The sequence below is a fragment of the Chrysemys picta genome, chromosome 12 (genome assembly GCF_011386835.1).
Source record: "Chrysemys picta bellii isolate R12L10 chromosome 12, ASM1138683v2, whole genome shotgun sequence".
Lineage (NCBI taxonomy): Eukaryota > Metazoa > Chordata > Testudines > Emydidae > Chrysemys > Chrysemys picta.
This window is the reverse complement of record NC_088802.1, coordinates 36,040,770-36,184,948: the sequence shown is the minus strand read 5'-3', so window position 1 is coordinate 36,184,948 and position 144,179 is coordinate 36,040,770. Positions and strand designations below refer to the sequence as shown.

The window sequence follows — 144,179 nt, the reverse complement described above, 5'->3', positions numbered from 1 at the left end:
GAATTTGCCTCCAAAGAAACAAGAAGCCACACATGCATAGCTGGCATGTGCACAAGGCTTATGATTTCGCATGCATAGGGGGTCCAGGCAGTTGTCTGCTCAATACCATGCATGTTTATTTTTCCATGCAATTGCTTGCTTGCACCCACAAAGGCATACTTTGCACGTGCAATTCCCTGCTTTCACCAGTGTGTGAATAACTAGCTATGCAATTACCTCCTTGCACCTGCGTGTGTATAGTTTGCATATACAATTACCTCCTTGTACCTACAGATATATAACTTGTGTGTGCAACTACCTGCCTGCAAACCCTGTGTACCTATTTTCCATACACAATGTAGGTGCCTATTGGTGCCGACAATCCAGTCCCTGCCCAAGCATTTTTCCTAAACTGGCTAAAATCCAAAGTTCCCTAGTTTCATTTTGTGGCCAAAGCTGCAGCATCTCTCCCCCCAAAACCTCCCACAGCCAAGCTCTGCTCCTGAGCAACGGGGTCTCACACAACAGGGCTGGCTTGTGCATTGGGAAAAGGTAACCCATGGAGCTTCAACAATGAACTGCTGAGCCTGTCACTTCTGAAATATTCCAGCCATCATACCTGCTCCTCTGTGGCAAAGGGGTCAGGTGCAGTTCCACCTACAGCAGTGTAGTTGGAGACACCAGCACACAGGGCTGGGATCATGACTAGACTCAGGGGGTCTCTCATTAAGGGGAAGGAAGAGGAGAAAAGAAAAGATTAGACACTGAATAATAAGGGGAAAGTAATTCATTATCCCAGCTTACTCCCAGGCCTATTAAATAGTCCCATCTTCTTGGCTGGGGAATAGGTGCTGGGAGTTGCTGCCATGTGCTAGGGCAGATGGGAACACTTCCAAATCACCCCCAGGTGCTTCACGGCGAATTAGAGGCAACCACAAAGCAAGGGAGGGGGGTTAAAGGTTATGAAAAGGGCTGGGCCAGGGACACAGCAGGGGGCTCCTCAGTCTGTATCATAGACACTAATTTAGTTTAATTTACTTCAAAGACTTTCCTGTACACTGGGGCATATGCAGAGATCAGATCTATTTTTCTTGGGGAAAGGGGTAGGGAGAAAACTACTTTTTTCCTGAAAGCATCAGAGAGGTTTTACAAGACGTAAGAGAAGCGCTGGGAAGCAGTAGGAAAAAGAAGGAAATTAAAGCACCATAGCGGTTTAAAAATAAAAGTCTGTCTCAACACAGAACCAGCCCCCCAGCAATAAAGCCACCATGCAAATGACTAAACAAAGACCCCCTCAGCCTTCAGAAAGTGCATCCCTGAGCAAAAGTTTAAAGAAGATGTTTAATTACCCGGAGAGGCAAATAAACCAGAGAGGAGAGCAGAAACTCGGTGCTTTTAACCTTTAACCAGTCTAGCTGGGGAAATGGCTTGTGAACCCTCAACTGGAGTGTGAATGTTTTCCCAGAGTAAACAATGAAGACAGATCCAGAGGCAGGTGGACCTATGGGGCATTGAGAATAATGAATCCTTAGCACTTCCCAGAGTGCTCTTCTCTTCTCAAACTCTTTGCAAATAATGACAAAGTTCCTCCTGAATTCATTCGTCTGTACACATTAGAACTGTCAATACAGTATTGCCAACCACAAGTGCTCAAAAATCATGAGTCAGGTTCCCCAAAATTCTTGAGATTGGCTTAAAAATCATGAGATTGTTTAAAACAACATTTGGGGTTGTTTCTATTTAGCTTCAGGTTTGGGAGGCTTTGGGGTTCTACTCAAGTCAAGTTTTCAAACTTTTGTCCACAGTCATGAGACTACAAACTCTGCCCCATGGAAGCCAAGATACTCCTGTATTCACACAACTCCAGCAGTCAGGGCTATAAGAAAAACACCAGACAGCACAAGGCTTGCCAGTGTTCACAATTTCATTGCAACACAGTTAATGGTGGGGAGAGGGGAGGTTTGCCAAGGATGGTGTGATTGGTTTTTGACTCTGGAAACCCAAACCCAGGATGGTTCATATTCTGGGTCACATTTTATACAGACCATTGAATTTAAGAAGGATCAGATGAAAGATTCCAGTGTGGACTAATCAGTGGCAAAACACTAGGGTCAGATCCTATGAATTGGCCTAGATGCATTGAAATCAGTGACACTACACCAATTTACACCCTAGATCAGTGGCCAAAAGGGATATATAATGAACTATATCCACACTGTACTCTAGAATATTGGTCCAAAACACTACTGTTTACAGAACTGTAGTACAGCATTTGGACATTACTGTAAACCACTTATAATATTTAGAGCTAGGTACAGGGCTTTGCTGGTCTGTCTCCCAGGTTTCTCCCTGCTCTGTGGGGGAAGTAATCTACACCAGTAGTTTGTTCCCTACAGGCTGTTCTCCAGAGCTCTGTGTTAGGAGCTGTACATGGGAAACCAATTGCAGTGTGTAACAACAACTTTACTGAATCCACTAATTGCCAGACAATGCCACTCACCACCATTGCACCCCCTGGCAGACTTGCAGGGGCCCTCATCTTGGCACCCCCTGGTGACCACTTCTTTGGTCCCATGATGGCCTCTGCTTACACCTTCCATGAAGCAGCCCACCAGTCAGGTCAGATTGAAGTTCAGTCCCCTTCCGGGGTAACCGGAGTCCAACCAAGTGGCAAACCAACATCTAAAACTATACTTCTGCCCATCTTGGGCTCAGCTCTCACCCCTTCTGGGCTCCCTGAAAGTCCTTCCAGCTCTGTTACAGACAGATGACTCCCAGGCTGCCTTGACTGGAGTCCCTCTCACAGCCTACAATTTACTGAAATGCTATATGCATCCGAAGAAGTGGGCTGTAGTCCACGAAAGCTTATGCTCTAATAAATTTGTTAGTCTCTAAGGTGCCACAAGTACTCCTGTTCTTCTTTTTGAAATTCCCTGTACTTGGCCCCTGCTCCCACACAGCTCTTTCCTCCTTTTAATGGAGCGCTGCCTCTCCAGAGACTCTTTTCCTCCAGGCAGGTTCCCAGGGACCTCCTTGTTTCTTACAGACCCTGTCTCAGGACTTCCCCCAGGAGCCTGAATCACTCCTAAGAGGGTGGGTTCTTAACCCTTTTTATTAGGCCGCGCAGGTGTTCACCATATTCACACCTGAGTCCATTAGTCCCACCCCCTCAGGCCACAATCCAGTTAATCACGGCACAGGTGGGGCTGGCCCCATCTCCCCTTAAAGGGGCCTGCCCCCCTGCAACATCTCCCTATTTTTATGGGCCAGCAGATGATGGTATTTCTATTAACTAACTGGCTACATCCACACAGCCACATCTCTTTTATAGCGCACGCCTGCAACACCCGAACCAAAAACTCTCAACCTTGCAACAATGCTTGAGTTGCAACCAAAAAAAAAGCCACAATCGCGATCGGCGGCGGCAATTAAAAAAAAAAAAAAAAAAGCCAAGGCAGTTCAGCGGCAGGTCCTTTGCTTCTAGAGGGAGTGAGGGACCTGCCGCTCCCAAATTGCCACAGGTGCCGCCCCTCTCCCTTGGCCGCCCCAAGCACCTGCTTGTTTAGCTGGTGCCTGGAGCCGGCCCTGTTGAGTTGGCTCAAAGCAGCCGAGGAGGAGGCCATGTATGGAGATCTGTTGAAATGGGCTCCTTAAAATAGCTGCCCGACGCACAGCCATTGCGGGGTGACCTATCTCGTGGTGGGCTGGAAATCCGATGAAACGGGCTGTCTCCCAGAGATTTCTTTTTTTTTAATCCATTTTTCTAGAGATGAAAAGTGCCCTTTGATGGATGGAGGTTGCGATAATGAGAGTGAATTTCAAACCGAGGTGCCGGGGAGGGGTGGCTGGGAGGCGCTGGAATCGGGTCCAGTTTGGATTCCGCGCCTCGTCCCTGTTGGAATCTGTCTTATTTTTCGTGTTTCCATTTTGCCTTTCCCACCTCTTATCCCTGCAATGAAAAGGTGTTTGTGTGTGTCTTTTTTTTAGATAACAAATAATAAAAAGGGCAAAAATAACCCTAGATAAAAAGTGACATTGACGAATGCAGAATCTAAAGGCGAGGGATTGGGGTGGCCCTCCCAATCACAGAGGCAGAAGCAGCCGCAGCGTCTCTGCAGAACATACTCAGCCATTTAAGTAATGAAGAGAGCTTGAGAGGCAGTGTGGTCAAGTGGGTAGAGCACCAAGCTAGCACGCTGGAGACCTGACTAGTGTTCCTAGCTCTGCTACTGACTTGCTCTGTGACTCTGGGCAAGGTGTGTCCTCTGAGTGCATGCCCCTTTCCCCGTCTGCCTGGCAAGGCCTCCAGGGCAAAGTGTTTCTTAGTCTGTGTGTGTGCATAGTGCCCAGCATGATGGGCCTCTGCTAGGTGCAGGACAGATGCTGAAGGAGTTCGGGGGAGCAGGATCTGCCCAGGAACACAACAGAAAAGGTTAGGTTTGTGTCCTGGGCAAAGGAGCAGGCATCAGAACCTGCAATTATCCCATTCCAAATTCCACTAAGTGTTTCTGCTATGGAGCCAGCCCACAGTGCTTCTGTGAATCTGTCTGGGTTAGGGTTTTACACTGCTGCCCATCGCCATAATATCGGAGCATCTCCCCAGATCTGAATATCACCCACCTAATTCAAGGCCCTACCAGAGCCTCCTTCACGCAAAGAGAACCGAAAACACTCGGCAGCAGCCAGACTTGGTGCAAGCGGACAAGCTCCATAAATTACAGGCATAAAGAGTCAGTGCTCAGGGAAGCGGTAATAATCACATTAAATAATTACAGGGGACGGAAAGTTGACAAAGTGAAAATAGAAGGACTCTGGGGTCAAAGTCAGGGGCCAGAGGCAAGAGGGAGACGTTTGAGGGCAGGTTTGAATATTGGGAAGGATTGGAGAGTTCAGGGGACTGGAAACTGGCTACAGAGCCTTTCCCCTCACCAGTTCAAAACCTCCCTAGATCATTGGGGAGAATCAAGAGGCTCCAGCCACCCACTCTGACACCAGACACCATTGGCCTGGAAATTCTATGGCATGTGCAGTGCATCTGGCTTCTGCTTGGGGTGGAAAGAAAATGTCAAACAAAACAATTGTTGTTAAAGGTGTTTGAACCTCAGATTAGGTTTTGATTTGATTCCAGGTTTGGGTAAAATCCAGGGCCAGTTGCCTAAAGCAAAACTTTGGATCCAAACCCTTCTGAGTGCTTGGGAGGGTCACAATACAAATCCCCATCTGGACTCAAACCTGGGATGTGTCTCTCATCTTTACAATGGGGCAAGTCAAAATCTATTTCTCATTTTTACACCTTAAGCCCATTTCTAATTTGACCGGAACCAGCTGCCCCCATGAACATAACAGCTGTTACAACCAGGCAGTGTTTTGTGGCCTTGTGGCAAAGTTGCTGCTGCAGCATGCCCCCGAGGGGGGAGGGGGATCTGTATGAGGTGTTGTGACAGCTGTGCCTCAGTTTCCCCGGTGCCTTCTTTGGTCTGTTTCAGCCCTGGGCTTGACCTGGCCCTTTGTAAGGCCTCAACAAATTTCACCAGAATACAGCACACCAACTCTTCAGCCCAGCTGGGCTCAGTTGGCAGCCTCCTCCTTTGCAGGCCAGCCCCAGCTTCAAACTGTCCCAACACCAACCCGAGTTCCTGGGTTTCACTCCCACCTCCTAAGGGTGGTCACGCTCTCTCGCTAGTCAGGGATTGAAGCAGGCTACAATCCCTGATTGACTCCTGTCTCCAGTCAGGCTTCCATCCCCAGGCTCAACCTCCCAGGCTTCTCTCACTCAGCCCTCAACCCATGAGACAAAGCTAGCAGCTCTCTCTCAGCTGGCTGGATCTCCTCCCTGGCCCTCCTGCAGCAGCCCTTTGCTCCATCCTCTATGGACTCCCAGCCCCTCACTAGCTGGGACTGATCACCAGCTATGCCTGACACCTCTCCAGGCGCAGCCCAGTGGGTTAATGGGTTTTCCAGGCCACTTTAACGCTTTCATCACCTGCATGGGGCCTATTTGAAACAAATCAGGGGTCTGGGTCAAGCGGGGCAGCATCTCTTTAACAATTAACAAATATAATCAGTCGTAGCATGAATTAGCGAGCCCCAGGAGTGAAAGGTGCTGAGCACTCTTTCCTTCCCCGCAGGGCCGGCTTTAGGCCAATTCCACCAATTCCCCCGAATCGGGCCCCGCGCCTAAGAGGACCCCGCGCCCAGTGGCAGGGCCGCCCAGAGTGGGGGTCAAGTGGCAGAGAATCCCTTCCCTGGCTAGAGGCACCTTTTTAATTTTTACTCACCTGGAGGCGCTCCGGGTCTTTGGCGGCACTTTGGTGGCGGGTCCTTCAGTGCCGCTGAAGACCCGGAGTGAGTGAAGGACCCGCCGCCAAAGACTAGGAGCGCGGCCGGGTGAGTACAAGCCCCACGTGTTTTTTTTATGTGGTGTTTTTTTTTTAGTCATCCCTGTCGGGGCCCCGTCGAAACTGTTCGAATTGGGCCCCGCACTTCCTAAAGCCGGCCCTGCTTCCCCGAATTCAGTGGGAGCTGAGGGGGCTGAGCAGTGGGCCGGGCAGAGCACTGGATTGGGTATGGTGGGGAACAGGGCAAGTGACAGACTTTGTGGCTGACCGGAGAGCTCCAGTTTCAGGTCAGCCCGTTATAAAGTCAGGGTCATTTGCAAAATTCATATCCCCTGGGAATTCAGGAGAGAAGGGGCTTGCTTCTGGCCCATCTGAGGGGTGCTTGTGAGAACTACACACACTTTAATAACATCTGGTTGCAAAGTAGGTGCAAAAACGTCCAAAGACCTGAGTGATCACTGCAGAACCTGAGTCTCCTCTTCTCCCCATCCCCCACTGCACACACCACTGTCCAAACGCAGATCAGAGGCGGGGGGAGTTTTCAGTGGGGAGGATCTATCCAAGGTCAGCTCCTCTATAACATTTTATGTCACATAAAACGACCAAAAAAAAAAATCTGTGCTCTCCCCCCCCCCCCACCCCGTTCTTGCTAAAAGAGAGTAATAAAAAATGACTGTGGATGTGTTTCTTTTTATTTAGCTCATCAAAACAGAGTAAGCGGCTACTTTAACCAAAGCAGGAAAGAAAACAAAAAGGATGATCTGTACCAGAGCTGCTTGATTTGTGCCTCGTGCACAAATCAAATCAAAGGGTCACTCGCTCGCACCGTTTTCTCCATGCAGCGTGGTCAGGGTAATTAATTATGCATCGCTAACAAACTCTGCCGCTTTGCTAATTGACTTCAATACATTGCTCCCAAATCGCTGCAAGGTGTTTGTAAATGGGTTACGCCCGAGGTATCCCAGGCCTGGCTTGCTTGATGTATTTATCTGGCCAATGACAGATTCAGGACAAGATGCTACCTTGTGATTTTTGGGTGCTCAGTGGGGGATGCCTTAAAGAGGCCTAATTTTTTTTTGGAAATTTGCTGTGCTCTGAAAATTAGACCAACTGGGGGTCGGGACCCCTCAGGGGGTCGCAAGGTCATTACATGGGGGGTCATGAGCTGTCAACCTCCACCCCAAATCCTGCTTGCCTCTAGCATTTATAATGGTGTTAAATATATTAAACAGTGTGTTTAACTTATTGGGGGGGGGGTCACACTCAGAGGCTCGCGATGTGAAAGGGGTCGCCAGGAAAAAAGTTTGAGACCAACTGAATTAGACCTATTGAAGGAGTCTTCAACTGACATCCCAAAACTAAGGGACCCCAAATCACTAGTCACCTTGGAAAATCTTGGCCCCAGAATCTGCAGCCTAAAAACTTCTCATTTCTTTATAAAAAGGGTATTTCTACTAGCTCTTATGGCCATGAAAGAAACCTTCCGCAATACGAATTGATGTAATGTTGTATATGACACACAAGTAATAGCAAAAAGAGCAAAGTTACCTCATTATTGTGTTAACTCTGGAACTTACTGGCAACACTTTAAGGGCTAGGTTTGCTAGAAGTTTAAGCAAGCAGTTGTCCGTGCAAATGCACACACAGCTGCATGCCTAATTTATATGCATAAATACTACTTACGCAGAAGCAGAAGGGCAAAGCAATCAATAGGGCAGAAATAGTGGTCATTGCAAGAGTGCCCTGTGTCAGTTTTCCACTGTGCGGTGCTGAATGCAAGAATAACTTTAGTAGCTAAATTTCACTAATGCCCCGATCCCTCCCTCCACTTGGGAAAAGTGCAAATGCAGACTGGACTCCAGACTCTGCAAGGCAGGCTTGACTCTAATGCTAACATGGATCCTCTGAGTCCAGTGACCGAGGAGTTTCCATTAGGGGTGTTCTTAGGTTCCAGCATTTATATTTGGATTTCCACTGGATTTGTAAAGCCTCTGGAAACCATCTAAAGACCCAAATAAAGGCAGACCTGATCTCCTTGTGATGTCTGACTTCCTGGGTGGTAGAAATACCCTGAAGAGGCCAGATCTGACTTGATTTCAGCCACACCACCTCCCAAAAGTGCCTAATAAACATAAACAATAACTGAAACACTGAGGTCCTTGAGACATTTTGGGTCCTTGCAAAAATCAGATGCACAGCCCTATTCTGGCTTCCATCTCCGACGGCACATTCGGTTTCCATCGCTGTCCATTGTGATCCACCAACTCACGAGTCCTGAGCAGTAGTATCCATTGTGAACGTTCTTTGGGCACGTCATGGCACTCTACCCATTGTTGGGGCACCCCCTCATGGCGGCGTTGGGGAATAGATTCGCTCAGTCTGACTCCCCTTCTGTCTCTTGCTAAGGCCCCTCTCGCACTCCATGAGTTGCAGTGCTTCCTCTTCGTGAGTGAGGATGCTCCCTCTTCATGGCTTGGCTCTTCCGCTTCATGGCTTGGCCCTCTGGCCCAGGCCACTATTCAGTTTGCTCCTTCAGGGGTATCAACATCTGACTGGACTGGCTGGCTGAGTATCATTCCCAGTAATCCTCTAATTCAAAGCTAAGCTATTCCCCCAGTGACTGGTAGGGGAACCCGGGCCCACCCACCCCTCTGGGATCCAGCTCAGGGATCAAATGAGCAGCCAGGGTCTGCACTGTTCCAAACCTTGCTGATGTTTCCCTGAGCCTTATCCCCCCCTCCCCCCAATGTCTCCTCTCTAACCTGCAGAATCCCAACCTTTCCTCCTATGGAAGCTTTGAATCACTTCCTTTGTTCTTTTCTGAACGCCCCCCTTTCTGTGTTGTGGTCAACCAGTATTACAGACAAGAGCATCCCATTCATGTATACAATGGCATTAGAATGCTCTCAGTATTGGTTTCCAGCCCATTCCATTCCTTATGCAGTCCAACGTGTTTTTAAAAGCATCTCAACTCATGGAGCAGAGATTTCCATTGAGCTGTCCAGAGGGCTTTTCCCCAAGAGGTCGTAGCGACCTTAGATCTGGTCTGTCAACACACTTGTCTCCCTGGAATTCCATTTAAAAAATGTGTTTTTAAAAACACTGTGAACCAGATCTTGACCTGGTTTCAGTGGAGTGACTTCGATTTACAGCAGCTGAGGATCTGGCCCTAAATCGATATAGTGCTTCTGAACGTGATGGGCTAAGGGCCCTGCGTTTGACTGCAATCTAGTACATGCAGGTGCCGTGCAAGAAATACAAACACATTGCTCAGCGCATCGCGGTCCTCAGCCCCGTCGTCCCAGCCCGGGAGTTCCAGGCGTCTAGGCTGCCATTCCTGCTGAACTAGATTATGGATTTGTGATGGGAACAATAAATTGAGATGAAGATTTAGACCCCAGTCTCCAATGCATTTAATGTGCATTCATCACCTCTTGCACAGCTGCCTTTGAAATACATTAACCCTTTCTGTCAGACCCCCAGCTCTCGCCTGTGTTTTATTGCTGCGTAATGCAAGCAGAACTACACGCTCAATCCAACAATAAAGTTTAGAGCCTCTGACCTAAGCTGAATCTGAAATGAAAGTAAATGCCTGAAACGAACATCCTTGAGGCGTTTTAAATGTCTCATCACTTGCTGCCTCACGGGGGAACTTTATATGACCCCAGCTGCTCTGCAAACCCCATTCTCCTCTCCCTACGGTGGTGAAAATGTCCTTTGTCTCCCTGGTCCCGGGTGTGCTACTGGCTGGAGTTCTTTAAGGGCCTGATCCTGCAAAGTGCTGAGCATCTGCCACTACCATTGGCTTCTACAGGAGCAACTGGCGCTCAGCACCTTGCAGCAGGTGCTCTGCCTCTCACAGGAGCAAGCCCTAAATGACCAATGTAACTCAGTGAGCTCTTTCACAGGAGAAACATCCTACTCTGGGTAAACACAGCTCACAAGCACCACCATGTGGCCCTGGAAGGGATTACCAAGTGGCTGGGCTAGAAGTTGATCAAAATCAAAAAGCTAAATAGAGCTTTCTAAACATTAAGTATTTCTTTTATTCCCACTATAATTTTGGAATTTACGAGGTAATTATTGGAAGAGGAAGATACGGTTTTCTCAGCACATATGGGGAGAATATTTACTGCTGAGCGCAGTAGAAAGTCATTAAAATAATTACTTTTATGATATGACACCCATTAAAGAAACTTTCCAAATAGCGTTTCTTCCCCATCCCTCTTTGCAGCTCCTCACCATATTGTTGTTGTTCTCCTGTTCAACTGGCTGTTCTGTTGGATTGTTCAGTTTTAATAGGCCGGCAGCTGCAGGCCATGCTGATATTCCCAAAGCCAATTTGATTCGAAAGGTCCTTTACAGCTGATCTGGCTGCAAGTGCTGAGTCCTGATTAAATATTGCGCCTCTTCTCATGAGACGGGAGAAGGCGGATGGGAAGAGAAGCAACAGAGAAGTCTGGAAGGAGACGTGCGAGGCGCAATGTAGCAGCAACGTGCCTCTGAATCTGGCCTCAGATATGGGGCTTACAATTGTTTGACAATTGGCTATATGCTTATATATTGCAATGGTGGGAGCTATAAACCACCCTAGGTGAGATTAGATACATAGATAGATAGATAGATCTGAACTCCCTCTGACAGGAGCAGAAGGGATTTCAGAATTGTATCCACAAACCTGACGCACTGACTTTAAAGGAGAATGCATTGCGCAGGCACTAGCAGCCACAGCCGCCCCTGAGTCGCTGCTGTCGGTGCTGAGCAATCTGAATGCACACACGGGCAAAAGCAGAAAGGGATGTGAAATAGGAAGGGAGAGGGTTGGTAAACGTGCATGGCCATCCAATGGATGATAGCCAATACAGAGCTCCAAAAGCGGGTGAGTCATTTGCAGTACAGCAGTAGGGGGGAGAGGTGTGTGTGTGTGTGGCGGGGGGAGGAGGGGGGCAGACTGATAGGATGTTGGTGAGGAAATCCTAGTGGAGTCAAATTATGGACTGCAAAGTGATACCCAGCGAGATGGTGGTGCTGCAGCACAAACCTCAAACCCTATGTGGCAAAGATTGCAATGGTGTGTTGGACAAGGAGGGAACTAAGCTCAAAGGAAGGAAAATTAAAGTACAGGAAGTGATGGGGAAGTGCAAGAGATAAGTTTGTGCAAGCAGGAAAGGATACATGTGTGGAAACAGATTTGGCTTCTGCTGACAAGGAGTGGAACCTCCTCAAAAGAATGTGGTATGTGGCAGCAGAAGAGGTATGCGGATGATTCTGATGGGGAAGACGGAGGGCCAGAGAGGAGTGGCAGTGGATCATTAAAGTGCAGGTAGCAATCCAAACCAAGAAAAATGGCAGGAATTAATGGAGTGGAAGTGAAAGCGAATACAAAAAGGCAAAGCGAGCTGCCAAGCGGGCAGTGCAGAAGGTCAGGGAGAGTGCTGAGTTTGTAAATGACCCGCAGCTGGCTGGCAAAAAGATCTATAGCATTACAAAAAGGAGATGCTAAGGGAAGGAGGATGGCATTGTAACACCATTTGTAAAGGACAATCAGAGGAGACTGCTAGTAACACCGGAACAAGTGAAAGAGAGGTGGAAACAATATTTGAGAATCTCTTAAATGAGGCCAACCCCTATAAGGGGGAGTTGCCAACATATGAGCTTAATGTGGCACCTGAGCCTGACAAAATAGAGCGGAGGGGAGAAATGGAAGAATGGTAAGGCAGCAGGACCTGAGGAAGTGACAGCAGACATGGCAAAAGTCTTGGGCAAGAGAGGCATAAAATGGACAAGTGGTTAAAGTCATATGGAGAAACAAGAGAGGGGTAAAGCTATTGTCGCATGGGATAAAGATACAGGAACAGGTCCTGACTGCTAGGATTAGGAGAATGCTGGAACCCCTCCTCAAACAAGAACAGTTCGGCTTTAGGAAGGAATGAGGAACCCCAGACACCATGTCTGTAATTCGGCAAGGGGTAGACAAGCAGATAGAGTACCAACAGGACAGCGTCTGGGCTTTTATAGACCTATGATAAAGTGGACAGAAGGATGCTCACAGCAGTGCTGAGGAAATATGGAATGTCTGAGCAGTTAATAACTATGGTTAATGGCCTGCATAGCTGAGCACCTAAAACAGTGAGCCAGACATGTTTTGAAACAAGTCGAGGGAAAGTCAGACTGCACCAAGGGTTGGCCCTGTCAGTGACCGGGACGTGAGTGGTGTTAGTATATAGCCCTGTTTGTTAGCCTGAGATAGAATTTTGGGTTTGATTTCTGATATTTTTATATCCTTACTAATATAAGTGAACAAAGAACAAAGAGACTGTGTGTTGCATTTCCCACGACCAGGTGGGGTTTTTATCACAATGAGAAAAGATAAGGAATAGAGCTAAAGCGTTGCTGGGTATAGTGGGAGTGTAATAAGCACATATACAAGCGTATACTTGAAGGACAGTCCTGCCTCAACTCCTCTACCAGGATAAGGTCAAGCAACCAGTTGGGATGGGTGAGGGGAATGGGGGGGGAGGGTAAGGTATAAGAAACACTAAAAGCCCAAGAAAAGCCTGTTCCTGATGGAAGCACATCCTCACTCCCTATCACTCCCATGGGATACAAAAGAGGTGGTACCGAAGCCCTCAGAACCTCCAAAATGGAACATGACCATAAATTGTAAGGGTGGGACTAGGGGCATGCATTACAGGTATAATTATGCCTGCTAAGGAAGGGGAAACCGGGACACTGGGAAAAAGGCTCTGCCAGCATGTAGAGCTAGGGCATGCTTGCTTGATTAACCCCAATAAGCATCGCCTTGCCTGCACTTTGGACTTCTAGTCTTCTGTTTTCTGGCTGCGTGGCAAGAACCAGGGGAAAGTGAAAGGGAAAGCCCTTAGCAGGTGGTCAGGCCTAGTGGTTAGTGCAGGAAACAGGTCTAGTAGTTAAAGCAGGAGTTGGTAGGCAGGAATCAGAGCCCAATCAGAGCTGGAGTCAGACGCCAGGAATGGGAGCCGAGGGTCAGGGACCCAGTTACCTGGAGTGAGGGGAGGCAGGAGCAGGGTTGGGGCCAAGGCAGGGAACAAGCAGGAGCAGCCCCTATAACACCCATAGGTGAATGCTCTTATCAGTCATTGAACTTCTGCTGGGCTTAAAAGCTGGTCTGCTGACCCTTCCCACCAGCCAGGCCATGTAGCCAATCAGGCAGCCTACTGCAGGCCAGCTGTGCTCATTAGGTTGCCCGGAGACTGGCTCTGCTGCAGGCCTCGGTTTCTGACAGGCCCTCAGGCCACTACTATTTATCAGATTGATGGACTGCGTCAGCAGGAAGATCCCAATGGGAAAAGGTGAGATGTCGTTACGTGCAGATGACAATAAGGGCATTCTCAGAAGAAGACCTGGAGGAAATTGGAAACTAATGGTATGACCAGCTAAGCTGGCCTGGAGTGACCAGTTCAAGTACCTTGATGGCTGGGTCATGGAAGATGGGATGAGCATGAATGTGAGGTACAGTTCAGATTTGGGAGTGCTGGAAGAGCATGGAATAACATCTCAGGGGTTGTGTATGGCAAGTGTATGCCACTGAGAACAGGGTACAGAACAATGATGCCCCACACAATGCTATATGCTGCAGCAGCATGGGTGATAAAGAGCTGGCAGGTTCAACGCCTACAGGTGTTTGAGATGAGATGTCGTCACCCCATAAGGGGAACGACATTAAGAGAGAGAGAGATTTAAAAATGAAAGTATCAGGATGGAAGTCAAGGTCCATGATATGGCTGACAAAATCCAGGAAGTGTGACTTCTTTGCTGGTTCGGACACATGCAGAGGATGAATGAAGGGGAGCTGGTGAAGATAGTATGGCAGGAAAGGGTGGTAGGAAAGAGACCCTAAGGAAAGCTAAGGAAGTGATGGCAACAGGTGGTCGTTAGTGCCACATCTCACGGATGAAAAAGGCCCACGCTTGCATGATGACTTGCCCCCAGTAGCTGAGATAAGAGGAAGAAGTAGGCAAGCACTTAGGAGAAACCAAAATGCTCTAAGAGAAACTCAAGCTAAAAATGTTAACTAGAGTTGGATGAAGAAAGGTGATTCCCTTTTGTGGGGGGTTTAGCTGTTTCAAAATGCAGTGTCATTCCTATTTAGAACAAAGCCCAAATATTTTGAAATTCTCTGTGAAATGGCAAAGAGCCCCGGCTCAGGGACAGTTCTCCTGCAGTGCTGCCCCACCACTGCCGACCCAGGGCTTCCAGGCTTTGGGAGCCTCCTCAGCCCCCCAAATGGGCTGCCAATGGGCTGGGCAGGTGCGCTGGTGGGAAACCAGGTGGGGTTTCTGTCAGAACCCCGCCAGGGTTCCCTCAGACCTCTGTCAAAACTGAATTGTCTCCAGCAAACCTTTACAATTTGACTAAAAGAAATGTTACATTGGCACCTTTCTGACCAGCTTTAATGCCACCAGAAAGCAGAAGGGCTAGACCTGAAGGGGTTCAAGCGACTTCCCTGAAAGGGGGCAGGTTGAACAATATCCTGAGGGGGCCAGACTTTAGAGTGATTTTTTCCAGTAATGGCAATCCCTAACCCAGAGAGTCAGAAACAGAGACTGGCTGTGCCCAGGTAGCATCTCTCACAGGTGAGCCAAAGGACACTCTCCCAGGCCAAGCCAGCTGCAGCCATGCTAAGGTGGTCCCTCATCTAGAAGCTGTTCATACATCACTGGCATGCAATATTCATCTCCCTCTGGTGGTTGGTCCCAGCCGCTACAACGACCTGCTATTACTCACAGCAGGCAGGAGCTGTACAGGGTTAAGAGTCTGAGGATTGTGCTTCTTGAGCTGCAGAGCCTGGGTTCAAGCCCCACAGATGACCTGGTGGCCCTGCGTCTGCAGCTAGTTTGTAACACTTGCTGGGTTGCTTCTCAGAGTGGGCGCTGGTGAGATGTGAACCCAAAACAAAGCGAGGCACTTGGTTTGGGATGTGGGTATCTCAGAGACCACCTCATTCTTTGCACTCTAAGACTCAGATCCACAAAGGGATTTAGGCTCCTAATGTCCACTGACTCTAATGGAAGTTAGGCACCTAACTACCTTTGCGGATCAGGGCCTTAATGCAACTGCTAAGATGCTCAAGCAGAAAGCACCCCCTGTAGGTCAGTGTGTCTGCAGGGACTGGGCATGTTCCCCAGAAGGCCCTCAGCTCCAGAACTTTGGCCTAACAGAGCCCAAATGTGCTGATCCTCAGGACACATCCCATGGCATACCTATTGGCCTCTGCTTCCCCTGCAGGGGGGTGGGCTGAGTAGAGAAGATCCAGTCTTTGGGAAGGTGATAGTGGTGGTGGCAGGGGAAATTCTCGTATTGCTGTCTAAGAGGTGGTTTCATATTTTGCACTGTGTGTAGAGTCTGGGGAGTTTTAGGGCCTGCTACCTATTATGCTGTGGCTCACAATGGAGGCAGTCAGTGCTCTCTCTGCCCCCTCTGCCCCATGGGACAGTGGGGCAAACAGAGGAGAATGCCCATTACCTGCACTGTTTGGAAAATTCACTGTATAACCCTCTCAGGCGTGCATTAAAAAAACACTACTTGCAAATCCCCTTTAAAAGCTAGAGGCCGTCAGTCAACATACAGGTTATTCATACAGAATGTAGCATATTCAGTGTTTTATTCTGCTCTATGAACACCAACTCTTCAGGCCCGTTAAATAGACTGGCTGTGTTTTAAGATCGGCTTCTCATACTGAAAAGGGGGAGTTTTATTCCCAGCTGGAAATTATTTTAGCAACCATGAGGGGAAGGTCTGCTTCTGCCTGTGGTGAAACAAAGTGGGTTAGGTAATATCTTTTATTAGACCAACTTCTGTTGGTGAAAGAGAGAGAAGCTTTCGAGCTACACAGAACTCTTCTTGGCACGTTTCACCACAAGGGGGCAGAGTTACACCACATTTCACATTGCCATGCAGCTGGAGGATTGGCCTGTGCAGGCATGAGAGAGAATAAATTCTGCCTAGGCAAGCGTGGCTGTCTGCACTGTGTACAGAGCCACACATGCAACCTCCCTCATCAGGGCCCCAGCAAGACACAGTGCTGTGGGCAGAACATCCAGCCAAACTGTGCTTCTCCGGGACGCTGCTCTCCAAGTCTGCTGCAAAAACCTCACCTGCAAACATTCCTGTGAGATCAGCATCCAATGGCCACCCCATGGGGGCAGGACCACGGCCTTTAAGAGAATGGGATGACATGTCAGCTGATGACCCTGGGCTGGGCAGGGCTGCAGGAGCCTTTGTCTCCTCTGGTCTTATTTGAGCCCATTTATTTCAATAAATTGCTCCGTTTGCCTGCTTTACCGACCGTGGTGGCTGGGTTCATTCCCATAGTGCCACACCCAAGCTCTGCACCTAGATACCACAGGGCTGGGGACTATAAGCCAGGGTGGCCACTCAGGCATTCGCTGGCACCGGACATTCTGGTACTTCCAGGAATGGTGTGGGCCCACCCCTGCCAGCATGACCTCACACACATGGACCATACAAAGTCACCCACAGATGCCATTTTGAAGACTGCACCTCTCTGCCCCGACTGGTATGAACTCACTCACACGATGCGTGTGAGGTCACACCAGTGGGGATGGAGCAGCATGCTCATTAAAATGGCATCCCCCATCCTAGATACCAGATAAAAGCAGATTTGGTTTTGTCTCAGTACCGGACAGGGGACAAACCACCTGAAAAGAGGACTGTCCGGCTTAAAACTGGACAAATGGCCTGCCTACTCTAGTCATACCCAAATCAAAGTAGGGTGACCAGATGTCCCGATTTTACAGGGACAGTCCCGATTTTTGGGTCTTTTTCTTATATAGGCTCCTATTACCCCCCACCCCCATCCTGACTTTTCACACTTGCTGTCTGGTCACCCTAAACCAAAGAGATTTCACCTAGCCCAGCATACTGTCCTTTTATCATCTCAGGTGGCAGTAGTGGGATGCAGGAATCACTGGTGAAATCCTCTGGTCTGTGCCAGGCAGGAGGTCAGACTAGATGATCATGAAGCCTGAAGATTTGTTAATGTAAACAGCTACATTCTTGTTTGTTTAACTCAAAAATGGAAGGCGGTTTTTGCTCAAATGCCATGGAATGTTTCAGCCTCGGAAGAGAATTTTGAAGGACTTGAAAGTGAAAAGAGGGTTACCGTTAAAACTGAATTGCAACTGTAACTGGAGCGCTCATGACCCTATAGCTTGTCGAAAAGGTTTTTTTGAGGAAAAATTGCCTTATTATTATTAATATTTGCATTAGACTAGTGCCTAGGAATCCTAACCATAGCCCAGGCTCTCTTGTGCCAGGCGCTGTATAAACCCAGAACAAAAGGATGATCAAAAAAAGATAGAAAGGAGGGGCATGGGTGGGGGCAAAAATAAAAAACTGGACAAAGAAATGGAACTTTTCATTCTGTTTTGCATTTTTTCATTAAAAACAAAAAATCTCTAAAAAAATTCAAAATGAAATGAAAAATGTTCATTTTGTTTTTAAAATGTAGTGGAAATTAATTAGGATTTTTTCTACTAGCCTTTATAGAAACTATCATATGTACCTGGAGGGGGCGTTAAATATCTGGTTTTTGAACTGCAATACGTAGTCCATGGTTCACCTCGCTTGGTTCCCTCTATCCACCTGTCATCACTGGTCTGGTATGTGGATTGTAAGCTCTTTGGGGCAGGGGCCGTCCCATTGCTTTGTATGTCCGTACAGCATCTAGCACCACGGAGTCCTTGTCCACGCCTGGGTCTCATAAGTGCTATCATAATAATAAAACAATCTCATTAGAGATCTCATGAGACTTATATCAGCAGGGATTTGTCTTGCCCCAAATTATTCTTCCCCACACCTTGGCCATTACACCGTACATTGTCCTCCTGGCTGCCGGGCTCCACCCCAGAGGAGTCTGCGTTTCAGTGGGGGAGTGATTCGTTCTTGGTCAGGATGAAAGAAGGCTATGTCCGTGCAAGAGAGAAGAAAACCTGGAGCCTGCACAAAGTTCCTGGTAAAAACCTGTCATACAGAATGACCAACTGTTTCTCTTGCTCTTACAAGGGCCTGTTATTCCTGTAGCAGCAATGGGATGCATTGCACCCAAATGACCCTGCCCCTATGCCTAATCAGAGCCCTGCTCTTAGCTAGGTGCTGGGGAGCACAGAAGCCCTAGCAGCCCTGCCAGGAAAAACAAGGTTCCTTCAGCCATTCCTAACATGGGCCGCGAAGTTCCAAAAGCTGCCGGAGCTGTGTGAGAGCGGCCAGGCTAGCCGCTGGGGACCAAGCAAACTGCACCACACCCAGGCCGGCTGCCAGAGGATGCAGTCCCGTGCCATGACACGATGGTGATGGGCCTATTAAGGATACAGACAGGGAGACACACATAAGAATGGCCATACTGGGTCAGACCAAAGGTCCATCTAGCCCAGTAACCCGTCAGTGGTCAATGTATTAATACAACTGGTGCAAATCCTTCATGCAGAACATTTTCCCGCCAAACAATATGGTTTCCTCAAAACCTGTTTTCACTGGAAAATGTCAATTCTAACAAAAATTGTGCAGTTTCCTGTGGGAAACGTTGAAGAGGAAATTCTTGTTCTGAATCAACCTTTTGAAAGGCAGCAAGAATGTTCCTTTAGCATCGACAAAATTTTATTTTGTTTCGGTTTAACCCCACCCCCCGCCAAAATAAAACAACGTTTTATGTCAAAACGTTGATTAGAAGCAACAAAATGGGTTTTGACTTAACCTATCGTCTCATTTAGGTACTTTTGTAAACTGAAACAAAACCGTAGTTTAAGTTAAAGCAAAATGAATGTTTTTGTTTCCTTCGAAAGGTCAATCCAAATCCCAACATTTTTCCCAACATTACCAATGGGGGATAAAAATATCAGTTTTCTGACCAGTTCTAGATGAGGCAGAAGACTTTCAATAGAGCAAAAGGATTGTCCTAACCTAGGCCTTGAATCTCTGTCCTGCCACAGATTTCCTATGTGACCTTGGACCTCAGGCCCAGACCCTCAAAGGTATTACATGCAAACCCCCCATTGAGACCATTAAGGATCTGGGTCAAGCCTAGGAGCTCAGGCTGTTGGACCACACAGAGGGCATGAGAGACAAGGCACCTCCTGCCTCAGTGCTGTGTGTGTCTCCACTGCTCCTCAGGAAGTGTCCTGTCACAGGACAACCCCACCTGTTTTCAAGCCACACTAACGGTTGCGGTTCTGTATTTGGACAATGCCTAGCACAACAGGGTCTTGATCCATGACTGGGCTCCTAAATGCTACTGTAATACACCTCAGAAATAGCAATAAGAAGGTACAACAGGGCCCTCATCTACAGCTGGGACCCCTAGGACCTATTATAATACATCTAATAAATTACAATAATGTACAGTGCCTAGCACAGTTGTGGCCTGGTCCATGGCTGGTACTTCTAGGCATTACCATAAATAGCAATAATGCACAGCACCTGGTCCATGACTGGGACTCCTCGACTACTGTAATACTATCACTACTAATGATAATAAATTGTGATCATTTTGGAATGCTCCTTCATTCACCCTGGTCCAAATCGTGAGTTCCTTACTCAGCTCTAATTCAGTCTTTACTCATTCAGAATTCCCATTGACTTCTATGAGCAAGGGCTAAGTAAACTCTGAATAGGGTTGCCAATTTGGATTGGACACATTCCTGGAGGCTTCATCATGACAATCTTTTTAATTAAAGATTAATCTTTAATTCCTGGAGACTCCAGGACAATCCTGGAGAGCTGGCAACCCTAGTAGGGACTGAGTACATGCAAAGTAAAGACCTCAGGATTTGGCCCAGTATTTATAACTAGCCTCAGGACTTGGCCCACAGTGTGCCATTGTGTCTCTGCCAATCTCCTTGCTAGATGAGCTCAGATTCTCAGCAGCCAAAAGCAACGAGTGAATGGAAGTGTGAATGTTTCACCACTAGCCACTAAGACAGTACATTCTGTTCACAACCTGCTAAACCCCTAAGTCACCTTCCTAACTGCATCCTCGGGACTTGGCACTTTGGCTCATGTTACCAGCACATTAGCAGAAATGCTTGTCCATGGAGGAACTGCCAAGGCCCAAAGCTTGCTAGTGATGTCACACTTATTGATTTGTATAGCCCCACCCATCATTTTGGAAAAGGGAGTGAGTGAGGCTGGGAAAATCTTAACCATGGCAGACTGAGGCTTTGCCATGTGATGGAAACAAAGACAGGCCCAATATAAACCAGCAATGCAGGTGCAAAGCAGCGTCACCCATAACTTCAGGACACAGGCTGGCTGGTGCATGTGCCTCTCTTCCCTAAGACAGATCTGCCATTGCTCACACAGCTGAAGTTAGGCTCCATGCAGAGCTACACCTCAAGAAAGCAAAATCCTTCCCAGATCTCCTACAACACACCTTTACAGAATGCCGCATGCTCCTTTGCATCCACCCAATCAGCAGCCCTCACCTCTCACCATCTCCTTTGGTGGTGCCTAGTGCCCCAATGGGCATCAGCAGAGAGCAGTCCCCATGCTCAGGAGACCATCCAAATACAACCTTACAATGCTCCCTCTCGTACTACTTCAGCTGTGAGGATAACATGGTACCAGGCAGTGGGGACTAGCTACACCCTCTCCACCCATTGGCTCTGATAGGAAATAGGCTTTAAGTGCAGTTCCACTCCCAGTCAGTACCTGGCCCAGCCCAGGGAAGCTAATGATCCAACCAGTGGACCAAATTCGGTGATGAATCCTGGTCACATGCCACCTGAGGCATGTTGTGCATATGCTAAGAAGCAGCAGCAGCACGCACCTGCACCTGGGTTCCTCTTGAAGCTGTCTAGTGTAGAATATCAGGGTTGGAAGGGACCTCAGGAAGTCATTTAGTCCAACCCTCTGCTCAAAGCAGGACCAATCCCCAGACAGATTTTTGCCCCAGTTCCCTAAATGGCTTCCTCAAGGATTGAACTCACAACCCTGGGTTTAGCAGACCAATGCTCAAACCACTGAGCTATCCCTCCCCCCATTAGGAGGAACACCTAATAGTTCAGCTGTGAGGACCTTAACCTAATAGTTAAGGCACTGGACTGGGACTCAGGAGACCCGGTTCAATTCCAAATTTGGCCGCAGACTGCCTGCATGACCGAGTCACTTCACCTCTTCTGTGCTTCAGTTTCCATCTGTAAGACAGGGTGTGATAGAGTGTCCAGCCCCCACATGAAGGTTAAAGAAGTGGTAAAGCAGTACTGGGCCAAAGCCATGTCCCTCAGCAGCTGCCAATGGAGGACCAGGAGCTCTGGCAGTGGAACTGTGGGTGCGGGGGTAAGGTTAAGGTAGAGGACAGCAAGATGGCAGAGAGGCTGCAGCCACAGAGGCAGAGCGATCCATGGGGCAAGGATCAGGACTATAAGACCTGGCCAAGAGACCAGGACCTGACCAGGAGGAATAACTGGACTGAGAGAGCTAGGAAGCACCCCCCTCAGGTTTAGAAATGGCTGAGACTGAAGTAGAGGAGTGGGGCCATGCCCCAACCTGAAGGGAAAACAGGAAAGGTGGAAGCAGCCCAGGGAAGGCTGATCTCAAGTAGCAGCCAGAAGGGACTGAGCCCCCATTGCCTCTCCTCACCTTGGACCAGGCCCAGACCTGGTGGAGAGGGTGGGTCCGGGTGTCCCTATCCTTCCTTCCTCCCCCAGCCTACTGAGAGACCTGGAGGACTTGGGCAGAGGGGGGGAAAAGAAACTAACTTGACCATTGGGCCCCCGAGGCTACCCAGAAAAGCCCATCCCAAGACCTGGAGACTGTTTGGCTGCAGCCTGACCACTACACCTGCTGGCCCCTGAGCAATGTCCACTTTACAGGGAGGATACTTCCCTACATGGTAGGCTGGTGCGAGGCTCAAACCCAGTAACAATCGTGAGGTGCTCAGATGCTACGGCAGGGGCCTGTAAGTAGATCAATTTGGTGAATTCACAATCTAGCCCTGCATAAATAAATAAAGCTGAACCAGTTGAGTTATTCTGACTTTTATTTCATTGCTGCTTAGTCCACACAGTCGGTATAAAATCAGAAAAGCAAAGCAAAAAAACAACAAACAATAAAACAAACAACAGAATGTCTGGAGTCTTAGCATCAGAAGGCACCGTATATGAATCTACAGTAAAATGCCCATACAATTCATTGCCAGACACACCTCTGAAGCACAGAAAGAGGATTACAGAAGCCAGTCTCTGAAGGATGAAGACCTATGGGTTCCATCCAGAGATTTGTTTCTGCTACTCCTGACCATGAGGGGGGAAAAATTGGTTATAAATGCTTTATTAACAATAATACTAAGAGCAACTTGTCTAAGTACAAAAGCAGTTATAGACCACTTATATTACATAGAATTATTTATCATTTCTATCTTTTGTTTATCTCATAAAATTGTTAACTGAATTTCCAGTGAGTAAGGTTAAATGGCTAGTGATATAAGGAATGGCAAATAGATAGCACCATTTCACATATTTGGTATTTTATTTCATAGATATATATTGTTTGATTCTTTCCCATCTTTATCTACACGGCAAGGAAAAAATACATTTCAAGGTCATAGGCTACAGTTCTTGGGTGGTTTGGGTGTGTGGGGATGGGTACATGAGAGTTTGTTATACACAAGGCCTAACACAGGAAAGCATTGATGTTCTAAGGGGAAACTTCCAAAAGAAAACGAGGTTAAAGGTACACTAGTTACAGTAACATTTCAATGGAACTGGTAGGTAACATTTTTAAATGTGCCTATGTGAGTTAAAAACCCAAGTTCCCAACTGGGTGTGGTTGGAAAGCTAATGGGACTTGGGCTCCTACATCACTTAGGTGGTTTGAAAATTTGGCTCCTGGGGCATGATATTTATTCACACGCTTCAGGCAATAGGATCATGGCACTTGTGGGAGGGGACAGATCCTCAGCTGGTGTAAATGGACATCGCTCCATTCAAGCCATTGGAGCAGCACTGATTTACCTCATCTGGGGATCTGGTCTGAGTTGGGGTTTCTTTGGTGGGTTGCCTTGGGGCGGGAGCTTTCAAAGAAGATTCCATTCGCATTGAGGGTAAAACAAAAACAAGGACAAAAAATACTGCGCTCTTGTTACACTGTTAGGAGTAATAGTTCTTTAGGCACTTTCTTTAGGCTTTAACACATAGCAGATGGTCAACAAAAGCAAACAATACTATGTACATATATGTAAAAAGTGTTATAAATAGGTTTTTTAAACCATAGATACTATATACATCTTCAATTAACACAGTAACCCTTGGTGTGTTTCCTTTTGGGTTTTTTTGTTGGGTTTTTATTTTGAGGGGGTGGGGGGTTGGTTAACACCCCCCTCCTCCCCCCGTTTTGTTGTCTTTTCTTCCCCTGCCTCAATCCCCTCCATGGATGTCATGAGTGCCTTGTCTTGGCCCCCCCGCCTCATGCTTCATTATTCGCGCTTCCTCAAGATGACGTAGATCACCCCGCTGATGACAGCCAGTGGGAAGGCCACCCAAGCCAGGATGTAGGCAAAGCCGAAGGAGGTATCACTTGTGGTGGGCTGCCAGTCCGTGTGTCTCACAGTGAAGATGGCTGCACCACTCATCACACACAGGCCTAGGGAGAAGAAGTAAATATGGAACAAGCTGCACTGTGGATGCTCTGTATAATGCAAGAACTGCCCTCGCTTTCCTGGCCGGTGATGCTGGCAGGGATAATGCTGAACAGCACGGATTAAAAACCCACCCATCCAACCTATAACCATGCGCCACAAACAGAGAAGCCTGATCGAAAATCTGGGTGTATGGGGATGCAGCTGGAAAAAGAAAAAAAAACGGCTGTGGTTTAAGAATGTAGGAGTTGATCGGCACTCTGTATTTGTGGTTTTTGGACTGACACACAATCAAGCTTGGCAATCATACCCCCGAGACCTGCTCATGGAATCTGATCTATTAAAAGGCAATATCGTTTGTGTAACCCCTACTCTTGGGGGGTGAATATTCACTCACAGGGATAGTCCCACTGAAGTTAATAGGGCAAAGTGCTTACCAGGGCGAATAAGGGCGGCATAATCTAGCTAGTGACCCCACCACAGTGTAGACAGCTACTGTGTAAGCTCCTCATAGACAGTTCTGCCAATGCTCCTCAATCCCAGTCTGCACCACTTGCCTATTTTACAATTCCTGAGCCTCTCTAGAGGAGAGATCACCCGTCATGCCCAGTTTTGTGATATCCTCCAGCCAACTCCTATTTCACATGATCCAAACCCAGGGTCTGCAGAGTGCATGAACCAACGTCCCGACTACAGCACCAGGCCAGTAGGAAACACTTTGTGTCTTGAGGAGTTAAAGCTCACAGCAGGGTTAGATATCTCAAATGATTTCAATGGGCCTCAGATTTGGTACATGGGATATTCGATGTTTAGGTCTTTTCTCTGAGCAATATGGCAGGAGTGTAGATTCATTTGCAAATTCCTGTGCGTTGTGTTAGGAGGAAGAGGCACAGAATTTCCCAAGGTCACGCCACACCTGCTGGTGCAGTGATGCAGAGAGCCGTTTTGCATTTGAAATCTAAGCTCTCTTTAAAATGGGCCCTTATCCAAGCTTATTTGGGAGAGGTGTGCTCTGGGTCCCCCTCCGAGTCTCCTCCCCATGCTCTCTGATCAGCTCACAGCTGGGGTCAGGAGAGAGGAACACAATGTCCAAAGTACATCACTGCCACCCTGGGAAGAGTTTCTGTCTGTCATGGGATGAGTACACTGTCTATTCCCCAGCTTCCCCAAGCTCAGGGCTGCCAAGGACCAAGCCTGGGAGTCCTGTGTTTACAGTGGGACTATCCCTGAATCGGTCGATGCTGTGATTCATCCCTCTGAATCACAGCATCGACCAACACTCCAGCAGTGTCGCAAAAAATATCCACATCGGGGGCTGCAAAGTGCTCACACAAAGCCACCACTATCCCCCACCAAAAACAAGGGCTTTTAGTTGATCCCCGCAATTCCATTATCCATTCACGGTGCTATCGAAGCCAACTCTGTTCCAAATCTCTCCACCGGGGATCAGGACCTCCTACAGCTAACCGCAGTGCTATTTGAGCTGTTATTTCACTTCACACTGCTCCTTTGTTCACAGAAAGTGCAGAAGTGGGAATATGTTTAATTAATAAGCTGCTGAATGCAGTTTCTATTTTCTGTACACAGAAGAGAACTCCTACTGCACTGGCCCATGCAGAGAAAGCAAAATGATTGTCTCTCGACTCTGGTGGGATAGAAAACCAGCAAGCGACCATTCCAGAGCCACCTACGGATGGCTAAAAATACTGCAGTCAATTGTCCATTGAAGGAATCTGGTAGAAGAGATAATGCCTGCGTTTCTCTTGGAGATACAGAATTAGTGATTCTGACCCTGGGAATATACTCCCGTGAGTAAATTTCAGGGTAGAATATCAAGAGAACTTTCCCGTTCCAATGTGTACCTTGTGCAAGTCCTTTGGGATTTGATTTTCAGCCACCTGATGGTGCCGTTCAGTGCACAAAGGCACATGCATTTGTGTGAATACTGATCTTCCAAGGGGCGTTGTGAGGTCTTAATTCCCTGATGTCTGAAAAGCACTTTGAGATCCTTAGACAGAAGGGCACGTAGAAGTACTGTAAGGTTATCCTGACCATACCTTGCTCTTGATACCCTATCTTCTGTACCTCATGGCAGCCTGATGTGGCAACTACCAGGCTAGAACAGCCATGAACTAGGAAGAACTTTAAGTCTAGCCTCCCATTTAAAGAGACCGGGGTTGCTGGGATTTGGGATAGCACAGCATGGGGAAAACATGTATGCTGGGCTCTAGCCAGTGTTCTCTTTTGGGAGCTTCAACACTAGCATTCCCCTTGTATGGTCAGGGGAACTGTCCTTCAGAAGACAGTTTAACTCAAGTTCCTTGTCTGCTCACCGGTCTTTGAGGAGCAAGATAACCCTGGTACCCTGTCTGCCATCCCCTTGTTGCACACAAGGTGTTCCAGCACCCAAAGCTGTGTGCGAGCTATTGCTGGGGGCAATGGCTGCTGTGTTTGACTGCACAGCCACCTTTTCATCTCAGAGCTTTGCAAAATGCCTTGAGACGCATGGAATGCAAAAGTCCGTCAGTAAAACCAGTTTGTATCTAACAGAGCCTAACCCACAAATTAGCCAAGTGTACTGACTGCAGTCCTGGGCACTAGGGAACAAAAAAGACAAATGAAGTCTAGAGAAGAACAAAAATGATAAAGGGGCTGGAAGCATTGACTTGCAAAGGTTCTTTCAGTCTGCCGATAGCCTGATTCTTCTCACACTTACACTGTGTGTGGAATCCCTCTACAAATATTTCCAGTGTTTAGACACCCATGATAGATAGGGAGGAGTTTTTAAGGGTGGCAGAAGGGGTCTGAATTAGGAGTAACAGGGCTGAACTCACATCAAGGAATCTTGAGGAAGCTTTTCCTGACACGCTGCCTAACAGTGAGATCTAGACGCTGGAATAATCTCCTAAAAGGAGGCTCACTGCATGGGTCCTTGGGAACATGCTCTAGGTGTACCCAGCACCGGCCCAGGAGGAGGGGCTAGATGTGAACTCATAAGTTTTGTCTATCCCCAATGCTTACAATTCCATGCTTCCCACAAGGCAGACACACATGGAGGGACTATGGGCTGGGTCACCTCACCAGAAAGCAGCAGCAATGGTGAGAGATGAGCGTCTCCTCCCAGCTGAAATGCCCTGCACGGATTGGAACCAGCGCAGCCATTTGGGAACATCAGAGATCCTGCACTTGACAGCCCGTTGGCTTCAGCCTCAGCGTGGCTGGTGAGTCAGGCTCCACAAACAGAGGAGTTTACACTGTGGATCTTGGCCCTGCCAGGGTGAGTCACCCAGTCAGCAGGTTGCCCTGGAAGCAGGATCATCTGAACAGACAGTGCCAGGGCTGAAACGACGTGTCTGGGAAGAAAGTCTCCTCACCTCCCACAAAGGCACTTTGCAGCCGCTCCACTCAGCCGCAATGGAATTTCCATCGCTCAAACGAGCCTTGCCCGAGACCTCTAGTAGGAAAGACACAGGCAGGCGATGGCCCGTTTCTGAAGGGATCCTGAATCAAGGCTCCTCAGGAGCTAAGCGAGGCCTTTCCAAGGCTATAGAGAGGGCAAGGACTAATATCCACAAAGACTGGATGCTACAGGAATTTGCTCTTTTGGCTTTAAACCCCAGCCCACCTTTTTTTGGTACATAAGAAAATCTGGGAGGAGGCCAAGGTGAGACCAGCCTGCTCCTCGGATCATGCCTGCTCAGTTCTGGACCAGACCGCTCTGAAGGAGCTGAGGACATGGATTCTAGCTGCTGTTTACTAATCGCTATCCTGAAATTCAGGATAATGAGGCCTAACAACTGCTCTGAGCTTCTCCATACAGACGTAGGGGCACTCACACAAGCTCTATTATTTTATCCATTTCTTTTCAGCCTGTTGCTTTGACAGAGGCAGAGATGCTGACAGAGTTGATTTAGGAGCTGCTGCCAGCATTTAGTTCCAGGCTACCCAACGGGGAAGGTATGAGGGCAGTGGTACCTGTAGAGCTGGGGAAGGACGTCCTGTGTTTATCCACAGAACTGATAGATGCAGGCAACAGCGGTGCAAGCACCCCCACCCCACTGCCTTCCCACAAGCTGCCTCAACCCTGGCTTGGGCGAGAGGGGAGTTCAGCGCTGTGGCCCATTCACTCCCTGCCTTCTTCTGGGACCTCAACAAGGGGCCCATCTGGCTGGATGTGGACTTGTGTCCACAAGGCAGTGGACTTGGCCAGTTAACCGACGCACACCCAACCATCCCTTGAAGTCAAGGCTCCCATTCTCATCAAAGGGCATCAGACCAGGCCCTTCGCCTCCTCCCTAGCTGCTGGTATGTTTGCATGCTGTGAAGAAGGGACTGGAAAGGTTTTTGATCTGGGCTGAGGCCAGGCCTGTGACTCAGAGAGGACATGGATAATTTGGATTACAGGCTCCAGAGTTAGGGCCCGATCCCTGCCTGCACTTACTGCTGCATGCAGGGCTTACTGCCCTGATCCGCCCTCTTACAGGAAAGGGGGCTATCTCAGCAGGAAGCCCTCTGGCTGGGGGTGTTGGGGTGTGAAGGTGAGCTGTGCAGTCTGGCTGGACCCCAGGATCTGGTTCTAAGCTCCAGTGGAAAAATACCTTTTTTCCTTCTGCGTCTTGAACAGTGCTGAGCACAACATCTGCTCACCACCATCATTAACAACAGGCCATATCCCTATGTGTGTCCCCGGAATTATCAAGCCCTCATGTTTCAGTGTAACCCTTTTTCACCCACATGCAGAAGTTGAAAGACCGATACCAACAAGAGAACCATATTCAGAAAAACCCTGCCCGGAGAAATTACAAGCAGGAGAAAACAACTTTTTGGAGGAAACATAGCACAGGCCATACCACTCAATAAGGAGAGGGAAGCCCATTGCGGTCAGAACTATTAGATCGATTCTCAATTAGAGAACTTCATTATTAATGCAGAGTGCATCGTTAACGATCAGTATCCATTTTCTTTACTTGAATCCAGAGCTGTAATGAGTTATACACAGCCTCTACACAGAGATCATTGCCCAATATGAGCTCACCACCTGCTTGATGGCTTTCTACACAGGATGTGTAATAGATTTCATACCATGCTTGCTACGTAGCTTTACTCTAAACTTTTCCAAGTTCCTTCTTCACAGCCTGCCCACTTGCCAGCCACTAAGGAGAGAATTCTAACACTGGTTCGGAGCCTTTTCATGAACCTCAGTGAGCTCTGGATCACCTCCCAAGGTGCTTTTGGATCAGTGTATCAAATAAAGATCTGGCCAGCAGGGCAGCTTCTGCCCCTGAATCTCATCCTCAGATTGTTCTCCTTTGGGAGCATAAATTTCACAAGAGCCTATTTGCACAATTTGGTTCTTTTTGATTTAACTCTTAGAAATCATCTGCATAATTCTATACTAGGAAACCTAACAGACCCCACTGTGTTTATGGCATCTATGTCTGAACAAGAGCTGTAACGAACTACATTTAAAAGAAACAGGTTTTCAAAGCTGAACCATATCCAAGACTTAGATGATGCAGCTGGATATGAAAAGCGGCTGGCTAATTTTGTGAGCTGTAGTGGTCCTGGCTGAGATGGAAAGCACTGTGCCCCCTTACAGCACGCCTATAAAGAACATCTTTTGGGGAAGAAGTCACATGTCTCACGCCATCAGTTCAGGAAGCCTAACTCCGTTCAGTATGAAATCTAGGAGAGGTGAGGGCCCTGGGGCAGTCTAACTCTCTGCAAGCTGTCAGCATCCAGTCTCTCAGCTAAACAAAAGGAAGATGTAGCTACTGGGCCAAACTCATCCCTGCTGTAACAGTACAAGAGTCTACGGAGTGGTCTCAGCAGACCCCAAAAGGTGAAGTGGGCATTAATTGAGTGCCCAGCCCAAGAGGCACAGGGGCTGATTTTCAGAGGTGCTGAGCACGTGTAATTCCCAGCGAATTAATTGGGAGTTAGGACCTACGAGGGCTGGTGCGCCAGTGGTAGAACCAGGAACCTCCATGGCTAAAAGCAGAAGCTACTGCAGCTTGAGCTGCAGCCCTCTAGCAGGGACTATACCAGACTTCTAACCTCCGTGGATCTGGCACAGAGTGGGGACCGCGTAACACACACATACCAGTGGACTACAGACCTATGCGTCTGAAGGCAGAATTGGCCTTCCCATTCATGCTCCATTCTCCTCAGTCATGTAGTGTAGGTGCCAACTCAGAGGCCTTCGCATTGCAGCTTCTAGAAGAGCCAATTCCCACTGCCCCAGTCCTAACCCCTTGTCAACTAAAACTAAGTAATAGCCAAACAGAGCCCCCTTTGTTATTCAAGAGCTTGCTTCTCGGCTGTCATTAGCCCTCATGCCTCCACCCGAGAGCATTTTCCCTTTACGTCCTCCGAGCCGTCACCTATTTATCACTCCCCACTTACCGGCAAGGATCTGGAAGATTCCAGTAATGTAAAACCGTCCCCCCTTGGTGAGCGTAAACAGCTGGCAAAAGAACAGGAACAAAGACAGCACGCTGAAGATAATGGAGAGGATCATCATAGCTTGGACAGACTGCAGCCACTCTGGGGAAAAGAGAAACACACAGTCAGGGCAACATCAGTTACAGCTGAGATTTCTCTGCATAGACCGCTGCTGCTTCTACTAGAAAGCCTGATTCTGACACCATTAAAGTCAACAGACATCTTCCCATGGACTTCAGTGTGTTCTGGATCCGGCTCATAGGCTCTTGCTGTGCACATGTAACCTCTTGTGGATCCATAGGAATGAGACTACTTGCCTCCATTCATGCATAGCAGGGAACAATCCTGCAAGGCCACAGAGAAGGGCTGGACAGGCGAGGTCTTTTTCCATCTCCACCATTTGCCATTCACGGGAGAACATACATCCTTCCCTTATCAGATCCCAGGTCATCACAAACAACCCCTGCAGAAGCCAACCCCAGTTACACAAGGAAGAATGGCCCCGGGATTTCTAAGGGCTAGCCAGCTTGGACAAATCATGGTGTGGTCCCAGTGTGGTCACACAAAGCACAGTATGATCTCAGTACTGCTCCTGGGTACCTACCCAAGGGCTGGCACGGGGGTACAATATGGTCCCAGGGCTAGCCCTGGGTACAGTCCTACCCTAGTGTTGACATGTGAGGCAGCCAGGAGATCACTCTTTAGCAATTACTCTTGTCTATATTTGCTCAGCATTAAGAATGAGATTTTCAAAGCTGCCTAAAATGTTTTAGATATCCAATTCCTATTTCCTTAAAGTGAACGGGAATTGGGCATCACAGTCCATTAGGCAGCCCTTTAAGTCCCACTTTCAATGGATTATTTTCTCAGTTGCAACCTGTTTGGAGCATCATTTCATGCTGTTTGGAGCATCTTGTGCTACACGGTCAGCAACACCCAGTGGTCCTTCCCATTTCAGGATAAAGCAGGGTGTAACGGGTAACACTAGGATCCTGGAACACGTCACCAAATCAGTGGGCAAGGCTGTTCATTTGTAACTTGAGGAACATTCATATTAGTGGGCCCACAGGGGCTCAGAGCCTGATTCAAAGTCCACAAGAGTCAATTGAAATATTCTCATTGACTTCAGTAAGCTTTGGATCAGGCCTTGAAGAGAAACATGAAAGCCATGCTTAAACAAGGAAGACAGTTAACTGGCTAGCTCCTAGGGGATATGAATAGACAGCTGATATAAATGCTCCCTCTTACACCCTTATGGAACTAAGCCCTTAGGAAAGGCACTTTATTGTAGCCAAGTTTGGCGACTTAGTCAGACCAGCCCCTCCATGAGTCACTGCCCAGCTATTTCCATTGTTCGTGGGTGTGTAACTCCCCTTGGAAAACAAAACAAATGCTACAGCAATGACCCAAAATACTGCAACTATACTACAGTCATCTGTAGTGCTTGGGACCATTACAATGTCATTGTAATAAACACTGTAGTAGTGGCTTTTTAAATAAAACTTGACATAAAAAAACCCCAATATTATCCTGAGATCTCAAAGCATTTCAAGTTAATCAATCATGTACAATAAGCAAGGATTATTATCCTCATTTTACTGAGGGGGAAATTGAAGCACAGAGCAGGGACATGACTTGCCCAAAGCCATGTCCAAAAAAATAAGCGGCAGACCCAGGAACATAACCCACGGAGCCAGCTCCTCAGCTGGTGTGAACAGATGTAGAACCACTGACTAATTCACACCAACTGAAGATGTGGCCAAAGTCTCTTGAATCCCAAACTTGTGCTCTTCCCCTGCACTACATAATACTGCTTGTACCCTAGGTTTTAAGCGGTGTCCCAGTTTCAGTTCATGTGAACTGTTTAAAGACAGCCAGCCATTATTAAATCTCCACCCTGCCTGGCTGTGTCCAGCTGCCTCCGCGCCACTCTATTAAAGCATTATGCAATGGAAAGAAGCTATTTTAGAATGCAAAGGTCAACTGCTACACTCAGTGACATGGATGTTACTCCCACTGAAGTCCATGGGAGCTCCACCTGTGGAACTGAGAGCAGAACTCCCCCCCAAAATTTAAACACAGACTTCAACCAGAACTCTAATTGTAATACAGGCCTGCATCATCCCATTGGAGACAGCTGTGGAAGAGTCCTACAGAATTTAACAGAAAATGATCACTTCACTATAGATTTCTTTGTGACAGCCTATGGAATAAAAGAAAATACTGAAGGACAATGCCTACTACTCGGATTCTGTTTAATTCCATACATTTTGAGAGGAATTTTCATAGAGCTCTATTGCATTTCTATAGTCCTGGTAATTTCACTCCTTTTGGGTTTTTCCCCCCTCAGGGTCTTTTAAATCTTACACACGTCATAAGAACAGTTGGGTTAGCCCCAGCGTCAACACCCAATGCCAACTCCTTTAAGTTTATCCTGCCTCCATAAAGTTCCATGCAGTGGGCCACATTCGGGTCTCGATCACACAAGCGAAATGAAGTCAACGGGAGCGGCTCCCATGCATTTCAAAGCACAGTTTGCTCCACTATTCTATTGTGCTTCCTTTCCCAAAGCACTGTGCAGAGTTGCTCTGAGCTATTAAAAAAAGCTGCTGTATTTTATTCCAGAGGTGGCTGCATCTTGATGGTGAGCAGGCATTCCATTATATAGCAGTTTCTAATGATATTTGCCATCGCTTAGGATGCAAGGGTTATCACCACTGTAAGCAAGTAGAGTCTCAATGATCACTATATTTTAAATGCCATGCACATGAAACGTTCTGAACATCTAGTCAATCTCAAGACCCGTTAGGTCAACAAACTCACAAACTGTGCACTTTCCTTTGAACTTTTGCCACTCGATAGCTTCTGGAATGTAGCTGTGTTATCAGCGAGATAAGAGCTGTTGAAGTGCCGCTAATGTAATCAAATAATAAATCAGTCTGTGTCTACACTTAAAACACTATAGTGGCAGGGCTGCAGGGTAGACACTCACTACAGCTACAGGAGGGGTTTTCCCCCCTCGCTGTAGTTAATCCACATCACCAGAGAGGCGGTAGCTAGGTCAACAGAAGAATTCTTCCTTTGATCTAGTGCTGTCTATGCCAGGGGTTAGGACAGCTTCACTCCAGGAGTGGATTTTTCACACCCCTGAGAGAGGGAGAGACATAGTGATGTAAGTTTTCAGTGCAGACAGGCTCAAATCACTGAACTCCTTGAAACTCAGCCACAGAGGACTGGCTATCGGGAGGAGCGATACAGCAACTGCATCTTCAGCACATCAGCTAACAGCCAATGCTGTTACGAAAAAGCAGTATGGTTTGTCTATTCCCAGGGGAATATCAATGGAGAAGGGGCGGGAAGTCACAGGGATAACAACAGTAACAACCTTTCTCCTTGTTTTCTCACTGCCACATAAGCCTTAAAACTATCAAATAAGGAGAGATGGGTCAGTACACCAGCTGGCTGATTAAAAGCCTGGTGGATTTTGCTCTTAATCTAGGATCTGAGTCAAAGCCCAATGATGATGATGCTGCCGCCAACTGGAACCTTTCCTGATTTCAGTGGGCTCTGGATCAGGTCCCTAAATCCATTCCCTTTGGCAGTGGTTAGTTTACAAGAGGGCCTTCCAGAGAGAAAATAGTTCTGCTGAGTTAGAGGGCGAGGACCCCTTGAACCACATCCCGCTTCTTGGTTCTGCCACCTGAAGGTTTTATACTAAATGGGCACATTCCCATGGTAATAGCAATCCACTTCATAGGGATACACAGGCAGCAACTGAAAGCAGCAAGAAAAGCCACCGGTAAGTAATAGCCATGGGGTGTAGCAGACCTGCTCTTGACTGAGACTCAGGAAGCCTGGGTTCTAGTCTGCGGCTGTACTCAAAACTGCTGTTTGATGCGGGTTCTTGGCCTCCTCTGTAAAATGGGCACAAGGACACTTGCCCAAGGTAGTAAAGTGCTTTGAAATCAACAGATGAAGACTAGTATTTTTAATGGAGGCAGGTGCCCAAGTCTCAGTGAGAGTTTCAACTTAACTACCTTAGTCTCTTTTGAATATCCCAACCTCCAAGTGCAGAGTGCTGCTGTCCAATCACTGCCCCTGGAATTACATTAATTCTCCTGATTTAATATTATACCCTACAGATGTGTATTTTTCAATTATAAAAAAATAACTTCCAATGGAGAGATCTGGGGCTAATGGAATCTGCTATCGGCTCCTCGGAATCACATCATCTCAGAGGGTTACAAACGGTTGTTTGCGGCTTCCATAGTGGATCGAGGGGCTTAATCTGAATTTAGGTAAGCATCTATCCAGCCAAGTGTTCTCATCCTTATTTCCAGGATGAGATAGAAGGAAATACAAAGGGGATGGGAAGGGGTGGGGCAGCAGAGAAGATAGCGCACCTTGTGCCAGGTTGTTTTTAGAGCCCCCTTTCTAGCACTCATTAAGTGAATGGCTTTTGGGAAAGGTTGGAATTATTTGAAGAGCTGCCACTGAAATTCTACTTAGGATCTGCAAATCCATCCACATTCATCCAGCTTCTCACACCCTCACCAGCAATGAAGATTCTGCATTTAGAAATGTGCAGTTTTGCAGACGCCCGTTCAGTCTGCTAGAGAAAGGAAGGGCTGTCCTGTGGTTAGGACATTAGCCTCTGACTTGGGAGACCTGGGTTTGATTCCCTGCTCTGCCACCTCTGACACTTTTGGTAAGCCATGGTCTGTGCCTCAGTTTCCCCACATATAAAGTGGGGGGTAATAACTCTTCCCTACATGAAACACTGTAGACATGTCAGGCAGTTTAGTGATGGTAACCACAGAGAGCTATGAGTCCTGCTGGGGTAACAGCAGTGAAAGCGTAGTGAGCAGGTATAATGAGACAACACAGGATCTGTGCCATTCGCTTAATTATCATTTACCGTTTGGCAGAATGAGCACAGACCAAGTGGGAAAGGCTACCACTCAGGTTTGTGAATGAGGACGCGAGGTGCAGGAGAAGCCACCACCCAGGAAGCTGATCTGCTGTGAAAAATGGCTATTCTGGTGCCATTTTCCTGACCTTAATTTTAATTCCACAGTAAATTACAAGTGAAAAGAATCTTGAGGTAGATTTGAACAACCTGCCTGTTTAATCTGCATAGTATTAAGTCCAGCACGTCATGCAAAATGGTGACATGCACAGAACATACCAATGGGCCGTAGTCTGCAGCTTAAAATGATATTTTGTATGCATGGGGCATCTTTCCTCCTGAAGGATCTCAAAGCCCAACCTGTATACAAAAGGCACCCCAAAAATGCAGCCACCTCTTGGGAAGAAGGCATCAGCCAAGCCCACAGCCATAGCACACAACATGCACACACAAAACTAAGGGGAAGGAAGGCCAAGAATGTTAGGGCAACATGCTATGGTTTAGGGCCACGGGCTGGAAAAGGTCAGCGGGGTTCATTAAAAACAAGCCTCTACTTTTTGAGCTAATGGGCTAAGTCTGTTAGTGGGAGAGACTCCCCCCACCCCACATACTCTACAAGTGGGTTGCAGAGGCAGGATCTTGCTTTTCATGCACGGATCAAAATGTGAACTTCAGCAGACACGCTGAGTTCAAAGAGGATGAACACCCCATTGCTGTCGACCTTCCAGTGGTGCAGCTATAGCCGCTGTAAGGTCTGTAGTGTTGACATCGCCTTAGTAATAGCTAGAAAATACACACAAGGGTGGGCATCTGAATGAAAGAATCTTCTTGCAGTTGTGGTAATCTAGGACTCCCACACATGCCCCCAGCTCAATCCAGATACAGTTCATTCATGGCTGGTTTGTTCGATACCAAACACCCTCTAGCCAAGAGTACCAGGCAACATCTACACCAGTCCCGGGGCGTGGCTGCAGACTGTCGACATACCCAAGCTAGCTTGCAGCATTGAAGCCGCTGCTTGGGCTTCAATACAGCTTAGCCACCTGAGTGATTACCCAGGGTTCCAGGCAGACCAGCACAACCCGCGCAGAAGCCCACGTTGCTGCAGCTTCACTGCTATTGGTACCCAAGCTAGTGCGATTAAAGCCAGCCAGGGGTTGTCTACGTAAACTGCAATCACACCCCACGATTGCAGTGCAGACACACCCTAAACCTGTAAAGCAGCCAGAGATTTAGTGGGGTTGCTAATCCACCTGCATATTTTCCTATGAAAAGGCTGGCACCATAAATATGGTAACTTGCCCTCTGCTTTACTCCCATCCCTCACCCCCCATCCCTGCAGCAATCAGAGAGGTTCGTGTTAGCCTCCCACTGATGCCTCTCCGAGCAGCCTGTGTAAGGAATCTCAGACCGATGTGTCAGCGCTGATCCCGTGGGTGGCAAGTGCCACACAGTTTTGTTTAGTGCCATTCCAATGAGGCTGTCAGGGATAGCATGGTACAAGTGCTCCTGACAGATCTCTGACTCACACTGTGGCTGGACAGACTCCCAGCAATAACAGATAAAGAACACACTGGAGAGCAACAGGAGCCTGGAATTAAACAATTCTAAAACTCCACTTTGTCGGCAGGAGAGGGGAAGAGAGAATTGTTCTCTTTAAATGAAAGAATGAAGAAAATGCAGCCAGGCTCCCTTTCATGTCTGCCTCCTCTCCTTTACGGACTGGTAAATATAAAGGAGCTTTGCAAGATTCCTGACCAATAAGGGCGCTAAGTATTACATATAGGAGCTTTCCAGTGAGGCTGTATCAGCCCATGCACATACCTTACTGCTGCCCTGACTTCTATGTCCAATCCCTTTGTGTATGAGGGAGGAAAACATCCCAGGGAGTGCAGTTTGAGATCACGGACATTCCTGAGCTCTCCTCACCCATCTCCCTGTGCAGAAGAGCAACCCTAACCACTCCCTATGGCCATCCAAGAACGCTCTCTTTGTAGCACCTCGTACCAGGAGATGTGGGGTGGGGTGGTCTTGCATAGAGCATGCTGCCCTAGAAGTCAGGAGACCTAGATTCTGTTCCCAGCTCTGCAACAACTCACCCCTTTCTGTGAGTAGGTTTCCACTCCCCAGATTTTGTCTGCCTCGTTTAGAGGGCAAGTTATACCAGAGTGGCACTCTTATTCCAGCATAAGGGTGGCTTAAACCAAAGTACAGAACTGGACTGGGACTCAGGAGATCAGTTAAATTCCTGGCTCAGCAACTGGCCCGCTGGGTGACCTTGGGCACATCACTTCACTTCTGTGCCTCAGTTTCCCCAATTGCAAATGAAAATAACGATTCTGAGATCTGCTGCTAAGAGCCAGGTATTATTATTATGCCCCTTCCCAAGCAACATAAGCTAAACTGAAAAGAATCTCTCTTATACTAGAATCAGATGGTCCACAGGGTGTGTACGTGCAGGGGGGTGGTATACTGGTATATCTTTCAGTTTAAATCAACACTTCTGTTATACAAAACCAAAACATTTCCCCACATAGACAAGGCCTTAGACTAAACTCTTCACAGCAGGCACGGCTGTGCACTATTGTGTGTGTACAGAACCTAGCACAATGGGGGCAGAGATCTTGGGTGAAGTCCTAGGGTTACTCTACTGCAGATACCACCTCCACTCTACTAGGGAGACTGGTATGCACACCTAGCAGTGCTCTCCCTGGGCCATTTGATCACTTAAACCCACTATCCACAGATGCTGTTTAACAATGATCCCCGTTCTCAGTCTTGCCACATTTCTTGCAAGAAATGTTTTTGCCTATTGTTGCATTTACTGTTCCATTAGACTAGTCTGGGCTTCTGTTCAATAGGCATTAGCTTAGTACACTATGGCAGGCATATGGAAAACAGAACGGAAACCTAAGGAAATCAATCCCATGTACTAAAGTATGTTCCCATGACAATAGATCATACTTTGCCATCAAGGATGCAGAAGATGAATGAACTGAGCTTCACAACCCCTCTGTAAGGCAAGTTATCACCACCATTTTACATCTGGGGAAACTGAGGCACGGAGCAGCTAAAGCTAATGGTCAGGATTTTCAGAGCAAGTGAGAGATTATTTATGTTGCAGTAGAGGTGAGGACCCGCCCCCGGTCACAGACCAGGCTCCCACTGTCCTAGGTGCTGTAGAAACACAGCAAAAATGTAGTCACACAACTCCCCTCAAAATTAATAGGAGTCGTGTATCTAAATGCCCCCTTGGCTTGGAAAATTCCAGACAGTATTTTGGGCACCCAAAGATAGTCACCCACAGCCAGATATTTAAAGGCATTATGTGCCTAAAGATGCAGATAAGCATGTAGTGGGAATTGGGTACCTAACTACGGACCTCTTAGTCCCCTCCCAGGGCTTCCTCTTTTGCTCCATCTCCTTCCTTCTAGCTGTGGATCATTCTCCCACCTTGACCTCTTTTCTTTGCCTCTCTCATCCCTCCTCTATGCCTTTCCCTCCAGTCCACACTGAAAAAGGGCCTTGTCCAGAAGGCTACGTAACTTTCTAGAGCTTTAGACTCATACAAGAGCACTGCATAAACAGGGCTGTGAAAGACACAGCATGCCTTCCCACTCTGCAGTAAGAGGCCACTCAGGGCTTCGGAAAGCAGCAGTTCATTGCTACCATTGCTTGCTAGATTGCACCTACCCCCCCAGGGGAAAAAAATGGCATTTCCCTGCTACTCTTCAGAAATCCTTTCAATTCATGATATGCAGTGGCCAGATCTCTGTGGTTTGGATGCACACTAACTCATCCATTTGGACCCTGAAGGTTGACGTCTAGATATTAAAGTGCCCTGCTGGCACTGGAAAACTAGAGGCATCAAGGAAAAAGCTAAGCATCTTCTCACTACCAGCTTCATGATGTCTCAACTAGCTTCTCTGGAAATCCCTCAGGTTCAGGCTTGTATCTGTGGTTGGGTTTTGGCACACATGGTATTTCCTGAGAGCAGCCAGGATGGAAATGCAATATGCCCCGGGGAGCCCCCTGCCAGGCAGAGCAACTGAATCCCCAGTGAGACGTGCCAAGGTATGAGGGAGACATTTGTCATTTCCTCTCTATCACCCACCATCATCCCAACAACAATAGTCAGGGGAAATCCTGCTGCTGTACAGAGAGGGGAAAAATCTGGAGAGGGGTCCTATTGGGGGAATAGGTTGTCTGCACCCGCTGTACACCATGCAACTCAGGTCCAAGCAGGCTCCCTTTGCCTGCAATGCAGTTTGTGAGCCTGCCTGGGCTCATGGATCTGCTGCCATGCAGGTCCACCAGCCACTGATTCCCCTGGAGCAGCAAGAGCTACTGCAGTCTCATAGCTGCTGTAGCAACCTGAGAGAGACAGACAGAGACCAGGGGTGGGGTGGGGTCTTGCAGAAGGATGATCTATGGTTAAGACACTGGACTGAGAATCCGGAGATCTGGGACCTGACTCTGCTCTCAGTTACTCTGGTAATTTGCAGAGAAGCTAGCGGAGATGTCACTTCAACTTCAGTGGAGTTATTCGTGCTTTACTCCAGTGTAACTGTGGAGAGAAACAAGTCCCTGGGTTCTATTCCCAGCTCTGCCTAGGACCTGCTGGGTGACCATGAGCAAGTCACTTAATCTCTCTGTCCATTGTTTTTTGTCATCTGTAACATGGGTATAAAGATGCTTCCCTCAACCACTGGGATGGTTCAAGGATAAATTCATCGCTATTTGCAAGGTGCCTGGGCACGACGGTGATGAACGCCACAGAAATGCTTACAAATAAAAGTTAAGCTCTTTCATTGCCCCTTGCCCTGCTAAGCACATCTATTCATGTGAAGACAGGATTCAGCCCTCAGAAAGAGATTATGAGAGATGTGCTAGCACATCTTCCTAACTTGAAGCCAATATCATATACAGTGATTCACTACGATGCTTCAACTGCTTTGTGCTACTCTGGCAATGCAAACGCAGCCATAATCCACTTCAACAAAGTGGTGCAAAGCCGGTTCAGGCTACTGGTGAATCTGTCCCAGACATCCCTCATCTGCAGAAAAGTATTACAACAGGCCAATGAATTACATTAGTTCTGCAGCACAAGGAATGACCCACAGAATGTGACATTAGTCACTTCAATCCCAGAAGTCACTGGAACTTGGCTGAAGAGATTATATGTGAACTGCAGCACACTGCAATCTGCATTAATGACTAATGAAAGGAATCTTCCACCACAGAAAACATTCACCCCTGACTTCACCCCAGGAAACTCCCACTGAGGTCAAAGACAGGGATGACTAAGAGACACCCTTGACACTGCACATTTTATTTTTAGCGTGTCACCAGTATCGTAAGGAACATCATCCAGCTGAAGTCTATTGCCCAGATTAGCTTCATGCCTAACCAATTAAAAAATAAATATTAAAAGGAGTTTCTAGCACTACACCCTTTCTCTGAGATTATGTCTACACTGCAGTCATGGGGCATGACTACAGCTCATCTAGACATACGTGAGTTAGCTTTAATCTAGCTAGCGCAGGTATGGGTGCAACATGGCTGCAGCAGCCCAGGCTTCCATGCGGGCTGTACAAACCCGCCTAGAACCCTGGGTAATTACTCAGACAGCTAGTCTGTTCTGCTGTGGCTTCACTGCTCCAGTACCCAAATTTGCCAGATTAGAGCTAGGTCAGGTGTAGCTACATAAGTTACAGTCGCACCCCGTGATTGCAGTGTAGACAAACCCTTAGTCCTCCAGCAACAATGTTTGTGGTTTTACAATCACATTTTTTCGCCCAGATACTTTTTTCTTTCCCCTGTTGCTGGGTAAAAGAAACTCAAACAGGGGAAACTGACCAACACGCGATACAGGGGAATGTAGAAAAACTAATTATTCAGTTAACAAATTGAAAGAAGAGGGAGAAAGATACCATGGGCTTCTAATCTCATACAGTTACGGGAATGGCAGGTGTTCGTAACAAAGAGTAGGTAGAAAAAACTTCAAACAAGTGTAACTTTTAAGCAGACAACATCCCTTTGATATTTTCAGTATAGAATACTGTAAAAATTGGACTGAAAAATAAAATGTTTCTGTAGACCACATAACAAGAGTAAGATTTAATATAGCTACATTCTTGACTTTGCCCTATGGGAAGCAATCCAAGAGCTATGGTTGCCTAGATGCTAGTAGACACTGGGTAGATTCTAAGCTATGTTAGGCTGCTATTATCCTAGAGGCAGTCCATTGACTTCAGTGGGGTTACTCCACAATTACAGTGGTGTTACCACCATCAGAATCTGTCCCTTTTTCATAGTGGAAACTCTGATGAGCTTGAATTACTGCAAACAGCAACATCTTTAAAAGTAGCCTGTAAATTGAATGGGACCAGCCTTTGCATGTGATGATCAGTACACTTAGTCTAAAGACAATAAGATTCCTGGGTTCTATTAACAGTACTAGGCACTACGTACTGCATTGGCAAAACTGACTACAGCCTCGTTAATGTCATTCTGCTGCTGTCTGGCAAAGCTATGAGCAGCGGCAGGGTTGGCTGTCACCCTGGAGGCTCAGAAAGGTGACGCTGAATTCACATTTGGAAGGCTATCTTCGCAACCTGAAACACTAAAACCTTTCAAACGTTATAGACACATTTTGCAGAAATTAATGGTGTAGGCCCCACCCTGCCATGGAAAGCATCCACCTCACCAATGAAACAGATTTTCTAAGACTTGGTCCAGATTTACACTAGGGTAGCCGAGTAGAATTTTCCTGTATCCCTATTTCCGTGATGCAGTTCTTTTTTGCCCATATGTTTCATTTATACTTGCTGTCAATAACAGAATTAGACACTGCGTGACATTTCTCTTTGGGGCAAACTGTTTTAAGGCAGTTTTTAGTCATGGGTCGAGAGTAACACCAAAGACAAGTCTCCAAGGAAGATCCCCACACAGAGAAAATAGGACTTTTTAAAGACAATCCATGGTACTCTCCTGAAAAGTCTGTTCAGACTACATTACAACAATACTTCACTGGGAAACTTAGTCAAGAGTCTGCTCTGGTTAAGCTACTACACTTTGGGTCAAATTCTGCTTTCCGTTGCATCCATATAACCAGTCTCGGGCCAGGTCACTTGCACCCATTAACAAGACCATCAGGAGAACCTGGAGAACTCTAGCAGAATAATCTTAAACTGAATTCTCAGCTGGTGTTAGAAGGCAGCACTTACATAGATATCCATGGATGTGTGCCGATTTACACCAGCTGAGGATCTGGTCCCTTGTGCAAATTAATGAACTAACAGGATAGGAGACTGAATGCCAGCTCTCTGCCTCCATGCATATCCTACACGGGAGTTACTCCTAATTTAGATTAGTGTGAACAAATCAAAACAAGGAGCTGAGGCATTTGCAGTTGTCTCCTGCAGCTAGGTAGACCATTCTTCTTCTGTATATTTATCTTTCCCTGCTAATTTGTCTCCTTTTGCTCTGTCACCCTTAAGTAGCCAATTAATACAAGTTTTCTTTTCAATCTACACTGGGACTTTAACAAGATATTTAACACGATAACATTGAGAATACCCTTTACCTTTTAAACACACTTAGATAAAAGTGAAACAAAAAAGATAAAAAGTAGTTTTGAAACACAGGGATGGCAAATCCATTCAATGAGAAGGCAGAGAGAAGGCTATGAAGCAGTGCGTATTTCTGCATCATGTGTTTCAAAGTAGATATGAATAGTGGAACTCTTATTAAGAATAGCAGATAAGTCAAATTGCAGGGATCACTGTATTATGCAACCATAACTCAAGTGCTATGTTTCTGTCCTGCTTCTCCCGATGCGAAGAAAATCCATCTGAAGCCTCAGTCTTAGGCAAGGGCAAAATTTTCTTAGCCAGTCTAGTGTGGCTTGCTTATTGCACATGCACAACTTCCACTGACCTCCCTGCTTTTCATGTGGGTTTTGTGTCACAGCAGTGATTAACCACTACAAATTCATGGGGATAATTTTCCCCAAAAGATGACCTCTCCAGCAACTCAGAAGCACTGTCTAGTGCAGGGATTCTCAGACCTTTGTACCGATGACCCCTTTCACACAGCAAGCCTCTGAGTGTGACCCCCCCCCTTATACATTAAAAACCAGCAGCACCCCCACTATACAAATTGTTCCAGTGCCCCTGCCCGTTGAGCATCTGACCCATAGCCTGTTAAATATACAATTCTGGGATTCAGTGCTGAATTCCTCAGATAAATCTGCTCCAGGAATGCCAGGGAGCTTAAATTAAGCAACGATTGCAACATTTTTGGCATAATTCTCAGCCTCTTGAAAAATGACATTATCTAGCAAGCAAATGCTGCAAACAAAGCAATCAGCCCACAGACATGAAAGCCAAAGGAACGGGGCATCCCACACTGATTGTGACGCCTGCTCGTCTCTAAGCGTCCTTCCATAGTATTGCAACATGCCTGTCAGACTCATATGCTCCGGAAGAAATTCCTGAAGTCATCATTTGGCTTCGACTGGGAGCCAACCCCACCAGCTGCTGAAAGTTTACAAGTTCCAAAAGGGGGACCCGTGGGCTAGTGGCTTGCACCTAAACACTAGGAGTCAGGAGAACTAGGTTCTGTTCCAGATGTTTAACTTGGGGTCTGGTTGTGCCACCCTCTGATTTCAAAGGCATGACTTGCATGGCACAGGCTGAAAAGTCAAAAGCTCAGGACCAGATTTTCAAATGCTCAGCACCCGCCACTGGGACTAGATCTTCCAGTGAGCTCAGCTCCCATGAAGGCACCTAAACAAAGTCCATGTTCTCCAAAGCACCCACCATCTCCTGCTGGGAGACACATGGCTTGGCTTACAGCACCCAACATTCTAAGCTCTTCTGAAAATTCCAGCCTCAACTACCAATCAGTGGAAGTTGGACAGAACTGGGTTTGTTGGATTTTGAGCAAGTTCCTTAGCCTCTCTGTGCCATCATTTTCCCATCACTAAAATTTATGAAGCTCTGGGATCTATGAACAAACAATTATTATGAGGTCTTTGTAGCACCTGGACCAGGACCCCACTGTGCCAGGTGCTGTACAAATGCAGACTCTGCTACGCAGAGTTTCCAGTCTAAGTATAAGCACTATGCAATTGATGTGGAGCCCAATGAAGTCAATGGCAAAACGTCCATTCATTTCCAAAGTGAAAGATCAGGCCCTATTTAATTGCTAACAATTATGATGAATGTTGCAGGAGGCGGTGCAGGAGTTTAGCAAAAGAGAGGGGGAAATCTGGCAAGTGATTACTCCACAATACAGACTTAACTCTTATGATAGGTTGGGGGGCGGGGGAGGAGAAATCATCTCTACCAAAGGACTACATTCTGCCAAATTCTTCAATGGGAATTTCATATCTGCCCCCAAGGGCAGAATTTAGTGCCACATTATTAAATGTTGAGCAGTGTCTTTGGCAGAGGCACAGAAAAAAGATAAACATTTTCCTAAAGCTTTTTAGGATACTGTGCAACAGGCATGGCGTAGGTATTGGAAACACATTCCCATGAGTCTCCCCTGGCCTCTTGTGGAACATACTTGGTATTGGCGGGGAGCGGTGGAAATAAGTATACTTTTAGCTAATAGCATAGAAGATGGAAACAATATGGCTGTTGAAAACATTGAAAATATATTGAGGGAGGAGGTGTTCATGTGATTTATCCCCCCCAAAAAAGAAAGAGCATCTAGAGTCTCCAATTCTTTTGGGGCAGATGGGGTGGGGAGTTGTCCAGAAGCTAGGTTCCCGACCTGAGACCCAAGCTCACTTCCATGCTCCGCCACAGACTTCTTGTGTGACCCTGGGCAAATCACTTGGTGTCTCTGTGCTTAGCTTTCCATCTATGCGGTGGAAATAATAGCACTGCCCTACCTCACAGGAGGATTGGGAGGCAAAAACCACAGTAAAACTCGTGAGGTGCTCAGAGACAATGCGAATGGGGGCCAGATTAGCTTACCTTACATAGAAAATAAAAATCACACAATATTTTCTCTATTGAAAAAAAAAAACACAACAAAACAGATTAGCCTCAAGCAAAATGCAAAACAACTGCAAGAGTGAGACTGAGCGCTCTGGGGGCAGGGACTGTCTTTTTGTTCTGTGTTTGCCCGGAAAATGGCACCGTGGGGCCCCTGGCCAAGACTGGAGATTCTTGGTGCTACCATTCTATATAGTAATTTAGCTAATGCATAAAGCCCTTATCCTGCAAAGGGATGGATGTAGTCAGACCCCCTTTGCCCATGAAAAACCCCGCTTCATGTAGGCAAATGCCAGGAGAGGAGCATTCAAATAAGGATGGAAGGTTGAATTTATGTGAATTTTCCTGGCTTGCGCTGGATTTGGGTCACAACTCCTCGAAGTAGCTCAGATTTCATTATTCCACCAGCTCACAAGAATGGAGCGGCTGGGCATAAGCAGGAAAAGCACCACTGTACATGCATGAATCCTGCAATCCAAATAATATCCAACTAGCAGTGGCCGGTCAAATTTTTAACTTGCTGCTCAATTGTGTGCCTTTAATAGTAAAATAAATCAGGTGAAAGGATCTAAAAGGGTTCCACCCTCATTGGGTTCCGGGTGTGTAATTTATTCTGCCGATGGTGATAGCATTCAGGTCTGATCACACGTAGCTAAAGAGTTTCCCCCTTAAAAAAAAAACCCTCTTGCCTAGGGTAAGATTATCTTGTTATTTACAATATTCCCTACAGAAAATGTTCAGGATACTGTAAATACTGGGGTCAAGCTATTTAGTTATCCGAAGTAATAGGCATAGGCACATTTTTAAGGGCAACAGATTTCCCCCCACTTCGGGGGGGGAGGGGAGGGGAGGGGAAACGTGTTCAGGGCGCAATTACTGCAGCCCTTATTTTAAGCACATGTACAGCCGTTTTTGAGCATGCATGAGTGAATCTGAACCAGCCTGCCTACGTTGCAGATAGCAGTATAAGGCCAATATTGCCAAATGCTGATTCAGGACATAACTACAGTAATCTGCAGTGCCCTAACAGAAGATTCCAGCTAGTTTCCACAGCTGGTCTGACTTGTGGCCACCAGGTGTTGCTAGAAGAAGGCCGAAACCACTCCACCAACACCTTGGAAATCTGAGCCTCTTCCTGAGATGAGAAACATGCTACTGCTTTAAGTATAGTTAAAATTAGAGGCAGGACGAGCTCCTGCGTTTATCTCCCAGCATGGGGTCCCCACAAGTATTTCATTACCAGCAGACTGGCTGGTTTGGAGTGTTTTAAACCTGATCTCCAGAAAACTCCTACTACAAAATTGTGGTAGGAGTTTTCAGAGACTCACTTCCCTGCAGGGTGGAGAGTGATAAGAACTTGCCAAGCTACACAAAGGCTTCACTCCTTGCACACACCACCTGCAATGCTCTCCTTTTCCACATGGCAAATGTCCCCCACCAGTCCCAGTGTTATGTTCAATCTAGTGGCTCAATCTTAAGACCCTTCCCCTTTCTTGGCATCTCAGGGGCAGCAGGTCACACGGTCACAGACCAGAGATGTGGTTCTACTCTCAATTACACTAGTGTAAATCAGGATTGACTCCAGTGAACTCACTGGGGATATGCTGGGATCAAACTGTTCTGAGAGGAAAGTCAAGATGCAAATTCCTAAAGCTAGCAATGATAGTAATAAAACCCCATACCAATCGCTCAACTAAAAAATTGTCCAGATAATTATACTTGGCTCTTACGTAGCACTTTTCATCAGTGGATCTCAAAGTGGCTTATAAAGGAGGTCAGGATCATGGCTCCTTTATACAGAGGGAGAAACTGAGGCAGAGAGGGGAAATGGCTGGTACAAGGTCATTCAGCATGCCAGTATTAGAATGCAGGTCTCCTGAGCCCCAGTCCAGTGTGCTATCCATGATACCACACTGCCTCCCCTACATCGCTTGGTAATTCTGTACCCACAGTGTACAGAGGCAACTCCTTGGCCTCACACAACGTGGGCAAGCCAGCTGATCAAAGCGTGAGGCACTGCGCTACCCGAAGCTAGCTTTGGATTGATGTGCTTTCCATGGGACTTCTCCTACACACCTGAATCTGAGCTCATTGACACCACTGTCACCCTGGCTGAAATCAAACGGGGTCACTGATGACTTCCACTTGTGGAGCAGAACCTGGTCCCTACCTTCTACGCAGACTTTTTGTGCTCTGAAACTTGTAGGTCATAATTCTGAGCTTTTCATTCTTAAAGAAGAGCTCTGCTCCCATTGACTTCGATAGCAGGCTTGTCTGAAAAGTTGACGGCAAGATATGGCTCCCTGTGTTCAGTATAAATCTAGAACAACTCCGCTGAATTACTCCAGACATACACGAGTGTAACTAAAAGTAAAAGGTGATCTATATGAAAACCCGATCTTGCTCTTTACCCAATATACACGCTACAGAAATAACCAAGTGTATAAGGATAACTACAACAGCATGGTTTACTGTGGCTCAGGTTTTAAGAGAAACTTCTTCACACAGGCGGACGTAGAGAGTGCTGGACTAGCCCACCCCAACCGAGGAATGGGAACATCTTAAATGCTCAGCTCTCACAAAGCCACTGTGCTCAGGAAACTGCAGAGATGGGAGAGCAAGTGTTGGTGTAACGGAGATGGAGCAGGGAAAGTCCACAATGGTCAGCTGTCCTCGAACTCCTTCCATCCCCCGGGATAAGTGACCATCTGGAGCACTAATTTGCACCATAACTGGGGGGAGTTGGGACCCATCCTGGGAGTAGCGGCTAACCACTGGCAGAGGGGAATGTTGGGGATCTGTCCTGGTTGCTTAGCAATATGCACAGAGGCAGGCAGTATAAAAAGAAGTGGGACTGGCTTCCCCAAGGATCCCGCGGGTGTTTTTCATAGAGCATATCTGCTCTGGCCCTTTAACACTTCATCCCTTTCAGCAAACAAGAGGTATGCCTAGAATGACTACTGCACACTTGTCACAGCAGTAAAAAGTCCCACTCCAAGGGTTGCCCACGTTTGTTTCTCTGGGTATTACCTAGTAGGAATAATTGTGAGGAGCATATTGCAAAGAGGTCACATGGGGTCATCCCCCACTGTAGCTGAGGGCACTGTCAACATACCACAAATACAGAATGTAGCAAGGCCGGGGACAGGACCTGACCCATGGCTTCTCCCCAACTAGTAATTCAATGGGCCAAATTCTGCTCTCAATTACACCAACATAAATGTAGAGTGATTCCGCAGATCTCACAGAGAGCAGGAATCTGATCCGCTGACTTCACCATGACTCACATGTGCACATCTGAGCCCAGAATCCGGCCACGTGGGCCTGATCCTCCATTGCACAGCATCTCATGCAGCCATGCACACCAGTGCAAAGTAGGTATCCTGCCCCACCTAGTTAGCATGGTGTAAGTGACTGCACAAAGCACTGTGCAACAGTGAATCAAGCCCTGGTTTTCTAATGTGCAATGAGCTGCTGTACAGAGACTCCCCTGCAAAACAGGTGAGATGTGCCCATTTCAGATACAAGTAAGGAGCAATCCAGAAGAACCATTGATAGAATGGCAGCCTTTACATGAAATTAGTTCAATTCCTCTCCCTCAGTTCCACCCTGCTCTGTATCTTTATTTAGGGCCTGATTCTTCCACCTCTACTCAGGTATCGTATTCCAGAAGCAATATCGACAAAACCGCCTGAGTAACAATGCTTAAAGAACCACTCACATGAGTGACACAACCAAGCCCCTCGATGGATCGTGCTTGACTTGTACCAGACAGAGCCTGCAGAGATCATTCTGCAATACATATCTATTTCTAAAGGTGTGGGGGAGGAGTTAAAGGGATGAAAACCTCCACTGCTGAAGAAAGACGAGATGTCAGAGCACTCACCGTTCGTGGACGACGTTAAGCATTGAAAGGAACTCGGGGCCACTAGAACGCTGCAGTTCTGCCAAAGGTCTGCCGTACGCCCATTAACGTTGAGCCATTGCTGAAGGAGAAGCACAAATCTGTGAGAGGCGGCAGCAAAGGCCCGGGGGGAGGCAGAGCAGAGTTACCAAAGTAAAAGATAAATTTGTGCTCAACTAAATGCACTTGCAAAGGATCCGACATAATTGTGCATGTTCATTCTTGTTGTCTTTTGCATTCTTACCGTTGCTTTGGTTATTTCTGTCTCATGTCTTTATTTCAATCTGTGCACATGCATTACATTTACACACACACACACACACACACACACACACACACCTATTTCAATTGAGTTTGGAAAGAAAACGCTCTGCGTTGTTCTTTACTTGTTCTAGACTCAACTGCTTAAAAGAGGAGATTTTTGTTATTCTCTTTAAATATGTGCCAAAGCTCTCAAACACTTCACTCCTCTCCAGCGTTTTCTTGGCAGCATGGAAAGCTACAGTAACTGCTCCATATGAATCCCAACCAGTTTAGAGATTATTTTAGAAGTAGTTTTTTAAGATCTTTTTTAAAAGCCCTTTGAAAGCTAGTCTGGAAGTGACTAGCTCTGCATTAAAAAAAAGCCAAAAACCCACAAACATGTCTGCCTAGATTGGCCATGTTAATTAATACAGGGCCTCTGAAAGCATTAAGGTCTGGTATTGGAGGCGTACCCTTTAATTTCACAAGATCTGGCCCTTGGTTTCATCTACATGGACAAATCTTACACATGGAACTCTGCAATGGATTCTGATCTACTTTAAGGTAAGGTCCCCACTGCTGCGCTAAACTAAAATTAACCCACATGCAGCCCTCGGCACTAACCAAGAGGGTGGCTTGATGTGCAAAGTCCTCAATTACGGAGATCGTGACTTCTGATTGCTAAAGAACTTCAGGCTGAAACCAGAGGATTCCTACAGAAAACACTCAGAAGGGTGACACTCAGCGACAAATATCCTCTTCTCTATCCCCGCACTCCCCAAACCACAGGCGACACTCACAACCCCCATGTTCCCATATGGGGATCGGAAGGATAAAGTTTGTACTTACGCTAACGATTGTTGAGACAAAAAGCAGCACCAGAACTGCCACATGGAGCACGATGATCCCCAGCAACAAAAGGAGCATTTTGGCTGAAGTTTTGGAAAGTTCTGAAGGGGGGGAAAAAAGAGACACGCTTTTAAGTGACAGCAAAATCCCTTGCAGTCAGCCCTTTGCATTTGTGTCTATGTGGGGTGTGTCCAGCATTTAGGGATAACTAGATCTGAAAAGGCAGCAGGGGGCACTGCAGCAACAGAGAATAAGCAAAGGGGCTCAAGTTTAATAGGCTCAACAATTTGTATTACATGCATTTCTTCACCAGTGCAACATCTCTTTTGGCAAACAAATGCAGCTATTGGGAGGGGGTCAGGGGAGATTTTTAAAGTGCTAACTGGGGTTCACAATGTGAAAGGGACAGGCTCCCAGGGTTGGACAGAAATCCATGGTGTGGCTCTACAGTACTAGAGTCAAATGTTGCAAGCCTGAAAAGGAAAGAGACAGCTTTGAGAAATGCCAGACATCACCCGGTTTGGAAAAGGGCAGCAAACCTATCTAAGAGGGGTTTTCTTTGCGGTGCCCAAAGAAGGGCTGGGAAAGTTCTAATAAATGCTGCGAAACATCAAGGAACCTTCAACTTCTACATTATTTTCCTTCCACACTTTAAGTTTCATGGTCCAGAGTTTGATGACTCATGATACAAGGAGAAATGCAAATTCCATTACATTCCTCAAAATTTCCACTTAGCTCAGCCTGTCTTGGAAGTGTCATTAGCCAAAGCTAAAATAAGGGGTTGTTTTTCCTGAAGCAGCGTCACAACAATACGAAAGCCTAGGTTTCCAGCCAAAGACTTAAAATATTAAAAAAAAACCACAACAAAAAACCCACCCCAACCAGTCCCTTGAGCAAATATTTTTAGCTCAGAGGCTCAGGTAGGGGGAGGGGGGACTGGAAACCGTTATTCCACAAAGCCACTATTCTCCACTTCACAGCCAACATTTGGAGTCCATTAAAGTCAGGAGCCCCTTGATGAGAGCCATGCCCCAGCCATTCCCGCTGCTGCACTTATTGCGCGTCTCAATTAGCTGAGCAAGGCCAACAGAGCTGGTTAAATAGCTCCGTGGAAAGAAAGGGAAATGACCATGCGGCGCATTCTGTGTGTTTGTAAACTCTGAGCCTTTCCATAGAGAAACCAACACAGCTACACCCCCACTGCAAGCAACAGTCCGTGCACACACCCCATGGAAATCAACCAGGTTACAAAAATACAAAGCGGGTCTCAGGGGGGGGCAAAAACCCAGCTAACGATCTTCAATGGTTCGAACTGTTTCTAATTATAACAAAGTGAAGTCAGGTCTGAAGTAGGTTAATGGAATCCGTATAGGGGAGTGAATCTGCTTTAAACACACACACACACCCCACAACAAGCTAGTGGTTTTGGCACAGAGATTACTACAGAACAAGAGGGAGAAACCAGCATAACCAAGCAACAGGGGACAAGCAGAATCGCTGTAGATGAAGGTGATTTATTTGCAGACAGACACCACCAGGCAAGACAGCTCCTGGGTGGGGACCATACACTGCCACACTACTGGGATCTCCCCATCTTCCCCCAAATCCTCCCCTCGCTTCCACTATCGAAAATAACCCGCTCTTGGGCGGTGCGGCTGCTACTTACTTCTCTCCAATAGTCACCCACCAAGCGACGTCCCAGAGGCTCGACTGGCCCCAAAAGATCAAACCGAAGCAAAGGAGCAAATCCAGCCCGTGGGTGCGGGTATGCGCCAGTCCCCTTGCCCACGGCAAACTGAGCCAGGGGGCTGGAGAGAGGGAGGAGGGGAGGGCAAAGCGCGAAGTTATAAAGTTTCCCCTTTAACGAGGAACAACGCCCCGGATTGCGTCTGTGCCGCAGGGTGTGTCCCTGGGTCAGGCAGAGGGAGCCCGGCCAGGCAGCGGAGCCGGCTATAAATAATCCCGCAGGAGAAAGACGCTCGCTTGTTCGCCGCAGCAGGGAACTTTTACTCACACCCGTTTGGATCACTGTGCTGTACTCGGCACTTTCCCCGCCCCCCGCATGTCTCATCAGCCCACGTGGGGAAGAGGCGAGCCCATGGCTTGGGGGAGCAGCACCCCAGAGCGGCCGCACCCTACACGGCGGCGCTGGCAAGGTGGGGTCGGGGACCCCCGGGGTGTATGAGCGGAGACACCCCGTCCCCAGAGGATCCACTCTGCGCGCTGCTCCCGATCCCTTCGATTTGTGCAGGGAGGGAGGCCTGGGGGCTGCAGGGGCATCCGTGCCACTGGCCTGGCGCTCCACATGGGGGCTGCTTCCTCTTGCCTCCAACCGAGCCCCCCCGGCAGCCTGCGGGCTCCTGGCGGGCAGCGGCCGGGAGAGCAGGGGGAGATTCCCCATTGCGCTCTGGCGAGGGGCAGGAGGCTGCAGCAGGGGAAATGCCAGCTCCGCCAGGCACCGTGCAAGTGGCCGCCGCGCGCTCCGGGAACCCGCAGGGCGCAGCCTGGCTCCGGGGCTGAGCACACACATGGGGTGAGCTCAGTAACCCCAGCTCCTCACCCCTCTCAGATCTGCCCGGTTGGGGGGGGGGCGCGGGGAGAGATACACGCCCCCTGTTCTCCTGACTCCTCTGGGAAACCAAACCAAACCAAACCATTCACCCTGAACCTCAAACACTCATCCACCCGCGGATCCCCAAGCGCTGCACGAAGTCCCGAAGAGAGGTGTCCGCCTAATTTAGATGCACCAGACTTTGCTTTTGCTGCTGCTGCTGTCTCTTGCCTCTTTGCTTTCTCCCGCGCTCACCCGCCGATGCAAAGCAAGCCTGGCTCTCTAATGGTCTCGATGTGTTAGGCTCATCCAAATACAATTGCGCATGTTTGCCACTCGCTTATTTTCTTGTAAACGCGTGTCTCCAAATTGCATGGCGCTTTGGAGAGGAGTCACAGTTCAGGGAAGAGAAAGGGCAGTAGAAAGCGCCCCTCTCTTTGCTTGTCTGGGGGAGTGGGGGTGGCTTTGCTGGCAGAGCTCAGCTGGGATTTCACCACCAAAGACTTACCAAACTCCAAGCGTGCCGCCCTTCCTGGCAATGGTAGCTCCTAGGAAGCCAACTCAACGTGCATTAAAGTTCCTCCAACAGGGACAGGATCCCAGAGGATGCTAAAAGCCACTCGTGGCGTGGGGTCGAGTTGAAAGGGGGATCCCTGGCGTATCGGAGCCCTTCTCTGAAACCACAGATCTGGTGCATTCACTGTTTATTCATCCCCCAGTCCAACGCCCAGATATGTCACGGTGGCCTGAGAGAGCACAGCCTCTAGTATTTAAAGAGACAGCTCCTATCTTTATCTCCTTCCCAGAACACAGCCCAGCACGCAGGGGCTATTTAGGGGGTGCTGGAGATTAAATAGAAAGGAGTGGCTGAGAGGCCTCCGTCCCAGTTTAAAGGCTTAATCAAAGCCCTGGATGCTAGAACAATAAATAGTGATCTCCTTCGGGAAGCTGTCATTCAAGGGGTTGGCAAAACAGGCAGGCTAAATGTTTCCAGGCCTGAAGGGAGAGGGAAGCTGCTAGACAGCGCTGCTGGGGGGGTTAGGGTCAGATCTTCAGCTGGCAGAAATTGGTGCAGCTCGATTGACTTCAGAGCATCTACACCCAGCTGAGGACTGGCCTATTGGGTATTATTTGCTTAACAAGGGGCCTTTTCTAACCTCTTTCAGAAGGTGATGTTGTTTTGCTGCTATGTATATTTTTTGAACACCCAGTTGACTGTTTTCACTAAAAAAATTAAAACAATGTGGTTCAAAACCACCTGTTGCTGGCTCTGCAGCATGTGATCACACAAAATGTTTGGGCAAGTCACAGGGTCTGGCGGAGTCGTCCAGGTGGGGTGATGATCACTTACATCCAGATTCCACACACCCTTCTTAATGGAACCGGATAGTCCTTGAGTCACCCAGTGCCTTTCCGCAGTGTTACTTGAGGCATGAGGAGCTCTGTGAAGTGACTACAGATGTCTGAAGCTGGTCCCAAGCGACAGATTCCCGTCTCAACTACACTGCTATAAAGTGGACGAAATCCATTAAAGTCAATGGAGTTGGTGCAGAATCTCATGGGGTAATGGAGAACACAAAGTGGCCTCTATATTCCTTCCTTGCTATCTATCCATCCATCCCCATACATACCCATCTATCTATCTCTGATGTACCTTTAACAAGAGGGAACGATATTCTCTCAACCCACTGCCTTCAGTTCAAGCGCTTCATCAAACCGAATTACAGGCATCTGCAGTCTAGGGGGTAGGACTCAAACACTGCTCATTCCTGACAGGCAAAGACAGCTTGTCTATTTCAAAGGCTGCGCAGTCACTTGGTTACACAAAACACCTACATTCTTGGAGTCAGCGACATGCAGAGTGATTGACTTACAGAAAACAGCAGAGAGCACAGAGTTTCTCTGTAGGCCAGGAGGGTGTCAGAGGGGGCAGCATTCAAGGATGCCTTGGTCACTGAGGGTACGTCTACACTGCAATGAAAGAGCTGTAGCACACCTGCGGCCGGCTTGGATCAGCTGACTCAGTCTCAGGGGGCTCAGGCTGTGGGGCTAAAAATGGCAGCATAGACCCCCCCCCCCGCCGCAAGGGGGGTGGGTCTCAGAGCCAAGGCTCCAGCCCAAGCTCGAACGACTACACTGGAATTTTTAGCCCTGTGAGCCCAAGTCAATTGAGCCAGGCTCTGAGACTCAGGGCATGGCTACACTTGCAGATGTAGAGCACTTTGAGTTAAAACAGCCTTCGGAGAACGCAGTAGGGAAAGCGCTGCAGTCTGTCCACACTGACAGCTTCAAGTGCACTGGTGTGGCCACATTTGCGGCACTTGCAGTGGCATTGGGAGCGGTGCATTATGGGCAGCTATCCCAGCATGCAAGTGACTGCAACATGCTTTTCAAATGTGGCGGGGTGGAGTGTGACAGAGAGTGTATTGTGTGTATGCGGGGGGAGAGACAGTGGGTTTGGGGGGGGCTGAGAGCATGTCAGCATGCTGTCTTGTAAGTTCAGACAGCACAGACCTCCCCACCCCCTGCCTCTCTCTCACACGCACACAGCATTCCACAGTAATGGTTGCTCTGTCTCGGAGCAGAGAAGCATGCCGGCTGTCAGAAACGGAGCTTTGAAAGGGCATATCCGCATTCCTGCAGTGATTCAAAAACAATGACAAGAGTGGCCACTTGACTTAAGGGGATTCTGGGACATTTCCGGAGGCCGTTCAGAGCGCAGTAATGCAACACCCTGTTCACACTGATGCCCGGGTGTTGTAGCCAAGGCACATCAAACGTTATTCCACTCATGGAGGTGGAGTACCAGGAGTGCTCTAGCTGTGGAGTCAGAGCGCTCTACATGCCTTGCCAGTGTGGATGGGTAGTGAGCTAGTGGGCCTGGGGCTGCTTTAATGCGCTCTAACTTGCAAGTGTAGCCAAGCCCTCAGTGCCACTGTGTTTTTATTGCAGTGTAGACATACCCTGAGAGGTAGTGATATAGCTGCTCTGGTTTACAGCTCTTCTGCAGTAATGGCAATTCAAAGATTCCCTCTTGAAAGCAATAAATAAGCAACTCCTAAGAGCAGTTTTCAGGGAGTCTTTTCAATACAAGTTGGGGGGAGGCTTAGGGGATGCATCCTGGGTGACAATTATTAGGGCACAAAGAACTGGGGGCTCCTCTTACATCAGCCTCATCAGATTTTGGAAGTGTGAATTGTAAGAGGAATAGGCATCATCAAGTACTCAGAATGGGGCTGATGTGTGGCCTCTTGGGGTGAAATCCCATGAAGTCAGTGGGAGGTTTGCTATTGACTCTAATTGGCATTAGGATTTCACCACCTGGATTCGGTTCTGATAGTATGTTTAAATGGAAGTGTGTATGCATCCAGCAAGGTTTTGCCTGCAGTCAGAGAGAGAGAGAGAGAGAGAGAGAGAGTGTGTGTGTGTGTGTGTGTGTGTGTGTGTGTAGTGAAATTTCTTCAGGAATTTTGGCATCAGGATGCAAGTGCAAAAGGCCTGTGAAATACAGCAATTTTCCACAACACTCAGGTCGAGATGTTTCAAGCACCAGAGGGATTTGGTGCCCAACTCCCCTTGATTTTCAAAGAGACCCAAGCATCCAAGTCCCTTAGGCATTTTGAGAATCCCAACCGTCAAGCACCAGCAGAATTCTGCCCAGTGGCCGAGGGGGGGCGCTGTTCTGGTTGCAGTTGTCTGTTTCCCTCCCTGTGCAGGCTCTCACAGCAGACCACAGCACCACTTGCACCCTCAAAAGTCCCAGACGCAAGCCGTGGGAGCGTGACCCCATCCCTGTGCAGTAATGCTAGGCCAGAGGGAAGGCTCCCCAGGACCTTTTGTGCACCTGTGCAGGGTCAGCCATGATCTCACCCCAGTTTCATCACAGCGAGAGAGCTGAACTCACCTGGAATTACAAACGCTGTCCATCTTTAACCATAGCCCATAGGAGTTAGGGCTAGAGGACATGCCTGGCTGTTTCCCCCCAGCTAGTACAGGACGTTCCCTACAGTTTGGGCCTAATATGCCCCCACTCACATTAAGCAGCACCCACAAGGATTTCCAATGGACCTACAGGCCTAAGTACAGGTCTGTCGCAATTTACGCTTAAGAGGGAGCTCAATTCATTCTGCGATAAGGGCCATAAAAGCACCCAGATGGGTTGATTATGTGAGCAGAACTCCTGTCCATGTAAATGGGAGAGAATAAACTCTTGTTTTCCAGGGATTCTGAAAATGGAGCCAAGCCTAGCTTTTTAAGCAAGAGAGAAATATGTGAAACGCCAATAGGAGAGAAGTGTGGCCCAAGGGTGAGGAAGCTTTCGCTGGCAAAGAGCCAGGGAGAAGGAAATAAAGAGGATGTGCACAGCAAAGAGCCCATTCCGCAGACATTCCTCCAGCAGAGTTTTGTCTCTTTTTGGAAATGCACTTTAGCCAAACAGACCGGGGCTTTGGAAATATTTATTGAGCATGTGATTTCCCTTATAGCTCTAGGGATTTGATACCAAGCTGCTTCCAAATATTTCAATCATGTGAATAAGCTTCTAGGAGGGCTATTCTTTATGCCTTCAGCAAACAGAACGTGCTTGATAAATGTCTGTTAGGATAACATGGAAACTAAACAGAAAGAGAAATGCTTCTAAAATGGTGGCACCCAAAGGGCATATGGCATATGTTTGCTCCATAGATACCAATGTAGACAGTTCTGTTTGGCATGAGGATTGGGATCGCAAAACCAAGATATGTGTGACAGGGTCAACTGCCTCCCGAGCGCACCCTCATGGCCAGTGGTGGATCTACAGAACTCTGCCTCCATTTCCCCTCCACATAGGCTTCTCTGTGTGCACACACCCCTCCTAGGGGTCTGAATTTATGTAAAAGGTCAGAACAAAACTCAAAGTCCCCAAAATAGAGTCCCTCAAGTCCCTGCTTTTATCAGGCTGCTCCCTGTCCTACCTGGCAGGAGTCATAGAATCATAGAATATCAGGGTTGGAAGGGACCTCAGGAGGTCATCTAGTCCAACCCCCTGCTCAAAGCAGGACCTAATCCCAACTAAATCATCCCAGCCAAGGCTTTGTCAAGCCTGACCTTAAAAACCTCTAAGGAAGGAGATTCCACCACCTCCCTAGGTAACCCATTCCAGTGCTTCACCACCCTCCTAGTGAAAAAGTTTTTCCTAATATCCAACCTAAACCTCCCCCACTGCAACTTGAGACCATTACTCCTTGTTCTGTCATCTGGTACTATTGAGAACAGTCTAGATCCATCCTCTTTGGAACCCCCTTTCAGGTAGTTGAAAGCAGCTATCAAATCCCCCCTCATTCTTCTCTTCTGCAGACTAAACAATCCCAGTTCCCTCAGCCTCTCCTCATAAGCCATGTGCTCCAGCACCCTAATCATTTTTGTTGCCCTCCTCTGGACTCTTATCAATTTTTCCACATCCTTCTTGTAGTGTGGGGCCCCAAACTGGACACAGTTCTCCAGGTGAGGCCTCACCAATGTCGAATAGAGGGGAACAATCACGTCCCTCGATCTGCTGGCAATGCCCCTACTTATACAGCCCAAAATGCTGTTAGCCTTCTTGGCAACAAGGGCACACTGTTGACTCATATCCAGCTTCTCGTCCACTGTAACCCCTAGGTCCTTTTCTGCAGAACTGCTGCCTAGCCACTCGGTGCCTAGTCCCTAGCAGTGCATGTCATTCTTCCGTCCTAAGTGCAGGACTCTGCACTTGTCCTTGTTGAACCTCATCAGGTTTCTTTTGGCCCAATCCTCTAATTTGTCTAGGTCCCTCTGAATCCTATCCCTACCCTCCAGCGTATCTACCACGCCTCCCAGTTTAGTGTCATCTGCAAACTTGCTGAGGGTGCAGTCCACGCCATCCTCCAAATCATTAATGAAGATATTGAACAAAACCGGCCCCAGGACCGATCCTTGGAGACAGGTTGTGGACCTTATCTTTATCTCTTCTAAAATCTATCTATCTATCTATCTATCTATCTATATATATATATATATATATATAGTGATTTTAGAAGAGATAAAGTTTATATATATAATTTATTTGTATAAGATAGCTATAGGTGGGTCAGAAGTACACTCATAATTACATGCACAGAACAATATTCACATATATACATAGAGCTATTGGGAACTTAATCTTAAGAAACGAGATAAAACTAATAAACAAAGCTTACTCACCACTAGATTGTTCTCCAAAGGTGAAGGTGAAGGTCATCTGTGCACAGCCAACATGGTGAGACAAATGCATCACTGAAGTCTACATAAACCCTCCAAACAGGGGAATTTCACCCCAAACATATTCCTCTGAAGAGCCACAAGCATGAGTCTTGTGGCAGGGTATGTCTGGGGATCTGCATAGGCCATATCATGTAAAAGAAACAAGACTGAAGTTGAGGAGCATTTGGGATATGGTGACCACAGTATTATGGGATTTTTAGAAGATGGCAAGTGCCAGAGGAAGCAAAATGAGCGTTTCTGACTTGCGGAAAGTTGGCTTGGAGAGAATATGAAATACCCTAAGGAAATAGGGAATTCTATAATGTCTGGGAAATCTGCTTTAGAAAGTTGGAAAATATTTGAGAAAGAAATTAGAGAGGGTGCAACTGAAATTCCTCCAGTTAAGACTAAAGCAAAGAACCACAGAGTCCAAAGTGTATTGAAAGGGTAGGACAGAGAGAAGACATTTACGGCCAGTTAACTGTGACACTGCATTTAAAATCTCATAAATTACAGGAAGAGTTTAAAGGCTTTTGGCTAATTGGAAAAGACCAGTCTTTGAGATGATGTAACAGAACATTTCAAAAATCTGAAAGACTGATAAAGCTGATGGGTGTGGGGAGGGCAAAACTCCCTCTGACCTCATTGGGGTCAGGACTTTGCCCAAGGAATTTAGGAATACGTGCTAAAATTCAGGGCCATCCTTAGGCATACGCAGCATACGTAGCTGCATAGGGCACCTGAAAATTTGGGGCATCACTGGGTTTTAGTGTCTACCCTCTTGCCTCTTCCTATCCCTGTTCTGACCCTTCCTGCAGGCTCCCACAGCTGGCTGCTGTAGCCTGGTGAGTCTTCCTGGGAAGGGGATCTAGTACTTAAAAGTGAAAAAACCTTCCAGCCTGCCAGCCCTATTAGCACAACATTAAAATTGTTAAAGAGCCATTCAAGTGATAATGAAGCCATTTAACAGGCATTTGCCAACCCCCAGGTATATACTGTCAGTTTCTGAATTTACTGACAAAAACAGTTGTGCATTACTGTGATATTTACCCAGAACATGTTACTCTACAGGACCTTAGTTTAAAATTTGCTTTAAAAATATTTCATTAGTGTGTTGCTGAAGATTATAAAATCACATCTCTAAAAACCCTTGCATAGATTTTTAGATGCACAATCTGAGTATTCATCTTTAGCCTTAAATGCTTGGATCTTCACACATATAGTTTTTTAAATAAATCCTTCAAAAGACCACCCTTATACACATGCGAGCCCGGGCTGCCATCGGGCATATGGGCACCAGTTTAATAATACTGCATAGGGCCCCATAAATCCTAAGGACAGCCCTGCTAAAATTTTCAAATGTGGCTACAGGTGCCTCTATTTTTGGGTGCCCGGTTTAAGACACCTTAGAGGGAGGGGCCTGATTCTCAGGAGAAGACACTCAGTACTTTCCGAATATCAGGCTCCAATATAATGTCTTGAGTTGGGCACCTACGGATCAGGATAGCAAAAATCACTAGACACTTTGGAAAGTCTGAGGTAAGGAAATGCTGGCAGAACAACTTACTACAAAGGAACATATGGACACAGCACATAACTGGTAACCAGGGGAGTTCATAGAAGCTAAAAGTCTAAATGAGGTCAGCATGTCCATAGATTTATTTCTGGATCAGGAGGGGAGTCAGGCGTCTGGTGACACAGCAAAAAGGTGGGAGTACAATAAACCGAGAAAGGGCAGGCATGTTAGGCTAGACAGCCTCTTCTGGTTCCTAAGATGCCATGTTCTTAAAAGGAAGCTGCTGTCTCCAAAAGACTCAGCCCTGAAGCTCCAAGTTACAAATAAAGGGGAGGAATCCTATTTTTAGTCTGCATGAGACCAAAGTCCTGGTGCAAAAGGTCATCAAGAACAATTACTTCCTGTTTTCTGTTATGAAGGGAGAACCTGCCAAGATGCAGAGGTTATGGGATAGGATCCTGCCACAGATTTGAGCTCTGGGACCCTGCTCGGGGAACAGTGGGGGGCTCACAAGCTACAAACTATCTCCATAGTCTAGAGCAGTGTTTCTCAACTTTTTGATACCAGGGACCGGCTTGCTGCCTTCCTAAACTATGTCAAGAAGATCTCATGGACTGGTCATTGAGAAACACTGGTCTAGAGAACCACAAACATTGGTAGCACTGTCTGGGTTTATCTGTGCTGTTGCCACTGAGAAGGAAACCACTGGAGGACGTTAGCACAGAATGTCCCCCTCCAAAGATGCACTCACGCAGAGCCAGAAACTCTGATTGGGAGAAGAGCAGAATTTTGAAGTCAGAATTTTCAAAGCCATCTAAGTGACTTAGACACACAACTCCCACTGGATTTCAGTGAGATTTGGGTGCCTAACTGCTTTCGTCTTCTTTGAAAATCCAAACCTAAATTACTAACCCCGAGCTTTCAAAAATGAATTGCATTACAGAGGTAGGCAATGACAACAGAAGCAATGAGCCATAGGAAGACATCCACAAGCCATCGCATGGGAAGACGTGTCCACAGTAACTTGAACAGGTTGAATAAATAGAATGAGATGGGGTGATTTTCTGTTGATGCTCAGTTTCTCGTGATAGTCTTAATAATAAGCATAAAAATGCTTTGATAGCACTTAGCTCTGTTCTGATAGTTCATCAGGGTCACGTGGTTAAAGTGAATAAAATACCTTACGAAGCTACCATTAAGTGACACATATAGCACTGCATCCCATGGTTCAGGCACTAGCCTAGGACTTCAGAGATCTGGGTTTAATTCTCTGCTCTGCTCCAGACTCCCTGTATGACCTTGGGCATGTTACTTAGGCCCAGATTCCCAAAGGTGTTGAGGCTCCTAACTCCCATTACTTTCAAGGTTAGGTGCCCAAATACCTTTGAGGATCTGTGCCTAAGTTTCCCATCTGTACTGTAGGGATAATGGCATTTCCCTGCCACACCAGGGTGTTTGGAGGATAGACACATAAAAGATTGTGAGGTGCCAGATAATATGGTAATGAGGAACTGATAAATACTCCATGTCTAATGGTGTAAAGAAAGCCATCCATACAAACCTTGCTCACCTCCACTAATAACCAGGATGTTCACTGCAAGTTAGTGAATCTTGTAAATTAGCAGGTATGCAAGCAATAAATGCATCACCTAAAGCGTTTTCATAGAATACCAGGGTTGGAAGGGACCTCAGGAGGTCATCTAATCCAATCCCCTGCTCAAAGCAGGACCAATCCCCAGACAGATTTTTGCCCCAGATCCCTAAATGGCCCCCTCAAGGATTGAACTCACAACCCTGGGTTTAGCAGGCCAATGCGTTTTGCTCATTTATTTGATGTGTTGAATTTTAATCATGTGTGATAAAGCTCCAAAGTACACCAGCAAATGTTCCGTAGTACACTTTGTAAAAGTACTATGCTGAAGGATAAGTACGGGGAGACCTCACTACAGCACTCACTATTAAAGCTTTGCAGAGAAGCGTGAGAGTACTGCCTTTTCTGTACAAGTTTAGTGTGTGCTGGTTAGCAAGACTCTATTGTCTTTGTATTTCATTGCATCTGGCAGATGAAACCTTTATCTGGCTAAGACCTTTATGAAACTATGCACTTCATTGTTTTGTTCTTGACAGCAGAGGAAGGTTACAAGATCTTCTGAGGTTTAAAATTTGAATATTTCCTTTTGTGCCTTATTTCAGACTCTGCCAATTCTTCCGCTCTTCTCTAGCATATAAGGGTGAGATACTCAATTGCAAACTGGAACAATGGGCCCAGATGTATCCCATTCAAGTTCATGAGAATTCTTCCAGAGACTTCAATGGGAACAAGATTGTGTTCTAAAGATGTGAGTGGATTTACTTTATACACTGGCATAAATCAGGAGTGAAAAGAGTTGCACCAAATATGAAGCTGGAGTAAGATCAGGATCAGCCCCAATGAAATTCACATTTTTCTTTAAAAAATAGAGTATAAGAAATTCAATAAAATATCACAAGGCCAAGTCCAGCCCTCCAACCCACACACCCATTGCTCAATTTCACCTGACTCCTCTCTTGCTTACACCAGTGTAACTGTTGATGTCCGTGGAATCACTCCAGATTTACATCACTATGGGACATGTATCCGGGCTGTTGATTTCAATGGGCATTGTGCCTGAATTTGGACCATATTTTTTGTCTGATTCCTGGTTTTAATTTAAATGCTTTTATTTTAATTTTATTTTATTTTTGGCACTTTAAAGGAAAACTTGATGCATTATCAGGTGACTTAAAAGCAAATATAATGTCATTATTTCAGATAGGAACCTTGGGAAACATTTTCAAAAGCATCTACGTGATTTAGGAGCCTCAGTACCATTTTCAAAGTGATTTAGGCACATATTTTTAAAGGTATTTAGGCCTCAAAAGAGGTAGACAGGAGCCTACTGGGATTGTCAAAAGAACATAAGTGCTTAATACCTATTTAAATAATTGATTTCAATGAGAGTTTGGTGCCTAACATTCTTAGGTGCTTTTCAAAATCTCACTAGGCACCTCTTAGCGTCTTTAAATGCATAAATGCCTTTGAAAATCTTGAGGAAATCCTTAGGATCCCAAGTCTCATTGAAAGTCAATGGAAATTGGCTCCTAAGTCACTTAGGACCTTTTGAAAATGTTACCCTACACTCGTAAAGTGCCTACTATTGTGCATATGATAGAACTCTTCAGAGCTGCAAAGCCCAGTGACCCTAATTATAGGTGCTTGAGGATATCTCACCTATGTAAGCCGGATTATATAGAATTCTAGACAGGGAAGATAGTTTTGTAAAGTCTGGTTACTCGAGTGATGAATGGTACACATTGAGAAGGTTCCTAGGATTCACAATAATTTGTAAAAACAACAAGGAGTCCTTGTGGCACGTTAGAGACTAACAAATTTATTTGGGCATAAGCTTTTGTGGGATAAATTTGTTAGTTTCTAAGGTGCCACAAAGACTCCTCATTGTTTTTACTGATACAGACTAACACGGCTACCCCTCTGAAACCTGTCACAATAATTTTTGTTTATCCTGCTGCATGCCTAAAAATACATCATCAATATCAACAGCTAATTACTCTAATTGCCGAGTATTTTTAGTTTTACTTCTGCTTTTTTTCCCCACTAGCGAGAAACAAAGGCGAGAGACTCTGCAATTTTAGATTTCTAAAATTACAGGTTGAGACGACAGGAATAATTCCCACTATGGAGCGGTATTTCTCTCAGTGTCAAACAGCACCCTTTCAGATAGTCTCTGCACATTCTATGAATAAGTAGAGCCACCAATGGGGTGGGGTGGGGGGAGTCTCCCAACACACAGTCTCACACAGAAAGTGATAATTTAATTCCTATTAGTGCATCCTGTAATACATGAAAATATAACCCCATATTATTAAAACACCATAGTACCATCAAGGAAACCCCCTCCATATGTGCTTTCATTAATCAGTGCAGGAGCAGCTTCAGGGCTATATTGGCCTATGCGTACCCCACCAGCCTCAGAGTGTTGGGGAAGGTCTTACGCATCCCCATGCACTTCTCCTGATCAATGAACAGGGAGTTGGCTTTGACAGCCAGGTCATGCTCCAGATTAGATTTGGTGTGGACTAACATCTGCAAGGTGTCTTCTGCGTCCCTCAACCTCTGCTGAAGGTTCTGGATGGTGTCATCGATTTCATGGACTTCATTAACCAGGCTAGAAGACAACAACAAAAAAAAAGAGTTAGTAGATTCTGAGAGGGAAATAGTCCCATAACTTGGCATGTTCCTGGCAAGGCATTATTTACAGGGCTTTTGGTGCCGTTAAATACCATCTTGGTTACATTCTGAATGTATTACATGCATGTTTCTGACTTAAGGCTGGATCCCACTGAAGACAATGGCAGAAATCCTTTTGCCTTCAGTGGGGTGTTTTTAACTAACAAACTGCTCTCAAACTCTAGTGATACATGGAAACAACTCACGCAACAGACAGTGCTGTTTAGAAAAGTGATGGAAAGCTGTGGTTTCCTGTTCTCATTTTGTTTTTCTGGGTTTTTCCTTGCTTGCACGCGTGTGCGCGTGCGCACACACACACAGAGTGTAAAGAGTGAAAAACAGCAGAATTTAAAAATTAAAGAGCAGAATATGAATGATGGATGAATAAAGACATTCAGGATGCCAAGAGAACAGTCAGGTGAAATAATTTTAGATACAATGACTAAATAGAGTTTACAATTGTCTTGCAGATCTTTACATTGACTCACTGCAAAGATGCACTATTGTTAGTTATCTCAGCACACCAGCTGTGCTGTGATGTATTGGGTGAGTGGTGTGATGGGTTGGGACGATCTAGCATTTAGGGTGTTAGTCTGTGATTCGGGAGACCCACATTCTATTTGTAAGGGGACTCTTGTCCCCTTACTAAAACTGAGTGGGGGTGCTTTGGTTGGTTTATTCCCCATGCCAAAAGAAAGGGGAAGGGTCAATGGGAAATCAGGACCCTGAGACTGACAGTCCCCAGGAACAATGGGGAGAGGCCAATGCTCCAGGTCAGCCTGATTGACAGGGCGGGCAGGTTAATCAGGGAGTCAGGAGGCCGGGGGCCGGAGTCCTGTCCTCCGTGTGAGCTGGAATTGCCTGGGTCAGACAGAGTGGGGCCGAGCTAAGGAGAAAGCAGAGGTCCGAGCTGAGCTGGGGAGCAGAGCCCTGCCAGATTCAGAGGGGCCAGAAAAGCAGACCCTGAGCTGGGAGCAGGGCTGCAGCCACAGAGCCAGAGACACAGTGCCCAGGGAGAGCAGACCCTGTGCTGGGAGCAAAGCTGCAGCCACAGAGCCAGAGAAGCAGCTCAGGGGGCTGGAGGCAGAGCAGCAGCATCAGTGCTGAGGCATAGTGGAGCCGGAGCTAGAACAGTGGAGCTGGGGCTGGAGCAGTCTGGAGCCGGGTGCGGTGAGCAACTGGGGCCAGCCAAGGGAGGATCCTGAGCAAAGGGCCCAGTGCAGAAAGACACCCCCAGCCAAGGGTCCTTGCAGGCCAGACTAGGAGGGGGATCTTAACCTGACGGGGGGCTGATGCTGGGAAGAAGGGTCCCACCACCCAAAGCCCGGAGGTGTGTGGCCACCACCAGAACAAGTGTCCAACCCACTGCATCCCTGCAGCACAGCCAGGGCCTGAGAAGAAGGCCTGGGACCTACAAGGAACAGACTGTGAACTGCCTGATATTCCAGAGATACTGTTTGTGATGTTCCCTGCCACAGAGCGGGGGGATGTGTTTTCCTTTAACCTTTCCCATTTTTCCTTATTCTTTTTTAAAATTAATTGCTGATTAAATAAATTGTATGTAATGATCAGTGGATCAGGGAAGTGTCCAGTGCAGAGACAGCACCCCAGAGTGGGGACACCCTAGCCCCTGTCCTAGGTGACCACAGCAGGGTTGGGGGTTGAGCCCCCCAGGAATCCTGGGCCCAGCCTTGTTGGGGTTACAAGGACTCTGCCAGACAGGAGAGTGGAAGGGGAGTCCTCGAGGGCAGGGAGGCCTCTGCGTAAAGGAAGTGGGAGCGAGGACTCAGATCCTTTCGCTAGCCCATTTCACCGGGGTAGTGCAGAAGCCAGGAAAGTTCCCCACAATAGCAGCACCATTCCCCTGCTTACATATTCCCTGCTCTGTCACAGGCTTACTATGTGAGCTTGAGCAAGTCACTTAGTTTCTCTGGGACTCTGTTTTACATTTGTACAGTAGAGATAACAGCATTTCTCTAACTCACATTGTCAGGCATTAAGGAGGCTCTTTGGTTAATCTAAGCAGCACTATTACATGAAGGACCAGACTGTGCATGATACTAGCACAGATGGACCGAGGAAGGGTGTTTTTGTGCACAGAACTCAGGATGGACTCGGCTCTCCTGTGGTAACTGACCAGAGCAGACACTCACTGGAGTACAGTTATATGGAATACAATGCAGTCTGGGGAACCCCCGCTGCAAGGAGGGTGCAGCCCTGCCCGTGTCAGATATCTGATAAAGCCGCTGAATCAAGACTGGGGGTGAAATTCTGCGCCTAGTGAAGTGAAATGGCAAAACTCCCATTGACTTCAATGGGGTCAGCATTTCATCTGAGGTTGCTATTAGGAACTGGGCTGTGGAAGCCAAAAAGCTTTAACTGGAATATCAATGAAAAGAGACAGGCCAGGGAGGAAGTAATAGCCAAACCTCCTGCTGAAAGGACAGATCAGGCCCCAGCAGCACCTTTGGAGACAGACTCCAAAAGGAGGAAGACCCTAGATGCTCTCCCCAACTCTCTTCTGGGCACTGGACTCCTTTGCAAGAGGAGGTTTAGTTTTGAAAAAGAAACAGCCAAAACACTTCCACGCTTAAAATACTGAGTATTGAAGGCCCTATCCTGTCAAGTACTGAGTGCCTTCAGCTAGTGCTGAAGTCAATGGGAGTTAAGGATGCTCTGCATCTTAAAAATAGCAACATGGCCACTCAAGAATCTTCTTTAGTGTCTCTCTTATAAGGACGGAAACCATTAATGTTCTTCTTTGGAGGTGCAAAGGTTTGCATGAGGTTAGCACCACACCACACAAAGCCTAGGAAATTACCTCACTTGCAATTGACTTTACTAGTAACGTCAGGTTTCGGGTAAGAACATCAAAATTGAGCTGTATTAACTTCTATTTGTCATCTTGCAAAACTGTGAACGCTACAGTGCTATGACAGCACTGAAACATCGGTGGAATGGCTGGTGGCTTGTAACAACCACTGCATGGAATCATGTTGCCTTAAATATAGCAGTAAACCTGAACTCCTGACTTACCGTAACTGGGTGGAATCCCGGCACAGCTCCACGTTTGGCCGCCGTGTGCGCTCGTCCAGGCGGGTATGGGCCACCTTTAATGGCGGCCCTTTGTCTCTGATGGCTTTTCGAATGGCTGCTATCGTCATCTCTGTTTGGAAGATTTCTTGTAGCGTCTAAGATTAAACAAAACCAACCCATACACAAATGAACGTTGCTATTTAGAGAATATATTTTTGTATTTTCTCTTGCCCCCTCAAAATTCCCTCACTTAGCAGGAGATCCTAAATTCAACAAGCAGCCAACATTATACCCAATACAACCTCTGTATTTTACACTACAGCTGGCTGACAGGTTTACATTTTGATCCATATTCACAAGCAAGGAGAAAGAGAGGAAAATGGATTGCTGTGAGAATAATATTTACAAAGGTGGCATTGATATTGGGCTCTCTCCAATCCCATTGATGTCACTGGCTCCCCTGCTAATGGCCAGAATGGGAGCAAGATCAGGTGTACACAAAACTGTAGAACTCCTGCCAACAGGTTGAGGATCTTTTTTTTAAGGCTTATCTTTAGAGAAAGTATCCGGTTAACACTGGTGACAGGACACTAAAAATCCGGTTACCACGGGATGTGGGTGTAGTTTGAGCTGGCATTGTCCAGCCAGAACTATTGCCCCTCCCATGTACAAATGCTCCCCGACTTACACAAGGTGTTCCGTTACAGAACGCCTTGCATAAGTCAAATTTTGCATAAGTTGGGAATGTATCGACAATTACGCAAAAAAAAAAAAAAAATTTACAGAACTTCAAGTGCGGATTTCCGTAAGTCGGGTTTGCATAACCCAGGGAGCGTCTGTATAAGGAACGGATTCGCACACATTTGTAGGAAAAACAAAACAAAACATCCCATTCTGGATATCAGTACTTTAACTTTTACAGTACCTTCGAGGGGCTTCCAATTTATGATGCACTGTGTTCAATACTGTATTGAACTGGGATGCACATGCAACCAAGTTCTTTCCTTATGCTCAGCCTAGTTCCACCGGCCAACGCATCTTTGTAATTTTAAGGGGTTGCAAAAGCACTGGAAGAAGCTCAACACACAATGTTGTAGGTTTCTCCCTCCCCTCTCCCTCAAGGATTTTAAATCCACTTCTTAGCAGGCTATGATAGAAAGATTGGCTGAATAGGCTAAAGGCAGGTTCTGTCCATTTGCTGGTTCTCTAATAGTTCAATCCGTCATAAAAGTACCTCACATTTGATTTCTTTTGAGTTTCATTCCAAAAACTTAAAGCTAAATAAACCTGAAGTTAGTCCTCATTTTTCTGCCCCAACTCAAACTAACTTCTTTCCCAAGTGGAAAATGTTGGGTAAGCATGGAATGAGATTCGAGAAGGGAATGTGAACACAGGCCAATTCCTGCTGACAGTTACATCTGTGTAGCCTTATTGACAGATTTTCACACAAGAATAGATTTTGGTCCCTTCTGCTTTTTCACACCTGGTATAAGCAGTATTTTAACCAAAACAAAATGGCAACAAATAAATACATTCTACATTCCCACCCCCCACCCCCATTTTTTGACCAGCTCTATTGTGAAGTTAAAGAATCTAATCTGTGGCTCCGATTTATAAGCAACAACCTTGAGGAAAACCTAGAAAGTTCAGATTTAGGTTAGATATTAGGAAAACAGCACTGACTATATAGGTAGTTAAGCACTGGAACAGGTTACTAGGGAGGTTGTGGAATCCCTGTCATCAAGAGTTTTTAAAGAACAGGTTAGACTAACACCTGTCAGGGATGGTGTAGGTTTACTTAATTCTCCCTCAACACAGAGGGGATGGTTTAGAGGACTTCTTAAAGTCCCTTCCAGCCCTACTGTTCTATGATTACCTTAGCCAGATGTGTCTGGATCTTATTTTTGGCATCCGCTGTCTCAGAGATGCGATTAGTGAACGCCACATTCACTCTGTTGAACTGGTTCCACATCTCGTTTGCAGTCACAACCAGCAAGTTTTCAATATCATCCCTCAGTTTGGAGGAGGCAGCTCGTTCGCTCTGGGAGCGTAGAATATTATCATCTGTAAACTTGGCCCAGGACTCTGGCACAGAGATCCTGGGAAAACAAAACCAGAGGCATGCAATAGCATAATGTAGCTAAGGCTGACTACAGGCAACTGCATATTCTATTAGGGAGGAAGTTGGATTAAAATTATCCTTGCTGGAATCTGTGATCCTGACTCTGCTGCATAAAAATTAGACTATCCGGATACAGTTCATTCAGTAACACTGATCTTCATCATTCAGACAAATATAAAGTCTGCCGTATTCATGAAGACAGCTCTGACATTTTATGCAGGTTCCACATACATAGTCTTAAATGGTGACTTTTGGATCATGTTTAAGATTTTAATAAAACCACATACACCTCTACCCCGATATAACGCTGTCCTCGGAAGCCAAAAAATCTTACCGCATTATAGGTGAAACCGCGTTATATCGAACTTGCTTTGATCCGCCGGAGCGCGCACCCCCCCCCCCCCCCGAGCACTGCTTTACCGCGTTATATCCGAATTCGTGTTATATCGGGCCGCTTTATATTGGGGTAGAGGTGTATTTCTAAAAAGTTTGAGTATGTTCAAGCTCCAGGGGACACAAGTTACAATCAACTCACTCCAACCGGTAAGATTTATAGCAACTTCTCACTGAATAAATAGTACATGTAGTTCTTCCTAGCCATTCCTATTTATTCAAAGTGAAATCCATCCTTGTGCAAAGGGCCAGAACAAGGCCGATGCAACCCTTAAATCCCAGGTAAGCCCCATTTCAGACATGCCAGCCTGCTGCACATCTCATCCACCTTCTGTGAATTTGATCAGCTTCGAGCTTCATTCATTTTGGTTGTTATTCTGCTGCTCATCCAAATTCCTCTGGCCCCAGTAGGGAGGTAATTAATTGACATTTAAAGATTAAAAAAAATCTATTCCAGCCCACGAAGTACACATGTACAAGTGAACATTAATTTACTCCTTTAGCCCTCTGCCAGCTACGGTACAACCATCCACGTACTGATTTATATCCTCATTCATTCACTGCTCTAATGAAGAGCAGAACTATATCTCAAGATCAATGCTCTTTCTTTCACTTGGTTCCCATTTTGTTTATATTATGCCCATTACCAGGTCTACTTTAGGAAGCAATCAAAACCAACAGTCTTTGTCTAAGTGAAGGTTGCAATTCAGATTTAGTGGGCTGTACATCAATGCTGACTTATATCAATGTAAAATATATATAAAAATAAATGTGAAGTTTAACAACTGCATCACAGACCAATAGCTAATACATGCATGTTAAACCCAATGGTGTCACTTTAAATTAAGCCTGAGATTTTTTTCAAAGCCGCCCAAGGGATTTGGACACAATCTCATTAATTTTACTCAGTTGAGTTTCTAAATCACTGAGGCAGCTTTGGAAATCTCAGCCTGAGTGTCTCAAATTAGGCTTTACATGAACTTTACTCTTCCTTTCTTCTTCCACCTCCTGCCTCCGTTCTACCTCTCCCGTGCTCAAACCCGCAGTCTCCCTTCTTTATCATACAGGAAGGCTTATATTCTGCCCACACTGTAATCTTTTGGTTACAGTGCACTCAAAGTCATTATACACTTAAGAGACTGTACAGATTCCACTGATTGTTAAAATGTGCGCTAAAATGACACGTGGCTGTGGTCTGTGTGGGTTGGGGGAGGGCATGTAGCAGCCCATAATAAAGGGAAAGCTGACCTCTCCTGCGAGAACCATCTCAGTAGTTTCACCCATTGTACTTGGGTGCATGGCATTTATTATGTACCTCTCCTGCGAGAACCATCTCAGTAGTTTCTATCCAGTCCTGTGTCCCAAACAGCTTGAACATAATTCTCAAGATGTACTTACGTAGCATCAACCCGCTCCACTCCTCTGTAGTAACTGATGCCATCAGAAGTGTTCCTTAGATGGTGACACTTATCATCGATCCGGTGAGCTGCTTGCTTATCACTAAGGTCTTTCTCCAGCTCGTGCTGGGCTGCCCTGTCGGATCTGTAACATGAGAAAAACCATTATTGCAGAGTAAATAATAATGAGCATAACAGGCCACATCTCCAGCTCTGGGCAGTCCTCTTCTGCACTACTCCAACAAGGCAAAGGAGACTTAAAGCTGCTCTAGCGGGTCCGAGAGATGATGAGGGGGCAGAGCTGATGTAACAGACCCTAATGGACAAATCCATGGAGTAACCCTACAAGTACTTAACACCAGAGGCCAGTTCAATTCCCAGCTAGCCCAAGAATTGGAGGGGAAACAGAAGAGCGGTTCAGAGGTACCTTTACTTATCCCATCAGCCCAGCTGACGTCAAGCACAAGATTGCTAGCATTTACTTAGCATAAAAATATAATTCAAAGGAAATGGGAAGAGTTTACTATTTCTGAATGACCCAAACAAGAAGAACATGCCTGTGAGAAGGGGATATAATGACACCTTCCACTTTTATAGCACCTTTCATCTGTGCATCCCTAAGCACCATACAAACATGGATCAATTCAAGTTGCACGAGACCCCTGTGAGCGAGATAAGTGCTATCCCTATCTTCGATGAGGAAAATGAGGCATAAGATCACATAGCAACTCAATGGTAGAGCAAGGAGTAAGAACCAAGTCTCTTGACTCCTAGTAAAGTTCTTTAGTCATTAGATGATGATACTTCCTGCAACAGAATGTAATAAATGAAGGAATGATCTGGTAGCTCCAAAATATCCCTGGCCTGTTTCATGTATCCCTTTAGAAGGGCATTTCAGGCCAGATTGTCTAAAGAGTGCAGCTTCCATTTACGCACCAAAACAAATGGCCAGTTTTCCAAGAGAGCTCAGCACTTTGGGTGAACGAGCTCTTTTGGAAATCTTGCCCTAAGTCCACAGCAAATATTTCTCACCCATGGTGGAGTATCTCTCTAAGTGAAGCTACTCTTATTAAAAAAACAACACTGCATCATATTCTTTGGGTCTACATCAACTTGTTCAACAATTAGATCAAATTTAAACAAGAGCAAAGCAACTGTTAAGTGTGCGAGACATTTCTCCCCCTAAGCTGTATTTTTGAGGGGGGAGGGGATTTGCTGAGGTGTTTACATTAGAAATTGGAATATAACGCTACTAAGAAAAGTTGAGGTGAAACTCTTCCTTACGCAAGCTGGGCTATCGCCTTATCCAGGTGGCGTTTCATCCTCTCCTGACACGACTTGATGACGTCAACTTCCTGGTCAATTGACAAAAATCAAAATTCCATCAATGTCCTTGCTTATGAATTCAGGTAACTTTCATTCCGAGACCCACCCTCATGCTCCTATGTGGCCTCCTTGAACTCGGGGTTTAGGCACGCAACAGTAACCCTGTGCTGTGTGCCTGCTACTCCTTATACCCCAAGTGAGCATGCAGGAAGTGTGGAAGGAGTAAGTAAAGCCTTGGCTTCATCCCTCGCATACTCTGGGCAGTGCAGCTGAGCCAGCACGATATGTGCACAGTGATGAGGAAGTAACTTGAGTCCTATTTTTGGCTCTGCCACTGACATGCAGTGTGAATTTAGGCAGTCACTGCTTGGGCCCAGTAACAAATTCCTGCCACGCTGGAGCAAGCTTACTCCTTCCACACTTCCTGCATGCTCACTTGGGGTATAAGGAGTAGCAGGCACACAGCACAGGGTTACTGCTGCGTGCCTAAACCCCGAGCTATGCACTGCCCCTGATCGAGGTCAGGTTGTTGTTTCACAGTCAAGCCCTACATGAAATGTTTTTGTTCACACACAATGAAACACACACTCTGCATGGATATAGCGCCTTCCAGCTGAGGATCTTAAAGGACTTTGCAGATGTTCCTTATGTATTTGGATTGTGGCTAGTCCATATGCGACAGGTAAGGTGGAGGAAGGAATAAGGTGCCCCCCCCCATACACATTTGTGGGGCCTGCATAAGGGCTACTACTAAGTTGTCCCCAGTCAGGGGACAATTCACTGAAAAGGGGGTAGATAAGTGCAAAGAGGGGAAGGGAGTAGATGGAACCATGGCTCCATCCCCCACTGTGTACAGGCCAATATGTTGCACTCCTCATGGGGTGTTGCAGTTACTCCCACCAGCATCACTGAGGAGCTCTGACCAGCATCAGTCTCCCGGTGAGCTTGTCTTTGTTACAGTTGTGTTAAAACATGACTGTGAGGAGTCAAACTAGCTAACATGATGCTGAGCACGGCTTTGCTGTCAGTGTTGACAAGTTACGTTCAGCATCCTGCCAGCTAGTCCTGAGCATACCCTGATGAAGGCAAGGCCTAGACAGAATGTCTCCCAATGCTTCCCCTTTTAATCTACATGAGTTTATTCAGGCTGACCATTCACCTGATTACCCTCTACACACTGAGGTTCGAATTTCACATTAGTCCCATGGATTTCCAACCACTGTACCCTACTTGCTATCTTTGGCAACTGATCTAATTTTCATCATTGTACTTGGGTGCATGGCATTTATTATGTACCTCCCTGCCGTATGGCAGGGATAGCTAATTCTACGATGACAGAAGAAGCATGCTCCCATGTTTCCAGCTGAACATGCCACAATGATACATAGCTATTCATAGTCAGAAATCAGGAAGATATTTTCTTTGAAGTCACACAGCCAGTAGTACAAGAGTTATGGCATTAGCATTAGCTTTCACTGCCTGAGAACTGGATTGCAAAACATTTTTCCCATGCAGACATCAATGTGGAGTCCCAAGTATAGAGACAGATTCTTAGCTGGTGTAAATCTAGTTTGCTCCCATGTCAAGCAATTGAGCTACCTCCACATACGCCAGCTGAGAATCTGGCTTATTAGCTCCCAGAATGCCTTCTCCTATTGTCAGAGGTGAAAGTAAGCCGTTACAGCGTACCGGCAAGAGCCAGTACACCGTGCCGGATCGGACCGGACCGGCTTCCCCAGGCTGGCAATTTAAAGGGCCCAGTGCTCCCTGCAGTGGCTGGAGCCACGGGCCCTTTAAATCGCCTCCCGAGCCCTGCTGCTGGAGCCCTGGGATAGCAGCGACAGGGCTCTGGTGGTGATTTAAAGGGCCTGGGACCCCAGCCGCTGTGCGGAGCCCCGGGCCCTTTAAAGCGCCGCCCGAGCTCCGCTGCCAGAGCCCTGGGGTAGCGGCGGCAGGGCTCCGGTGGTGATTTAAAGGGCCAGGGGCTCTGCTGCAGTAGCGGCGTCCAGAGCCTCGGGCCCTTTAAATTACCCCTGAGCCCCAGGGCTCCCAGACACCTCTGCAGGTGGTAGCTCCGGGGGTGATTTAAAGGGCCCAGGTATTTAAAGGCCCCGCCTCTTCCAGTCAAGGCCATGCCGCTTCCAGTTGAGGCCACGCCCCCTGCTCAGAACTCCAGCATACCAGTAAGTCCTTTAAGTTACTTTCACCCCTGCCTATTGTCCAGAGATAAATCACATATTACTCCTGGGGGGATTCTGCACCAAAATATTCAAAATTCTATAAATTTTATTTCTCAAAATAATGCAATATAGTCACACCAATTTCAATTGTTTTGGTAAGTTATTTAAACTACAACACAGAAAAAAGTCACAGTAACTATTCAGCATTTCCTAAACACATGAAAGTTAAGTTACAAACACTTGGTAACTAATACCCTGCATTCCAGTTAAAATCCTGGATTTTCATTTAAATTACATTACAGAACACCAAGCAGACAAAAAAAAAGTAGAATGTCATTTTAAATTGCTCAGACTTTCACACATGAAAGTCACACTGTTTTGCTAATCATTGTCCTGGACCGGGCTAGATACTTTGGGAAGTGCTTGGTTCTGATTGTCCTGACATTTTATTGACTGCTTAGAAAATGTTTTATTTGCCCTTAACGTCTTTTTTTTAAAATGGGCAAGTAAAATAAATCCTGAGCTGTAATCGAACCCCATTGTGCCACTTTGGCACAGGAAAAAAGTGAGAGCACATAGATCTTCCTAGCTGATTTCCGTACTGTCATTTATAAGGCTTTACATCACTCTGGCAATGTCGGGGCCTTAAAACTTTTACAGGTTTTATGCTCCTGATGGAATTGACAGAGAATGGGAACAGTTAACTAACCATAGGAACATTAACAATGTGATTATGCAGGCAGGCTGCTATATTTCTGCCTCAGGGAATGAGATCAGTTAACCATCAACAGCAACATTAACAAAATGTGTTATTGTTTTTTTACAAAAGCTATTTTCTTTAATTTAAAAACAAAACTTTCAGTAACATGGGACTAATATTTAATTAAGTTTTTTTTCGATTCTCAAGAAGTTATAGACATGTTACTAGGCAGGCAGGCTGCTACATTTCTGCCTCAGAGAATGAGATCAATTAACTAGTAGGAAGACTGCTACATTTCTGCCTTGGGGACAGAGCCTTCTTTGTGCATAAAAAAAGACCTACCTCCACTCCACGAGCCTCAGTAGCAAGTGAGAGGAAAGAGTCTCTCTTGCTTGTTGGCCAGCCCCGCCCCCTCACGGTGATCAACATCTCCCCCGCAGGCACGCACCCCCAGCCCCTCTCCCCCTGGCAGTGATTTGCGTCTCTGAGGCTGCTCAGAACAGTAATATGCGGGCCATATGAATTGGGAGCGCAGAATTCTGTCAGGAGTAACTCTTTTATTCTGGATCCATAGCACACGGCTGGATTTTTCTAACTTTGATTGATAGAAATCTCCTTGTTTCATTGTACTCCCAATCTGTCTCACTTGGCTTATACTTCGATTGTAAACTCCTTGGGGCAGGGACCATCTTGTTGTTCGGTGTTTGTACAGCACCTAGCACAATGGGGTCCTGTACTAGGGCTCCTAGGTGTTACTGCAATACAAACAATAGAAATTCTTTCTAACTTATGCTATTGTCTTTAACCCAATGAAAGGAGAAGAAGGGCCTGTGTTGCCAACTCTTGTGATTTTGCAGGAGGCTTGCGATATTTGCTATGTTTCCGAAAGCCCCAGCTCCTAGAGGCAGGTGATTAGGTTTGAATCTAAAATTTCATAGTTTTTCGAGTTCTGACCCCTCATGGTAGTGGAGGAAAGCTGGAAAACATGAGCCAACTGCTCCGCAAGCCTCAAAACTCAGAAGATAATAAAAAGAACTGAACCTCGATTTTTTTTTTTTTTAATACAAGCTCATGACTTTTGGGGACCTGACTCATGAGAAAAAAAATTCTCTCAATGAGCAGTTCACTTGCAGTACGTGTGGCTGCAGTTTCAGTTTCATGAGGCCTCTGCAATCACTCCCTATTTCACTGAACTTTTGGATTAGGATTCTACCTTCATTGCAATTGTAGTGTTGTTTGATTTTTACACCACAAATATAATATAAAGGAACCACACAGGCACAGTGGGGTGCACATAACCATGTTTAATAAACATGCATCAACATGCAAAGCCTAGCTGTACACATACACTGCTGCTCTGGCAGGGTGCTGATGGCTTCTGAAACATGAAACACAGAGAGCACCGCTAGAGGACTCACAAACTATTTAAATAGCTACTTCCCAATTCTGATGCACTATAATAAGGGGACACAGCTATTCAGTGGTTAAATTTTCAATGTGACTCTCTCTGTTAGGAATATGTTGTTTCCTTATGATGAAAGCGTTCCCCAGAAACAGTATGGCTGTGTGCTATTTGCCTATATAAAGTTGACATTCACCGAGGAACAAGCGACCAAGTGGTTTGGCCAATATTGCATGGTCTACAAAAATGTACCTGGGGTTTGTGCTCTGTGTGGATTGGCAGGAGCTGGAAACACTATGAAAATGGACTCTCAGCACTAGGCTGGTCCAGCTTACACTGATGTCAATGGGAGTTTTTCCACTTATGTTAATAATGGCAGTTGAATTGGAACTTTAGGGTGAAATCCTGTCCCCACTGAAGCCAACGGCAAAACTCCCACTGATTTCAATGGGGACAAGAGTTCACCCTTAGGTTGGAATTTTCCACAGAATTCAGCACTGGCCTAAATGAAGACAATAGCAAACCTCCAATTGACTTCAATGGGAGTAAAGTTTGGCCAACTCTAAGCTCTTTCTGAAAATCCTGCCGATAACAGGACTTCTCTATAGAGAGACAAGGGGGCTGAGGTAATACCTTATATAACTTCTGTTGGTGAGAGAGACAACAGAAGTTGGTCCAATAAAAGATACTACCTCACCCACCTTGTCTCTCTCTAATATCTTAAGACTGACATGGCTATAACTACACTACATTGGACCTCCTACAAGTATGCCATGGTGCAGCTACCTCATATGTCTCTCCAGAAGCCAATTACCCACTTTTCCTGTGTCAGACAGACTTCTGTTCATGCTGGGTCCTGGCCTCTTGTGAGCGTCTTTATTTAATGGATAGTGGGGGACAAATGCACAAGCTTTCTAAAGAAGTTCCATTTGCAGATAGAGACCAGCCCTGGAAGATTTCAACCCCAAAGATGAAAATCTTCAAGTACTGGAGTAAGTGGGTTACAACAGGAACTTGTGATGTTGCACTCCATAATTTTTTTATGGAAATATGCTTATGAGTGTAAATATGATGTAACTGGAATATGCTTTATGCAAAAGGTCTCTTGTAAGGTATCATTACAAAGCTTATAATCTACTGAGTGTGTTCATCCTATTTGTATAATTATTGTATCTGAAACTAGGAATACGAAGTATAACTCTGAGGTCCTATTGTAAATATGCAAAGTGTGGGCCATTAATGATGGTTTAGAATCTTGATGGTTCCCATTGACTAGGACAACTGACTGTAAATGACTCTGTTTACCTGCAAGCCTGCCTGTGTATGTAATGAAAAATGAGGTCTTACGGTGACATGTGACCATGTCATGTGATACTGGAATCCATCTTAAACCTGGTGCTTTTCCATTTAGAAGGAGGAGTGGGGATCCAGAGAGACAAAGGATTCCCAACTTGTGCCAAAGCTATAAAGGGGATAGAGCAGGACAAGGGGGGTCCCAGTCATGAGAAAGCCCCTGCTTTTCACCTAAGATGCCTGCTGGAACTAACAAGGACTGTATCAGGGGAAAGGATTGGGCCCAGACTAGGAAGGCGTCTAGTCTGTGAAAGATTTCAGAGTAGCAGCCATTGTAGTCTGTATTCGCAAAAAGAACAGGAGTTCTTGTGGCACCTTAGAGACTAACAAATTTATTAGAGCATAAGCTTTCCTGGGCTATAGCCCACTTCTTCGGATGCTGTAGCCCACGAAAGCTTATGCTCTAATAAATTTGTTAGTCTCTAAGGTGCCACAAGTACTCCTGTTCTTTTAGTCTGTGAAAGAAGCTTATTGGATTATCTCTCAGGGTGAGATATTATGTGTAATCAGTTTCTTAATGTATTAGGCTTAGACTTGCATGTTTTGTTTTATTTTGCTTGATAACTTACTTTGTTCTATCTTGGAACCACTTAAATCCTACTTTTTATACTTAATAAAATCACTTTTGTTTATTGATAAACCCTAAGTGATTAATACTTGGGGGAGTAAACAGCTGTGCCTCTCTCTCTATCAGTGTTCTAGAAGGTGGACAATTTATGAGTTTACCCTGTATAAGCTTTATAGAGCGTAAAATGGATTTATTTGGGATTTGGATCCCATTGGGAACTGGGTGTCTGGGTGCTGGAGATAGGTGACCTGCTAAGCAGTTTTTAGTTAAAGTCTGCAGCTTTGGGGGCGTGGCCCAGACCTGGGTCTGTGTTGCAGCAGGCTAGCATGTCTCGCTTAATAAGGCAGGGTTCTTGAGTCCCAAGCTGGCAGGGAAAACGGGCTCAGAGGTAATCTCAGCACATCAGGTGACAGTCCCAAGGGGTTCTCTGTGACCGAACCAGTCACAGAACTAATCTGCAACCTTAGGTACAGCTGTTCTTAGTGGAGTAGCTACTACCCTCCTTATCCCACTGGCAGTTAGATGTATTTAGTCTCTGTTCTGTTGTCGGAAGGAAAATGTCTTGTATAACTGACTTGGTATGTTAACTAAAAACAAGTAATATTATTAGTGGGTGGGGGCCAACATAAAGAAGCCTTGTCATCCAACCTCATCAGATATCTCTGTATTAAAATGGTTGGTAAAATGTTCTGGTGACTCAGAGTTAGCGCTGAAGGTGCTCAGAAACTGTACAACAGGATGGATGGACGGACGGACAGAGGGGTGTGTAAAAGGAGAGATAGGACAGAGCAAGCCTGATCTAAAGCCTACTGCAGTTGCAGTCAATGAGAGTTTATTGATTTCAGTCACCTTTAGGCCAGGTCCTTAGTTAGTATGTTTTATGCTTTGCTTAACAGATAGTTATTGCTGCTGGATCAGCCTCTCCCATGATAAAACCTGCAGGAAAGGAGCTGTCCTATTGTCATTCATGCTGGAATGCGCCTTGATGCCTGCCCCAAAACCTGGAAGATCCCCAGCACTCCACAGGAGGTCAGACTATCCACATAGAGGCTCCATTCTTCTGAGCTGGCACTGTGCGGCCAGTTGCCCCTTGCCTTGCTAGTACAGCCACATTACCAGAGATTCCCTCTGGAAGTGGCTGGCCCCGGGAGGCCCCTTAAAGGAGGATCATCATCAAGGAATGGGCCTCAGGCTGAATCCTCGTTCCTTACATCAGCTCTGCACAGAGCTGATGTGTTTCCCAGCCCTGCCCCTTCTCTCTGGCCCAGCCCCTGAATGGATCTCTTCCATAGAGTTGGAGGAAAGGGTGGATGGTGCTGCAGAGGCAGCTGAACCCCACTACTCCATATGGGAAGGCTGATGACTGCATGGAGAGGGTCCCCTCCATGAGTGGATCTTGGGGACAAGATCTGGACCTTAGTAAGTATAAGGAGAAATGATGAGGACATAGGTCATGTGTTAAAGCTACAACACCAGGTACTGTTGGTCAGCACGGAGCTGTCTTTGCAGTTAAGTGCCCCGTTCCCTAGTTAGGCTGTTACAAAAACTTACTGTCAACAGCTGTTTTTCCACATCATCGTGGACTAGGTCGATTCCCATTCTCTTCTCTCGATGAAGTAAGCACTCTTGGGCTACCTGTTTGGTAAATAAATATAGCTGTCGACTATAAGACGACCAATAAAATTACACCAGAGAACTCTGGAAAAGTTCCAATTGCTTAACATTAGTGCTGTAAAAGCTAGATTTTATCACACTGCAATATTCAGTAATGGCAGTAATCTTTGCACTTAGAATGGGAATTTTTCCTTTGGAACACATATCTTCCCTTGGGTTGAGAAAATGTCATATGTGGAGAAGGGTCATCTTTTAAGACACGCAAGCCATGCCAATACAAAAGTACCTATTTGCCATATGCTGGTGTGTTACTGATAATAAACAACCAGCTAAAATATCCAAGTGATCAAAACATAAAGGAGCACATACATCCCTGGTGTAGCACCAGTTGAACTCAGAGAAATGACTCCAGGCATGAATTTGGCCTGATCTGAGCCTTGCAATAAGACATTGTAAATTGTGATCTTAATTAGGATTTTTGATGTAACACATGAGAAAATATTTAGTTAAGTAAATACTCTTCCTAACTGCTTAACAAGCATTGGATAGGAAATGTATCAGATGACAAGGGCTTTGTTTATCTCCTGCTTGGCTAAGGGCCTCTTAATAAAAGACATTCAGACATAACGAGCTCAAATGAAACTTAATTAGATATTTGAATGGCTGCAGATGGGGAACTGATAGGCTATAACACATCACAACATTTATCAATGAAATTGATACCTGGAGAGGACCTTCTGTTTCAGCCAAGGCCCTTTCCAATCGTTTCTTCATGTCTGTAAGAGCATTGGTCTCCCCAATCATCTCGTCTATCTCGTGGTTGAGCTCTGATTTCCAAAATACTATATCGTTGACCCGTTCTCCCAAATTTTTGGTAGTGTCTGTTTGGGTTTTCCTTGTTTGCTGATCTTTGTCCTGGATCATGCGGGATGTGTCCACTCTTAGCCTCTCTGCGCTGTGCCGGGATGTCTCTGACTCTTTGTAATTGGTCAGGTTGGATCTGTACCAGTCATCCGGGGTATACCTGGTGAAAAGCGCTGTTCTATTGGAAACAAAGGGAAGCATCTTGCTTTGGGTTAACCCTTGGGAACTTTTGGAGAAGGGAGCCAAAGTAGGAGTGATGGCTGCTACTTTATAATAAGTGCTGGGTCGCCATGGAAGGCTCAAGCTATGGGTCAAAGAGTAGTGAGGGAACCGGTTCTTATAGCTCGATGCCATGGTGCTGATAGCTGGTAGGAAGTTAGTAGGTGTTGGTCTTGGGTGGGCGTAAGTTGCCGTTAAAGTAGAGCCTACAAGCTCCATGATGGAAAACTGCTATTCGCTTTTACTTCCTGCATAAAACAAACACAAAAAGACAGAGAATTATCTCTTTTAGCAAGGTCCCACTCAGTCATAACAACACCTCTTCAATAAACACATGCAACTCATAATAAAAACACCAACGTGTATAATATTTGAGTATCAAAAAGACAAGCCTAAAACTCTCAAAAGCAAAGCCCTATCTCACAGTGCCCCATATATTTGGATACAAGAGGATTAAAGTTTCCTAGGCCTGATCTACAGTAAAAAGTTAGCTTGACCCAGCTATGCCACTCAGGGGTGTGAAAAATCCACACCCCTGAGTGATGTAGTTAAGCCAACTTAACCCCCAGTGTAGATAGCGCTAGGTCAGTAGAAGAATTCTTCCATCAGCCTAGCTATCACCTCTTGGAGAAGTGGATTACCTATATTGATAGGAAAACTGCTTCCACTGGCGGAGGTAGTGTTTACACTGAAATGCTACAGCAGCGCAGCGTTTGAAGTGTAGACAAGCACTTAGTTATTGCTCAGTGTCACTTATTGACTTGAACCAAGGGCCATATTGTGCCATGACTTTTAAGCAGAACTCCCTACTGAGTAGAATAGGAAGTCCTGTTTACAAAGTGACGGCACTACACACTCCCAAACCTTTACTACTGTCCACAATGCAGAGTTAACAGAGGTGCAGAAGCAATGGCTGTATTTTATTCTGCCTCATTTCTCATCAATAGATCCTGATTCTGCAAACCCTTCCCCAAAGAACTTACAATTTAATTATGAGAGAGGAGACAACTGGAGGATACAGATACAGATTGGGGAGCCAAGGAAACCATGTGTTTTATTTTACTTATCTGAGTAACCCTATTAAAATCAACAGGGTTACTCAGATATGTGCATGCTTAATTTAAAGTAAGTGTTTGCAGGATTGGGGCCTCAGGGACAAACCCAAAATTTCCATGGTTTTCAGTAGGAGCAGTCTCTTTCTCATATCTATCCAGGGTGTGCAGGACAGAAACTGCACATAACTCCTAGTTCCAACATCTGCAATAGTGAGCAACAATAGACCAAGCAGAAAGTACACAAGCTCAACTTTCAAAACCTAAATGCAGTGTTGCTAAGGTGGAGCAAGACAAGCAAACATCTTTTTTTGACTTGCAAGGAGAGAAAATTTGATGTCAAAGTCACCAACATAGAATAAATATACCGTATTTGAAAAGAGGAAAAAGAACAATTACCTGAAGGTCAGCCTTTTCACTTTTAACCATTGTTACACTTCAAAAGTCATTTGAATAAACTTTCCCCCACTGTCACCCTGGAGTGAATGACCCCACAGGAGGGTTTTCGGGGGGGAGGGGGAGGAAGAGGGGGAATTTTGTTTCAAGTAACTGCATACTGTACTGTGTTTGCTATTGTTCTTTTCACTTTGAGGTCATTAACTAATTGTGTATCAGTAATATAATACTCATGGCATTCAAAAGGTAAATATTTACTTGTATATAATACCCATAATCCATTCACAAACACACTGAGGTGTCTGTTGTGCTGATGGGGAATTCTCTTATGGTTACAAGAGTTGATTGCTGGTTTAAATAAAAGGGAATTTTGGCTGCCCTAGAGAGATAGGAACAGCTCCTGTAGTTGGATCAACGGTCTGCAGTAAGAGGATGGACAATACTGTCGACAAAGCTACAGTATTCGTAGGAGTTCAAGATAGAAAATGTGTTCTCCAAAATTTGTTCCTTACAGTTAAATAAAAACCCTTCACATATTAAACCTGTTCCAATATTCATATTGTACAAATAATATCAATGTTTATTTTTTGATGTATTTGTGTTGGGTAACTCCTAGGAGCCCTGTAACAGCCCCTTGTGGGAGGTACTGTACGAACACGAAACAAACGGACAGTCACTGTCCCAAGGGACTTATAATCTAAGGGTACGTCTTCACTACAGCTGCTGCAGCGGCACAGCTACAGTGCTGCCGCTATGCCACTGTAGCACCGTAGTATAGACGCTTCCTACAGGGACCGAAGGTGGTAGCTCGGTTGATGGACGAAACCTTCTTTAGGCCTAGCTGCGTCTACACCAGGGGATAGGTCAACCTAACCACGCTGCTCAGCGTGCGCCATTTTCACAGGCCTGAACAACATGGCTAAGTCAATCTCATTTGTAGGAGTAAACCAGGCCTAGGTAGTAAAGGCCAAGATTCAGGAAAGGGTCCCTGTTCAGGAATGGTGCTTAGCCCAAAGCATGCGCTTAAATCCTATTGAAGTCAATGGGACTTAAGCACTTGCTTCATATTAAGCATGTGCTTAAGTGCTTTCCTGAACAGGGATAAATATAAGCACCTACTGAGGTGTTTTTCTGAGTCAGGACCAAAGAGGAGAAGAGAGGTGCTGTAGCTGTATTTTCATTCTAATGATCCTGCACTGATACAATGCCTATTATCCACATGGATCCTAAACCACAGTACAAAGTGAATAGCCCTTTGTGCAAGCTGCACACCAAACATACACATATATATACACAGATCTACCCATCAATGAAGTGGAGCCATCTCTAGGGAGTGAAGAGTAGTAGCTATTTAACAATGCATCACAATGGAGGGTTTGTCTACACAGGGAAATGACTTTATTCCTTAAAAAGTGGAGTCGTATCAGAATAACGTCACTTTTATTTCAGAATAGAGTGTCCAGACAGGAAGTTATACTGGCATAGCTATAGCAGTATAATTGTTCCACTATACCTACGCTGGCCAATTTCCCCATGAGAGAGACTGGTTTTTATTTAAAGTTCTAAACCTCTGAGGAGGGAGGGTTTGAGTTTTAGTCACCTCAGCAACAATGGAAGAAAACCTGTTCCTTCCCAGGAGCAAAACCAATAAATCCCAATGATTTATAACTGAAATTCATAGAAGGGAATAGACAGGAGACACACAACATGCTTGAAGAAAAATATCATCTCTTAATATATTTAACAAATGACAATGCACATCAGAAAAAAAATATAGAGGAATGAGAGGGTCAAAATAGGGGCCATTGAGTGCCACAAAACAGATAGCTTACAGACCTGATTCAGATCCAACATACACTGTTGTACATCAGGAGTAACATCATTGAATTCACTGGACCAGACACTCTGCTAGCCCATTGATTTCAATGGAGCTATGATGATTTTAAACCAGCTGAAGATCTGGCCCAGTGGAATTATGCAGATGTAAAAAGTGAGAGATCAGAATCAGCCAACATGGAAGGAAAGCCACATGAAAGTCTAGGATGCTGCTATACTAACCAATAATAAACATCTGTAACTCATCTTTGAGATGCTCAAATAAATGTTGCTTCAGCAAAACAAAGTATTATTATTACTAATGAATGCTTCCTAATATAAATGATATGGAACATAATACTGCAATTGGTCATGCAAACCAGTGAAAACTAGTGAGGTCATGGAAGGAGAAAAGGACATTCTCTGAGGCCAGGAAACTATTAAACTTCAGAGTTGGGAACAAAACGTTTGGGCTTGAAGAGGAAGGCAGGAAGCCACATGCAGGTCTGGAAGCTGCTGTAGTCCCAGGTAAATGTTGTACATGTTTACAAATGTCTGGAAAGTGCGACTAGGTGACCTCTAATAGGTTATTTCCATCTCTAGCTTCTGAGAATGTTTTGATGTGCTCAGTGAATAGTGCTTGAGAAGTGCAGTGTTATTAATAGCAATAATAAATAGGTAACTTAGCAAATGAGAATACAAACCACAGAAAAATAGAGAGATGAGTAAGAGGAGGGAAAGTATATTCCCTGCATCTGTGAAATGATTGAACTTAAGTGCCCACCCCTTTCGGCTGCCTTGGTGTGTGGATGCTCAACCTAAGACACCTAGTACCTGATCTCCAGAAGTGCTGTTGAGTTGAGATCAACAGAAGCTGCATGTGCTCAACATCTCTGAAGAATCAGGATCAAGGTATCTCAAACTGGAAACCTAAAATTAGCAAAAACTTTTCAAAATGTGGCCCTCTGAGCTGGCTGTTTTGGCAGGGCTGGGATTAAATTCCATGACCAACTCCCACTAATCAATTACTGCCACCGCTTTGTCCCCCTGTTATGGACTCTCCCTGTCCCCACTGCACATATTTAGACCTTGGAAACAAATAGTTTTGGAGTCTGGGGTACAATTTTCATGACTTTCCACTCCTAATAAATGCTTGTCCTTCCCCTGTTGACACAGACAGTTAGAGAGAAGAAAGAGATGGTTTGGGGAGTAAAGAGAGCTATGTTGCCCTGGTTCCCCCATTAAAAGTAAATTTCTTCCCACATCCCTGTAGGACCCACTCCCCAAAACTACTAACCCATTTACTCCCTCCCCCACAGGTAAATGAGTGCACCCCCTCAGCCCCTCCAAACGCATACATGGGGTGCAGAGCACTTTCTTGGGTTGGGGGGATACATTTCCCTGGATTCCATTCCCACCACTAGCTTGTCTGTATGAACATTAACAGTATCTCCTTGTCCCCCACTTCACACACACAGATTTCGTTTTGGTGAAGGGAGATTTTTGGGGAGTGGCCAGGCTAAATTCCCCTGACTCCCTCCCCACTACATTATTGCCTCCCCTTCCCTCCCCCATTGAAGCTCACACGGGCTGGGCAGTGACGGGGGGCTGGGTTCCTGTCCCCTGTGCTGCCCTGGTGCTTGGTGTGTCCCTTTCAGTTTGTAGGTCCCCAGCAGCCCCTGCCAGGTGCTCCCTCCTCACTGTCTCCCCGAGCCCCCTTGCAGCCACTGGCTGAGGGGCTCCTGGATGGCGGTGGGAGGTGCTGGCACTCACCTGTCTCCTGGCTGCTGCTGAGGAGGGAGGCAGCCTCCTGCATCCACAGGCTGCTTGCAGCTCACTCAGTGATCAGCAGCATCCCCTCCCTCCCCGGCTTCTATGCCCACCCCCTTCTTTGTGACACACAGAATCCCAACCCCACCCATTGGCCAAGAGGGGATGGAAGGGGAGGGAGTGAGGAGGAGGGAGCGTTGCTAAGGACTCACAAGATGCTTAGTAACCAAATTCTCTTCAGGAGTCCTGGCTGGCCTGGGGATCTCCTTGAACTTGGGGCTGGGAAGACAGTGGGAGCACTGGGGGGGGGTGTCACTGTACAGCCCTGGCAAGACATCATGTCCTTCCCTGCTATCAGTGTAGATAGCATTTGACCAAAACATTCACAGTTCTTAAAAGCACTCATTAAAAACCCTGCTGAAACCACTTACAAGCAAAACACAGCCACAGCATAACCTTGGGGCAGGTCCTTGCTAACATCTATTTTCCCATCTTACCTCTGACTTCTGCTCACACCAGCAAGTTCAATTTCCCATACTTCTCTACACTTAAGCTAACTTCATGTCAAAGTCTAATTTCTATTTAACGTAGTCTATAGGCTACAGCACGCAGGAGGAATTAGTTTACCTGAAGCAATAAACTAAAATAAATCTATCTGACACTCTGATAGGGAATGGGGATGAATGTCAGATTAAATGATTGTTTGCAGTATTGTTGTAGCCATGTTGGTCCCAGGATATTAGAGAGACAAGGTGGGTGAGGTAATATCTTTTATTGGACCAACCTCTATTGGCTTTTGAGATACACAGAGCTCTTCTACAGGTCCGTGTACCTCAAAAGCTTGTCTCTTTCACCAGTTCAGGCTGTCACAACTAAGTGCAAAGTGGAAGAATAACAGCTATGTGGGTGAAACAGGACAAACACTATGCTCTCAAATTAATTCACACAGAAAAATGATAAAATACAAAAACCATCATATCACCTGTGGGTGAACACTTTTCACAAAACAATCATTCCATATTTGTCCTCTCAGTCTTCATCCTGCACAACAGCATCAAAAGACAAGCCTGGGAGCTACTTTTCTAAAACTAAAATCATGGTCTTAATAAAAGACACTGGATATATGTCTTATTACAACAATCTATAATCTACCAACCTCCCTTTTTTGTCTTATGACTGGAGAGGTGTTAACAGGCCACTTCATCTTGAATTGGCTCTGAGAGTGTGTGTTGAATAGACTACTTATGCTAAACAATCTGTTCCACCTTGTATTTAGTTGTGACACATCATCTGAGTGTTTTCCCCAGACCTGAAGAAGAGTTCTGTGTAGCTTGAAAACCTCTCTCTCACCAACAGAAGTTGGGCCAGTAAAACATTACCTCACCCACCTTGTCTCTCTGTTTAAATGGTTGATTTACTCAGCTCCTCATTTCTTCTTTTTTTCCTGTTTTCCAGTTTTCTCTGATTTTGCACATATTGATCACAGCTACACACCCTATGCGCACACATACATCTTTCACATCTCCAAACTCATATAGTCATACAGCTATCACACCTAGTGTACACACAGAGCTTGCCTACACAAGAAATTTACACAAGCATCGCTTAAGGTGTGACATTAAACCAGTTTAGTCAAGCAGGTGCAAAAGGCTGTGTGGACACTTACTTCAGTTTAAATCAGGCTTATTTAAGGGTATGTCTACACTGGAAACTTCAAAGTGTGAATGTGGTCGCGTGCGAGCACTGGGAGAGAGCTCTCCCAGCACTCCTGGTAATCCACCTCCACGAGGGGATTAGCTCCGAGCACTGGGAGCCTGTCTACCCTAAAAAGAACAGGAGTACTTGTGGCACCTTAGAGACTAACAAATTTATTAGAGCATAAGCTTTCGTGGACTACAGCCCACTTCTTCGGATGCATACCAGGCATGGGGGGGGGGCATTCCCAGGTGGCATTGCCGGGGCCGAAGAAGTGGGCTGTAGTCCACGAAAGCTTATGCTCTAATAAATTTGTTAGTCTCTAAGGTGCCACAAGTACTCCTGTTCTTTTTGCGGATACAGACTAACACGGCTGCTACTCTGAAACCTGTCTACCCTAGCGCTTTAAAGTGCTCAGTTAGATCGCTATAAAATGTAAGTGTAGACAAGCCCTCAGTGTAACTGAATTAGGTATCAATTTAGGCTAAATTTAAATAAGTGTCTGCATAGGGGTTTGCACCCATTTAACTAAACTAGATTAAAAACCAATTTAATTTAAACCAGTGCAATTTTTGCATGTAGATTAGGGCTTGTTCTTCACTACAGAGTTAGGTCAACATAAAGCAGCTTATGTCAACCTAATTATGTCAGAATCTACACTACAGCCTTACTCCCACCAATGTAAGCCCTGGTCTACACTACGAGTTTAGGTCAAATTTAGCAGCGTTAGATCGATTTAACCCTGCACCCGTCCACACAACGAAGCCATTTTTGTCGACTTAAAGGGCTCTTAAAATCAATTTCTGTACTGCTCCCCGATGAGGGGATTAGCGCTGAAATCGACCCTGCTGGGTCGAATTTGGGGTAGCGTGGACGCAATTCGATGGTATTGGCTTCCGGGAGCTATCCCAGAGTGCTCCATTGTGACGACTCTGGACAGCACTCTCAACTCAGATGCACTGGCCAGGTAGACAGGAAAAGCCCCGCAAACTTTTGAATTTCATTTCCTGTTTGGCCACCATGGCGAGCAGATCAGCACAGGTGACCATGCAGAGCTCATCAGCAGAGGTGACCATGTAGTCCTAGAATCACAAAAGAACTCCAGCATGGACCGAACGGGAGGTACTGGACCTGATTGCTGTTTGGGGAGACGAATCCATGCTATCAGAACTCCGTTCTAAAAGACAAAATGCCAAAACATTTGAAAAAAATCTCCAAGGGCATGAAGGACAGAGGCTATAACAGGGACCTGCAGCAGTGCTGCGTGAAACTTAAGGAGCTGAGGCAAGTCTACCAAAGAACCAGAGAGGCAAACGGCTGCTCTGGGTCAAAGCCCCAGACATGCCGCTTCTACCGGTATGATGAGTTGCATGCCATTCTAGGGGGTGCCCCTATAACTACCCCAGCCCTGTGCTTGGCCTTCCATCAATGGATTCTCACGCAACAGGGATGCGGATTTTGGGGACAAGGAAGATGAGGAGGAGGAGGCAAGCAAGCGGAGAAACCATTTTCCCCAACAGCCAGGAACTGTTTTTCACCCTGGATCTAGTGGGGGGAGGGATAGCTCAGTGGTTTGAGCATTGGCCTGCTAAACCCAGGGTTGTGAGTTCAATCCTTGAGGGGGCCACTTAGGGATCTGGGACAAAATCAGTACTTGGTCCTGCTAGTGAAGGCAGGGGGCTGGATTTGATGACCTTTCAAGGTCCCTTCCAGTTCTAGAAGATAGGATATCTCCATTAATTTAAAATAAAATAGTACCCTCCAAACCCACCAAAGGCAGGCTCCTGGACCTAGAAGGCAGAGAACAGACCTCTGGTGAGTGTACCTTTGTAAATATTGTACATGGTTTAAAAGCAAGTGTGTTTAATGATTAATTTGCCCTGAAGACTTGGGATGCACTTGTGGCCAGTACAGCTACTGGAAAAGTCTGTTAATGTGTATGGGAATGGAGCATAAATCCTCCAGGGACATCTCAATGAAGCTCTCCTGGAAGCTCTCCTGGATGTACCCCCAAAGCCTTTGCAAAAGGTTTGTGGGGAGGGCAGCCTTATTCCATCCTCCATTACCACGCCAGGCCAGTAGCACATAGTCTGGAATCATTGCGTAACAAAGCATGGCAGCATATGGTCCCAATGTTTTCTGGCATTCAAGCAACATCCGTTCTTTATCTCTCTGTGTTATCCTCAGGAGAGTGATATCATTCATGGTCACCTGGTTGAAATAGGGGAATTTTATTAAGGGAACATTCAGAGGTGGCCGTTCCTGCTGGGCTGTTTGTCTGTGGCTGAACAGAAATCATCCCTGTTGTGTGCCACGCGGTGGGGGGAGGGGTGAAGCGATCATCCCAGAGAATAGGGTGGAGTGGAGGGGTTTAGTTGGGTTTGTGCTGCACGTTAACCCAAAAAACACAGCCCCTCCTTTTAAATGGCCAACCCAATGGGTGCTTGGTATGGGACATGAGGGTGATGCTGTTTGAAACCATTCCCACATGTTATGAAGGTTAAAGAAGCCTGGTCTGGACTGTGGCTTACCATGTCTGCCTGCAAGCCAAATTCTGTTGCCCACCGGCCCTGCGTGTGTGATTTCTCACACCAAACTGGCAGACCCTCAATATAAGAGGCAAAATGCGACCTTGTAAAGAAAGCACACGTGCTATGTAATGTTAGCATATTTTTAAGTGAAGAGTTAGTGACACACATAACCGCATTAAGGCCTGGCCTACACAAAAAAGTTAGATCGACCCAGCTACACAGGGGTGTGAAAAATACCGGAGTGAAGAATTCTTCCGTCAACCTAGCTACCACCTCTCAGGGAGGTGGATTATCTACTCCTGTCGGTGCAGATAGTGTCTACACTGAAGCACTACCGAGCTATCTTGTGCCACTAGCATTTCAAGCCCTAAGGCTGTGGAAGATATGGAGAATTGTAGACCTCTAATCAGATTTGAAAGCTCTACGATTCTTGGGCCAGATTTTTCATACAAGTAAAGCATGCAATTGCATGCTTCAGCCCTGATCGGGTACCAATACTCATGTTGCATTAAAAGTGGCTATTCACATACATCAAGTTACTCAGGTGCCTAAGTGTTTGTGGGATCGGGGTCCAGAATTGTGAATACAATCATGGTAATAGTGCAAGTAAATCCTCACAATCAACTATTGCCATTCACAAACATGCTAACTGCATACAAAGATTAGGCACATACCTGAGAATCTAACTTGTTCCAAAATCTATTCCATTTGATCGTGGAATAAATAAAGGCTGATGTTAAGCATTTATGGGGAGCTGTGGGTGCTTAGCCCACTTTTACTTAGGTTTCTAAATATGGATTTAGATGTATAAGTTTAAGTAACTAGGCTTGAAAATTGCATTTCTTCCTACACTACCAATGATCTGTCAGTCCTAATAAAAATCTTCTGTCACAAATCTATAGTCTCTCTGTTTATAAAGCTATCGTCTTCCCAGGGATTGAAGACAGCCTTTCCCAAAAAGTACTACATCATTTATAGTATGGGCCCAAGACACTGACTTTTACAATAGCATTACATTGACTGTAGTGTTGTATACCATTCCTGGAGATTATTGTCTCGACCAAGGACACAAATTCTGCTGGGTGGGATTAATGTTCTGCTTGACCGACATATTAAAACCCTCTCTCACAGACTGACTTAAGCTCTTCAAATAAGTAACATTTATATAGCACCATTCTTCAGTAGATCTCCATGCACATCACCAACTTTAACATATTTAGCCTCCCAGTACCCCTGTGAGGTAGGCAAGTGCTATTATCCCCATTTTACAGATGGGAACCTAGGCACAGAGAGTCTAAGTGACTTGCCCAAGGTCACACAGCAAGTGTGTGGCTAGCCCTAGACTAGTGACCTAAACACTAGACCATCCTTCTTCTACAAAGCTGATTGTGTGAATTAGTAGAATGAGACCAGGCTTGGTCACATGACGCCTTACTTAGTAATTAGAGGGGAAAGAAAGTTCATGTAATGAAGTTTCTTTGGAGAGATTGTGAGATGCTAAGTGTCATTTTTAACACTATCCTTTTGTTGTCCTTGCTGCCTTGTCAATTGCCTCTAGTCTCTCTCCTCAGCTGGTTAGAAGTGTGTGGCATGTCTCCTGCTGCCAAACAGGAGACCAGAAATCTTTAGACACTGTGTGCCGCTCTGTATTCCAGGGCTTCTTTAAAATAAAAAACGGCTTCAGGATTTTATTTATGTTATTTATGGATGAAACCAAGGCTGGCTTTTAGGGGAGAGCTATACGTGCAACCGCAGTCCAGAGACACAGTGCTGATCAAGAGTCAGGTGCTGTCTGGCTAGATTTTCCAGGGTTTTACTAGGTTTCCTGTGCATGAGTAAAATTTATTAGACAATTGTAAAACTTCTAAGACCTAGGGCACATCAATATACATCAGCAGAAAAGGGCACCACCTATATTGTTAAATAAAGGCCATCCCAGACCTCCACCCTCCAGCTCTGATTGAAAATCTAGTATATTAAAGCAGACCCTCCTCACCTCTTAAATATAATAAATAAATAAAGATATCCTATCTCCTAGAACTGAAAGGGACCTTGAAAGGTCATAGAGTCCAGCCCCCTGCCTTCACTAGCAGGACCAAGTACTGATTTTTGCCCCACATCCCTAAGTGGCCCCCTCAAGGATTGAACTCACAACTCTGGGTTTAGCAGGCCAATGCTCAAACCACTGAGCTATCCCTCCCCCCATGAGCCAATGGAGTCCCATTTGCCAACATACTGCCCTCCTGAGCAAAATCTCATGCAGGGCAACACATCCATGGCAAACTCCGGAGCAACGTTGCCATTTTCACGATATTAGAGAGTACTTGGTGTTTTTCTTAATGCCCCAGCTCCTGGAGTCATGGGATTAAGTGAGAATCTCAGCTTTCATTTTTTAAAAAAAAGTAAGATAATAGCCCTCAAGGTTTCTAAGAAAAACCCGAGAATGTGAAGTGAGTGCATCTGAAAAGCTCAGAAGCCAGAAGGCAAATAAAATAGCCCAATATTTATTTAAAAAGAATCTCAGGAGTTTTAAGCCAATCACATGATTTTGGATCTGATTGAGGATTTTTAAATGCGTGGGGTTGGCAATAGAGCTAGGCAAAGTTTTTCAGCCAAACCTTTTTGGGGGGGGGGCGGGTGGGGGGAGGAACGCAGATTCTGCAACACTGAAATGTTTTGCAAATTTGTGTCAGTTTTGCTGAAATCTTCATGATGAAAAAATAAAAATCTGAAAAAGACAGAAGGATTCATTTTATTGTTTTTTAAATGAAACATTTTGGTTTTTATTCCAAAGGACTTTTCATTTCAACATTTCTTACCATTTTATTTTTTAAAACATTAAAAAAAAAACCCTCTAAAATCTAAATGTAGGTACTACAAGTATCCCCATGTAGGTACTTATAGACTGCAATCAAGTCACCCCTTAACCTTCTTTGTTAAGCTAAATATATTTGAGTTCCTTGAGTCTATCAAGGTAAGGCAGGTTTTCTAGTCCTTTAACCATTCTCATGGCTCTTTTCTGAACCCTCTCCAACTTATCAACATCCTTCTTGAATCATGGACACCAGAACTGGACACAGTACATGAGAGCGGTTGCACTGGTGCCAAATACAGAGGTAAAATAACCTAAAATAAAATACTCCTACTTGAGATTCCTCTGTTCATGCATCCAAGGATTGCATTAGCCCTTTTGGCCACAGCACCACACTGGGACTTTATGGTCCGCTGCTTATCCACCATGATCCCAAATCTTTTTCACAGAGTCTCCGCCCCTGCACCGCCATCATTCTTCCAAACCATGAAGAAATTGCACTGTCTGCAAATTTGTAATTCCTCAAGGAGTCTCTGATAATAACACCATAAAATAGGCTTTCCTCACAGCAACACAGTCAGGCAATGAACCTTGGCACAGCCAGCAAAGATGCTTCCTGTCTGCTATACCATGCAGTGGCCTTTGCAGGTCTTTTGGGGCTTTGTGTTTAGTAAGCAGGGTGTGAAAAAGCTTCTGAACTACCCTGTTGTGCCCCACTTTTTTATTAATGTCTCTGGAAATTCTCAAAGCCAGCTCCCTGCATGACGGTGGGCCTAGCAGAGACTCAAGGCAACACAGTGACATAAAAAAAATAAAAGAAGTGAGGGTAATGTATTTGTCCTTCAGTCCCAGCGTGCCTAGTACAAAATCACTGCACTTACGGCAATTGCTATTTTCTTTGAAAAGTTTCCATCTTTACCAAGAAAATATCAGTTTAAGAGAGAGGATGGCATTGTTGCTTCAGTTTTATCCAAGCAGGTATGTAATACTGAGGCTAATGTAATACAGATTGCCTAAATAGGATGAAAGACAGGTAAGGAGCCAACAGGGGAAAAATTGGAACTGACTAGGGACAAAGATGGGGTGGTGAGGGTGGGGGGCTGCCAGCTCTGGCCAAGGCCACAGGCATTAGCTAAAGAACTAACAAACTCATAGCTGGCAGCCAAAGCAGCTCACCTGTATGTTAGTTTTGTTCAAAACAGGTATTAGTCTTATAAGAATGTATTTTGTATTTAGACTCTATGAAATGCTTGTAAGTTGCTGCATGCATTAATCTCACTTGTAATGTCTATATCCCATGCTATAAGATGATACAGTATGTAAGTTTTGCTTTATAACTTTTTAAATGGTTGCTCTGAGCTTGTGAACGCAGGCAAAGAAATTGCCTCCCTCGCCCATTCAGGAAGGCTATAAAGATTAAAACGAGACATTAAAAAAATGTCGCAATACAAAGGATTAGTGCAAGGCCCTATCACACCTTGCAAATGCTACATGCAAGAGAGCTCCTGCCACGGATTGGAAGGCCAAACGTAAAAGGAAGCAGGATCACAACAAAATGTTTCATCTCTCTGCTGTTTGACCTGTCAGGGCCAGAGACTCTAAAGTGAAGTGAGAGATTCCCCCAGGGTTATCCCTGGGTTTCCCCTGAATGACCTTTTGAATTGACTGATCACTACAACACTGTCACTCGTAGGGTATGTCTTCACTACCCGCCGTATCGGCAGGTAGCGATCGATTTATCGGGGATCGGTATATCGCGTCTCGTTAAGACGTGATATATCGATCCCCGAACGTGCTCCCCATTGACTCCGGAACTCCACCGGAGCGAGCGGCGGTAGCGGAGTCGACGGGGGAGCCGCGGACGTCGATCCCGCGCCGTGTGGACCTCACGTAAGTCGATCTAAGATACTTCGACTTCAGCTACGCTATTCACATAGCTGAAGTTGCTCATCTTAGATCGACCCCCTTCCCCCCAAGTGTAGACCAGCCCTTAGAATTTACAACTCATTTGTGTTACATACTTGCTTGGACCTATAAATAACTAATTTCTTTTTCCTAGATAATAAACCTTGAGTTAGTTTATTACAGAATTGGCTACAGACATCATCTCTTGTGTGAGATCTGGGATACCAATTGATCTGGGGTAAGAGGATAACCATTGAAAGTTTGCATCCCCCCAAAAAAGGAATTTCATGACATTTATCATGTACCCCCCCCCCACACACACACACACACTTTAAAAAAAACAAAACTAAACAAAAACAAAAACACACTAGCCCTAGGCCCAGTCCCTCAATAGATACCAGATGTAACCAGCTCAGAAAATGGTTTGTCTGATTGCCAACTCTACAAACTCAGCCTGGAATCTCTCAGCTTCTGCAGGCCAAATTCTGCCCTCTGCTACCCCTATACAAGCCATTGTCTTCCAATTATGCCCTGTGTTACATCTTTCCAACACTTCTTTCCATGAGGAATAACAGAGCAGAATCTAGCCTCCAACTGGAACTTAATTAACAATTAATGGCTGAAAAGGTTGGCTGCACTGGTAGTCAAGTGGCAAAGACTGATGTCTTCCACTGGCATAAGCAGACCTCACCCAGCACATGTACAAAAACTTGGTGAGAAGGTGCCACTTTTACATATTCAGTTTTAGAATAGAAAAAGACTGAGCCTTGTCATCTATGGCCCTGCAAAATGGTCATAAAATGCTACCAAATCAGGCTGCTAGCACATAGCCCGCACCTCTCACAGGTGGGAAAGACAACAGAGGGTGAAAGACAGCGGAGCATTAGACTCCAGTCATTTCACTACATCTAGTCCCCATCTGACCTTAAATTCCAAACACAAAAGCCATAAACAGAAATGCTCTGTTAGTGAGATGATGTTATGGAACTATCCCCCTCGCCCCATCCCCTTAAGTAGGAGGGAACGTCAACCTTCTATATTCCACTTGCTTGAATGGCATTAGTAGCCCTGCCAAATATTTTGCTCCGGTCTCGTAGCTACTTATGTGGTTGCAGTGTTGTAGGGATTAGAGAGAGAAACAAGGTGGGTGAGGTAATCTCTTTTATTGGACTAACTTCTGTTGGTGAAAGAAGTTTGAGTTTACACAGTGCTCTTCAGGTCCGAGAAACGTATTCAGCATCACAGCTAGATACGTAGTGGAACAGATTAACTACTTACGCTAAAACAACCTGTTCCACCTTGTATATCGCTGTGACCCTCTGAGTACTTTTCCCAGACTTGAGAAGAGTTCTGAGTAAGCGCAAAAGCATTTTTCTTTCACCAACAGAAGTTAGTCCAATAAAAGATTACCTCACCCGCCTTGTCTCTCTCATTCCCTATCTAGCTGTATGTGTAGATGTGAGTTTTTATTTTGCATGAGTGATTGTTTCTACAGAAATCTGGGTTCCTCGCCAAAGTTCACATTCAAGTAGATTGCTTCATGGCCTCAGATGTCTTTGCAGCTCTGGAATTTTAATCATCTCACTATATGTATATTAACCCCCCCCCCAACCATCTGTTTTCCTGCACTGACAGGAGTGACTTTCAGCTTTAGAGAAATATGACTTTGCTCTCACTGTAGACAGAAGAGTGATTCACAGAGGGTGAAATGCTGCGGTTCTTACTCAGGCAAAAGTCGCATTCGTTTCCAAAGAGGCCTGAGTGAATCCTGAGAACCAGATTGTGCCTCAGTCTTTGTCAAGGCTGAATCCCCACTCTGGCACTTCGAGTACAGAAGGTGGGGGCCTGCAAGAATTTTAAAAAGTAATACTTGCCCTCCAGGCTTGTATTAAACTCCCAAGGTTACAGCTTTTCTCTGACCTTGGCTTGGTAAACACTGCCACCACCTAAATGCAAAAAAAACAACAACCCTTTGACCCAAGAAGGAGCATGTGGAAATTCCTCCCTGTGGGGTACCCTCAAGCCCTTTCACACACACCCTCCGGGAAAGAGCTGACAAGAAAACAAAGGAAATTAGCTGTTGCCACCAGCTAATCAAACTGCACAGGCATAAACCTCCTAGGACACAACAATCCAAATCCTGTTTTTTAAAAAGGGTAAATTTTATTAAAAACAAAGAAAGAAAAGACATCTGGATTTTAAGCTTTTGCTATATTTTAAAAGAGCAATTCCAAAAATTAAGCGCCCAAAATATCTTTCTTGGGGGTTCAGCTTAAAGGTTACAAGCAAACAAAAGCACCTGGGGTTAGCTCAGAGCCTTCAAAAATAAGCAGAAATCAATCTAGTCACATTTTTCTAAACATTCCTAATTTACTTACATATTTGGGTTGTTAAAAGTAGTTGGAGATATGATCTGATGATTTTCATTTCTGGTTCCAACTTTACCCAGCATTCCTGCTGCCCTGTCTCTTCAGCCCAGAGAGAGCAACCACAGACACAAAGAGAAAGCTTCCTTCCCCATTTTAAAAAGTTCTAGCCTTCCCATTGGCTCTGTTGGTCAAGTGTCTTTTTCTTTACCTGGGGGACTTTTTTTTAACCCTTTACAGGTAAAGCAAGCAGAGAACAGCTACCAAGAAGGATTTTACAGCTAACTCGGTGTCCATAAAGGAGAGCTACTCCCCCCCCCCCCCCCGCCCCCTTCATTTATCACAGTTTTAGTTGGCAAAGCAGGGAAATAGCCCCATGTTCAACCTACCCAGCTCTCGGATCCAGGTATGGTGTGGAGGGCAGCCACTGCTCTTCAGTTGGCCCCCAGCTTACAGTCAGTGGGCAGGGAGTATACAGAGGGGAGAGGAATGGGCTGAGCCTCGGCTCTCTCCTCCCACTCACTGGGACTGGCGCAAAGGGGGACATAAGCTGCACCCTTCCTGGCATAACCCCCCTCCTCTCCAAAGCTGCTTCTGGTGGAGCAGGTCCATGCTGCCCATGACTGAGGCCTCAGTCTAATAGCTGAGGCCTCGTCCACATGAGACAGTTGTACCAATTTAATTCGATGGGTTTAGAAACTGATTTAGTTACATTACTGTGACCCATTGTGTGGGCATTTAGCTTCAGTAGGTAAAGCTTCTCCACACACAAACCAGCACTGGAGAGAAGATCTTCACCAACTACACAGCAAGGGCAGGGCTACACCACCACTTAAGTCTGTCTAACTTACGTTGCCCCGGGGTGTGAGAAGGACATCCCTCTGAGCAATGCAACTTCACCACTGTCCTGTCAGCATAGAGCGTCTTCACCAGATGTGCTACAGCAGCGCAGCTGCAGTGACACAGCTGCACTGACGTACCATGTCTAGTGTAGACTTGCCCTGAGACACCTGGTAGATGTCCAGCATCCATGTAAGCCCAGCACTCATTTACACACCAAAATAAAGTGACGAGAGCTGGGCGCTGAGCACGCCTGGTAAATATGGCCCCAAAGGAGATGCTTCTAACGGTGCTGAGTTCTTGAAATCTGGTCCCATAAGGATATCAATTTCAAAAGGTGCTGAGCATCTGCAGTATGGTGACCAGATGTCCTGATTTTATAGGGACAGTCCCGATTTGGGGGTCTTTTTCTTATATAGGCTCCTATTACTCCCCACCCCCTGTCCCGATTTTTCACATTTGCTGTCTGGTCACCCTAAGTCTGCAGTTCCCATTGAACTCAGATGGAGTTGTGGGCGCTCAGCGCCTCTGAAAATGAGGTGATTATTAGATAGATAATTTGGTCTTAGGAACTTAGTAGTATGCAACTGAGGGATGTTTTTTTTTTTTTAAACCACACAAGAAATGTGACATGAATAAATCATTTCAAATCCATCCTCTCACCATGAGTCACCAAACCGCAGCCTTTCATTTCTCTCAAAGGGAAGTGTATTGCATTTTCACATAGTTAAGATGCAGTTAACTTGTGTGATCACAACATGTGTCAAGAACTGTACTTTTCTTTAAAAAAATAATGTCCCCATTGACCTTCAGTGGGATTTGTGGGACTTGTGCTCCTAAAGCCTCTGGACACATTTCAAAATTCTCCTCTAGGACTTTTTTTAAAGCCACTAAATAAATAATTTGAGTAGAAACTATTGCTCATTGTGATATATTTAATCTCAATCTGTTACTATGAGAGACTCTTCCCTGTCTGATCTATTTCGAGACCACAAGTCAAATCTTACCATCAATAAGCTCTACTCTGGTTAGAGTAGAAAATAGAAACCAATTAGTTGAATCAAAGTCTTCTCATAGCATCTATAAACTACAACAGGCTTAAAGCAATGGAGTCTGGATCCTGTTCTGGGAATTAGATTATCTGATTGCAGTATCCAGTGTTGCAAGAAAGATGTGCTCAAAGTGCATCAAACTGGCAAATGGGCTGTTCACATGAAGTTGAAAACAGCATACATTGTATTAAGAGCATAAAACTGGAGAAACAAAAAATATATCAGCATTTGGAGTCACATACACCCAGATTTATAGCCATATAAAAGGTTTATACTTCAGCATAGAAAGAAATGATAATATTAACAGAATAGGTCATTTAAAGCATGAGATTATTATATTGTGTATGTGGCTTCATATGGAACCAGACCACTGCAAAAAGCCATGGCATAAACTATGTTTAGGTTTTATAATAACTGGAATCATATGAGCAGGGATAGGAGGTATCATTTGGCTTAGATTCCCGACCATAAGTATCACGAATATATGTGCTAAAGCACACCATATTTATGGCCTGATCTAAAGCCCAATAAAGTCCATAAAAAGACTCCAATTGAATTCATTGGCAGCTGGATCAGGCCCTTAGAGATCTGTCATTAGAATCACAAAGGGCATGGAGAGCCAAAGGTCCCAACTTTCCAGAGCATGGCATAATACCATTGAATTGCATCTTAGGGGCCCTCTTCACATTAGCTATTTTCTGCGAAGCTATGATAGTGAAGCCACTCACAATTGAGCCTGCAACTAGCTTTCCCTTGCAACCCCCGCCCTTTGTCAAAGGAGTAAGGTTTTAAGTGCCTTGTCTCCGGAGGTGGAGGTCTGCCAAAGGAGGATTCCAGCAGAATGCACTGGTGAAATGCAACAGTTGGGGGTGGGGTGACCAGACAGCAAATGTGAAAAATCGGGACGGGGGGGGGGGGGGTAATAGGAGCCTATATCAGAAAAAGACCCAAAAATTGGGACTGTCCCTATAAAATTGGGACATCTGGTCACCCTAGTTGGGGGAAGGGAAGTTGCTTAATATTCTCTTGGAAATCTCCCACTTAAAGCATTTAAGCACATACTTCACCTTCAGAGGTAGGTGGGCAAGCAGCCCCATTTACTCCAGTGAGATTTTAACACAATTGTAGTACCATAGTAGCCACCACCACCCACCTCTAGTTCCCTTTCACCAGGGAGCACCCTTTTAGGAGCAGTCCCCTTCTCAGCAGTCCCTGTCTCACCCCCAAATTCCTTATTTCACTCTTCAGGCTGACAACAAAGCATGTCAAAAACAAAACTCCAAACCAAACATGGAGCCTTTCGGCAGTTCTAGCTCCACACAGCATCCTGTTTCCTGGGATCCCCTGGCTTGCCAGCAGGCCTTCTACCTCCAGCAGCTTGCTGGTTTTGTCTTTTCCCAGCCACTCCTCCCCACAGCATCCGGCTGTCTTTTATTATATTTGAATTACCAGCTTCCTCTCAGCTGGGCTCATCTTGCAAGCAGGGCTGCCTTAGCCCCAGGTTCTCCAAGGACAAGCCATCCTGTGACCATGAGCTTCAAGTTAAGCACATGCTTAAATGCTTTGCTCCATAGACATGGGATTAATCAGTGGATTCGTGTTATGCATGCGCTTGAGTGCTTAGGTGGGCTGGGGCCTTGATGGCTTCATCAGGCTGCATCTACTTCTCATCAGTTCTGAGCCACATGTGGAAGTAATTAGCACACCCTGAAGACCATCTTGAAGTCTGCCAGTCTTTTGCTAGGTCAGTGTTTATTCGCTTGCAGCAAATTTTGACACAGCAGCCAGGAACAGTTATGTTATGACTGGTTATTGTTAAATCTTTATCACCTTGGCAGGAGTTTTGGTTGGAGGGCGGGAGCGTATCCCTCTCTCCTCCCCGCACAACACATTCAGGCTACCGGACAACAAAGGATCATTCTTTCTACATCTCAGCTTTGGTCTCCTCTGCAAACACCCAGAGGTGAGTGGAGTGCCGTCATGGCAAGTACCCACAAAGCACGGCTGGAAAAAAACAAAGTAATAAAAGACAACCCTCCGTGGAAGTTGTTTTAAAAAAGAAAAGAAAATATCCCTCCTCATTTGTCAGCACTGAATAGCATACAAATGGCCAAGGTGATCTTTCCATAGGAACATAAACAGTATTCTCAATGGTATTAAAGATTAATGACAGAGTGAGGACTCTCTCGATCCATACACAGGCACAGAACCCCCCTTGTCTCTTCATTGCTGCCCTGAAAGAACGTGGCTTGTTGGACATTTTGGGAGCATGTTGTTATAAATTCATTGATATTTTTAGTAGAATGTCTCCGGATATTTTGTGTCATTATTATTTGTATTCCAGTAGCACTTGGAGACCTGACCTGACCTGGGATCGGGACTCCCATTGTACTGAGTGCTGTACAGACATTTAGTGAGAAACGGTACCTGCCCTACAGCGCTTACAATCTATGTAGACAAGACAGCCAAAGGGCAGGAGAGGAAGAAAAGGGAAACTGATCTGCACCAGGTCACACAGCAGCTCAGTGGCAAAACCAGAAACAGAACCCAACTATCATTTACATGCCTCTCTATAAACGAGGGGGTACATGATAACCACTCACGAGTGCACTGCTGGATGGGTGGGGGGGCCATAAGGACACCCCCAACAATCCCAAAGAAGGTCTTCTCCACCACTAGCTGGATTTGCTCCATGGAGGCCCTGCCCCAGAGGCCTCATATCTGGGTGTAACCAAGCCCACGAACAATTGAGATATGGTTCTATTTATCTGAACCACCCAGAATTTAGAAGGTCTTAGATAAATGGTCCGTGCTGGCCTGTCACAAATACACACGCCTGAAACACATGTAGAGCTTATGACTATTATTTATTTTCAAATAGCATCCAGTCTCTGCTTGGCACTCAACCCTGCCCCAAGGAGCTTACCAGCAAAAGAGTTATTCATAGAAAAGAGGAGCCAGTCATTCCACGTATTTCTCAGATAACATAGATAAGAGCAAGCTTTTGTCTTAACTCCGTGTGTTGCAACATTTAGTAACTGCCTTGGTAAAGGGATGTAATCTGCATACAAATTGCATAAAAACCACCCTAATATGTGATGCTAGTAACAACTCCACTTATTAAGTAAAACCTCTATATGCTTTTGATTACTTTTTGGATTTCATCCAAACTGGATGATGAAAATAGCCTGGCCAATCCCACCCTTTTTCTGGCACACCTGGGCCTGACCCAAACCCTAGTTCTGAAAAGTCTTGACCTTTTGGAAAGTTTGGATCCAGATCCAGACTTTGTCACTGGCCTTTTTTGCTGTAATGGGCCAAACCAGAAACCCACAAACACACTTTGGGGAAATTTGGCTCCCAGTCGAGAGGCAATCGACTCAGCTCATCTTTAATATTTAGTCAGTTTCATGTTGGAGTTCTCATGAATGCTCAGCTGTTGTGTGGGTTGTAAAGATTACAGGCGGATGTTTACATTTTTTTAAAAGCCCAAAGTACTTTCATTTAAAATTAAATTAAATACTTAAAATATTTCTATTCTTATTAGATTCGGTAAAGCATATTGATTTTATTTTTCAAATCTAAATACTGGATCTCAAATGCAGTAGAGCCAATCCCCTAATTAAAAATATCTTCTCTTCTGTCACTGTTAGTTCCCTTCATCATATATACATCCAAGCTGTGATCAGCCAAAAGACTGTAACATTTCTTTTCAGCATTGCCCTTCCTGCCACATCCCTTCAGCACTATCATCAAGATTTCTTCACAGAAATATTGTGCCTGGTACTTAATCTCATATTACATGAAATTTTTATCCTCAGTACATTGCGGTCCACTTAACCTCCTAGAATACATGGTGTCTGTAAAAGAAAAATGAAAAACAGAGTTGGATCAACAGCTTTATTCCCTTGCAAATGACAAGTCTTTTTCAAACAGTTTAGCTGGAAGGTGTGTTCTGACTGGCCGCTGAACTGTCTCCAGAGGAAGGTTAGTCCTGGCATGCCGTGGAGAGATGAAAGATTCTACAAAAACTGGCAAGATGACCAAAGTAATTTAGGAAGGTGTTCAGAGCATGTAGCTTGGCAGCAAAGGATCTTTTGGCTCGGAGCACTCAACACCAAACAGGTTTCTCCTCCAAAAAGAGCTTTCAGGAGTTTGAACCTATGACTGGGATTTTCACAGAGAGCTTTTGCTCAGTTCAGGCTGCCTAGGAGCTCCTTGTGATGGGTTGGATCACAGAAACCCCCTTTGGGACTTCCATCTGATGTGCTGAGACTACCCCTGAGCTGTTTTCCCTGCCAGCTTGGGACTCCAGAACCTGGCCTGCTTGAGCCAGACACGCTAGCCTGCTACAAACCCAGACCCAGGTCTGAACAACATCCCCTAAAAGCTGCAGGCTTAACTGAAAACAGCTTAAGAAGTGCTCTTGTCTCCAACACCCAGATACCCAGTTCCCAATGGGGGCCAAACCCCAAATAAATCCATTTTACCCTGTATAAAATGTATACAGGGTAAACTCATAAATTGTTCACCCTCTATAACACTGATAGAGAGATATGCACAGCTGTTTGCCTCCCACCCACCCCCGGGTATTAATACTTACTCTGGGTTAATTAATAAGTAAAAAGTTATTTTATTAAATACCAAAAGTACGATTTAAGTTGTTTTAAGTAATAACAGACAGAGCAAAGTGAATTACCAAGCAAAATAAATAAAACACACAAGTCTAAACCTAATACAGTAAGAAAGTGATTACTGATGAAATCTCACCCTCAGAGATGTTCCAGTAAGTTTCTTTTACAGACTAGCCTCCTTCTAGTCTGAGTCCAGCAATCACGCATACCCCTGTGGTTAGTGTCCTTTGTTCCAGTTTCTTTCAGGTATCCTTTGGGGGAGGAGAGGCTATCTCTTGAGCCAGCTGAAGACAAAATGGAGGGGTCTCCAGGGGCTTAAATAGACTTTCTCTTGTGGGTGGTCCCTCTCCCTCCCCCTGTGTAGAATCCCAGCTACAAGATGGAGTTTTGGAGTCACATGGGCAAGTCACATTTCCATGCATGACTCAGAATGTACAGGTGGCAGCCATTGTTCACATGCTACCTTGAACGTCCTCAGGTAGACTTCTTATGTGGATTGGAGTCTTCCAAGACCCATTGTCCGTTAAGTGTTTCTTGATTGGACACTTAACTTGCAAATTCCTTTCTAAAGAAGCTGACCAAATGCCTTACTAAGACTACTTCAAATCAATACACAGCCAATATTCATAACTTCAAATACAAAAATGATACATGCATACAAATAGGATGAATATATTCAGTAGATCATAACCTTTGCAGAGATATGTTACATGGCATATGTAGCATAAAACATACTCCAGTTATGTCATATTTACATTCATAAGCATATTTCCATAAAGCGTTATGGGGTGCAATGTCACACTCCCCTCCCCGCCCCTGGCACTTCCTTTCTCCTCCAGAGCTCCCTCTCAACTGAGCAATCCTCAGCCTTTTACTAGGCCCAGGTGCGCCTTACTTAACTGCCTTCCAGCTACCGAGGGAGTTACATATCCCCAGGTGGGCCTGGTTGGCTCATTCCCTTCAGTGGAGCCTCTCACAGGTAGGTTGGGCAGCTGACTCCCTTAAGGGCCAGCCCTGTGACACCTTGGCAATGTTAATATACCACATGCCTGATTCTATCAGAGACCACAGGGTGCTGGAACCTGACTCTTTCACTGGTCCCCACTGCTCTTTTCTGCGACCACTCAGCAGGGACCTGTGCTCTCTGCCCTGCCTCTTTCCACATGTGGCTGCACATGGAGTTGAAGCACCATAATATTCGTTCACTGTTTCGATGGAAGGCTGAGACCTCTGCGTACAGGCCTCAGCCAATCTCAGCTCACCGGGGTTTCTTGGTACACCATTGTAACGAGCTATATAATGACACAAAAGCAGATCAAGCCAGGAGATAACTGAAGTTCCTCCAGGGATAGGAGAAATCATCCCCTGGAGCGCAATTATCAACTTGTGCGAACTACACACTCGTGCCTAGCTACTGGCTGAAGGATCAAGTAGTTACTTTAGTCTACAGCAGCCAGGGGCTCACCTTGCCCACCCTGGTTTATGTGGAAGGCCTGATTCTCAGAACAACTGGTGTCCTTCCAGTACCTAGGGGCCAGGAGCACAGGCAGGCAGCCTGCGTCCCCTGAGCACTATAGAGGACACACACAGCACTCCCTGGATCCTAGCATGGGAGGGGGAGGCTTTGGGGGACAGGGTGGCAGAGGAGCAGTGTGCCTCTCTATGTATTCACTAGCCAGTTCTACCCTGTGCAGCTCTGAGGAAGCTCAGGCAGGCATGGGGGAGCTGTTGTTGCTCTGCAGCCTCGGGGGGAGGATTCCTTTCCCCATCCTTCAGCCCCATGGAGCCCCCACCCCTGCACACAGTCTATGTATATGGGCGCAGCAACAAAGACTTGCACACTCCCTAAACTCCCCCAGCATTGCAACTCCTATTCCCCATGCATACTGCCCAGGTAAAGGACGTGGGCTCTAGGCAGCATGGGCAGGCTGCCGGTTAAATGTCACAGCCGACGTTTTATTGATGTATCCTTAACCGCTGAGCTCAGTGTTCGCCAAGGCACTCTAATTGTCTCTGTTCGCAGCATTACACAGAAGGCCTGCAGCGATCCTGCCACTTAGCCCAGGGTTCACAAGCTGGGACTTGTTCCCTAATCAGAAGTTAACTAACTGAACTCTACAGTATGTGCCTTGAGTGCAGGGCTGGGTTCTGTGCAATCAGAGGCAAATATAGGACTAGGAGCCACTGAAACTGGGGTTTCTTATATAACGGGCATTAGGGTTCTTCTTTGCAAATGTTTGGTGCCTGTGAAACCAAATGTCTGATACCACCAGCTTAGAGGGCCTAATGCCCAGTGCTACTCTGGACACTGCTTACGCAAACGGCATTGTGGAGTTTCGTGCTTATTGTCTCTGAGCGACTCTAGCAAACATGCTCAGCTGTTGTTTTCTAACTGCCAGCCCTGCAAACTCACCTGAGATCTCCTACAGGTTTTTGTATATTGCCATTGCTGTAGGAGAACACTTCAACCTCCCTGGCCACACAATAGCAGATGTAAAGGTAGCCATCTTACAGCAAAAAAACTTCAGGACCAGACTCCAAAGAGAAACTGCTGAGCTTCAGTTCATTTGCAAATTTGACACCATCAGATCAGGATTGAACAAAGACTGTGAATGGCTAGCCAACTACAGAAGCAATTTCTCCTCCCTTGGTGTTCACACTTCAACTGCTAGCAGAGCACCTCACCCTCCCTGATTGAACTAACCTCGTTATCTCCAGACTGATTCTTGCCAGCATATTTATACCAGCCCCTGGAAATTTCCATTACATGCATCCGACGAAGTGGGCATTCACCCACGAAAGCTTATGCTCCAATACATCTGTTAGTCTTAAAGGTGCCACAGGACCCTCTGTTGCTTTTTACAGATCCAGACTAACACGGCTACCCCTCTGATACTTAAGAGCTGAGAGGTACACCCAAGAACATTTACATTTTCCCATCGTTTGTTTACAGTTGCAATTTCATGAGGTGCCAGGAGTGACAGTACCTAGTCACTAATAGATCTAGCTCCAGAGAAGAGGAGTAGAAATTGGAAACCTCAAAGCACCAGCCCAGGGAATTGGGAATAGATCCCCAAAACCTCCACAATACTCATCTGAATCCAGTAGTGACCGAAAGTTGCAACGAAGGCTGTGTAGTGGCTTAGTGCACAAATCTCCACATTACAATTAGTACCTATGTGGCAGGCACAGGAGAGGGGCCCAACCACCAAAAAGGCCATAGAATTGGACTGATTGATTGGTATTTTCTATTATTTAAATAGCAGCAGCATGTAGAGGCCCCAGCCAGGATAGAAGGGCCCCATTGCTGGGCAAACACATGGCGAGAGACAATCTCTGCTCTGGAGAGATTACAGACTAGACAGACAAGGTGTGGGAGGGAAAACAGAGGCAGAGAAAGGGGAAGTAGGAGGTCAGTGGCACAGCCAAGAATAGAACCCAGTCTGCAGTGGAACCCACTAGACCATGCTGCCCTTTATAGCACCTGATTTATCTTCTGACTCATGGAGCCCTCCAGAAAGACTGCAAGCTCTCTGGGGCAGAGCCCAGTTTTCCAGGAAAGGCCTAGCACACCTGGGCACTATGAGATAATAAATAATGACAGTGGCCTAGATCTTGCCCCCATAGGGTCACACATGGAGGAGACTTTCTGCACACAGATCTCACCTTCCCAAGTGAAAGGGGCGGGGGCTCAGCTAAATGTGTGATGCCAGTCCACCCCCTAGAAAACTGGGCAAACAGAGAGGGCTGGAGACTGAAAGAGCCAGGATGGGAACAGACACTAGAGTGCGCACACTGTCATCCTTCTAGTCCTGCAGTCCCTAAGAATCCAATGACACTGCACTACCAGAAAGCTTGGGGACCCACCAGGGACCAGAGCGGACTTTATGCCACTGCTCCTGGCCTTGCATGGATTACTGTGAACTTCCAGGCTTGCATTCAGACTGCTGCATCATTAAGGAGACCCAGCAACAGTCATAGGTCCCCTCCACCGGAGTCCACCCAGTTTGTACAATCAGGGCTGCAGAGAGCCATCCTGCAAACCCTTACTCATTTGTGCAGCCTGTGACTGCTCATGTGAGTAAGGGCTACTTGTGTGAGTAACAGGGTTTGCGGCATCAAATCCAAAATCAAACACAAATGATTCACCCCATGCAAAGAATATTGCAGCCTTGCACAGCACTGACCCTGACTGCTAGTGTGGTTTTAATGGCAGTGCTTGTTGGCCATTACACTAGAAAGCAACACAGCTGTGTCATATAAATAAGGGTACTGTAGCTCTTTATACCTTCCACTCACAGAGAGGAGAGAAACAGAGGAATATATCTCAGGTGTGGAGTCCCACCCACCCACAGTGTTATTTGGCTGATCTGTTTAAACACACAAGGAAAGTATCCTTGAAAGGAAGAGGCCTGGGGCAGTCACTAGTCCAGTTGTCTGCAGGTCCCAGGGGAGGAATAGTGGGGACATGCAGTCAGGAAAGCTCCAGAGAAGGTTTTTCACGTAAGAGTTTTTAGTGGGAACATCTGGGAGGATACAGCAGCTCAAAGCAATCAGCAACGATGCCTTATAAAGAGACTGTCCGGCTGGCGCAAAGTAAATGTGGATTCAAAGTGAAGTGTCTATAAAAAAGCACCACAGAATTCTACAGGCATGAGACAAACCTAGTGCTGGGTCCTTGGTTTCTTCATGTCTGTTTCTCAGGAGCCTGGATGCCTCTGTAAGAGGCACCATGGCAATTAGTAAATAATAATAATAATATGCTACAGTTTATAATGTTCTTACAGCTCTGCCGGGTCAATCTGTGCAATCCTTACACAGACAACACATTGACTTTAACGGGAGTGAACAAAGCCTAGACAGAGATCTGAACCAGAGCCGCAGATCCAAACACTCCTACGCTTTGCTAAAGTGTGGCTTTTGGCACCTTTCCACAATGTATTCCTTCTGCTTTCTTTGCACCAAGTTTTTACATCGCTTTTGTCAGCAGAGAGAAGCAGCCATTTTGAGTTCGGTTCGGTGCAGTCAGTCAGCAGAGATACACTTTATGCCCTGTCTCAAAGAGCCTTTATTTTTGTTCTTTCTTGCTTTGTTATTCTCCTAAACTAAAGTAAACTAAACTAAACTAAACTAAAGGTCAATCAGGTTCTCCCCAGAGAGGTCGTTTGCTCTTGGTGTGTGGAAAACATAACAGGGAGCATATCTATCTGAAACACAACTGACTATGTTATACTGTACCAGGGAAAATATGTTTCCAGAGTCTATTGGAGCAAGTAAATTACTGATAAGATCCAGTATCATTGCGTCGATGACCAAAAACTTGGATTCAGACTGAGAAGAAAATAATGAGGGATTTATTCATTATTGTGTCAGGCACTCTGAGGTACCTGGCATCGTAACAGCAACCCCAACAGCTTCCTTATTGCACTATACCATTTCTGTTCCTGTTTCCTTTGCAAGTGCACTCTGCATTTGGGAGTTTTATTATACCTTCTGGGTGGTCTGAATGCAAACAACAGTAGGTGAAATTACCCTGTCTCCTAGGGATTACTCCAGAAAATCAAAACCATGGAGCTGCTTTTCCAATGCACATTTTGACAGCTAGCTGTGAAAATAATGGAGCGAGCGTTTTATGGATCTTGCTGGCTTAAGAATTTCCTATGCTGGTTTACAGCCAGAGCATTTTCTGGCTTGATCCTGGCAATGTCACTCTGACCAACTGTGGAAGGATCATTTATAGGGTTACCATATTTGGAGTGTCCAAAAAGAGGACACTCCACGGGGCCCCGCCCCCTCCCCAACTCTGCCCCTTCCCCTGCTTCCCGCGAACATTTGATTTGCGGGAAGCCTGAAGCAGGTAAGGGCGGGGGATGGGGGAAGGAGGCGCGGCCCAGTCTGGCCCCCCCAGCGTCTCCAGCCTGGGTCAGCTCAGGCCCTGGGGTGCCGGCCCCCCCGGCTCGGCACCGCTGGGCCCGGCCCCCGGCTCGGCACCGCCAGCCCCCGCCGGGCCCGGCCCCCGGCTCGGCATCGCCGTCCCCCGGCCCCTGGCCCCCGGCTCGGCACCGCTGGCCCCGCATGTCCCGATTTTCCCAGACATGTCCGGCTTTTTGGGATTTCCCCCCAGATGGGGATTTGAAGCCCAAAAAGCCGGACATGTCCGGGAAAATCCGTATGTATGGTAACCCTAATCATTTATATATCTGAAAATTAGGCCTTTATGCTCCTATATGGGAGAAAGCAATAGCTGCAATGCATGGAACTTATCTACCTGGCTGGACTTTATTTGCTGATACACACAAGTCATTAATGTTTTTATGAGTGTTTGAAGTTGTACATAGGTAAGAGTGTCATTTCCTCTCTTGTCATTAGAAGCCGTTTATTTTTCACCTGTATGCAAACAACCAGGGCAGACAATGGGCCAGATCTGACTTTACACACCACTCCAGCAATGCAAGGGGACCATAGAAACAGCTCAGGATCTGGCCCACCTCCAAGTGGTTTGAAGTTTTCAGCTTGATCAATCTTAACGTTTTCCCCATTGATCGGTCCCACTTTCCAGAGTGTGAATTTCAGCTCCTGTGAGTTTTGCAAAGCTGAATGCAAACTAGTTTTCACTCTTTGGTTCATGCGGCTTTGCTATCCCACCTTGAGTTTTGTTAGAGTAAGCCCCAAAATATAAAGTGAAACTTGGCCCCAAACAGTGAGTTTTGCCTGGTGGTAGGCCAAAATCCTGCAAACACACCTGACCACAGAAATTGTCCCAGTTGTGAAGTTGTGCTATAAAAGCAGGAGACTCATTTTTCTTCTAACAAGCATTTAATACTTGCTGTTGCAGCAGGGCAGATAGAACCACTCTGCTAAGTAACTGGCAGCTCTCTGCAGAGTTTTCTAAGCAACAGGAAGTCATACTCTTGGCCCCTAGTCCTGCAGTCTGTTCTGCAAGAGTGCACCCATATACCCATAGGGAGTCTAAGGGTACATTTACACAGCACAAAAAAACAAACAAACAAAACCCCACAGCCGTGAGTCTCAGAGCTCAGCTCAACTGACTTGGGCTCATGCTGTGGGGCTAAAAATAGCAGCATAGCCATTTGGACTCAGACTGGCGCCCAAGCTCCGAGACCCTCCCTGCTTGCCAGGTTTGAGAGCGCAGGCTCCAGCCCGAGCCCGAATGTCTACACGGCTATTTTTCGCCCTGCAGTGGGAGCCCAAGTCAGTTGACCCGGACTCTGAGACTTGCTGCTTACAGGTCATTTTTGGCTGTGAAGATACCCTCAGGTATCAGAACTGGTGCCAACTCTTGTGATTTTATTGTGACTCTCATGATATTTGATGTTTTTCTTAACCCCCCAGCTTCTCGATTCATGCAATTTGGCGAGAATCTCAGCTTTCATTTGTTAAAAGAGTGCATGTCTAGTGGGGCTGTCAATTGATCACAGTTAACTCAAAAAATTAACTGCAATTAAAAAAATTAATTGTGATTAATCGCACTGTTAAACAATAGAATACTAATTGAAATTTATAAAGTATTTTTGGGTGTTTTTCTACATTTTCAAATGTATTGATTTCTATTACAACACAGAATACAAAACGACAAAGATTCCTGTGGCACCTTATAGACTAACAGAAGTATTGGAGCATAAGCTTTCGTGGGTGAATACCCACTTCGTCAGACGCATGCATGGGTATTCACCCACGAAAGCTTATGCTCCAATACTTCTGTTAGTCTATAAGGTGCCACAGGACTCTTTGTCGCTTTTTACAGATCCAGACTAACATGGCTACCCCTTTGATACTTGGCAGAATACAAAGTGTACAATGCTGACTTTATATTATTATTTTCATTACAAATTTTTACACTGTAAAATGATAAACAAAAGAAATAGTATTTTTCAATTCACCTCATACAAGTACTGTAGTGCAATCTCTTTATCGTGAAAGTGTAATTTACAAATGTAGATTTTTTTTTACATAATTGCGCTCAAAAACAAAACAATGTAAAACTTTAGAGCCTACAAGTCCGCTCAGTTCTATTTCTTGTTCAGCCAATCTCTAAGACAAACAAGTTTGTTTACATTTATGGGAGATATTGCTGACTGCTTCTTATTTACAATGTCCCAACTGAAAGTGAGAACAGGTGTTCACATGGCACTTTTGTAGCTGGCATTGCAAGGTATTTATGTGCCAGATATGCTAAACATTCACATGCCCCTTCATGCTTCGGCCACCATTCCAGAAGACATGCTTCCATGCTGATGATGCTCGTTAAAAAAATAATGTGTTAATTAAATTTGTGACTGAAGTCCTTGGGGGAGAATTGTATGTCTCCTGTTCCTTTTTTCCCGCATTCGGCCATATATTTCATGTTATAGCAGTCTCGGATGATGACCCAGCACATGTTGGTTTTAAGAACACTTTCACAGCACTTTTGACAAAACACAAAGAATGTACCAATGTGAGATTTCTAAGGATAGCTACGCACTCAACCCAAGGTTTAAGAACCAGAAGTGTCTTCCAAAATCTGAGAGGGACGAGGTGTGGAGCATGCTTCCAGATGTCTTAAAAGAGCAACACTCCGATGCGGAAACTACAGAACCCGAACGGCCAAAAAAGAAAATCAACCTTCTGCTGGTGACATCTGACTCCGATGATGAAAATGAACATGCATCAGTCCGCACTGCTTATCGAGCAAAACCTGTCATCAGTATGGACACATGTCCTCTGGAATGGTGGTTGAAGCATGAAGGGACATGAATCTTTAGCACATCTGGCACATAAATATCTCGCAATGCCAGCTCCAACAGTGCCATGTGAATGCCTGTTCTCACTTTCAGGTGACATTGTAAACAAGAAGTGGGCAGCATTACCTCCTGCAAATTGCAACCAAACTTGTTTGTCTGAGTGATTGGCTGAACAAGAAGTAGGACTGAGTGGACTTGTAGGCTCTAAAGTCTTGCATTGTTTTATTTTTGAATGCAGTTATTTTTTGTACATAATTTGTACATAAATACATAATGTACACAATGTACATTTGTAAGTTCAACTTTCATGATAAAGAGATTGACTACAGTACTTGTACTAGGTAAATTGAAATATACTATTTCTTTTGTTTTTTTACAATGCAAATATTTGTAATAAAAATAAATTTAAAGTGAGCACTGTACACTTTGTAAATTCTTACTGCCCTTGTTTCATCAGAGTGGACTGAAAGAAAGATTAATTTGCCAATGTCGCCAGCTCTTGCAGTTTTATTGCAAGCATCACAGTATTTGAGGTATTTCTGAAAGCCCCTGCTCCTGGTGTCCTGTGACTGCATGAGAAGTGCAGCTTTCCTTAAAAAGTAAATTTCTAGACCTCATGGTTATCAGGAAAAGGTTGAAAATGTGACACACACACCCTACAACCTCAAGTACTGGAAAGCAAATTACAAGGCCAAAAAAGTACGAAAAAAAGAAATCTCATGATTTTTAAACTGATCTCATGCTAGATGGGGAGGGTTCTGAGTTACTACAGTGAATTCTTTCCCAGGTGTCAGGCTGGTGGGACTTGCTGACATGTTCAGGGTCTAACTGATCACCATATTTGGGGTTGGGAAGGAATTTCCCCCCAAGTCAGAGGGGTAGAGACCCTGGGTTTTTGTTGTTAGTTTTTTTGTTTTGTTTTGTGTTTCTCTGCAGTATGGGGCATGGGTCACTTTCAGGTTTAAACTAGAGTAAATGGTGGATTCTCTGTAACTTGAAGTCTTTAAACCATGCTTGGAGGACTTCAGTAACTCAGCCAGAGGATAGGGGTCTATTACAGGAGCGGGTGGGCGGGGTTCTGTGGCCTGAATGTGCAGGCGGTCAGACTAGATGATCACAATGGTCCCTTCTGGCTTTTAAGTCTATGAGTCTATTCTGGGGTCTGACTTGTGATTTTTGAACACTTGTGCTTAGCAATATTGTAATCTTGGATCCCAAATTCTTTAATAAGCCAGCACAGAGGGCAGCAATGGGGGCAGGTTAGGGACATGGCCATGTGATCCCCATTTATGAGGCTCCAGTGACCCTCCCGCACCATGCAAGGGGTGATGAGCTGTTGCAGCTGTGGAGCACTGGGCTGTGACCCCCGCCCCAGCTCCTGGGGGGAGTGATTTCACCCAGCAGTGAATATTTCTTGCTCAAGTGAGTTGAGCGAGCACCTCTGTGAATTTAGTCTTGTGACTTAAGCTCCTGATTAGGTTTACGCAGGGCTCATTAAACAGTAAAAACGTGTGTCCAACTCCTGGCTACCCCCAGTCCTGTTGACAGAAGTTACCATGGAAGCAGGAACACTTGGCTCTGACACAAGATGTGCTCTCAGACCAATTCTGGATGAAAACAATAAAAACCCTCTGTATTTTCAAGGGCACAGGAGTTGAATCTGCACCCTTGTCCCACTGGCTTCAGTAGGTATTTGGGGTGCTCCAGGAATGCAGTTCATATACAGTAAAGGAAAGGATACGAATATCTCACAGTTATTGCAATGGACACACTTTAGAGTCAAACATCTCTTCCTAAAAGAACAAAATTGAGTATGTAAAATTACATTCACTCTAGTCTAATGTATAAAGTTAAACCAGACTTCACTGATGTAACTAGCAGAGGGAATAAAGTCTACAGTGGATTCTTCTGTATACAGTATTTAAACTTTTCTGCCTGGTTTGGATGACTAGTAAATATTTCCCTTTTCATGCCTTAGCTCTGGGGTCCAGACCAAATTAAGGATAGATCTGGTCGTAGAGGTGCTGATCACTGACTGCCATAGGCTGGGACCCTGATACAGGTACGTAGTTAAAGTTGCTGGGTGGGAACCAGAATTTCAGTCTTACAGGAAATTCCACAGTTTTCAACTTTTTTGCCCCACTCTGAAATCAACTGAAAACAAAAAATTCTGAAATTTCCCGCAAAACAAAATTCTGGGGGAAAAAAATGTCTTTGATCAAAACATTCCATTTCAACAAAAACAAAATAGTTTGCTCCAATTGAGACTTTTAAAAACGACTTATATAAAAAACAACACACGGCATTTCAAAAAGTTGTTTCAAAATGGAAAATTGAAACGTCCCATTCCAAAAACATCAAAGATATTTAAAATAAATAAATGTCAATTCTGCCAAAAATATTTATAGAAAAAAACAAACCCAGTTTTGGTAATGTTGAAACGTCTGGTTTCAATACTTTCAGAATGCAGTGTTTCGACCTTATTAAAACAGTTCATTTCTTTTTTCCAAAATGAAAAATATTTTGATTTCAATTAAAATGACATTTTTGTCGAAAAACTGTTTCAATGAAAAATTTCTAACTAGTAACATGCTAACTGATAAACCCCCGAGAAGGCACAGTGAATGGGATGGCTCACAGACTCATCTCTCTCACCAAGAGAAGTTGATCCAATAAAAGATATTACTTCGCCCCTCCCACCTTGTCTCTCAGGCTTAAATTTAGGCCCTTTCTTAATCATCTTCCTGACTCAGGGTCTGAGGTGGCCTCATCTCTGACTGACCAGTTACTCTAATGAAGCTTGAGTATCATAGCCATAAACCACAAGGACACAGGGATGACTCACCATATGTGTTGAGGTAAATATTTGCGGTTCCAAGAGATGATCACACAATATTATCCCTGATATCCAAGTAACTGCAGCCCTTCATCCAAGGCGTTGTCATTTCCTCTGGCTGCAATCCAAAGGGAACCTTACTTAGATAAGCCCAGTGCTACTTTCCTGACCTGAGCCAGTCCGTTTGCATCTGCTAGGGCAGGGGTGGCCAAAACGTGACCCATGATGGAGATGCAGGGGAGGGGAACAGCTGCACCACCTATAGCATTGGATTGAGACCAGGGTCTGTATTCTCTTTGCACTGCCCTTTTGTAACAAAGGCAGGACATCTGAAATATGCTCTAGGTTAGGCTAATTAATTACAGTTTAAGAGATCGTGGCAAGTTGCCAAAGAAGAAAGTTGGGGCATCCTGGGGGAAGTACATTTCTCTGGGAGACTCAAGTTGAAGTGGGATCTCTTCCTGGCAAAGGTGTGTTTATATGCACTGGCTGGCAATGCATTGTGGCAGTATGCTCACTCATCTAGGAAGACTCTATGTCGCAGGACATGGAAATACAGCTCTCCTCTATCCCTGCCTTAGAACAAAGAGAATGACTTTCATCCGGTCCCAAGGCCTCATCACTTCCACTCTCTGTGGAAAGTGTCCAGTGGTCAGATTAGGAGCTGGCACCCAGCAGGAGTATTGTTTGGAGTGTGCTTTCCTAGTCTGAGGGTGGGGCTCATAGCAGTGAAAGAGGGGGAAATTGATCCAGATTGGAGTCATGGCTCACCCCAGCTCCCCTGTGCAGGAAGTTCTTTCCACTCCCTGGACTACCAGAACCACTCACAAAAGCCCTCAAAACCACCAATTTTGGGATATCATCCTCCTGGCACCTGGCCATTTTCTCCTGGGTTAACTCTCCTCTTTCTGCCTGGCAGCACAGACAGTTTGTGTGGGACATTCCCAGGTACATCTCAGCCTGCAAATTTGTGCATGGATTATAATTACAGTTCTGCTACCCCAGCCCTTCCATGTAATCAAATTAAGATGAACTGTGTGTCGAATGGGAGGCTGGCAGGCTACCTGAAATCTTTGCAATCAGTCTGGCTGATTTTTGCAGCTGATTTTTAATGAATAGCATCTTAAATTCTAGACTCCAGGAAGGAACTTTGGTCACAGGCCAAACAAGAGATGGTTTGGCAGCTCCAAGTGTGCAAAGGTCCAGATGACAAAGCAGCCACACCCATGTTCGCACAATAGCCTCCCTTGGCAAAGAGTCAGAATTGATTTGGATGCTTAGGGCGTGATCACCTGGGGTCAGGGTTGAAACTCATTTCTTAACAATTAAACCTGGGCTATTTATGGAAAGCACTTGCGATTTCCCCAAACTCATTTTCCTCATGGCAATATCCTGAGCTGGGATATGGAAGGGCTATGTTTAGCAATGGATATTTAGGGGATTTGGTCAGAATGCTGGAATACTTTCCTTCCTTTAAAGGACGCCGAAGAATGTTGAGAAACCCTCAGCTTGGAGACCCCAGTTTGAAGGGCTTTTATTCTGGCCATTGGATAAACCAAATTAACTTGTTAGCTCCATGTTTAGTAGATGGTTATGACATGCCTGGCATATTCTAGGACCCAACAGCAGGACAAGGTAATTAAACTCTGCTGCTAGGAATGACTGAAGTCGAGTAATATTTATGTTGTTTGTTTTGATTAGCTGCCATAGGTTTTATTCATTCCCTCCCATTAGCAGCTTTGAATGGAGCTGGTTGGAAATTTTCCATCAAACCATTTTTTCAGTGGAAAGTGGCTTTTCAACTAAATAGATTTTTTTTTTCAGAAAAAAATCTGTTTTCAGCTACATTTTGGGGGGAAGGTCGTTGAAAAACCACAGCCCTCAAAAAAGACTTTTTTTGGTGGGGGGGGGGGGGAGGATTGGTTTATTTGATGAAAAAATTCAGAGAAAAAAATTGGTGAACATTATTTTTCTTTTAATTTTTGTCAAGAAAAGTTGTTTCTGTACCAGTTCCAGCTTTGAAACTCTTGGAGCCTCAGATAGCCTCTGAAGTCTAACTCACAACATTCCCTACATCGTGCGGCCATTCCTGGGTGACCCCCACTGCCCCACTCACATTAGGAGTAGTCCAGCCTTTCCAACCTGTGGGCTGAACGGGTTATTTCAAAGGAGATCAAGGGTCCACTGTCATTAAAGCTCCCCCAGCCCAGCTGGCAATGGATGGGAGCAGCCAAATCTGCTCTTCTCCCTCCCTTACAATATAGCAAAGGAACTACGTAGCAGTTACAGTGGGAGGGGGCCAGCAGCTGGAGAGAATGATGGTCCAGTGGTGAGGGTGCAAGTCTGAAATTCTGGCAAACTGTGGTTCAGTTCCTAGCTTTACTGCATATGTCCTCTGTGACCTTAAGAAAGTCACTTAGGGCTTGTCTTCTCCATGCATTTAGCCATGACTCACTGGAGGCCTTTCCCACACCTGAAGCAGAGCTCTGTGTAGCTTGCAAACTTGTCTCTTGGCCCAACAAAAGATATAAGCTCACCCAGCTCATCTCTCTAATAGCGGGTCAGTGATCGTGCCCACAATAGAACCCATGTTTGCTTACGTCCAGCCCAGCGCCCCCCAGACACTGCCCCACGCTACTTCTCTACAGCACATGGGTGTTTGCTGGCTTCATTAAATCATGTTTGTAAACCTTACATGAAAAATGCTGCAAGAATACCACTGTTCATCCAGTTGTGCGTACACTACACTGGATCAAACAACCAACTTCCAGCAGGTTTCAGGGGCAAACGCTCGACTCCCCTATGCCAGCGAATCTGTAATGGCCCATCTTATGCTCCCTGCTGAGCATGAGATGGAAAGGATGAGATGGTCTCTAATAATAACCTGCATATGTGCTACTGTATACATGGGGAACTATGTCATTTTCATGCCTCTGTTCTACTGGGAGCCAAGAAGAAACCAAATGCAGAAAGGTCATGACTAGTGAGGGATTTGGGCTCGTCGGTGCATCAGGAGGGTGATACCGTGTATGTGAACTGATGTACAATGATGAAGGGAACTGATGATTGGGACTAGACTATGGACTTATTACTCACAAGAATCCAGAATGGCTGTGTGCATTTCATTCATTCCTAAGGCAACAAGTGATTAGCAGTTATAGGTTCAAAGGTTTTTCCTTTGCTAACATCTCTTACCCAGAAACGCCCCAGCAATGAGAGGGATGGTTAGAGTTGGGCATCTGAACCTTTAGAGACAAAACCAGACAGCGACTAGAATTCTAGCTTCCTTGGATCGGGGAGTTATTCACTGGAATTTGGGCATCTGGCAAATATCTCACTTCAGCTCTGGCTGTCAGGCTGCATTGTTAATGGGTGGTGGAGTTATTTGCTGACTTGACTATAGCACCAAAACAGCATCTCCACAATACAACTTGTCCTTAACATTGCAGGGTAATGAGGTTGATATTTTATCTCCACGTCCACTCTGGACCTACATAGCCTAGATACTGAGGTATAAATCGGCACCACTCCAGTAAAGTCATCGGAGCTGGGCTGATGGACACCAGCTGACAGCGTGGCCCATAATCAGCAAGCGTCTAGGCTTTTTGCAACGGACGAGTGAACCATTTTGGATAAAGCCTCAGAATGAACCAGAATGGAACTTTTATGGAGATGCCTAAAAAAATCTGATTAACTTTATTCTCTTCATTTTAAAATCAAATTATCTGGCCCCATCACCATGGTAGCCATGCACCTCACAGCTTTTAATGTATTTCTCTTCCCAGCACCCTGTAAAATAGGGAAGTGCTATTATCAACAAGTTAGAGATGGGGAACGGAGACACTAATCAACTCAATGCCTCACCTGAGGTCACAAAGGTAGGGCAGGGACTAGAACCAAGGTCTCCCAATCACAGGTGAGCCCCACCCCAAACCACTGGACCATTCTCCCCTCCCTACTTGTTTTCTGCTCTACACATACCTACGGTGACCAGATGTCCCATTTTTAAACGGACAATCCCATATTTAAGCCGTCCTACAGGTGTCCCGACTTTTTCTTAAAAATGGGCAAATTGTACCATATCATCTAACTCACCCACATCACTACTGGTGGGTCCTGCTGCTGGCCAGATCCCTGCTTGCCAGCCGCCTGCCCACCAGCAGTGATTGGGGGGGTCCAGTGGCCAACGATGGGGGTGGGTATGCAAGGCTGGGGGTGGGGCGAAGATGCAGTGCGCGGAGCCAGCTGTTCCCCCTGCTGGTCCATCAGCGCAGTCCCCATTGCGTGCCGACTCTTGAAATTAAAATTTTAAATTAATGGAGGAGGGAAGAGGGGGATGAAATTTCCAGCCTGTTCATTTCCCGAACCTGCAAGCTCAACAGCAGCCGAAAGGGTAGGGCTTAGCACCCTCTTCACCCCCAAGTCCCCCACTCTGAGTCCTGCCCCCATGGAGCATGGGGCTGCTCCATCCCCTAGGCACCCTCCCCTACTGAGCCACCTCTCTGGCCGGGTTCACTGAAGCCCCTGCAGTCAGGTTCCCTGCTGGGCCCTGGTGCACAACGCATCATTAGGGCTTATCCCCTTTCTGCCTGCGCTGTAGCTGGGGGACAGGAGGTGGCTAGGTTATGTCGGTGGCCAGCAGCAGCCTGGAGGTGTTAGCTGCCTTTTGACACTGTGGGGGCAGGAAGGGACAAGCTGCTTCCAGCCACCTGGTGGAGGGGGCGTGCAGAAGAAATGAGCTCTGCAAAGACGCGCCAGGTCATCCCTTCCCACACGCTCCTCCCCAGCGGCTGGAAGCAGCTCCCGTCCCTTCCTGCCCGCACAGGGCCGAAAGGCTGCTGCTGGCCACATTATGGTGTGAACCCTGGCAGAAATCTGGGGGGGTGGGGGGCATGTGACCTTGCGTGCCCCCACAATGTGTTGCCTCAGGAAGACACAGAGCCAGGTACCAGGAGAAGTGGGTCTGTCCCGGAGGCCCAGCCAGGCATGGAGGGCGGAGAGTGCGCGGCAGGGAGGGTCAGGTCGGTTGGTCGGTCACCACCCCTATGTGAGAGAGGTGTACAGGCATGTGTGTGTGTCATCTCTCCCTGTGTGTGAGGGGGGGGAAGGTAGGGGTGTGTGTCAGCCCTCACTCTGTGAATCCAAAAGGCTTAAAGATAAGAAGGTAAATAAAAAGAATCCAGCTACACAGTGTTTCTTTTTAACGGAGGCTCAGTCAACTTGATGTTAATTTGAACGTTTGTACTGCATAGTTCTGATTGATTGCCACTGATCTCATTTGAATACAAGTAATTTTACCAGGTGTCCCATATTCCGCACAGGGAAATACGGTCACCCTACACATACCGGTTCCAGAAAGAAGTGCCTATCCCACCGTTCAGCAAGGAAATGCTGCTCTTGTGCTATTTTCAGCCCAGCTAAAGGCACGAAGTGTTGGGAGCCTTATGAGAATGCAGGTTCTTGCAGGGTCTCCAACCCAGTTCGGTGGACCTAGGCGGCTCAGAAGGTTTGACTAAGGCACAGCAAAGCAGCACCGACAGGGAGGGTGTTATACAAATGAGCGGAATGGCCACGGCACGGTAATGAATTCAGTCATGTGGTAGGTTCACTGCCACCATGGCATTACAGCTTATCATTGCCAACGGGCACTCCTAATGACGTTACTGGGAAGAGCATGTGCACAGGAAGTCAGGCAGTGAAGATAAGTAAGAAGTTGGTCAGAGACAAATAAACCACCATATCTATAAATAATATTTTGGTTTTAAGTACCACAGGGCAGCACTCAGTGAAAGGGCCACACCTACTCCTGGGTATTATTGATCACTATTTTATTTTCCTAACACACCGGTGTGCACAGCGTGTTACAGAAGAGAAGAAGACAATTATTATTGCCTGGAGGCTGCACAAGGGCATCATTAGAGGCAGTCTAAATAGACAAGACAGACAAATGGTGTAACAGGAGGTGGTGTTGCCTAGTGGTTATAGCACTGGTGTGGGACTCAGGAGAACAGGGTTCTATTCCCGGCTCTACTGGTGACCTTGTGCAAGTCTCATCATCTCTCCATGCCTCAATTTCCCCATCTGGAAAATGAGGATAATGCTTCTTCCTAAAGCACTTTGGGATCTACTGATGAACAGTGTTTTGTAAGAGGTAGGTATTATTAAGGGTCTTACCCAACAGGAAGCTGATGAATAACAGAGCCAGGACTAGAACCTAGTTCTGTTGTCCCTGTGCAGTGCCTGTCCACTAGACCACACTGCCTCACTCCCCCCAAGCTTCTTACAGAGCAATCTGGATGAAGAATGTGACAAGGGATTACAACAGATAGGGCCCTCTTCTCCCTCCACATGATACAGAGAACTCCCATTGACTTCACGCCCCTAGCTGGGTTGGGGAATAGAGGGGGAAAGTAAGACCAGAGAAAACAAGAGGACAGCGGCAACACATTTATGAAAAGAGCATTCTTGTCAGAGAATTCAGATGATTGATTGATTATTAGCAGAGAGGGGGCCAAGCCGTGCAGACCAGATCAAATTTTCCCACAGGTTGTGGCTGTTTGGCTCTGGGCTTTTGGTTTAGGTGTGTTTTGATGTTCAGCATCAGGCAAGAAATAGCACCACAGCTGAAGCAGGTACTGATCAAAAGCCAGCAACTGTCTATGACTTGCTGCCTGGAAATCATGGAAGCAAAACAGTTAACTTGACTGCACAGTGTTTAAAAAAATTGGTTTTGCAGTGATGAGTGAACTTGAAAAGTGTCTAAAGTTCAGATGCTCACCTGAGCCCCTCACCTGGGCTGGTGTCTTTGCCACTGTAGCTTAGCCTCTAGTGAGGTTTCGCATACTCCCTAGTTGAGAGAGGGGTGCATTAGATCAGGGATACGATTGGATGTATTTCTAAAAGACATCCTCTAAGTCAAGCACAAGTTATTAGGTTCGACGCAGGAAGTGCTGGGTGAAATTCGCTGGCCTGCGTTATGCAGGAGGACCTGGTAGAAGATCATAACAGTCCTTTCTGGTGTTGGAATCTGTGCATTCTCAAGTGGTATTATGATGCGTCTGCTTCTGAACCAAGGCACACAGAACCATGGGAATACAATTTGCATCTACTTTGGGCCTTGTTTTCAAAAGGGCCTCACTTGGCTTCCATTTTTGTGGCCTGGCAGTCTACCTGGGATCTGTTCCGAGCTCTGCCACTGGCCTGCTGGGTGACCTTGGGTAAGTCAGCACCCCTCCCTATGCCTCAGTTTCCCCATCTGTAAAATGGGGATAATGATACTGGCCTCCGTAAAGCACTTGGAAATCAATGGGAGTTAGGAACCTAAATACTTCTGAGGATATGGACCTTTGAGATCTGATGAAAAGTGCTATATAAGACCTAGGCATTATTATTACTGTGAGAGCACTTAGACTTCTGACTGCTTGACACCAGGCTACAAAGAATAGAGGGCATTTTGCAACAAAAAAGTGTACCTTACTTTCTGGCAACAAGATATCAACTATAAACATTTGACATGAATGTGACTTGAACTCTTCTGCAGTCCCAGATGTGGTCCAGATTTGCTCTGACCTGTGTTTTATCCAGATAAATTCATCCATCCTCACCAGTAAGTGTTTGACTCTGAGATGAGGAAATCTGCAACCCTGGACTACTGAGGTAAAAATTTCCAAAGCCACCTAAGTGACCCCCAAGGAATGGGATTTGAGCATCCAAATCCTTTATGTGGCTTTGAAATCTTAGCCTAAAATATCCTACCTGTTCTGCAGGATGAATTCCATTGAGTAACACTGAGTTTCTGGGAAAAAAATATACTCTCTTCTTAGAGGGTAAGAGGAAATTGAAGCTACAGGACTGTACTGTGGTCTGTCTGTCTTCCTCATTTATTTATAAAGAACCTATAATTGTGATATCCAGGCACTAAATTAAAAAAAAATTGGCTTGCCTAAAAGCAGGCACAGGTAATGTAGCATTCCAGTAACAGCCATCGAATACTGATGTGACCTGTCTCTCCCCCAAGAGAGAGTCTTCTTTGTTCCTCATTCTGGCAGGTCAACGTCAAGGAAAATGTTCATTTTAAGCCAGTGGCCAAATCTTTGTCTTCTGCAGGCACCAAATATGGGTGTTGGTTTTTTGCAGGTTACTCCAGCTGTTGAGACACATTCCTATGCTAATCCTAAGGAAACGGGAAATGGAGAGTGACTCTCTAAATAGGTTTGGGTTTATTTAAGTACAGCACAAGCGCTGTGACATCAAGCCAGCTTGTAACCTTAAAGGGAAACGTTGTCCATTTAGCTTAGTCCGGTCACCTGAAAGCCAGAAGGCAAGAATAAGAATGAAGCACAAGTGAGGGCCCGAAACTGCACTCTTCCAGGGGAATTGGCCAGAGCGTGCCTGAGGGAGGACTGAGAAAAAAACAGAGTAAGAACCTCAGTGTCTGGCCCATTATTAATTCTAGTTAATTAACACAAACTGGAGCATTCCCCACCACCACCAACCGCAGCCTGAGTTGTAACCCTCAAATCTAAATCAATATCCTGCCCCCCACCACGAGTCTGGGAATGTTTCAAACTAAGATTTCATTATGATGCTTTAGACAGATAAAGACCAGAACAAATTTTAGATTCAGGTCTAGGTAATAAATTCATCCTGAAGTTGCAGCCCCAGCCATGTGTCTCCACCACTCCAGGTGCCTTGTCCCAATAGACACCCCCCCCTATCTGGCTCTTGTGCCCTCTGCACTTAAATCAGGCAGCTTCCTCCTCCAAGCTGCTGGGTGTCAGAAGGGGGGTGTCACTGAAAACCCAGGATAAATGGCCTCCCTACTTTCAGGTCTGGTACCCGGCCCTGGGGTAGCCCACAACAGCCCCAAGGTGCAATTGCATAGTGGCTGGAGCATGCTCAGTGCACATGGAATCTTCAATTTTTTTAGCTGCAAAGCTCTAGCAAGTCACCTTCTGAGCATGTGTGAATTGCAATTTTTCAAAGGCTTATAACGTAGCCAAATTTGGGCAGATTTTCATGGGGGTAGCTAAAGGCACATCCCTGTCACAAAGACCAGCTGTCTGCCAAATTTCAAGTACCTGCTCCCCAGCATGGGGTTGCTAGAGCTTTTCAAAGACACCCCCACCCCTGAATTTAAAGCAGGCAATGTATTTTCCCTAGCCTCATTCTCTGAAACAGCTGAATCAGTTTGGTTGAAATTAAAAACAAAACAAAACAAAAAACAACCTTGAGTCAGACACCCAGCATGGAAAATTTCAGCCCCAATGCTTGAAGTCTGGCCAAGTTATAAACAACTGAAAAAGATTCTTATAAACATCACCTTAATAACAGGCAATGCTACCAGCCCCACTTATAATAAAATGGGTAATCTCACTGTTAAAGATTGCTTCATCCTACGGCTCAGAAAAGTACTTTGGAAGGGCTAATTTTCCCCTCTGGAATGAATCAAGTGTCAGGTATTTAAAAAAAAAGAGTGGGAAAAAGGTAGAGGTGGCTGCTTCTGGACTTCTGTCAACAAGGTCTTCAGAGAGATTTAAGAGACGCAAGTTGAACACCCTGCTGTCCGATTAGTATAAACTTTTCCCGGCAGCGCACTTCATAGACGCTTTGTTTGCCAAGCTGCATTGCCCTTTTACTGGTTTTGTTTTTGTTTAAACATGGAAACGTACCAATAAATCATCCAGTTCCTCACTCCCCCGCTCTCGGAGTATACACACCCTGGGAGATAAGCTCAAGGGGAGATATTTTTGTGAAATCCCCTTGTTAAAATATCGGCAGCACATCATGTGGCAGAGGCAACTATTTTATTGCAATAGTGCCTCAGAGCCACGCTGTTAGATCAGGAGCCCATTGTGCAAGGAGCTGTACAAACACAAAACAAAAACATAGTCCCTGCCCCAAAGAGAGTACAGTCTAAGGGCAAGTCTACATTACAAAATTAAATCCACCTAAATTACGTTGACCTACAGCCACTGCAGTAGTTAAACTGCTTTTGCATGTCTGCACTATGTGCAGGGCTTAATTTGTGCCAGGGCTAGCCAAGGCTGAGCCCTGGCACCTCTAGGCATGGCAGTTCATAGCCCTGGCGCCTCTGGACTTGCTGCATCAGTTATGAATATAAAATAATTATTTGTGCCCTGGCACCTAATTGCTTGAGCCTCGGCACCTTTTTCATTACAAATTAAGCACTGACTATGCTCCTTGGGTCGGCGATGCACGTCCTCACCAGGAGTGCTTGCAGTGTGGGGCATTATGGGATGGCTTCTGAAAGCAACAACAGTTGATGTAAGCAACACGGTGCCTACACTGACACTGCATCAACCTGACTCCATCGACCTAAGCGCTAAACCTCTCGCGGAGGTGGAGTTATTAAGTTGCTGTAATGAGCGAGTTACATTGGTGGGAGCTACATTTTAGTGTAGACACTTCCAGGGTTTGGTTGATGTAAGCTGCCCTATGTTGACCTAACTGTAGTGTAGACCAAGGCTAAGTAAACTCCTCCTTCAGAAACAATTTCCTGTCCCCCTGCCCTTTTTTTTTTTTTTGGCCAAGGAGTGTTCTTCCTCCACCTGAGCACAGATTCTAGACAAACATAAACTTCCAGTGGTAATTTGAACTCAAAAGCATAATTTCCAGGGTGGGTTCTCCCACCCCACCACAGTCCATCCAGCCAGGACATGAAATGCTGTGATTTTCCTGTTCTCTTTCCATGGGACATGGCCATTGTATTGTCCCCATCTGCTCTTCAGCATATGTAACCCTGTACAAGTAGCAGGTACAGTGCTCCCTACTGTCCAGCTGGAAAAAGTGTTACATCACTGCCTGTTTAAGAAGCAGCTAGCCCCCAATGTCGAAGTGCTCTGAGTCCTTAGGTACAATTACGTCTTCGGGAGTGATGCGTATGTAAAGAGAAACCAGAATGTGCAGGGCAATCTCTTGATAATCCCACTGCTTACTGAAGGTGGAAAGGGTCAGCAGATAGCATCCTGCTTGTGTCATTGCTTGCAATACCAGAGAGAATGCCGCAGGAAAAAAATGCCTACAATTTCAGAGTGGCGAGATAAGGTAGGAGAAATAATAACCAAGCATAAATAGCAAGAACAAGTGCACACAGTAGTTTGGAAAACTTATGATGACACATGTTAGCTGGATAGTTAGATCCTGAAGCTATATGAAGGGATAGGGTATCCAGCTTAGATAAGCTTGTTACAATAGATAGACAGAGAAGATACATTAGTGCAGAACTGGTGGGAAATGGATTTCCCATCCCACAAAGCTATTGGAGATTTCCAATTTGCTCCCTTTCTGCATTGTGATGAAACCAAGTAAGACCTGAAGTTTTTCTGGGGGATGGAAGGGGGAAGGAAGAGGAAAGAGATCCACCCCAGAATAGCCAACAGATCGGTGACTAAGTTTTTCACCTAGTATTTGGGAGAATGGCAAATCAGGGACTTAAAAGTGAGTCTCCCACATCCCATGTGTGAGTGCCCTCACTACCAGGCTCCTGGCTGTTCTAGAGTAGCCCACTCTTTCTCTCTCTGGTTTTGACCAGAAATTCCATCCTGGACCTGAGAAAACTTTCCCCTCAAACACAGTACATTCCAGTGAAAAGTTTCCGTTTCAACCACCAAAAAATGCTTCATCAGCAAATTCTCAACCAGCTCTACATTGAAGTGGCAGCAAATATTGCAGCTAGCTTCCCATTATAAATCCTGTTTTCAACCCACCTCCTGAATTTCCCCCCACAGAAATTAGTGCCCTTGAAATCTCACATGCTGTATTTCATGCCAGGATACGTGGAACTCCCTTTGAAGTCAACGGGAATTCACAGATTGAGGGCTTGCAGAATCAGTTGCTAATAGAATATTACAAAATATAGACCTAGAGGCAGATCTTCAGCTGAGGAGCTATTCCATAGCCATAGGGACAGGATCCACATTGGAAAGCTATCTATGCTTGAAGACAAGGGGGAAAAACCAGGGGATGGGAGGCTTCCCTTGACAGGTCCCTCTGCATCTACAAACAGCCTTATAAACAGAGCGGAGCAAGAAAGGATAAAACCTAAGTCCTTCCCCAGCAAAAGTACAAATGTGCGCAGAGCATATGGTGGGAAACAATGGGAGTTTTCATACAGTGGCTGTGAAGAATCAGCACAGAAGAGCCATGTGGTCCGAAAGAAGCATAAGTAGCTTTTGTTCCAGGAGCAATTAGTGCATTCCATCAGAGCCATCAGCCAAGCTCAGAAGCCAAGAGAGCTCGCTTGTAACAGCCTCTGTCAGAAAGCTCCAGCAGAGAATTCCAGCCCAGTGGGAGTTTCTACAGATAGAGTCTAGAAAGCAGGCTGCTACGATGAGGCGTTCTGGATATTTTCTATGCTGGCAAAACGATGCTGAGATTATTGCTTATGGCCCAGATCCAGAAAAGCACTTACGCACCTGCTTAGCTGCGAGCACGGGAGGAGACCATTGATTTCAGCAGGAGAACTCACATGCTTAAAGTTAAGCCCATGTTGAAAGGTTTTGTTGGTTCGGAGCTTATCTGTACAGATTCCTTCAACTCCACGGCTCTGGGTCTTCGCTGGGTGATTCATGGGTAAAATGGGGATAGTCATGAGGGGAGCATTGGGAGAATGAATGTTTGCAAAGCAAGTTGGGGTCTCAGCATTGTAGAAGTATACTGGGTTATTCCCATCGGAGTGGAAAATTGTATAACGCCTGAACTGTACATAGAAGTGAGTGGCTCTGTTAAAAAGGCACATATTTGGCTTCTGTTGTATCTAGACCACCTGGGAGAAAACATTTTTCTTTCCCAGGGAACTGCAAACACTTTCTAACACTTCATCTGCCCCATCAGATGGGGTGAGATTTTCAGAAGTGCCCAGCATTGGCCTAACTCAGCTTCCTCCAAAACCAACAATTACACCTAGTTCTTACACATCATGTTTCATCCGTAGATCTCAAAGCACTTTGCAAAGCAGGTCTGTACTGTTATCCCCATTGTGCAGGTGGGGAAACGGAGGCACAGAGCATCTGAGGCGATGTCTTCACAATGAGAAAAGGTGCGTTTTATCTGGAGATAGCTAACTTAAGACAGCTGTCTTGATGTAAAATCCTAGTGGAGAAGAGGCACTGGTAGTTTTTAACCTCGATGTAACTAATCCAGGGAAACCCCAGGTGAGGGATATAGAGTTGACCTCGACTGGCTACGCTGAGGCAAAAATTTCTTGTGCCTTGTCTCCACCAGGATTTTACATCAAGATAGCTAATGCAAGGTGAAAAAAGCACAGCTCTTCTTGCAGTGAATGCAAAGCCTCAGGGATTTGCCCAAGCTCACACGAAGAGCCTGAGGCTGTCTCCTGAGTATGGTGCTAGGACTGTCACCACTAGACCACTCCACTTCATCCATTTATTGCCTTGGAGCACCAGTGCAGGGCTCTAATTCGGCTGCCTGCCCCGCTCCCCTGCCACTTGTGGGTTAGAGCTGAGCTGCTGCCCCCACCCCAGCTTATCTCATCTCTCCTTTGCTTTCCCAGCACATTTAATGTGCTGTTTGCCTGTGCCGGTAAGAAGGCAACAACTGAGAAAACAGAGACCGTGCCAACCCATTATGGTGACCGCTATGAAGCAAGAAAAACAATGGTTACTTTGCAGCCAAGATAAATACACCTGTGTGTTTGAGTCTCCTTACAAATCAGTCAGACCTTCATAGATACATTCCCTTCGATAATCTGCTAACGGTGCCTGGGAGCATGTGGAAATAACGGGTTAGCCCAACATTTCATGTGTCACACACATTATTTCAACACCTCTAGGCCACTGGCTCATTTCAGACTCTGTGGGGTCCCATACATGCTAATCCCCTTGCCTGTATCATACTGGGATAAGGATTACAGCTGGGCGGAGAATGGTAATTCTGCACTGTGGAGGGTTTCAAAATTTTGAAATTTTGTTTTCGTTCCCCAAAGTTTTGAAGCTCTCCATGAAACAGAAATCTGGGGAGAAAAAAACATTCAGAAAAATCACAACTTTTCCTTTTGATCATTTCAAAATGAGACCCTGCTGAGAGGAGCCTGGAGGCGCTGGGGACCTTGGGAGTTGGTGAGACCTTGGAGTTCTGTGGAGGTGAGCAAGCTGCCAGGAAATCAGGCAGGTTTCTGAGATTCTGTCAGAAGATTTCCAACTGACACAATATTCCAACAATATAAAATAATTAATTAATTCTTTAATTGAATTTAGTAACGCTAGCGTCTCATGCCTCAATAGCACCTTCCATCAGAGGAGCTCAAAACAATTTACAAATAGGAGGATGAAATACACCCCCACACAGAGGACGAAATATGCCCCCACACGCAGGACCAGCACAAGGCCCAGGCAACCTTTAAACCCATAAGGTGTCATTCTGGCCCTGTTGAAGTCAATGGCAACACTGCCACCGGCTTCATAAGGCCTGAACTTAACCTATAAGGCTTAAGAGGTGGATAGCCCTTAAACTGGCACTCTGCACAGGGGTAAATATTTCCTGTTAATGAATTAGAAGCCTCAGAACAACTGTGTGAGGCAGCTAAGTATTCTTATCCCCAGCTGGAATTTGCAAATATGGGGAAGCTCAGTAGCACACCCACACCCTGCTTTTGGATGGTCGAATCGGCATGTAGGTGATTTATATGGGTAAGTGTGAGTTTGAGTATCCAGATATGGAATTGGACCTTCCTGTTAAGACATTTGAAAAGTGGATTTCCTACTTAAAATTATGGGGTGGGGAATTAAAACTGAACTACTCCTATAGAATGTAATAGAAATGATTACACTTCTGTAGGTTTTCTGAATTAATACAGAACTCTATCCCTACCATGGGATTCTATAGGGCGATTAAAAAAAAATTCTATGGAAAGTTGATTCTTCTGTTTGAAATTCCATAGGTTTGTAGAGTAATTTCTATAGAACACTATTAAATCTTTGTAGTGCCTATAGATTTCATTCCTATAAAATTCTCTAGGAGAATCTGCCCCATAAGGGCAGAGCTGGGCCCAAAAGCAAACCCTGGACCCAAACTTACCTGATGCGGGAGGACATTCAGATCCAAACTTGGTGTCTCTGGCCTAGTTCTAAAACAGACCAACTTGTGTGTATTTTACAGTGTGACACCAGGAGAGTAGAAATTAGTAGCATGTTCCCAATTCAATGCCTATTGAAGTCAATGGGAGCATTTCCACTTACTTCAATCGGAGTCAGATGAGGCCCTCTCTATTTTCAATAGCTTTTGCTGACCTAACACAGATTACAGATTTACTCATCTGTGAGCTAGGTAGTTCCAAGCCTGTAAAGATGAAACTCCACTAATAAGCATAGCCTCAGAGCTGTAGGCTTGCATCCAAAACTGCGTTCATGCAAAGCAGATCTAATTGCGCCATCTATTTTATTTAATTACATAACTGCCTTTCCTAATTCACTTACATTTCACTTTGCAATCCATCATGAGCCCACTGCAACTGGCACTGCCCCGGCAAGCAGTAACTTGAGTGCAGTTAGCATCTGAATTGATGCTGCATCAGGGTGGTTGTACACAAAGGGAGTTGGGTTTGTATAGCTAATTAGCAGAAATTTGTGTTCTAAACCAAAAGTCCTCACCAGCTGCATCTGACTGAAACTCAATCTGGGACACAGACAACTTTCAAGAGAGAGAGCCTGTGTGTCTGACATGTGTCTGAGTGGATAGCCGGCAAAGAAAGGTCCATTTCAATCTGATCTGTTTGGTGCCCTTGCTAATTCTGCCATCCCCACAAAAAACAGGGAGTTGGATTAATGCTGTCAGGGCTTGATCCAAAGTCCATGGAAGTAAACATGTGTCGTTCCATTTCAGATCAGGCCCCAAATTGCAATCTAAGTCTCTGGTCACCTTGTTTTCTGGCCAGTGGAATGTTGTTGTTCTAAAGGGAGACGGGGTCAATAGAACCTTCTCAGTCCATTTCCAAAGCGACAGCTAAAATGCCCCAGTACTGGTCTAAGTGCAGTCCAGAATCCCACCTTCCAGTATAGAGGATGACCTTTGCTCTCGCAGTCACGCCCCACATTCTTACACAACGAGTGCTACTCTTCCTATCTACACTCTCATGTTTTGGCCTACATTAAAGAGATGCTGGATGGCACACAAGCGGACAAGGCTGCAGTAACACTAGGTTAGAGTAGGCACAATTCTGCATCACTGAAATTAATTGGAGCTTGGCAATTAATTTAAATGGGTGTATGTACCACAGCAAAACACCTTAGAAAAACCTTGATAGACAGACAGAGAGAGAAAGAGGGATAATTTAGTAGGGCCAGTGTGATGTGTTCGGTCACAGAGACCTCCTTAGGACTGTCACCTGACATGCTGAATTTACTTCTGAGCCCGTTTTCCCTGCCAGCTTGGGACTCCAGAACCCTGCCTTGTTAAGCCAGACAGACTAGCCTGCTGCAACACAGACCCAGGTCTGGGCCACGCTCCCAAAGCTGCATATTTTAACCAAAAACTGCTCAGCAGGTCACCTATCTCCAGCACCCAGATGCCCAGTTCCCAGTGGGATCCAAACCCCAAATAAATCTGTTTTACTCTCTATAAAGCTTATACAGGGTAAACTCATAAATTGACTGCCCTCTATAACACTGATAGAGAGATATGCACAGCTGTTTGCTCCCCCAGGTATTAGTCACTTATTCTGGGTTTATCAATAAACAAAAGTGATTTTATTAAGTATAAAAAATAGGATTTAAGTGGTTCCAAGTAATAACAGAACAAAGTAAGTTACCAAGCAACATAAAACAAAACACGCAAGTCTAAACCTAATACTTTTAGAAACTGAGTTCATGTAAATTTCACCCTCAGAGATGTTCCAATAAGCTTCTTTCACAGACTAGACTCCTTCCTAGTCTGGGCCCAATCCTTTCCCTGGTACAATCCTTGTTTGTTCCAGCAGGGATCTTAGGTGAAAACTAGGGGTTTTCACATGACTGGAAGCTCCCTTTGTTCTGTTCCACCCTCTTTTATATTTTTGGCACAAGGCGGGAATCTTTTGTCTTTCTGGGTCCCCACTCCCCCTTCTAAATGGAAAAGCACCCGGTTCAAGATGGATTCCAGTATCAGATGACATGGTCACATGTCACTGTGAGACCCCCCCTCCATTCTTCCAGGGCTGGCTGGCACATATACAGGAAGGCTTGCAGATAAATAAACCGTTTACATCCAATTGTCCTAGTCAATGGGAGCCATCAAGATTCTAAACCACCATTAATGACCCACACTTTGCATAATTACAATAGGACCTCAGAGTTATATTTCATATTTCTAGCTTCAGATACAAGGATGATACATGCATACAAATAGAGGAATATATTCAGTAGGTTATAACCTTTGAAATGATACCTTACAAGAGACCTTTTGGATGAAGCATATTCCAGTTACATCATATTTACATTCATACGCATATTTCCATAAAACATTATGGAGTGCAATGTCATAGCCAGTTTTCAATTTTCCATTGAAGGGGGTTTTTGACTAACAAAATTTTCCATGCACAGTGTCTGATTTCTACAGAAATGTTTGACTTTTCATTGAAAAACCAAAACGCCCGAAAACCAAAATATTTCAAATTTGGGTATCCCACCACAGTGCCTTATGGGAGATGTAGTTTGGTTTCTTTGTGTCCTCATTCTCCTCTATGAGCTTGGCTCCCCTAGCTGGAATACATTTCCCAGGATGCACCATGGACAGAGCTTCCCATGATGCAACTCCCCTCACCATAAGAGGAGACTGTGGTGCATCATGGGAGATGTAATCTGACCAAGGAGCCAAGGCTATACTCAACCTGGGTTCACCCTAATCTCTGCCAGCATAAACCTGGACATAGGAGTTCCAGAGAAGAAAGTCCAGCAGGCAAAGGGAAGGGCTGCAGTAGAAGAAACCATCCTTTCCACGCATCCGGTGGGCTCCATGAAGCCCTAACAATATCTTAAAGCTACTCTCACTGCTTATCCTCCTGTGGGGTGAGTTTCCCCTCTACATGGGGGTCAGGGTGGGTGCAGGGAGCTGTAATATAGAGATCCTTGCACCAGCTGCAGTGAATCTGACCCATAGCTGAACCAGGTTAATACTTTTTGAGGGCTGGTTGAAATTTTTCCCATCAACACTTTGTTCCAGATGAAAATTAGCTTTTGACTCCAAGAAAATTTTTGTGGATGGTATTTTTTTTTAAAGGCAAACAAGGTTAGAAAACTGAAACCCAAAAAATGAATGGTTTTATGATAAAAATAAAATAAAAAATATTTGTTTTTGGCAGTTTCACCTCTTCCCGCCCCCCCCCCCCCCCCAAAAAAAACAATTTTTGATGAAAAGCTGGAATTTTCAGGAAAAAATACCTATTTTACCACTACCTGTAAATTTTTCCTTGTTAAAAACAAAGTTCACCATCCAATTATACCCCAGATACTGTCCTGCAGTGCCAGCATGAGGCTCATTTAAGGGGTCAATAAGCATGAAAGATGGAAAGTTCCAGGGTGGGAGCATGTTTGCACAACCTCTCCACTTTGTCATGATAAACACTGGTTTATTGGGATAACTGAACCTGAGACCAAATTCCAGTCCCACATGTGTGTCATGCTGCATGAGAAAGCTGGCAATGGCATAATGACTGGGGTTTCAGCCACATTGAGATGGAAAGTGGTAACCAAGGTGTGACTGTGAAAGGAAGGTCACATATTAACCTGCAATCATTCAGCATCTCTCAAGCTGCTGGTTTATTACCTGTGACATTAAGTGAAGACCCACCCAGATGCAATGGGTATAGGCACTGAAGTGGTGATAATTCCGTTTACAGGCCTCAGTTCACCAGGAAAATGCCTAGTTGCATGAGGCATTGTTTTGCCGTGAGCTAATCCACTAGACGGGTGGAAGAGAGTAATGCAGCTGTATTTTATCCCTGATTCAAAAAGAAATGAAAATGGCAGTGGTTCAAATATTGTACTGAGACATCAGTGAGGCGAGGAAAGTTGTCTTAGTCATAGGGGCTTTTAGAGATATTCTCACCAACAGACCAGTTTATAAGGAATCCACTTTGAGAAAAGACATTCACTTGTTCCAACAGGAGAGTTGTCTTCTTTACTTCCATGTCCTAAAGTGAAGTGTAGCGATGCAGTGGGCTGCTAAACAGTTGCTGCGTTTACCCCAGAGGTGGTTGCATTTCAGAGGTGAGCGAAGTGAGCCTGCATGTCTTTGAGTCCCCACATGATGAAAGGTTCTGTATTAATGCAAGGTATTATTTTACTGTATTTTATTATTGCTTATAAGTGGACCAAAGTCCCAAGGGATGTGGCAAAAGCTGAATAACAAAAGACGTTTTTTCTTTTATAGAACACAAAAAAAAATGCATATTTCAGAGTAGACTAGGTTTCTTTCTACCAGATACTGCTGTCCCTTTTAAGACAGCATATGCTTTGGGAAGCACTAGTTCACACTAGTAGCAGAACCATGCTATCTGCAAACAAGTTTAAATGCAGGACTCTAAGGCAAGAGTAGGGTGGACTTTTCTCTGAGAACCATGTTCTAAGCCCATTCAATTGGCCCTCTTCTGCCCTGCATATTAAGGGACAATAGTGACAGCAGATTAAAACCAGACTCCATGGGCTTTAGCAGATGACTAGAGAGTACTCTACTACCCAGAAGTCCCTCATTTTATTAAGTTCCTTCTACAACAACGTATGGTCCACTCTGGTAGGTGGAAGACCAATCATTCTATGTGTTCAACCCTACCCCACATCTCCCTTTATTTATATTTTTAAACCTTTTCCTACCTAAGAATATAAAGCAATAAATAGCTTGTTATAAAACTCAAATCTTTTCAAATTATTTATATTCATCTCCTTAAATCTCTTTGTGACCTGCACTCAACTCTGCTAATGCTTTTGTTTTGTGATCAACACTGAACTTTTATTTTTATTGAGTTTTTATTTCAGTGTCTTTCTTTTATTTGACTTTAATCTTTCCCTCCTCCTTGGTATCAGGCTTGGTCTTTCTCTTTTCTTTGAGTTTTTGTTTATCTTTCTTTCTTTGGCTTTGTGCTTAACCTTGGCTGATATCATGTGTGGTTGTAACCTCCTAAAACAAATTCAGATGTAATCTTCTGTACATTCAAAAGCGTGCCAAGCAGCTGCACTCCCAATGAGCTCTGGAGATTCATTCACCTGTGATTATGTTAGTCTGTTTAGACAACTGCCACCTACTTGGTGGACATTTCTCCTCTCTGTTTGGCTAGAACACTATAGGTCCTTTCTTTTCCCTCATACTGTGTTGGGAATGGGACACCATGTTGTAACACAAGAATGCTGCATTATAACAAGAGCCAGGCTAAATTTTTCAGCTGAAACTTTTTTTGACCAAAAATACCCAGATTTGGGTATTAACAAATTCATGTCAATTTCATTGAATTGTTTCAACTGGGGGGGGGGGGAGGGGGATGACCCTAAAAATAAAATTCCACCAAAATTGAAATGCTTTGATTTTTTTTTATTCTAAACAAGTTTTTGATTCCAAATTTACTTCAATCTTATTCATAAAAATATTTTTAAAAGCTCAAAAATATTTTTCCCCTTTTTCTGTCAAATGAAACTAATTATTTTCTCCACGTTTCGGTTTGAATTTTGAATTTTTTTTTTTATTTTGGAACAAAAATAATGTGTTGGGATTAATTTTTCAGAAATTCCAATGAACTGAAAAATCCACTCTAGTTGGGACACCATGTTGTTACACAACAGTGCTGTATGTTTTATAACATCATATGTTCTTGACAGCCTGGATGGGACCACGTTACAGATCCATGCTACATGGTAGTTGGATATTGGCCACTATAAAAAAACTTCCATGTACAGTAATAATAATGCTGAAGATGAAAACTAATAAAAATAGTAATTTTAACTCTAATACATGAAGAGGCCACGTAAACCAAGCAGGTTCTAAGTTGGCCCGAGGGCTTTAGAACATCTGCTGCTGCTGCTTCTTTCTTGTCACTTCCCTATTCGGGGTCGGTGACTTTGATAGCCTTCTGGAACTCATGATTGTAGGCTGTCATGCAAATTGATCTCTCTAAGGTCCACTGATATTTGCTCCATATACCAAATCTTTGGTCTCCCCCAGGGCTTAAATTCTCATAGAGTATTTCCTGGAGGCCCCCATATCCCCTCTCCACACCTTATAAAAACTCCAGGGGTCTTGAAAGTATTTTCTGGAGCTCTGCTCCGGACAGCTCCACCTGAATTTAAGCTCTGGTCTCCACCTTGGTCATCTTCCATCCACAATCAGTGCAAAGGCCATGCTATCTATATAACTCTCAGTTCTCCACTGGACATGTTCACATGAGCATATCAGTTAGACAAGCTTTAAAGGTCAGCTGTTCACATCCACATCCTGAGTTTGAAATTAGTGTTTCCCTTCTCCGAGGTGAGCTGCCTACTGAAGCAACTGAACTCTACCTGTCCCAGCAAGATTTATTTTAAGGCAGCCTGTTTGCACCTTGGCTTTCTCACCATAAGGCCTACATAGCATTTTATACAGGCAACCTTGCCATCAGCTACCCCACTATGCCCTGCTGAGAGTTGCCACCAGTTGGCCCATGACTGCTTATTGGATATTCATAGCAGTCCCACATCGGCAGGACGTTCCCCTATCTGCCACCTGGGGGCACACCTGATGGGAGTTAGTTATTCCTTCACAGGGCCCCAGGGCTTAGAATAGCTGTAAAATTGTTAGGAAAGGGTTTGAGCCCATTCACACCAGCACCATCAAACTCTGTCATAGAATGAGTGTTATAATGTAGTGCCACCATATTGTAATATATGTGATGTCAAGGGAGCCGTAGGCTAACTAGCATGGTAAAAGCTATGCCACAGCGTGGCTAGTACATTTCACAGGAAAGAATTCCCTGCCTGCACTAGTAAGGGGAAATCAAACCAGAGCAGAAGTGTCCATGCGATCATGGCTAGGAGAAGAGGTGGGCCACTCAGTCAGGTATGAGACAGGGGTGGTCTGTACAAGCAAGAATGGTAGGGGATGTGTCCAACGCAAGTTATTGGGCTCAGTACCATGGTAACTGGGTGAAATTCTCTGGCCTCTCATACAGGAAGTCAGACTAGACAATGGTCTCTTCTGGCCTTAAATGCTATAAATCAATGGCTGAGCACAGAAGGGGAGATATTTTATGTGATGGAGAATGGGTGGGGAGGTGTTTCGTGAGAGAGCTGGTCAGAAACTGATGAAACATTTTCACACACACATACAAAAAAGAAAAAGAAAAGAAAGAAAAAATACAATTTACCAGGGTTTGGATTATTTTTTTTAACTTTGAGATTTTTGACCAGCCTAAAGAATGATTGAAAAGCAGCAAAACATTTTTTCCACAGCCTTTTGCAAAATAATGCCAAACTGTTCGCAGTTTGAAAATTTCCAACCAGTGCTGTTCATGAGACTCTCTGTTAAGATATGGGCCATGCTATGAACAGTTTTGATAGCTCCTACGTTAACACATTCTCTTCCTGACAACATAGAGAGATGCTGTGTTTCTCACCGGAAAAGTACTGACCAGTCGTGAGGTTTCCTCATTCTCTACCATGAAAACATCCTATTAAAGCCTCCCCTGGGAGTGGAGATGTGGACCCACCAAAAGAGCAGAGCCTGGTGCTTTGCTTGTTCTTCGCCTGCCCCTGTAACCACTATACCAGGAGAAAGGGCGTTCTTGTGGTTGAAGAGATCTGAGTTCTGGTCTAGGCACTGCCACAGACTTGCTTGGGTCAGTGATGTCAGGACAAGATCTGAGCCAACCGCACTGTAAAAACTGAGTAGAGACATCCAGATTTTGACCCACAGCTTTGGTTTCTCCATCTGAAATACCTCATGGGATGATGTTAAACTGGATTCACAACATCCCGTGGGGTATTCAGCTCTGTAAGCTGTTTGAGACCTCAGGTCTGGCCAAGTCACAGTGTTATTTTTCAAACCCATTGGGGAAAAGGACAAATAAAAAGACGAAATATTTTCACCAAATTTTGTTTCCATTTTTCACTAAAATTTTGTTTCCACTGAAATTTTCCAACCAGATCTGATGATGATCCATCCCAATGTGTAGAATAGTAAATATGGCAGGTGACTAGCTTGGCTTAACAGTGAAATCCTTGCTGATCTTAAACACAAAAAGGAAGCTTACAAGAAGTGGAAGCTTGGCCAAATGACCAGGGAGGAGTATAAAAATATTGCTCAGGCATGCAGGAGTGAAATCAGGAAGGCCAAATCACAATTGGAGTTGCAACTAGCAAGGGATGTTAAGAGCAACAAGAAGGGTTTCTACAGGTATGTTAGCAACAAGGTCAGGGAAAGTGTGGGCCCCTTACTGAATGGGGGAGGCAACCTTGTGACAGAGGATGTAGAAAAAGCTAATGTACTCAATGCTTTTTTTGCCTCTGTCTTCACGAACAAGGTCAGCTCCCAGACTGTTGCACTGGGCAGCACAGTATGGGGAGGAGGTGACCAGCCCTCTGTGGAGAAAGAAGTGGTTCAGGACTATTTAGAAAAGCTGGACAAGCACAAGTCCAGGGGGCCGGATGCGCTGCATCTGAGGGTGGTAAAGGAGTTGGCAGATGTGATTGCAGAGCCATTAGCCATTATCTTTGAAAACTCATGGTGATTCGGGGAGGTCCCGGATGACTGGAAAAAGGCTAATGTAGTGCCCCTGTTTAAAAAAGGGAAGGAGGAGGATCCAGGGAACTACAGGCCAGTCAGCTCACCTCAGTCCCTGGAAAAATCATGGAGCAGGTCCTCAAGGAATCAATTTTGAAGCACTTCAAGGGGCTGAAAGTGATCAGGAACAGTCAGCATGGATTCACCAAGGGCAAGTCATGCCTGACTAACCTAATTGCCTTCTATGATGAGATAACTGGCTCTGTGGATGAGGGGAAAGCAGTGGACGTGTTATTCCTTGACTTTAGCAAAGCTTTTGATACGGTCTCCCACAGTATTCTTGCCGCCAAGTTAAAGAAGTATGGGCTGGATGAATGGACTATAAGGTGGATAGAAAGCTGGCTAGGTCATCGAGCTCAACAGATAGTGATCAATGGCTCCACATCTAGTTGGCAGCCGGTATCAAGCGGAGTGCCCCAAGGGTTGGTCCTGGGGCCGGTTTTGTTCAATATCTTCATTAATGATCTGGAGGATGGCGTGGACTGCACCCTCAGCAAGTTTGCAGATGACACTAAACTGGGAGGAGTGGTAGATATGCTGACAAGGTAGGGATAGGACACAGAGGGACCTAGACAAATTAGAGGATTGGGCCAAAAGAAATCTGATGAGGTTCAACAAGGACAAGTGCAGAGTCCTGCACTTAGGACGGAAGAATCCCATGCACTGCTACAGACTAGGGACCGAATGGCTAGGCAGCAGTTCGGCAGAAAAGGACCTAGGGGTTACAATGGACAAGAAGCTGGATATGAGTCAACAGTGTGCCCTTGTTGCCAAGAAGGCTAATGGTATTTTGGGCTGTATAAGTAGGATCATTGCCAGCAGATTGAGGAATGTGATCATTCCCCTCTATTTGGCATTGGTGAGGCCTCATCTGGAGTACTGTGTCCAGTTTTGGGCCCCACACTACAAGAAGGATGTGGAAAAATTGGAAAGAGTCCAGCGGAGGGCAACAAAAATGATTAGGGGGCTGGAGCGCATGGCTTATGAGGAGAGGCTGAGGGAACTGGGATTGTTTAGTCTGCAGAAGAGAAGAATGAGGGGGGATTTGATAGCTGCTTTCAACTACCTGAAGGGGGGTTCCAAAGAGGATGAATCAGGCTGTTCTCAGTGGTAGCAGACGAGAGAATAAGGAGTAATGGTCTCAAGTTGCAGCGGGGGAGGTTTAGGTTGGATATTAGGAAAAACTATTTCACTAGGAGGGTGGTGAAGCACTGGAATGGGTTACTTAGGGAGGTGGTGGAATCTCCTTCCTTAGAGGTTTTTAAGGTCAGGCTTGACAAAGCCCTGGCTGGGATGATTTAGTTGGGGATTGGTCTTGCTTTGAGCAGGGGGTTGGACTAGATGACCTCCTGAGGTCCCTTCCAACACTGATATTCTATGATTCTATGATCTGGTCTCATCTGAAACACAAAAAGCTCTTAAAGCAATCTTGTTAATGGACAGCTGGACAAAGCCCCCATGGTCTCTTAAATGATACATGCCCTGCCCTTGCTGTTTGGTGAATTCGTGCTGCAGTGAATCCCAGCAAAGTCTTGATTTGGCCTGAGAAATGTTTAAGAATCAGTGACTCCCAAACGCACTGATTACAGCCAGCCTCCCTGCTCCATGTTCTTTAGGCTAGTTATGCTTCGTGGCAGTGTGAAGGAATATTCTCCTGGGTGGGCATGGTTGCAAAGCACCAAAGAGCTGTTTCATTTGGTTGTTATTGTTCTGATGGGTGCTAACAACCTATTTGCTCAGGTTAACGATTAGGGCCCTGTTGCCTCTTTGGATTGAGAAGTTCAACTTTTAGTACATCTCTGGAAAGGCTTAAATTACAAACAAGAGTCCGCACCCACAAGTGACGGCCAAAACAAATGATTGTCTTAGTTAAACGGGCTCCCCCCCAGGAGAAATGATTTGTGAAAGAAAATCAAAGCCAAGAAGCCTTGAGCATGAAGTTCTAGTCGTATGGTAAAAGGGAATCATATAAAGTAAACCCAAAGAAAGGGATAAAAGCATCTTTGGACATTTTGGTTAAAGACACATGCACTCCCTAAATGAGGTCTCCTTCCGTTTCCTCAGGAGTTTTACTGGGATGGCTGTAATACATTTGATTCTACAATGGACTCTACCATGGAATTAGAGAGACAAGGTGGGGGCGGTGATATCTTTTATGGGACCAGCTTTGGTTGGGGAGAGAGAGACAAGCTTTCGAATTTACATAGCACTCTTCTTCAGGTCTCCCACGGAAGGTCATTTTTATGTAGGTTAAAATGGAGCTGATCCAACCACCACTGAAGTTCAATGGGAGCCTTTCCATTGACTTTAGTGGGCATTGTGTCATGTTGCACTGGGCGTCAAGCATATCATGATTTTAATGGGGGAAAAAATCCAGGACTGTTGACATTTGTGCTGCCAAGTTGAAGCACAGGCTAAGGAAACGTTACAGCAGCTGCAAATCTCCAGTTAAGAGACATTTCAGTTTTCAACAGCTTGAGGAGCTGCCTGCATTTCACACTTAAAGGCCGGTTCTTTTATGTTTCATACTGACATTTCATAGACAGTTTGTGTTCATTTTTACCCCCCTTGCCCTCCTTTCACTGTAGCTGCTGTTCGTGGTGCTGTCTGTGTGGCTGTGACTAGCAGGGCACTGTGAAGTGAAAGGGACAGAACTTACAATCATAGGGCAAGAGGCAGCGTGCTGTGCCATGGAATTCTCAGCCCAGGCAATCTCACCTACCCTTGCACCCTCCTGAGTCTGGACCACTTTGGAGAACCAGGGCCCCAGTGTAACTTAGACTGCCTTGAGGGCACTGTCTAAATTATCGCAGCCAGTCCTCACGTGCTTATGGGCAAAAGTGTTGCCTGGATTCTCCACAGCACCACAATCTACTGCTCTCCCCTAGACATAACTCTGCCATAACCAGCCAGGCCCCCAGCTATATTCCTCAGTTCCTGCTGTGTGTGGATTCTCACCAGCCAGATTTTAGAACCCCTTTATGTCATGCTGGCGCCTTGATTCAGTATAAAGGGGCCGGAGCAGGAGAGAGAATCACACATATAGAATGGAGAGAGGGGAAATCCCCAGTTAATCATTCAGCCTGCCTCTTTGCAAACCCAGGATTGCTCCCGGCAGTTCATTTTCCAGAGTTCGTGCCTTTCCTCCAAAAAATGGCTTTGCAAACTACAGCTGTGCTACACATGCCCCAGAAATAAAATGCAGACACCTCTGGGATGGAACGCAGCAGCTATTTAACCATACACAGCAACCTTAATTAGTTTGGAGCCAGAAGAGAGGACAGCAGAAAGTTAGCCAGTACAAAAAGGGAGAGTTAGCATTGGAATTTGGGCAGAAAACTGGGCTTAACAACTCGACTCTTCCAAAAAAGTGTGCTGGAGTCTTTAATGTCCACAAGTGGGCAGGATCCAGATTCTTTATCTCCTCTGAAACACCATACCTTTAATAGAATAGCACCCCCTAGCTCCTTGCTGAGGAATTGGTTCAATGAGGAGACTCAGAAAAACTGCTGGCTACAGCACTTCCGGAAACATCCCGGGTTCTCTTTGGAAATGTCCCATGCAAGTATTGACCAGGCTCAGCCCTGCCTTGTGTAGATGGCTGAGATCTTCTGAGATCCCACAGCGCAAGGCATTTTTAAAAATAAGATAAAAACCATGAGTGGGACACAATGGAACTCGTTCCTCTGACAACAAAAGGGAAAAACTGGGAATTTTCAAAAAAAAAATGTATCTGCAGATAGCCTAGTCAGGGGAAGCCAAAGCCAAGTGCCTTGAGCACTAAGGGCACTTGTGGTTCAATTTCACAACCCTTTGGCTCTTGTTTCACCAACACGTCATATGACTATAAGCCTGTTGCTCAGTCAAGACCCAAACGGGGACAGCGTTTGGGGCTGAAACCCAGCGCGATGGACAGGAGAAGAA

At 45.6% G+C, this 144,179-nt stretch overlaps 2 protein-coding genes across 7 annotated transcripts; both read right to left on the bottom strand.

The window, feature by feature from the left end:
• Positions 1 to 22,335: 22,335 nt before the first annotated feature.
• On the bottom strand, positions 22,336 to 53,600 carry PMP22 (peripheral myelin protein 22). 3 transcript variants are annotated; one of them, XM_005297609.5, is made up of 5 exons: positions 53,371 to 53,600; positions 50,312 to 50,412; positions 49,202 to 49,301; positions 30,355 to 30,495; positions 22,336 to 23,954 (listed from the first exon to the last, which is right to left on the bottom strand). In XM_005297609.5, the coding sequence occupies exons 2-5, from the start codon at positions 50,387 to 50,389 to the stop codon at positions 23,788 to 23,790; spliced, it is 486 nt and encodes a 161-aa protein (XP_005297666.1). In that variant the 5' UTR covers positions 50,390 to 50,412; positions 53,371 to 53,600; the 3' UTR covers positions 22,336 to 23,787. The 3 variants fall into 3 exon arrangements, with proteins under 3 accessions (XP_005297666.1, XP_005297665.1, XP_065419424.1); XM_005297608.5 differs by lacking the exon at positions 53,371 to 53,600 and adding an exon at positions 51,978 to 53,105; XM_065563352.1 differs by lacking the exon at positions 53,371 to 53,600 and adding an exon at positions 51,188 to 51,430.
• Positions 53,601 to 64,447: 10,847 nt separating this feature from the next.
• TEKT3 (tektin 3) lies at positions 64,448 to 116,648 on the bottom strand. Of its 4 annotated transcripts, XM_008163836.3 has the most exons (9): positions 87,093 to 87,235; positions 86,154 to 86,249; positions 81,697 to 82,304; positions 80,911 to 80,994; positions 73,115 to 73,185; positions 71,832 to 71,975; positions 69,795 to 70,017; positions 67,919 to 68,073; positions 64,448 to 64,820 (listed from the first exon to the last, which is right to left on the bottom strand). In XM_008163836.3, exons 3-9 carry the CDS (start codon positions 82,273 to 82,275, stop codon positions 64,604 to 64,606), a joined length of 1,473 nt encoding a protein of 490 aa, XP_008162058.1. In that variant the 5' UTR covers positions 82,276 to 82,304; positions 86,154 to 86,249; positions 87,093 to 87,235; the 3' UTR covers positions 64,448 to 64,603. The 4 variants fall into 4 exon arrangements, with proteins under 4 accessions (XP_008162058.1, XP_008162059.1, XP_065419422.1 ...); XM_008163837.4 differs by lacking the exons at positions 86,154 to 86,249; positions 87,093 to 87,235 and adding an exon at positions 116,511 to 116,648; XM_065563350.1 differs by lacking the exons at positions 86,154 to 86,249; positions 87,093 to 87,235 and adding an exon at positions 98,411 to 98,553.
• Positions 116,649 to 144,179: the final 27,531 nt, after the last annotated feature.

Excerpts from the sequence above, each read along its gene's own strand:
- PMP22 (XM_005297609.5), bottom strand. The coding sequence starts at position 50,389 with ATGCTCCTTTTGTTGCTGGGGATCATCGTGCTCCATGTGGCAGTTCTG. Across the intron at positions 30,496-49,201 it reads CTTAACGTCGTCCACGAACG|AGTGGCTGCAGTCTGTCCAA; the intron begins GTGAGTGCTCTG and ends TCTTTTCCCCAG. Across the intron at positions 23,955-30,354 it reads AATCTTCCAGATCCTTGCCG|GCCTGTGTGTGATGAGTGGT; the intron begins GTAAGTGGGGAG and ends TCTTCTCCCTAG.
- TEKT3 (XM_008163837.4), bottom strand. The coding sequence starts at position 82,275 with ATGGAGCTTGTAGGCTCTACTTTAACGGCAACTTACGCCCACCCAAGA. Across the intron at positions 80,995-81,696 it reads AAACAGAAGGTCCTCTCCAG|GTAGCCCAAGAGTGCTTACT; the intron begins GTATCAATTTCA and ends TTTACCAAACAG. Across the intron at positions 68,074-69,794 it reads TCCAGACACATCTGGCTAAG|ACGCTACAAGAAATCTTCCA; the intron begins GTAATCATAGAA and ends GTTTAATCTTAG.